Below are 132,452 nucleotides of genomic sequence, written 5' to 3' on the forward strand. Positions count from 1 at the left end.
AAGGCGGACGGCAACGTGCCCCTGACGTAGCCAGCTGAGGGTCCTTGCCACCCGCCACTCCCGGTCGCCATCATCCAAATCCTCCACCATCACCAAACAGTCCGGATGACTGCTGCCCTGGGGGACCTTGGTCCACAGAATCACTTCCATTTCAGGGGGGAGGACAACTGGCGGCTGGGGTTCCAGTTTGGCGACCCCCTGGAGATAGGGCCCAGGTCCTAATATCCAGGCCCGCCGGCACGTGGCAAATGCCTGTGCCCAGGCTTCCCCGGCGGTTGGGTTGTTGGTTGTTCGGAATGCTGCCTCTCCAGGATGGGTGCCCTGGAATACCTGTTGCCAACAGTCAGAGATGATGTTCATTCCTAGTATCCCACAATCAGGACCAAGGCAGGAATCCTTCACAATCAATACCCCCTTATCAGCCAGCTGGACCCCACCCACCTCAAAGTCTAGAAGGATATATCCTACATAAGGGATCGTCAGGCCATTTGCTGCCCTCAGAGTGAGCCACGAGACTTCACTAGCGTCATGAAGTTCATCTCCCACAAAGTGCTTCTGGAAAAAGGCATAACTAAATAAAGTGACTTGGGATCCTGTGTCTAAGACACAGGGTATCTTTTTACCCCGTACACTAACCTGCACTTGTGGACAGTCTCCTACCAGCGAGGGCTTCTTAAGAACAGTGGTGGTCCCGCCCCCCTCGGTGGCTCGCCCCACAGCCAGGGTTCTAAAAATCCGAGGGGGTTGGGGCGTTGTCGCCGGGGACAGAATCGTTGGGTGTGGCCAGCTTCTCCGCAATCCCGGCAGATAGGCCGGCCTTGTGTATCCCACCGGTAGGGTTGAGGTCCCCCTTGGGTCCCACGGACATCCCGGGGCCTGGCTGGTGGTGCTGAGGTGGTAGGGAACCGACGTTCTCCCGTGGATGGATCCGCCCGATGCCCCGGGAAGTGGAGGCTCCTGAGGTCATCTACTAAGGTCTTGCCCAGCACGGAAAGCTGCTCTTTTAACTCCTGCTGAAGTTCCAACTTGAAGGCCTCCTTCCACTGCTGCAGGGAAGAGTCGGCTGCTGTGGGGGCCGCGGGCCCTGTTGGAGCAGCAGGCCCTGGGGTGTTCACCCGGCAGACCTGTACGCCCCCATGGCCCATTTCCCTCTCGAGGGCTTTGGCTTCGGTGCAAGTGGCGGCGAAGGACAGATCGGGCCGGCACCGCAACTGGCGCTGTAGTTCCTGCTGGATGGGGCTTGGTCGAAGACCCATTGCAAACTGGGCCCGAAGCATCTCATCGTCCCCGTCGGCTGGGCCTGGATCTACGGCTCGCCACTGGTAATGTAATCCACGGAGGCGGAGGGTAAAAGCACCTACCCCTTCATCTGCCCCCTGTCTGCACTGGAAGAACTGCGCCCTCCTTTGGGCGATGGATGTTGGGCCCCCATACAAGCCCCGCAGGAGGGTAAAGATCTTCTCTGCCGTATCTTTGCTGGTGGTTTCAGCCAGCTGAACTTCCTGTTTAGCTTCCCCCTCCAGAGCACTCAGGACAAAATCCACCTGTTGCTGGCCACTCAAACCCTGTGCCCTAAGACAGGCTTCCATCTGTGTCTGCCATTCTGCAAATGCAGCTGAACCCCCCTTTCCGCTCAATTTGGGGATCCAGGGCCCCCCCATGAACCACGGCATCATTACTGCATTAACGGTGCTGGCCTCTGGTCTAGGCTGTGGCTCGCCCACGTTACCCCCATCGGCCTCCTCCATGTTGTGGGTGTTACTGGGATCCTGCCAACTACGCCAAAAAAGGATGTCGCCGGACAGACGAACAACCCACTAGGCAAAGAATCCCAGGACACACCACAACAGAGACAGGAGGGTTTCTTTGTGTTGTTAAGAAAATACTTTTATTTAGAATTCATAAAACTACCCCTGGAACGGGTCACATGAAGGGCATAGGCCAATATTGGGCACCCGGTAGAGATGGGGTATTTATACTAGGGTAAAACACCACACGGCAAAGGGGCACACAGCAAACGGCACTCAGCAAAGGTTCACCGGTCAATCCCGCACACCAGTTAAAAAGAATCATATAGCCACTCAGCAACACCGGTAGCAACCCACACATCAAGGCTCACACGTGCCCACAGGGATCCCCAAGCCTCTACCTGCACCTCCCATAGAGCACAGCCCCAACACTACCCCTTGCCCAGGCCAGCAGACAACCATACAGAAAAACAAGAAAAGAAACACGTCCGTTCGGTCGGGGTCCCTCCCGACCGAACAAAAATATATACACACAAAACTGTCCAACCTAGATACTGGAATAGTCAGGCTGCACCACTGGTCCACGAGTGGCCGAAGTTGTTCCTTTGCGGTGGATTCCCCTCTGCCTGGGTGACGTCACTCCTCTGGGTCTCTCCGTAAAGTCCAGGCGGTGGAATCCGTACTGCTTTGAACCTGCCAATGGAAAACAAACGGTGAATCCTCAAGGGTGCAGACCCACCGCAACCCGTTCATGCAGCAAAGGATGTTGGAGCCACCGTTCCTTTCTCTAGTGTTTGAAAGCGCAGAGTAATCTCTCTCGTCCGATGTCTCCGCTCCCCTCCTCTCGGGCTCGAACGTAGTAGACCGCGTATACCCCGGACAGCAGCAGCCCGTGAATGGCCTGGTATCGCGGAGGAAGCGACTGTAGAATCCCAACCCGTCGCCGTGGCTGGTCGTGTAATCCTGTCTCCGGGGCCCCCTCTCGCTGCTGCAAGTCTCTTCTTGTACCTAGCCCAATTGGGCCTCCACCAATACGTGTTGGCCATTCAATCCCGCTAAAGACCCGCAGCCGTGTCCTATTAATTAGTCTCCCGCACGGCAATAGCGGAGCGTCTATTCATGAGCGTATGGAAGGCAGAAAGCACAGACCCGTATTGTCCAGTTTGCACTATAACCCAAACATTTCCATTCCTCATACATATTATTCACATGCAATAGTCATCCCCCCCCCCCCCAACACAAGACAAGCCCACACGGCACATACCGAGAAAATTCTTGAGAGACCTGTTTGGTGGAGTGTTGGTGGTGTTAATTCGTGCTTTGTACACAGTACAAAGCACACCGTGTATGTGTGCTTTGTACTGTGCCTCGTCCTGTATCCGTTCATTAATTTTGTTCCCTCTTCTTTCTGAAGAGGAGCTAGGTATTCTTACTCTTCTTATTCTATAGGTTTCAACCCATTGGTGTACATTGCATCACATTGATAAGTGGTCTTCAACCCTCAGGGCTTGTTTACCTGCTCCAACACAGCTGATTCAAATATATGGGATGTTTTCAAGCTCTCCTGAAGCGTGATAATGACCATTTAGAATCAGGTGTGTTGGAGCAGGGAAACATCTAAAACGTACATGATAGTGTACGTTCCCTCAGATTGCACCAAATTGATGCTTCAAACTGCTAAAATGTAAAAATAAATTCCAGTGGAGGATGCCCCCCGACCCCCGTACTAATATGTCTTTGCCCCCCCCCCCAAAATGTCTCATTAACCCTTCTACTAAAGTGGGCTGGAACCGGGCCTCGGTGGAATGAGAACCATGTGTATTTTAGACCTAAGGGGCGTTGTTTGTTTGCCAAGAATTTAAAATAAGCAAACACAAAAGCAATTAACACCCGTATCTCTCTAGAGTGCTCTGCTAAAACCATTAATGCAGCCCTTCTTTCTTTCTACACACACATGCATTCAGGACACATTCAAAGATCACCAATATACTAACACACACACAAAGACATGTGCAGACACACATGAAAAAGATAACGGAATGTGAGATAAACACATATGTAGATCAAATAAGCCCCTCTACAAAAACACAACAGGAATGTTTGGGTGGAAAGGTGAATGGGTGTTTTCTGTGAAGGGTCTGACCTGTTCCGAGGACTATAGCATCTGCACAACCATAACCAAGGACCACATTTTTGTGAGGTAAGATTATGGTTTCTCCAAAATTATGAGATGGGAAAATCTGATAGGAACCCTGTTTTTCATTCAATTAATCTTAACTCTATACACACTTTAAATGTTGATCTTTATGAATTACATATTTTCAGAGACAATCATAACCCTCTTTTCTGGAGCACAGATGCTCATATAAAAAATACAGAACACTGTAACATCCAATATACTGTTTCCATAATCCTGACATAATTAACAAGATTTGCTAACCTTTTGGTAGAGTCTAGATGATTCCTTATGCACTGATTTGCATTAGGAGAAATAAATCAATTGCACCTGTACTTCTGTTGGTTAGGGTGTGTGCATGCTAATTTCTCAGGCTGTGTTGTGTAGGCAACATGGATAAACCACTATCTACCTTCGGGGGATAAAATCAGTTTGTGGATTAAAAAGTGATATGTAATTCTGGAAATGTGGCAATATACTTTGTTGTGCTCTCTGCTCTATTCTAGGTATTTGGGTGGTATTTGGTGAGCTTTCTGATTAGTTTAGTATTGAGAAATTTGAAGTTTGATTTTCATTCATTGCTTTTACACATTACAAATTACTTTACATTTTTGAAATAACGTGTACGTTTTTTTTTTTTTTTTTTGCATCATACACGTTTCATGTGATTTCACTGCAATCATGCCACAAAAACATAAAAACTGATAATCCAACAGAAACAAATCTGCCTGCTAAAACATAGTTTTCATGAGAATAATGGTGTTTGACAACAGATGTTGCCCAGAGAGCTAATAGTGAGAATGTGCTAGGTTACACCTCAATAAGCAGTCCCTAATTTCTAATGAGCATAATCGTGTAACAACCCTAGGACTTCTTTGACACATCAAAGTCTGCTCTTCAGACAACCCTTATGCTCAAAACTAATGTGCACTCAGCAACAAATAGCAACATAATCACAATCTGAAAAGCATGATCTGTCCAGTATTATTATCTTTTGCTGGGACTTGACGTCTCACAAGGACAAGTACGCTGTACTAGCCTGGAATATTAAGGCAGCCAAAAACAAAGTGACGTGGGTTTCAGATTTGGGTACTTTAAATGGGCTTCTTCGTTGAATACATCCTTCAATCTTGGGGAACAACTCATACCTGCTCTTTCTCACACCAATCCACTGATTCAGTCACAGTTGTGACAGGTGTAAAAGTCACTCCTGTCTGTACAGTCCTTGTGGGCCCAGGCTTTACATGACCAGCATTGAAGCCAGACTTCCCTTGACTTGGAGTAGCTCTCCAGGCATACGATGCAGAATTCCTCTTCATCAGAGGAGTCCTGAATTTTCTGCTTCTGGCTGGGTTTGGAGGGTTTTTTTGTAATATTTTTTTCTTTTTGGTTAAGACCTGATTTTCTCAACATCCAGTTTTTCTTTTACAGGAGTATCTGTGAGAAAAGCAGTTTCTCTTATTTTCCTGAGCCTTGATCTAAAGGTTAAATTGGTAATACATCGGCAAAGAAAAATGCTAGACAATGAATTGCAACAATCGTCGAATGACAATGTATTCGTAATATCGCCCAACCCTACTGTGAAGCCCTTGAATGCGACTCCCTCTGAGGAAAGTATACCTTTTAATGTCCCCTAAAACTTTACAGGAACAGCAGGCTGAAATAAATCCAGAGACCAGCCCAGTGGTGAATAAACAGAGAAGGGTGGAGAACCTCAAAGAGAGGAACCTAGATGCAGCAGTGAAGGGAGGGTCTACAGGTAGTGTAGAGGCCCAGCAACATGTCGAAACCCTCCTTGATGTTGAATCACAGGATGGGGTCAAGATACAAGGGAAAGCTCTCAAAGATATCTGTTGTCCACCCTGGGACTGGAAAAGAGTTCCAACTCGTCATTGAGGCCCTCCCAGTGATTCCCAGCCCTCCGTCTGCAGACTGGGCCGTGCTCCATGTGGAGACCTCTGAGAAGAAGATCCTGTGTCGCACAGGGGATATGTTTCCATCCGAGCAACTCGCCCAGGCCTTTGCTTTGGAGAACCTCCCTCCATATCAGTTCATGGAGACAGAGTCAGAGTTAGGAAATGGAGAGGAGCTCTGTGATGGGGCATGGAAGTGGGAAACCATTCCCCTGGATGGTGAGTACATCTAGCCCCTGTCCAGCTCGACTAGGGTCATCACCGATGAGATGACTTCAATGGACCTCTCAGCAAATCACTGAGCTCTTTTCCAATTGGGTTTCTCTTTCCACCAATGGTGCAGGCACAAGTAGTTCACCATCTTGAGGTATCTTGCTCTTTAATGTACAGCACTGAATAACCTCTTGGCTCCCCGGCAAAGTACTCACTTAAGTTGTCTTTACTGGGTTTTCTTTGTTAGGTGTTAATGTTAACAGTCATTATTCAGAATAACAACAAAGCAGGACTGACATTCCAATGCTTTCTGGATGCGGTCACCCTGCTTTATTTCTAACACGTGATTTTAGTCACGGATACCAATTTTCTGATTATTGAATAAAGTTAAATCTTTGTCTCGATCTAAATCAACTATATACATTGACTCAGTAGTGCTTCAGTGTGTGGTATTCCATGAAACAAGGAGCAGCACACAGAGCTACGTTGCAGGCTTCACAGACATAGTGAGTAATTTTGCACTGGTTCTCACACCTATTCGTGTGTGCACATACTGTGCAGTGACGCCTTGTGTTTTTCCCCTGCTGTGCCGTTTGAGGAATCACACTGGGGAAGTGCCTGTGTTGTCCACACAGGGACGGCCTCCAGCTGAAGGACAACGTGGTGTTTTGTGCTCCTACAGGAGCTGTCACATGACGTTTTCCCTGTACCTCGCACATTTGGCACCCCAGGCAAGATTTATCACCAGCAGCACCCGCCCCCCCCCCCTCCCCGGGGGCGAAAATCGGGGCGCCGCCCCCCCCCCCCCCCCCCCCCCCAAACACATAACGGAAAAATGACGTGGCGCGGTTGGTGCCCTCTGCTGGTAGTGTGGGAGGGAAATTTATTGGGAAATTGCCCACCCCCTCTTTATGCCGCCCCTGGCGGCTGCCTATGTCGCCTATAAGAAGGACCGGCACTGCTTGTAGGTGATGACCTGGGCTGCGTTTCCCGATAACGATGGATCGTAGCTTTCTACGAGCAAAATAACAAAACAATCTTTATTTCTTACGTGCGTTTCCCGAACATGCTCGTAGGGAGTAGGCCAATCTACGAATTTCCGTTGTACGATTGATTCTACAATCAACTTAGCCTTACGACGCTTTCGGGAAACGCAGCCCTGGCCTGTGGTTCTGCGGTGGATTATGAAGCCATACAGAACAGCGGCATCAAGCAAGTGAAATTAAAGCTTTTAGTACAATTTCATGGACTTCTTGGCACACTGGACAAAGCATTCATCCATTTCACCCACAAATCTAAATGTCTATTTGTGTTTGGTTCTCCGGCTATGGTGATGACAAAGTGATTTGTTTCTTTTCTCAGAATGTCCCCAACACAACCATCTACGACTTTGCATGTGTGTTCTGGAACTACACCAAAAGTGGATGGATCACGGAAGGGTGCTACAAAAACATTTCCAATGAGGCCCTGCGTTGTTTTTGCAATCATACCACCAACTTTGCTGCGCTAATGGCAAGTCTCACCCCTGTCTTTACTGCCCTCAGATGTGAACTGCGGTTTCCCATTTAAATCAAACATCCCTATTACTTCTAGTCCTACAGGGTTGATTATGTCAACGCTGAAGCCCTGGACTGGATCACCTATCTGGGGTGTTCCATGTCTGTTGTGGGCTTGGATATCGCAATCGTTTTTCACGTCATGAACAGGTGAGATTCAAAAATTCGATCTTTGCTGTGCCTTGATTTGGCAACCCTCACGAAAGCAACCTCCGTAAAGGGCGCAAATTGGTACGTTTACTTTTTTAATTGTTCCGTTTCTCAGGAAATCCGGTAACAGCAGCCAAGCAATCCTGATGGTGAGCCTCTGTGTCTGTCTCCTCATCTTTACCCTCCTCTTCCTGCTGGGGATCAACAACACCGTCCCACAGTCCCGTGAACCTGAAGACAGTCACGCCAATGTCATGCTTTCCTCTGACACGCACGTCAACCCAGACCATGGACCCTGCACTGCCGTGGCAGCCTTTCTGCAGTACTTCCTGACGGCCACCTTTGTCTGGAACTCTCTCTATGCCTGTCACATGTTCCTACTGCTCTGGAATCCACTGAGGAAACCCCCATCCTACCTCACGACTATCACCGTGGTCACTGGATGGGGTATGTAGGTAGCGGCGTAAAGTAACAAAGTAGAAAGTACTATTTGTCACTGTACCAATGTTTTTTTTGTTTTCTTTTTCTTGGGGGGTGGTTTCTGCTCTTTACTTTAGTATTCAACTTAATTCTGCTACTAAACAAAATGTCTAACAAACAGCAGATGGGTAATACTCACCTTCCCACTATGTATGACCTCTTTATTTCATTTAAAATAATTCTAGACAAACACACTAAAATCATTATGCGTTACACCCTCTGCAGAGGCTCAGGCAGGGATACAGGTGAACTGCAGGGTTGCTGCAGCAGGCCTGTGGCAGGGCGCACCCACTGCAGGGTTCTGCAGCTACTTGTGCATCAACACTGTCTTCTCTCTCGCAGGAGTTCCTGCTGTTCTCGTTTCCATCACATTGGGAGTCACCTACAGAGTGGACGATCCATTAAACTACCGACAGGAAGAATTGTTCATCAAAACTTTTTGTTGTGGTTGTTTCATTATTACTTAATCCAATCCAATCCAACTACCAACATTTAATACACAATCTGTTATATCTTTTACTGTACCTTTTACTTCTAACCTTAAAACACACTACCAGGACAAAGAAAGCATAGTATGGAAGTAAATCAGTGACACATTTTTGGGGTTCGAATTTTTGTGATTTGAATTCCACAATTCGATTCAATTTGAGCAGCCTGAATTTTGTTGTATTTTCAAATTCGGTATTTAAATTTCTATTTTAAGTATACAATGCCTTTTAAAATTCAAAACTGTCAACCAGGCCTGCACGATCTTCTCCCTCCTGCCCGTGGCTCACGGATGTTGTTCGTGAAGAACGGTCCGTCCTTCGGGCAGCTGACAGGAGATGGCACAAGTCCAAAGACGGTCTGGACCTTGATAAGTATAACTCCCTCCTTAAATCCTTCTCTGCCTGCATAACTGATGCTAAAACCCACTACTTCCTGAACAAAATGAACTCTGCCTCAAACCCTCACAAACTTTTCTCTACCTTCTCCACCCTTCTTAAACCACCTCCCCCACCCTGACAGCAGACGACTTCTCCTTCTTTGAGAAAAAAGTTGCTGACATTAGCAGTCGGTTCCCTGAACCCACCTTTCATATCCACTCACCCTCTATGACTGACCCTACTAAATGTCTAAACTCTTTCTCTCCCCTGTCCGAGGCAGAGATCTCTGACCTCATTCTCTCTCATCACCCCACCTCCTGTCCCCTTGATCCAGTCCCCTCCCCTCTCTTTCAAACCATCTCTCCCTCCATCATAACTTTTCTTCTCCATGTCCTTAACTCTTCTCTTGCTTCCGGCACTTTCCCCTCTGCCTTCAAACAGGCCAGAGTTAGCCCTCTACTCAAAAAACCCTCCCTTAACCCAGCTGTCCTCCAGAATTACAGACCAGTATCACTGCTACCCTTCTTTTCTAAAACAATTGAACGCGCTGTATCTAACCAACTGTCAAACTTTCTCTCTCAGAACAACCTGCTTGACCCCAACCAATCAGGCTTCAAGACTGGCCACTCCACAGAAACTGCCCTCCTGTCAGTCACCACTGCCCTCCAGTCTGCCAGAGCGGCTTCGAGGTCATCCGTCATCATTCTGATGGACCTTTCTGCAGCGTTTGATACGGTTAACCATCAAATCCTGCTTGACAGACTTTCTGAGATGGGCATCACTGGCACTGCACTTCAGTGGATCTCATCCTACCTGTCGGGAAGATCCTACCAGGTCTCCTGGGGAGGCAAAGTGTCAGGCACACGTCAGCTCTCCACTGGTGTCCCACAGGGCTCCGTCCTTGGACCCCTCCTCTTCTCCCTGTACACCACCTCGCTTGGACCAATCATCACCTCCCATGGCTTCTCCTACCACTGCTACGCTGACGACATGCAGCTGTACCTGTCGTTCCCCCCGACTGATCCGGGGATCTCAGCTAGGGTCGAGGCCTGCCTCGCAGACATCTCCGCTTGGATGACCGAGCACCACCTCCAGCTGAACCTCGCAAAAACAGAACTCCTCATCATCATCCCGGCCAAACCCTCCATCTCCCACGATCTCTCAATCACCCTGGGATCTGCAACGGTGACCCCTTCATCCTCTGTCAGGAACCTCGGGGTGACCATGGATGACAAGTTCTCCCTCACAGCCCACATTGCTGCTGTCTTCCGGTCGTGTAGATTCACCCTCTACAACATCCGGAAGATCAGGAGATGCCTGTCTGAGAAATCCACCCAGCTGCTAGCCCAAGCACTTGTCCTCTCAAAGTTGGACTACTGCAACTCGCTGCTCGCCGGTCTCCCAGCATTCGCAACCCGCTCTCTCCACAGGATTCAGAACGCGGCAGCCCGTCTGGTCTTCAATCTACCCAGACGCTCCCATGTTACCCCGCTCCTCATCTCCCTCCACTGCCTTCCCATCACGGCCCATATCAGATTCAAGACCCTGGTACTGACCTTCCGAGCGGTGAACGGGACTGCACCCGACTACATCAAGTCTCTCCTTCAGCCTTACACCCCCACCCGCCACCTACGGTCTTCTTCTGACAACTGTCTGGTGGTCCCACCGCTCAAGAGCGCCCAGTCCCAACACAAGCTCTTCTCCTGTCTGGCCCCCAAATGGTGGAATCAACTCTCCACCTCCATCAGGGACACTGACTGTTTCCCCACCTTCAAAAAAAGGCTCAAGACGCACTTGTTCCGGGAGTACAACGTTACTTAGGAATGATTGGCTGGACCTGATGTTAGTTTCCTCCAGGATCACAATGTCTCTTATTGAGAGCTTTTATTGTTTTGTTGCTTTTGTGGGTTTGTTGTAACTGTCTTAGAATTATTGTACTCATCATGAAATATATTATTGTCGCTTGCTTTTTTCTACAGGTACACTCTTGCACTTTTGAGGTTCTTGCTGTTTAATTGTAACTTGTCTAACTACATGCTCTTATTGTTCTTCCCTTTGGGACTTGGTTTTCACAATGTATGCATCATGTTTGGCTATCTCGTTGTTATGATCAGTTACCTATGCACTTTTGTAAAACTCTCTTGGAAGTCGCTTTGGATAAAAGCGACTTCAGCTTGGGAAGCAGACATCTAAAAACGGGTGCACACTGTGCAGTTTTTAATAGTCCTTTGCGACTGTTGCCTGTCAGACTGTGCGAACATGATCCCTGCTGTAAACCATGTCACACTGTAGGATCTCAATTGTCATTCATGTCGAATGTCAAAACACAGAAAACGAACCTATGGTAATTTTTTTAATGTCATCCATCCATGACATGTTCGGTGATGGTGAGCTGCATTCACCTGAAAATGTACAATGGTAGTTAGCAGCAAACAAAAAAAATCTGTAGCATTAATTTTATTACGTTTCTTTTATTGCGGTGTCACAACAGTGGTCCACTTTCTATAGGGGTACATCGCCATGGTTACTTATTCTGCACACCTAACCTGAGTAAGTGATGTTCGAGATAATAGATCAACAAGTATAAAAGCACTGCCAGATCAAATTTGGAAATGATAATTGGACCAACGCGGTGTCAATATTGTATTCTGATTGTTGATTGGTTAGGGAGGACGTCCGCCTCATTTGGAGCATCATGTTATGTGTTTTAGCCAATAACTAATGAGAATGAAAAAAATGAAGTATGATAAATTGATGTACGAGATCCTGCCCTAAGGAGGACAGCAGGATCCCCCTCCTCCGGCCCCCATGCTCCACTAACGCTTCACATAGACTTCCCCTTTCCACTCTTGCCCTGAAGGTGTCGCTGTTAATTTAAAGCATTTTAATCAGAGTAAATTTTTTGGATTTGGATTGATTTGCAGCTATTAAGCAAGTATGACATCCAAGTATTAAAGCAGCAAATTTAGATTTTGACGATCAAATCATTGGGAGAAAAGCCTGAAGTCAGAAGCAGACATTTAAGAGCTGGGTGTGATGCTGTTTACGCTTTACGTAAAAAGTTTCACCTTGGCCTGTGACACTAGTTATCAGCACGGATGCTTGTCATTTGTATGGAATCCCAATAGCAACAAAAGCCAGTGAAAGGTTATCTCATGATTAAATTAATTCTAGAAAACCCAAAAAGTTTTTAATAATTTATTGTGCCTCCCATCAGTCAATAAAATAATACCAAAAACTAGGAATGCGGCCTTGCTAAATAAATACGAGTACAGGTTCACAATGACATTGAATTTTGTGATTTTAAACCCCACACAATGCTATTTTGTGAAAAGGGGAAAACATGTTCGTATATGTGGGGCATTTAATAATACATTTGAGCATTGACACAGATACCATAGTAAAACATGTTTGAACTTTAACTCATTTCTAGATCTAGTACTTTTTTCAACTGTACCTATATTTCTAATATGTCATTGATAGGATAAAATATACTAGGTATTACCAGGCGGTGTTATCCATTCTCCTCTGCTTCTATAAAAGAAATATTTGAACATGGTACCTCTACTAATGTTTAGTCCACCAGGTGGCAATAAAGTCCATGTGAATGTAGGAGTATAGACTATTTCATGAGTTTCACACCCTAGATGCATCATGCAATCTCGGGCAAACACTGATAATTCATTCCATTTTATGTAAAACACCAGTAATAACCCAACATTTTACAGAATTATTTGTTTTATTTTTGTAGTTCATGTAAAGATGCTCTGAATCGCATTCTCCACCACATTTCAGCCCTTTTTCATTCACCTATTGTACAACCATGCACATACGAATAAATGCGTCTGACATAAAACACTATTATTTTCAATAAATGAGTTTAACATACTGTATATACATGTATATATACAGTGTACAGTATATATACATGTATATACATGTAATTGTATATTGATGTATATAATCCAAATCTATGACAATGTACTGCACATATTAATGAACTAATGTGCATGTACATCTAAGCTGAACTGACAAAAGCTAAAATACCTGTTCTTTAAGGTTAGCCTATATCCACACAAATGATGTTACACTGCTGTACAGATTATACTGTAATTACACTCAAAGGGTTTGGCACAGTGCTGTAACTCTCCTTATGTAATGTATAGAAATAAATTAAGGAATAACAGCAGAATGGAAAGCAGGGGAGGGTAGACTTCATGACAATCTGCTCTTTGCATGTGATGCCATCACTGACACAAGAGGATGGGAGCAGAGAAGAGGTCTCCCAGTATGTGTATTGAAGTACTGTCAATGTGCACCTTTCTCTTTCCCATTCTCTCTTTCTGGCTCGATCCATTTGTTCAACACCTCCCTCCTCCTCTCCCCTCCCCTCCATCCTCTTCGTAGGCATCACAGCCTCCTGCCAAGCCCTCAGCCAATAAGGGGGTCTGAATTGGTCAGGTGACCACAGCTTCCAACCATTCTCGAAGAGGCACCGGCAAAAAGAGGGGAGTGTCCCTTCCTCACTCTCCTTTCCTCCCAATCTCTTTCTCTCTGTCTCTCCTGTGTTTCTAAAGCAAGACTCGATGAAAGGAATGTATCAATTTTACATACACATTTGATCCTACACATAGACTTTACAATACAGCATTGCTTGAAAAAGAGAGCCTGGTGAATACCCTTTTGTCTCTCACTGGGGACCAGAGAGATGAATGGAGGAGCGATGGAAGGATCCCTGGTAGAGGAGCAACGTGAGCTGGGGACATCTGCAGCCGGTAACGGCTCCATGCTGCCACCGTCTCCGACCATCACGCCGGCCATCCCCCCGTACGTGAAGCTGGGCCTCACTGTGGCCTACACCATCTTCTACTCCCTTCTCTTCGCCTTTATCTATGCCCAACTCTGGCTGGTCCTGCGCTACCGCCACAAGCGATTCAGCTACCAGACAGCCTTCCTCTTCCTGTGTCTGCTGTGGGCAGCACTGCGCGCCGTCCTCTTCTCCTTTTACTTCCGCGATTGTGTAACCGCTAACGCGCTGGGGCCCTTTGCCTTCTGGCTGCTCTACTGCTTTCCTGTCTGTCTGCAGTTCTTCACACTTAGCCTCATGAACCTCTACTGTGCCCAGGTGAGGGGTTGTGGAATAGGGGTGTGTATGAGACAGAGAGAAAGGGAATGGGTTTTGTGTGTGAAAAGAGGGAGAGATAATATGTTTTGTGGTCATATTAAGGTATACATTTGGGAAAAAAGAATGTCCTTGAGGAGGGCCTCAAAGGACCAAATTTGCATTGATGTGGTTCTTCTTGGTCAATTGGGCTCCAAATTAAGCTATGGTGCTTTTAACTATTCAAAAATAGATGTTCTCCAGCCAACTGTGAATGTGGGAGGATTGTGTATAAGTGTGTGCATGCGTAGGCTGATGGAGGTGCGGTTTAGGGGAGGGATGAAAAAGGCAATGTTATGGAAATGCGGGGTGGCAAGGAGACATAGGAGGGGAAAGATTAAGCAGTTCCATTATTCAGTGGCGTAGCACAGATGCCTCATTGAGCAATAAGAAAACTATTTTTGACATTATAAATTGATAAAGTGGACTTCAGGTGACGACGACATAAAGATGAGATCCTTGCCTAGTAAAATATGGGCAGACCCTCCATCAAGCCGGAATTAATACTGTATCAGATTTAAGAACACACACAACACACTGAGTGTCCAGCTTTGAGTGGTCGCGTAGCAAGGGAATGCTACATCTACATGCAAAATTAGAGGCTTCTGTCCTACAGTCATTAAACACTCTTGTGTAACTCAAGTCAGCTTCCTTTGACTTTACAGTAGGTTCGTTTTGGGGATAGGTCAGCAAGTACTAATAAAAATCTAGAGTTTTATAGTATCAGATCTGTCGACAGATCTGTCATCGGAATCAATGTATTGACTCTTGGATATCAGATCCGAACTGTCGCATTTGTTGTTGTTTTGTATGGAAGCTCTGGGAAACGGTGGCATGCTCATCTTTCTTGAGAAAAACTGCTTTCTATGTACAAGGTGTACATTGTTCTTTCTTTGAACCCATCAGGTCTACTTCAAGGCCAAGTCCAAGTATACTCCTTCCCTTCTGAAGTACAGGTAAGATGACTCCAGAATATTATTTAACAGTCCTTAACTTCAAAGTCTGGATCACCACATATGTCCTATAAATCCAAGAAATCTGGACTTTGTGGATGCAGAATAATTTAAAATTAACATTTCATTGTGTTAACAATCTTTTTGCTGGAAAGCCCCTAAGTATAATTTCGCACGAGCCAACAACTCTTTTTGACTCACCTCTCTTCCTGTTTCTTCCCATAGGCTCCCACTCTACCTGGTCTTTCTGGGTGTCAGTCTCCTCTTCCTGGTGGTAAACTTGGCCTGTGCCCTATTGGTCAAAATAACTGCCACCGAGGTCAAGACCATTGTCCTGGTGCGAGTTACCATCAATGACACACTCTTTGTGCTTTGCGCCATCTCTCTGTCCGTTTGCCTCTACAAGGTGGCTAAGATGTCTCTTGCCAGTATTTATCTAGAGTCTAAGGTAAGAGCCCATATGCTTACTTTATTCCAAAAAGAAGAAACTGCATTCTATGTATAACAACAAGCTGATCGTTTCTAAGCAAGTCGTTTTTGTTGTAGCCTATTGGAAATGGATAAAAATGAATGCCAATTATACAACGTCCTGCAGCCTGGTAATTCCAAGATCTCTATTCTTTTGGGTTATAGGGGACGTCTGTGTGCCAGGTAACTTTGATTGGCGTGATGGTGGTTCTGTTGTATGCTTCTCGCGCTTGTTACAACCTAGTGGTGCTAGCTCTGACAGACATCGAAACCATCAACTCCTTTGACTACGATTGGTACAACGTTTCTGACCAGGTAACAGTGGCATAGATGTTTATAAATGGATAGACACATGTATTTAGAAAACAATCTTTACTCCATGCCAATTATCATTCATGCTGTAATTCTCAAGTACGTCTCAGAATGAATTATTCATTTACAAACCTCTGTCCAGGCGGACTTGCGATCTTCTTTGGGAGACGCGGGCTACATCGTGTTTGGGGTGATTCTATTCGTCTGGGAGTTGCTGCCCACCTCCCTAGTGGTATACTTCTTTAGGGTCCGCCGGCCACCACAGGACAGGGTGAGCGTTTGTGGGTTGCTTTCTGTTTCTTGAGAGGGTCTGAACTTTTTGCTGTTGTGTAATACCCTGTATGAAGCAGGGGACGGATCTACTTTCACTAATCATAAGGGATGTTTTTCAGAGCGGATCCGTGATCCCAAACCATGTGCTCTCATCAAGAGGCTATTTCTTTGACAACCCTCGGCGGTATGACAGTGACGATGACCTGGCTTGGAGCATCCCTCCTCAGAACAATACAGCCAAGTAAGTGACATGCCGAAACATTCTCTCAAGGCTACAGTAATGTTGGCCAATTGTTGATCAACATTTAATTATTAGCAGGTTAGGAATCTGGTGGGTGGTTGATTCCAAAAGTTATTTCGTTAAAATGTAAGGCTTCAATGGTCTATGCTCGTAACAAATGCTATACGTTTATTTTTTATCTTCTCCCTTTCCAACAGTCTATCCACAGACTGCTATGATTGGGGGAGCCGAAACAGCAGCTTTACGGTACACACCAGCACTGACGAGCAACGACTGACAGCGACAACGGGGGAACTATACTCATATCCATAGCAGAGTCTGCACCTCAATGTAGGCCTACATCACCGCATAACACACTTTGGCGCTTTTCATCATAAGAGTAGGTCAATGTGTCCATTAGCACAATGTGATAAGTGTGGCTAATTTAGAAATAGAAACTTGCAAACATTCGAAGAACATAGACCATTTATGTTTATTGCAGATATTGTGATAAATGAATGTCTCACAATATTTCAAAGAAACTTTGTACTGTGATGTTGGCACAGATTAGTTAAACTTCATATTTCAAATCTGAGTTGTATTGAGGTCCTGTTACTGGACAGTGGTCACTGAACCGTACATTTTTACTATTGAGAAATTAGATTAAAAAGCTGAATTTTGAAAATGTTAAGCCATTTCTAAGGTTTTGTGAATCATTTTTGCTTTAGTGTTTCAGGGGGGCAGAATTATCCCTATTGGCAACTTTCATAGAGAGAGCCAACATGGTTGACTCGCAATAGATTTGTACAGTGCCTGTCAAGATTTTGGAAACACCTAGCCATTTATAATTTTTGAGACACACGCACCACCTGTTTTTCATTGTTTTTAATGCATGAATTCAATAACTCAATCAATCACGGTCTGTAGGGCATAATGAGTTAGCATGTTCTCCAAATATTGCCTAAGGTGGCAGTTTGATGCAAATTAAGCTTTATGTACCACTATTTTGGTCAAAGTAAATCTTCATACCTTTAAATGACCTAGTTTGTTGCATATGCATGTGTCTCTAAAAAACGGTAAGACTGTTTCCAAACTTTTGACAAACGAAGACCCTGTTGTGTAAGACACTGAATGAAATGTCTTTTGATAAAGTTGATAACTTTGTTTTCTGCTGCTTTTGCTCTGTGAGAAACGGCAGTTGTACCTATTACGATGTGAGATACTGATGTGTGCAGTATGTCAGCCAGTACAATTTTAAACCGCACTATTGCTTGTTAGTTCAAACATGTCGTTCATATTTAGAGGATACACATGTCATTTCTTGTAATCACAGAAGTATTGTACAGATGAAATCACCATCTGGAGCTTTCACATGAAAACAGTCTGACTGAACGTATATTATGATGATATGGAAAGATGAGATTATATATTTCTAAGGAAGGTGTGTTTTGTATGTCATTTGTAATGCAGTTTCACTTAAATGCTATATATCTTGTGTCTGTTTGTGGATGTGTTGTGGAATGCATATTGACACATTAACATGACAAAAAAACTATTGAGTATTCGATTAAATAAACATGAGTTTAAGCTACTAACCTAAATGTATGACCCTTTGAAAATTATACTATTGAACATCCCCCTCTCCCCAGCCTAATGACACACACACAAGTTGGAATGACAACCAGAAATATTTAATCCTCTTCAAATAAATATACTCAACAAGTACAGTATACACATCAATATATATAGGTGCAACTATATATAATCATACATTTGAAAAACAAAGTTCTGTATTTATTTCCTTTACAAATTGTTATGCGTCTTACAAAGGCAGAGAGGAGAAAGCTGGGAATCAATAGTGACAAAATAGTTTGATGTACATTTTGTCCTATTGAGAAGGCTTTTTTTTTCATTCTAAAATTACTTTTGGAAACTTTTTTAAGGCAGACAAGTGGATTGCACAGGACGATCTGGTGTTGTAGACAGCATGCAAGGCTTGGAACACAAATACACACACAAACAAACCGTACACTAACTCTCGCACACACAAAAAATCTACCAAGCCGCCAAGATATTATGTCCATGAGATACCTTTCATTTCAAACAAAAGATAACACATCCCATGCTGTTCACATTCATGGTGAGAGTAGCATTAGATTAGCTGTGCTTCATTGAGTAACTCAGTCTTGCTTACTAAAAGTTTTTTGTTTTTAAACATGGTTGGAAAAATCATGTTTACATTATGTGGTGGTAATGAAAAAATATTATGATTAAGTCTTCCTTTCCAAATCCTCAGAACATAAACACTTTATGGGGTCAAAAGGTTTGGAAAATCAGCTGTAACACACAAAAAAAAAAACACAAAAAAGGCAACATAAAATCTTTGGTCCAATTCTAAATCCATTTCAAAGAAAGAACAACAAAATAACCGCTCTCACACTGGTATCTGGAATAAGTATCTCATTTTTCATATCAAGTAATAACCATAATAATGTCAAATTGCTGACACTTGTAGGATAGCTATGACAATTACCAATATTAAAGTCAAATTCCAAAAATATTTAAATCTGAATATTAATTGTAGAAACTTAAAAAAGCTTGTTTTCAGTTGTGAATACAGAAAATACCATCCTTGAACTTCTCCTTCAACAAGATGGCAGCTGAACACCATTGGTCAAAGAGTTTGACTTCAGACTTAATATTCAACAAATACTTGAACATCTATATTAAGCAACATTTTAGTTGCAACAGAATTCCTTCCAGATATCTTAGAAGGGGGATTTATTCATTTTTATCTCAGGATTCAAGAAAAACAATTAAACTGAAGTCACCAAAAACATGTATATGTAAACATATACATAAATATGTAAAATGAGTGATTAGGCATGATGACCAACATTACATTTATAAGGATATACCGCACAGTTTTTCATATAATAATGATCTAATTTATGCATGTTGTGCAGTAAGACTATGTTGGGACACCACTGAACATCAAAAATGTGCGTACACAGACATTCCCTCAAAGACGCATGCGTTCGGATACAGAAGAAATTACTCCTACAATAGCGAAAAGCTGCTACAAGTGTCAAGATAACGGTTGTAAAAGTTTGGGGAATTAAAAAACAATTCTTATATAGCTGCAACTGTGTTTTCCACACGCTCAATCACACATCAACACACATGACAATCACGCGTATGCACCCCAATGTTCTAGCTAGATTACAACTAGTATGCCTGAGATGGTGAATGGGGGGGGGGGGGAGAAAATAAAAAAAGAATGGAAGGACAGACTCACGGGCATTAAGCATTTATGCAACACAAATGCAGGGAAAAGGAGGTAGCTAAAAGGGGCAGGCAAATAGCCAGAGTACAGCATGGATTGCAGACAGAAAACAAATGTGCAATGAAATACTTGCAAACTAGGAACTCTTCAGAGCTCTTAAGCGAGTGCTGGGCTAGTAATGCTCACAATTTGAATGCAAACATCAGTAAAGGAGGTCTTTCAGACCTAAATCTTGAGGAATATCACACACAGGGATGGGAGATGTTGAAATGGGTGGGAGGGGGGTCAGTGTTGACTCTGAAGTCCCTGAAAGTGGCCTCATCCTGGGTAGGATAAGACTATTGCAGTTTCCTCTTCGATTGCTCCACCAGGTGGCCACATTGTCTGTTACCTCTTGCCATTAAGTAGGCTTCGGAAGTTATGGAGCTGGTGTATGCTTGTGGATAGTCTAAAAGAAGGTAAGGCGAGAAAGATCAACAGCCTTGTTAACACCTCTTGACCCTGTATCACTGGGATTCAATTGCTTTGCACTGAGAATCAATTGTTTTGCTTTTATATTTAAGGTTCTGAAAAACATTTTAAAAGGACCTTTCCTAAAGAGAGGGGTAACACCAACCTTCCGAAGGCATTCAGTAAGGCGACGATCTCCTGCCGCGTCAGCTGGAAACCCTTGGAAGGGCTGTGTTCCGGAAGGTTCTTGATTTCCTTTTCAGAGAAGAGGATCTTCAGGGCTGTACCAAGTCCTTCGATCTGTAACGTGAGTGGAGAGTTAAACAGGCCAGCGTTTGCCAGGACACCATCAAAATAGGATTTTCTTTCTGAGCAGCCTCGATTGAAATGATCTATGTATCACAAGAGTAGACTCATTTTACAAATAGATAAGCGTAACTCAAGAACTGACAAATGTGTCAATCATACATTTATAAATTAAGCTCTTTCTATTAAAAACACTGCATAAAACAACCTACCTGTAACTTTCCCCAGAGACGACACTTACTGCAGCCTACACAGTCCATGATCCGGGAGATGTTTTTGAAATGGAGACGGAATTCCTCCTGGCAAACAATAAGGATGCAAAGACAAAGGGTAAAATCAGGTGTCCACAACTGTAAAAATGTATATCAATACCTAATTTAAAAAATAAGAGAAGTGGACTATTTTAAAGCCACAAAGAAAGACGTGCAAAAAATGTATGCACAATTATACCCACTGTTTCACATTCCAAAACGTGAGAAGATAATTTGTGACAAAATGTGTAACTAGTGCATAAGAATCATTAACTGGTATATAACATAGCTGACCAGAAACGTGCTTGTCTGGTTGACCAATCATGCATTGAGGCAGCACTAAAGCTGCGGCTCTCTTCTAACCGCAAAAACACTCCACCTTTCAAAGTCTTGAAAAAAAAATTATTGTCCTTTTTTAAGATATATTTTTTTCCTTTTGATGGCTTTATTAGATAAATATAGTTACAAAAAGCGAGGAAATGTATGGGAGAGGAAGACATGTAAAAAATGCTCCAAGCCCGTATCCATATTTAGTATTAAAGCTTAAACTAACTATGAGGTGGAATCACCTTCAAAATCTTTGCTTCAATTTTGTGGCCCGCAAACATTGACTTCTCATCAAAGTGCATTGGGAAGGCTCTGAAGAAAATTAGAAAAACAATTGGTGGTCAGTGGGAGGTTAGTAACAAATTGTTAACATGTGTAATTGATGTAACTATAAACATGGGTGGTTATACTGTATTTTTATGTTACATGTTTGCTACATTCCATCCTCATTCTCTACATACTGGGTCTCGTTGAACAACTGCAGCAAAAGCTCCTTGGTGCCAGTGTCCTCTTGGGTGTTTCCTGTGTACAGGTTAATGAAGGCACGGTCGAAATACGGCGCCAACTTGGAGAGTGCTCGCAGCTCAATTAGATATAGGAAATAAAGGTTTTTAAGGCGCCGTGTGCCTTCGCCCTTGGTCTCAGCCGGGTCGAAGCGCTGACGGAACTCCTGCACGTTGGGGCCCCAGAGTGACTTGCCCCAGGCCTCTGAAGTAAAAGTAAAGGCTTAATGAATGGTTTCATGGTGTTAGAAATTGCAAATATTAACATACTGCAGGGAAAATATTGTGCATCGTCAACACCAATCCAACATTGGAGCAATCATCCTCATATGTCATATTAAAAATTTTCACATTCACATTTATTAAATAGCAAGGAAGTTGGGGGGGGGGGGTGTCCTACCATCCAACAGGTATTCTGCACACAAGTGAATATTGATGCTACTATGGAGACCGGAGATGAGCCTGTAAAACACCCTCTTTTCCAGACACAACCCTATTAAGGAGAGAACAACACATTTTCACATTTCTCTTCAAAAAGGAGCTGAAAGTCCTTTCACTGTATCTTTTTTGTTGGGTATATTGGGCATAGCCCTGTTAAGCCAGGGGTGACAAGAATGTAGTTGTTCCACAGCATCCTCACCCATTACCAAAAGGTTTGGGAGTTTCGGTTTACCACCTGCTGTATATGACTGTCATGATGTTTGAGGGCCTCGAGTCTCACTAAGTCTCAATAATGTAATCTTTGCATCACGGGACATGCATGACAAAGACTTATTTCATAAAGTCTACAGTGAAGGGAATAGAACTCTGTGTGGCTTCTTTGTAACCAAACCCAAGAGGTTTCAACAGCCTCTGTCTGCCTAGACAAAACACTTCAAAGCAAGCATAGAAATACATAAGAGGGTGCGCTTTTTAGGGTTGCTTTGACATGACTGAGATGTTGAAATAACGGAGAAGAGAGGAAGCTTGAAAGATATTCCAGGGAGAGTTTGATGACTTGAAATAGACACATGCAAAACAACTACGATAAAATGACTGTGTCAAGCTGTTTGAATTTCCCTCTCAAATTTGATTAGAAAATTCAAAATAATAATTTTCATTGTCTCACCATAACAAATGACAAATCTTACAATAAAAATTAGGGTTTAAATAATTTAAAAAAAATTACCTTCAAGCCAGTCGTAGAAGCCCTCTCCTGAATGCATGCAAAACATAAAGATTTACGTTTTTATTATCATAGGAGTCTTGCTATTAATATCCCAATAAAAAATAGATACATTAAAATACATAAACTAGCACTTACCATCATCATCTCCTAGGGGTCCAAAGGATGACAAGGAGAACAACAGCATGTTACAATCATACTATTAATAGTATACAATAAACTGACTGCAAACATAATAACTCGTTTGTGGGAAAAACATTCAAAATCATTGTATTGATCGTCTTTGCTGGCTTCTAGAAATTCTTAGGCCACTACGTTTTTATTTATAAATAAATATAGAAAATAGACTATACAAAATAAGATTTTCCCAAAACGTTATACAACAGCATAATTTATGAAAAATCGATGAAAAGGCCGACAAGAGAGTTCAGACACGGTAAGCTAAAAAGTAAAAAAACATCACTAACCTCTGCTCGGAGCCAGTGGGTTAAGTGGTCGATACACTGATCTTGGCCTGCAAACAACAAATACTTTCATGTCACCAAACACAATGCACACACACAGTTTTTGTCATCATCATGTGATATTTTAGGGTTAGTGGCAATACTTTATTAGATACGCAATTTATTTATATTAGTACAAGAGTACTAATAGTACAAGATAGCGAAAGCTCAAAAGTAGATAAAAGTATTTGATAAAGTGTGGGTATGTGTCTCTCACTTGAAGCAGTTCTCCTCATAGATGCTGTTCCACACTCTCCATGCAGACGGTCCCTTATAGCCAGTGTAGCGCTCAGGGTTGAGGAGAAGGTCTACATACTCGGCATCTGGGGACGTCTCATCTGAAAGAGAAAGGAGGAGATAATGAATGAGTGAAACAGATGGACTGGTGGGATTTGGTGGTGTCTAAAGCTACTTAATACCATTTCAAAATTATTGGGTTGACATACTTAAAAATCAATTATTTTTACCTTTGCTAATTTACTGCAAATTAGAAATATAAATAATTTTTGTATTCACACCAATGATTACATCTACAAAATACATCTACAAAATACAATGTTTTGAAAAAAACGTTACTCGTTTTTTTAAACGAGTAACGTTTCCTACAGTTTAAAAGGTTGAATAGTTTGAAAGGCTGTGAATACTTCTGCAAGGCAATGTAAAATAGTTTGAAGCCAGTGTATACTTTATAAAGCCTGACGTGTGAAAAAATAGAACTTTGAAGTTAGAATTTATGTTCTCACCGTCTAGCAGGCAAAAGTGGTCCTGAGCATCATCATGACGAGCCCAGTCTTCAAAGGCCTCTTTACTCTGGTTGCTGGCAAGAGAAACGGTAAAACAGTTTGGCCAAAAAAAAAGACTGCTCATTTCTAACTAACAAGCAAAGAACTGACAAATAATGTACACCATCATGAAATGTCAAATGATATGATACATCAGACATTTTTCATTAAGTTATAGGCACCACTTTGGGAATAAAAGTTAAATAATAACAATACATTTAAACCTGAAAGAAAAGTACAGTATGCCATTACCTCAGTGTGCTGTTAATAGCTCCAAGTTCATGGGCTTGTTCACAGTCCACAATGTTTGTTATTGTGTTGGGTGCCTGGGAGTACTATGCAGCAGGAAAAAGAGCATTGTTAAGAAAAACGGACTCAAAAGGTCTAAACTGCATTAATCTGCCTTAAGGGGCACTCTTCCTCTCTAACTTGGCCAAAACAGTCATTTTCAGACTTTTCCCCAACTCACCCTGGACATTTTACACGAGAAGTCCAAAAAATCTATAGCAAAAGACCAGAGACAGAAAATGATGTTGTCCAGGTCTCAGTATCAGGACAGAATGCTTAACATCAAACAGCAAGCCAGTCATGAACACATACCCAGGAAGGCTAAACAAACTAGTAAAGCTAACTGGCTTCTAGCCACATAGCTAATTAGAGGTGAATAACCACTGTGTGTGGCTAATGTACCTCTCCTGGCCTTACAGGCACCTGCTGTGCTTTTCCCCTCTCACTGCCACGTTGACTTGCATCCCCCGCACTGCCCCCTCCCTGCCCTGAGCTGTGGAAGAACTCTGACAGAACGCTAATCTAATCTTCCTCAAATGTTTCAACTGGCAAATCATGAGGCCAATACCAAACTGTTACATGACAAATCCTAACAAAATAACATGGGAACAGGGAACATAATAATAATCTCTTTTGGGGATAGGTGTAGCTCTGTGGTATAACTATTTACTGCAAATAAAGAGGTTGCAAGTTCAAATCCCCCCGATGTACACTGCTTTGGCTATAAACATCTGCTAAATTAACACATTTTTTATTTTTTATATTTTATCTCTTATTACAATGGGATATTTACACTACAACACTGCTTCTGAACACCTGTGATATCCTTTATTCATAATAGGCTACAATGTTTGTGCCCAAAACAAAGCAGCTGAGTGCAAAAGCCTTGAGCCCACTGAATAGACAAATAGTTCAAACTTTAAAAGGATAATTAAGCATAGACACTAAGCTGTTGAAACTCCGCTTGACTCAGTTATTTGCAAGATATTTACTCCGACATTTTACAAAAAAAACGCACTAAAATGACTGGATTGACCTTCAATTCTAGTCGGTCCACATGTCCAAATGGCTCATTACTAGACAAACAATAGGAACTAAGCCAAGTTTTTCCTAACAAACAGCGAAGAGGGCACTAAGTGCTGAATCAGCTGCCAAGATGCAAAAGACTGGTACAAATGCTGCAGAAGCACGCAGGCCCTAAACTCCATTTCAGTATGTGACTACGCAAATAAACCAATATGGTTGTCTATATGCATCTGGATGTAAGGTATACAGCTTACACGACACAAAAGAGGGCTCGGTTAATGGAACATATCCCATCAATCCTCGGTATCAATTTACGGAGCAAACATCCATTGTTATGTTATACACAGCTTTATAGTGTTTTGAAGAGACAAGTTTGTATAAAAATATACTCCACCCTCTTGTCTGAGCATACACCTAGCATGTTTACACTCATTACATTTTAATGGATCTGCTGGGAATGGAGGCTTACCTTATTGTAGTTACCAGACTTAATTCCCACTGGGATCATGCTCTAAAAAGAGACACCACCAGAAAACAATAGGGCAGGTGAACATCTCATCACATTTACCTTGATAAAGATGGCAAACATACTCAATACCATTCCAAACTTCCCAAGCAGTAGCTTTTACTTATGTACCAGAGCCTGAAATAAATGGATGGGCATCATCCTGTATAACAATAGCCACAGATTAGTTTAGCCCATGTTGCTCATAGCTGTACAAGTACAACACCTACAAATCAGGAGACAGTAATGGGTGATTTGGAATGGGCTATTGCTTAATGCAAGTCACTATAATGAAAGTTTGGCTAAAACAATTGCATTCTGCATGAACTCTGACCTCCGGGCAGGGCTCAACGTGGCAGTCCTTGATGGAGCAGTGTCCATCGTCCGGCCAGAAGGGACAGGGTCGCTTGAGGTTGACCTTCAGAGATACCAAAAGGAAGCAAGGTGATCCAGCTGATAAGTGTCACCTGGCCATCCTGTAAGTAGCTAATGATATACCTATCATCTTGCTCAGGCTGACAACAAGGCTTTTCTGGATGCTGTATCAGAAATGACTTGTCTCGGTCAATTAGACAATAAAACAAGTTAGATGTGTATAGAGCCAAAACGTTTTTGGTGACATGTGTTAATTTGATTTCATGGACAGGTCAACCATGCATGACAACAAAGAGCTTATAAAACTCTCTTTCAGGAAATAAGACCGTCTCTGCTGTCTACATCACTATATCCGTTTATTGAGTTGTCATCCAGGAGGGCCACATCTTACTGACAAGTCAATGATGCAGTACAGATCAGCACTGCAGGATCCAGATGCTCCTATTAACAAAATGAATAGTGTCCCAATGTGTATATTCTTCCTGTTTTGGGTTATTGATAAACTGTTGATGGAAGCGGATAGCTTCACATCAGGTATTTTTGATTTTGTGTCCAAGTGCATTCAGTGGATAGTCAAGCAGAATGAGATTTTCATTTTTGGAACCATCCTTGATGATGCAACGCATAGTCTTGGCAGAATTGCCACGTCACCTTGCTAGTTATCACAGGACCTTCAGTTTCCTACAGTTACATAATCTGCATCTTTATTTTTGGTAGGCTAAAATCTCATCGACTATAGGGTGTATTAAGCATGCATACATCGTGACAAAACCAACACTTGATTTTCAAAGATTTAATTAATGGGCAAATCCAATTTGGGCATAGCCCTAGGGGGCTAACGTTCAGTGGTATAATATGGATGAAAGCTTCTGCTAAATTAACAAATTATTAATTATAGTCTTTTATCGGTTACACATTTTCCAAAATGGAAAACATGGTGTACACAGGAGCTTTGCTTAGCCGATTTGTTTGAGATTAGACTGTATCAGAATAAAGGGGTGTCTATCATAAATAAGATGCATTTTGACAAGGTGACATTTTTATAAAAGTTTAGCCTGTTTACTGTAAAAATTGTCAAGAATATAATTTGGTTAGTTAAAGGCATTATAAGTGAAGTTGGACAATTTGGTGTACAAAGGGCATTGTTTTTGCTTATTTGCTTGAGATTAGCATGCCTCAGATTATGGGTGTGATTATGGGTGTCTCTATTGTAAAGCATTTAATACAACAATTTATTTGGTTAGTTCAACACATAAGATGTAAAGTTGTTTGTTGTACAACACTAGTCTGTTGAACTCTGACACTTCTTAAGCACTGTTACAGCCCACTTACCCTGTAATATCTGAAGTAGTCTCTCTCATTCAACTTCTTAATGCGCGGGTAAATCTTGAAGTTGTTGAAAACGTCAATGCTTTCAATGTCACAGAAGCAGTCGTCCAAGACACCAGTTAGCTAAGGAAACAAAAATGATAGTTCCTTTTGGTATAAAAAAAATAGGGGCATTTGGAAAAACAAGTTGAAGTCACTTCTTGGAATTCATTTAAAATAACAAAATAGGTATGGTTAGAGCTAGAGCGAGTGGCATCTCAAAATTCCAGACTCAATCTACTTTTAGCACGTAAGTTGCCAGACTCGTTTTCAACATGTACAAAAAGCACAAGACGCAAAACAAATTGAAGTTACGCCACATCCTGAAAAAACTGATTTATACAACAGATACCTGTTTTGTAACTTGGCTGACAAGTCTGCCCACTGAAATCTGTCACACTTTTCATTTTCATTATCCAATAGTGGACAGCAGGGTTTATCCTCACATGCATTAACGAAGAGACAGCTGCTATGTGAAATGAAAACTGTATTGAGCTAGTTAGACACCTGAGCCCTCACTCAGTATTAAGGTCTCTACCTAACCAATGAAACTTGTCACTAAATGAAAAAAGTGAGATGAGTGGCCAATTAGACTGGTTTCATGGCCAAAACTTGTGTATGTGGCACCAGAGGCATGTTCCTTTGGAACATATGCAACAGCTTGCCTTAAAATTATGCAAGGCGTTCTCTAAGAACTTAATAGACTGTAAATGCTTTTGTTAACAAACTGTTATTTACAATATATAGTCACCGTGTCTGACCTCAGAATACAATAGTCCACTTATCATGAAGAAAAGTTGTGAAGCCGTCCATATGAAACCAATTCCTCTGAGCATTCCGGTATTTAATGGTTTTGCAGCTAAAGTCCTCAAAGGGAGCCACTCACTTTTTCTAAAATGCTATTTTAAGCTTATGCAAAAAAACACTTTAACTAATAACATGCTGGTATGATAGCGTTGATAAGGCAATTTAAAATAAGTAGTCTGAGAGAGCTGATGTAGAGGTTGTGAGAGCTGTCATTTCAGACCACTGACTCCTCGTGGGTATATCCCGCTTGGACCCCGCCTCCAAACAAAGCAATGTGTCAACAGCTGTCAAATTACAGCTGTCAAATTAGCCCCCGCCTCTTACAATTGTAGTCTTCACTTCACTCGAGTAAACGTGATTTTGCGGTACTTACACTGCACGGGACTACAAATCCCATACTGTATTTTTTACGAACCCGAAGTTTAACCAATCAGGGTACACCACGATATTTTCCTGTATCGTTCCTGGTTCATGTATGCAAATGTGATTTTTCCATTCTACATATGTAAAGAAAAGTAGTATAATTAAACCCCTTTTCTGATTGGTTTTGCCTTAATCGGTAGCAAATAAACGTGACGTTTGTCTTGAGTTTAATATTCATGGGGCAATAGAGCTCAGACACTTCTTGTGGTTTACGTACGTAGCCTACAATAAATGTATATTGTTGAATGAATATTATTCAGCACAATCTTACTATGAAATGTAAAGTATTGGAGACAGCGTAGACAAATTGTAGAGTTCAAATGAGAGGACAAATATTTATTTCTGAAGGTGTGACGTCAAATTAAGGTGACAGTAGTAAATGCTAGAGGAGCTGTATCATAGGCATACGGTAAATGTTTATAAACTGGATGCCTTACAAAGACATCACACCATCTGAAAATAAAAGATTATTGAAATGACAATGAACATTGCCATTTTAAATTTGTGTTATACTTACTTGGCAAAAGCAACTCTGGTCTTGATTGTCAGGTGTACTTTTTCTAGAATATTCATTCTGTGACGTTTTGGTTTTGGCACTGTTGTGAAACCAACCCAGAACAAAGTCCCCGAAGAACAACCATACAAAAACTAAAAGTCCAGCAGTCTGTATAGTTACCTTTATCATCATTATTCAGTGGTTGCAATAAGTACGAGGAAGGAACTCTGCGGAAATATATCTAGATAGCTGGCTAGCTAATCAGCTAGTGCTAGCTGATGCGCACTAATGCGAACACAGCTAAAAAAATATTGTAGTCACAATCAGTACGGTTATTATATTGACATCCTCGATGATATCCTATAATCTCAGTATTCCGTACTTACAAAGAGTTGTTGGAATGTATGAAATCTAGTTAAAGTGGATACAAAATTACATTCCCAGATGTAGGACCAAGTTTTGACATCTAAAAACACGACTTGATGAAGCGAGTCGATACGGAAAGCCAAAAGGTTGAAAATACAATCGGTCAGCCTTAAATAATATTCTTTTTAGGAACGTTTCACGCATATTGTATTTTACAATAAATAGACATTATTATTAAGCCATTTAAGGCCATTTTACAAAATCGTAATGTAAAACGACATATCACTACAGGTGGTGAACTACTTAACTCCGTAATTCGACTTTTGGCCTGGAATTGAACCTAACCTAAATATTTTAGTAAAGGTTTGCAATCGACTGTTCAAGAGATGCATACTTTGGGTTGTGTTTCTAGTATGCTTCTAGAAATTGAATCTTTTTATTTTCTACCATATGCAGGCTAGTCTAGCCAGGACAGTGCATAGAGAAAATATATATGTGCCATTGTGTGACACGTGATTACAACAACTGAAATATTCAGTCGATTTTCCACATTATTTGACAATTGTCTCAATTGAATACGTAATTGTTTAAAACATGTTGGCTATGGCGTAAAGAAGGTCAGTTTAAAGCATTAGGAAGACTGCTAGTAAACACCGCCCTCTTTGTGACTGGTGACAGGAATTGTCGGGAACTTTAGTAACAATAACATAGTCTACAAGTTATCGAATTAAACTACTTATACTTATGCCCATACAATACATTTCCATGCAACAAAATACGACTATAACTTTGCAGCGTTTAAGTGGATAATTAACTAGTTGATTCTTTGTCTTGCTGGCGTCGTTAGAAACAACAACTACTGTAACGAGCTAGACTATAGCTACAATTGAGAGCTAGCTAGCTGTGTGATGGTGACATCATTACTGTGTAGTAACTAGCTACAATGTGCACAACCTAACAGCACATCGCTATATCGACTAGTACAGCAGTAGGTGCATGATTGGCTTGTGGAACCAGGTAAGTAGCTAAAGTATATTGTAATGACACTAATATTTTATCTGCAAGACAGAATGGCTAGCGTTACATGGGTATTGTTAGCATTGCTACCTGGCTAGCAATCTATTAACGTTGAAAACTCAGTCAGATAGCTACTGTACAGTAGCCTACTACAGTAGTTTGGCAGCTGAAATTGGGAGAGCTGTGTTGTAGCAGATCAATTCAATTTTGGTGTTGCATAGTATTGTAATAGTATTTATAACTGGCAATCGTGACATATCAAAGCAAGGGGCCTAATTATCTTGCCAGCTCGGCTATCTAGTCGGTTAGCACTACCTAGTTAGCCTAGCCAGTTTGTCAAGATAACTTCCCAATTGCCTGCGTATTGATCACAATAAAGCAACCCTATACACAACTAGCTAGAATACCTGGCTGATAAGATCGTCGATTTACTTCTAAACACAAAAACTGACAAGACTGGGAATGAGACTTAAAGGCAGGGTAGGCAATGTTGTTAAGATGCACTTTTTGTCATATTTGCCATAAGTAACTTCACGTCTTGATAGCAACCAATATATCTACACGTTTGAACGTAATATGAAATAAGTCCGACATTGGTGGGCGTCAGAATACTGTAATAAATGACCAATCATTAAGGGGTAGCCTGACTATTGATTGAATGGGCTACCTGTTTACCTACCTACCTGCGCGCACTCTGCCCCTCCTCTCATTGCTCGTTACTGTAGCTTGTTGGAGTGGCTTTGAAATGAGTCAAATATTTTGGTTTGAATTGTCAAAATGAAACTTCGCGCAAGTTGCTTACCCTGCCTTTAAGAGCTAAACCGTAGTACCCTCTCGCTAAAATTCAGGAGAACGTTTGCTAGACTGGCTACAAAAACAAAGAAATCTGATTCTACTGACTTGGCCTCTTTTCCGAGGAGGGTTAGTGACAGATGCCTGCTATAGTAGTTGTTTATACAGTACATCTGCACATTTTTATTTTACTTCTCTATATTGGGTATCAATGATCATCTTTAATATCTGTTTAGCTTAGTAATTGCTCATGTTCCCTTGTGCTTACAGAGGCCTGGATCCGAAATCTGAAAGATCACCCTACATTAACACCAATATTTATTGGCCCCAAGTCTGCCATGAGATCACTCATTTAAACAAACGTGGGAAGAAGATGGCTGCAGAGCTTTTTCCCACTAAGACGCCGGTCACTTGTGCCTCCGCTAGTACATCTGTTCAGCAGTACCAGCAGCAGAATCTGAACAACAACAACACAATACACAGTTTTAATTGGCAAGGACTGTATCCTACCATTCGAGAAAGGTGTGTGCTGTGCCCAAGTATTGTCCCCTGCAGCTATTGATTGCAGTCCAAATTGTTCTGGTAACTTAACCCTTGTGTTATCTTCGGGTCATTCTGACCCTCAGTCGTTGTGACCCACCGTCGTATTGCAACAACTTTACCGCATACAAAAACAAAGTAAAGCAATTTTGTATTTTTGTAAGCATGCGTCAGACCCCCCACATTGCGAAGGTTAAAATAAAATTATTTTTATTTGTTTTTGTATTGGGTAAAATTGGGTAAACACAACGATGGTTCGTTATGAACCTTTGGGTCATGTGACCCGAAGGCAGCACAAGGGTTAAATGATGAGAACGCATGTACTACTACAAAGCCTCTCACATGCAGGACAATAGGCACAAAGACTGATTGAGACAGGCCGCTTATAACAGATATCAATACCCTCTATATTAAGTTAACTGGCTGAAATTGAACCCTGTTGCCATTGCATCATCAGGTGGTGTAGGACAGTACAAATTTTACTGACATGTTTAACTATTTTTTTAAATTGTATTTACGTCTTCTTACCAATGCCACACCTTCATCATATGATTCATTCACAGGAACTCAGTCATGTTCAACAGTGAGTTAATGGCAGATGTTCACTTTGTTGTGGGCCCTCCAGGTGGGACCCAACGAGTCCCAGGGCACAAAGTAAGCTTGTTCTTCTTTTCCAGTTGCAAATTACTGTAATGTCTAGATATTTTGTTTAACCCTCGTGCTGCCTTCGGGTCACATGACCCAAAGGTTCATAACGAACCATCATTGTGTTTACCCAATTTTACCCAATACAAAAACAAATAAAAATACTTTTCTTTTAACCTTCGCAATGTGGGGGGTCTGAGACAGCCCGACGGTTAAAAGAAAATGCTTCACTTTGTTTTTGTATGCGGTAAAGTTGTCGCAATACGACGGTGGGTCACAATGACTGATGGGTCAGAACGACCCGAGGAGAACACAAGGGTTAAAAAAACACCAATACATAATTTTTTTTCCTTCTGGTTCACCTACTACCTATTTATTTTCTATGTTGCTTCTCAGTATGTTCTGGCTGTTGGAAGTTCAGTTTTCCATGCCATGTTTTATGGTGAACTGGCTGAGGATAAGGAAGAGATCCGTATACCTGACGTTGAACCTCCCTCTTTTCTGGCGATGTTGAAGTAAGTTTATTTTCTCATATACAAGATCCAAGCATGTGGATCTGACTGTTACGGACGACTACTATGTGTTTCTAAGGGAACATCACGTGAGCCTCCATTGGTTTCTGACAAAAGATGTTCAGTTGAGCAGTTTTTTTCTATCCTGTGATTGATGTGGACATTGTCATCACAATAGCTGATGACAGTTAACTTTCATTTTATGGGTTAACCCTTAATGCTGAGTTTTTTTAGAGGTCACTTAACAGATATTATCCATTTCCTGCATGACTTCTACAAGTTTTGTCAACTAAACATATCTACACTTGACATTACAGGTACATTTACTGTGACGAGATAGACCTGTGTGCCGACTCTGTTCTGGCTACCCTCTATGCTGCTAAAAAGTACATAGTGCCTCATTTGGCACGAGCCTGTGTTAACTTCCTGGAGACGAGTCTGAGTGCCAAGAATGCCTGCGTGCTGCTGTCCCAGAGCTGCCTATTTGAAGAGCCCGACCTAACACAGCGCTGCTGGGAGGTGATTGATGCCCAGGCCGAGTTAGCACTCCGCTCGGAGGGCTTCTGCGACATCGACGCACAGACCCTCGAGAGCATCCTGCGTCGCGAGACCCTCAATGCGAAGGAGATGGTGGTGTTCGAGGCGGCACTGAGCTGGGCCGAAGCCGAATGCCAGCGGCAGGAACTGCAGCCCACCATCGAGAACAAGCGCCTGGTGCTGGGCAAAGCCATCTACCTCATCCGTATACCGACCATGGCGCTGGATGACTTTGCCAATGGAGCAGCGCAGTCCGGTGTGCTGACACTCAACGAGACCAACGACATCTTCCTGTGGTACACAGCTGCCAAGAAGCCCGATCTGCTCTTTGTCAGTAACCCCCGCAAAGGCCTGTCTCCACAACGCTGCCATCGCTTCCAGTCATGCGCCTACCGGAGCAACCAGTGGCGCTACAGGGGCCGCTGCGACAGTATCCAGTTTGCCGTGGACAAGCGCGTCTTCATTGCCGGCTTTGGTCTGTACGGCTCTAGCTGCGGCTCGGCAGAGTACAGCGCCAAAATCGAGCTGAAGCGTCAGGGAGTGTCCCTGGGCCAGAGCCTCATCAAGTACTTCTCTGACGGCTCCAGCAGTACGTTCCCCGTGTGGTTCGAGTACCCGGTGCAGATTGAGCCGGACACATTCTACACGGCCAGCGTGGTGCTGGACGGCAATGAGCTGAGTTATTTTGGTCAGGAGGGTATGACCGAGGTGCAGTGTGGGAAGGTGACCTTCCAGTTTCAGTGTTCCTCAGACAGTACCAACGGAACAGGTGTGCAAGGGGGTCAGATCCCAGAACTCATCTTCTACGCCTGAAATGTTAAATGCCACTTTTAAAATCCAGGGCGATTTTTGTCTGATACTGCCATTTTGGAAGGGTAGGAAATTTAGGGGTAGGAAAACCGATGGAGATGGGATTTATTCTCAGGATGTTCTCATGCATCAAGTCTTGCGTATTTAACATGTTTCTGTAAACCGAGTGGAAGAGTTTGAAATATTCTGCCTTAAAAGTCAGTGTGAAGGACCAGGGTTGTGGTGACCAAAAGCAACAAAAAAGTAACTATTTCTGTCAAATGAAGGATAATGTGCAAAGTGTTTCACTCCGTATAAATGTTGTCCTTGCAACCTAACATTTAATCAAAAACAGCACAAGTATGCAGTGTATTTCCCCCCCACTCTTACATTCCTGATATAATTTGTTACACTACAAATGACAATGACTCAAGATATGACTTTAGTACAAAATATTTCAACAGTTTCGAGAAACACTACATATATTTTTGTATTTCTAACTTGAGAAATTGTCAACAATTTTGATGGTGCAATTTCTAAGGTTTTGTATTCAAAAATGTTGTTGAACGTCAATCCGTTGTCATTTGTGTGTCTTCAGATTAAACCAATGTTTTATTTAATCATTAAAAGGTTTTCATGTAAATACTAACCTTTTGTATGTAAGCGTACACATAATCTTCTCATGGTCCAGTATAACTTAATCATATGCTGAACCCCCTATATGAAAGGGGAAAGTCTTTTTTGTATCCCCCTCACTAGCTTGTGTTTAGGTGGTGTATTCTAACAGGCAGTAAAGAATCAAAGAATAACTTTGTACTGTAATTGTGACAGTGCTGATGGACCTATGAATGTGCCATGTTTGAATAATGACAAAGCTATCTAATTCTGTTTTTTTTTTCTTTTGTTTTTCTTTTTACACTATTATTGACGTTGTTAGATACTATTAAACATTATATGGAGATGTTGTCCAGAGTATAATATATTTATGACTATTTATCCCAAGTGCATCTCTATCACAAAGAAATGCAGTGACATGGTCCTGGAAATGGCTCAGAACAGGCCATCGCTTTTTATCGACAGTAATTCACTAGAGGTAAATCCTACGTGGTCTTCGGCTTCTTTTTTGCTTGGAACTGCTCCGTTTTGTTTTTAATCGATTTAATAAGCATAGATAGAGCCGGGTCAATGGCCTTCTTAGAGGGATCGAACACAGCTGAGCAGCTGCTGTCAGCTTTTTCCTGTTTGTTTGCCCCCATTTCATGTTTCCTGGACTCTAAGCTCTTTAGCGCCACCTGGTGGCAGCTCTGCTGCTGCTCCCTGCGGCGCTGCTTCTCCTCTAGGATGCTCTGCGTGGCCTTGGTCTTCTTGTAGCCAGGGTCGGACGGGTCCAGGTTGTACAGGTGGGAGGTGAACATGGCCTGGAAGCGAGGATCTTGAACGTCCACCTGTCAAAGACCATTGGGTGGAACAGTTACATCCTTTTGCTAAACATGCAAACTACTCAAAGCAAATCCAGAAAAAAGAACAGCAAATGAAACAAATTGTACTTCCAATGCAGAGTAACCTATCTTATTTTACTATATTCTTTCTCACACAGTAAATCTGTCAGGTAACAAAGTGTTTTTCTAAGTGCTGCGATTCTATGGGTCCAGACGACCCACCAGCAACCTATTGATTCTCTGACCTGAAAGTTGTCCTCTTCCTGGGCCGTGTCCTTCTTCAGCAGTCTCTTCCTCTTAATCTTGCTGAGGTTCTGGTCCTCCACAATCTTGTCGTAGTTGAAGTGTTTGTGCTTGTCGTCGTCCTCGTCGTCCATGAGCAATGCCATCTCAGCCTAGAGACACCCAAGAAAGCGAAGGCTCCAGTCATTTGAAAAAGGCTCACTTTAATTTGAGTTCCCTTGTGACGGAGACATTACCAAAACACTTCAAGAGTCCATTTTAAGAGAGCATTGAAGTGAATTGAAAAGAACTACATTAAAGTTTATCAGTCCGCAAAACTAGCTGTATCATTACCATGCTTATTGCCTTCCGATGCATCTATGTATCGATCTAGCTATCTGTCATGCCAATACCAACCTTTCTCTTCACCAACGCTTCTTCCTCTTCCGGCGTTCTCTCTTCCTTTTTGTTTTTCTTTGCCTTTGTCTTCTTTTTCAGGTCTACTGAAAAGCACAGGTTGAGAAAGATAAGTAAAACAAATAGTAAATGGTAAAAATCTTTTTTTATTTTTGTATGTATGAACATGTTCAATAATGGTGGAATAGCACTACTCGCATGGCAATATCATTACTGCAGGTTACACAAAGGATATCAATTAAATTTAAAAAATTATTATTTAGCGAGCTAGTGGATTCCATTTCACGTCACATTAAAACAAGATGGCTGACTAAACAGATTATATTACAGTTTCCTAAATATGTAATAACAAGGGCACTTACCCACTGATCCAAGCTCCTCAGCAAAGAAGGGGTCATCGAGATCAACATCTGGAGGAAGCTCATCGTCGCTGAGGTCCAATTCAGCCGCCTGACAAAAAGACAATTCCATCTAACAAAGTATATTGTGTGTATGTTTGCTTCAGAAAATGTGTAGTTTTGCTGTTCTTGTAGCAGCTATTTCCTTGATGCTCACCTGCTTGTTTTTTGTCTTCAGTTTTTTCTTGTCCCTTTTCTTTTCAAGGAACTCTTCCCAGGGTGTCATATTGTCTTTTCCTTCAAGCTTCTTCTTCACCAACTGTTCTGTTGTTTCTTTGAGGCCTAACAAAAACAAAAACGCTTAAATCCCAGCAATAAACTGCCCCGTACACATGCTCAATCATCTCCCCCATAGTTTGGGCCTCCTACCTGGCACCCACGTGATCTCCATCTCCATGTCTTTGTTCTGGTGCTTTTTGTTCTTGTCCTGGATGTTCTTCAACATCTCTCTGTATTTGCCGATCTGCTCGGCACTCTTCTTTTTCCCCTTTGCAGGCTTTTCCCGCACTTCCTCAACGAAAGCTTCTTGTTCTTCAGCTAGGTTGTCAAAGACAAAAAGCAAACATACAACAATTGGAAAAAGGCAACACATAGTGTTCCAGAAGGATCCTTTAACTGTTAAATGTGTTCTGTTCATACCTTTTGGTAGTTCCTTCTCCTGTACTTTCATCTCAATCAATCCCTCCCCTTCTTCTTCGTCCTCCTCTTCACTGGAGGAGGCCAGGTAGGCGTTAAAGTCCATCTGCAGCAATTCTTCCTTGTTGAACTTCCTGTTCATGGCAGTCATACGCTCATGGTCCGTCTCATCCCATGTTAACTCCACCTGACAATTGAAAAGTGAAATTTAGCTCAAAATAGCCATCTGTGTTTTTTGAGTCTTATAAAACATGCATTTAAGCCAAAAAACATCACTCATAGCCCAGACATAACCGTGCTTCTTAAAGTCTGTTGTATTGCTAAATTGAAAGTCAACGTAGATTAATTAATGAAAGTTTTTGTCAGTTTGCCTAACCTTGGACGTGGCTGATGCTGTTGAGGTGAAGCATTTTGGAGTGTACACAGACAGGTCAACATCTGTGGCCATGTCCTTTGGCTCATCATCAAACATCATATCATCAGGTATGTACCTGTCAGGATTTATGTGACACAGGATTTACAATTTACTATATAGCAACAAAAAGTGTATTTTATACAACTTATAGTGTACTATTTTACAATTTGTTATTGATTGACCTCATTCCTTTTACCTAAGGTCCAGGATGGAGCAGCTGCTCTCATACTCAAAGCCATCACACTCCTCGTATATCTTGGCGGCAGTATCCAACGAATCACACTCCACCACAGCGTAGTAATACTTAAGCCGTTTGAACTGATAGTCTCGCATCTTCTCTCTGTAAATCCTGGGAGACAAACGCACTTAAAATTATAATTTTTTGGTATCAATCCATAGCAAGAATTTTTACTTAACAAGACGGTTGTATATCAGCTCTTCACTGGCTAGGTAGACGACCCATACTTTTATAACTTTTATTGTAAAGGAGTGCATGAAACGCGCAAGTTCGCTAGGTCTGGTACATGCTTGTCTCTCATGAACTAAATTAACAGTAATGGTTACGTAATTATCTACCATCGTTTTTTTCAGGTCCCCATGACAGTTATAGTACAGCCGAGGCAGATTGTTAAGGCAGATTTAGATACTAAAAAGTCTGCAAAGTTGTATAAAAATAAAAGCACCTTCACACTGATTGGTTTGCGTGTCTCAAGTGACCACCCCTTAACACAGTATAGTCATTCAACCTGATGTTTTTGCAGAATAGTGTAGGGCCTACTTTTCCTCCTCTGTGTCTTTCTCTGGGTCCTCAGGCAAAGCCATAAGCTCCAACGGACCCTGTGTTTGTTCCGTCTGTATCCGCTCTTTCCCAAACTCAGATGGGTAGATCTGGACAAATCAAATGCAACAAAGCATTGAAGTAGTCACCTGCTGCATTCAACTGAAACTAAAGGAGTGCATCTAATCCAGATCAAATACAGATTAATCAGGGTAGCATTACCTTCACAGAGAGAACCACACCTCCTTTGGGCTTGAAGGAGTTGAACAACGCAAGCAAGTCCTTGGCTTTCATTCTATCCCAGTCCATGTTACACACAGCCAGTCTCTTGGTTACCTGATTGGTCATAAGTATTTAATGCCAGTTCAAATTCAAAGGCAGTGTGGAAACCCTTACATTTCAAAGTAACTTTTGTTAAAATAAAAGGGTTTATCTCAGGATCATTTTTTAATTCAGTTACTGAAATCTTTGCTTACTGAGCCTTTTTACATGATCACTACACAATTAGAATCCACAATATTCCTACAGTTTAACTTACGTCCTCAGTCCGTGGTGCATCTTTGCACAACTCGCCCCAGTCATGTTCGATCTCCTCTTCCTCGTGACGTAAGATGGCCTCCACCTCGTCTTCCTCGTCCGAACTTGTTTCCACATTACCTTTCCCTCTGGCAAGATCTGGCCCGCTGTCACTGTCATCGTCTGACTCCAAACCAGATTCGTCCTCTGACTCGCCCTCGAGGTCACTTCCTGCCTCCAGTTCATCTTCATCCACCTTGTCTTCATCGCCATCCTCACTTGCATCTGACATGCTGTCTCCCACGTCCACCTTTGCCAAATCCTCATCATCTTCATCAATACCTGGCTCCTCATCATCATCTTCCTCACCTGTCTCAAGAAAAAACAATTATTAGCATTACTGAACCTAGTGAGTTCATATGACAATGCACAGTCTCAATTTAGTTCAAAATTCCAAAAACAAAACATCTCCAAGGTTTTGAGCATTCACTTCACTCCTCTTCAACACAACACCAAAAGGTTGTCATGAACATCTTTTACTTACCCTCCATAAAGACTTTTACTCCTCTCACAGTTTGGGCTCCTTTGAAGTCACAATCTTTGGGCTTCACATTTTTTCCCGTCTCTACAGGTTTTTCACTTTTGTCTGTGTCCTTTCCCACAGCAGAATCCAACTTTGCTTTGGTCTTCTCTTTCTTCTTCACCTGCTCCTTCTTTTTCTTCTTCTTCCCATCCTCCTCGTCGGACTGCTCAGAGTCAGAGAGGTTGTAGAAGCGCTTCAGGTCTTCCGTAGAGGTGTGGTTAACGGGTCGGCCACGCTTGTCCACCGTGTACTTCAGCTTAAACCGCTCATCGTGAAACATGGACTGGAAGCGTTTGTCAATCTTGATCTTGCGCTCCTTCTCTGGCATTTCCCAGAAGCGCGGGTCCTTCTTCACCTTGAGGAAGCGGTCATCACTGCCGTGGTGCTTTTTAGAAGACATGATGGCAAGATTCTCCAAGCACTGTATGAAACAAAGAGAGGATGTTTATTACTAACTACTTTAAGATGTACTGATTACGTTTAATATAAACATGGAGAATAACATTCCACCCCACTTTTTCTACTATGGGCATTCACATATCATGTGTTCCCAAAGCAAAAATATATGGGTTAACTACGCGACTAATCTTTGTGTTTCTAGGTAAAAGCTCTAGGAGCTCAGGAACTATGATGTTTGCTAGTCAAGTAACTGTGAACTATGTGGCTTGTTTGCTATATGTAGCTAACGTGCTACTCAATACACTTATCTGTGGGAAACAAATGCCACTGCTTACACATATCCTTGGACTTAATATTTCACCTGAGTGTTGTGTAAACTAACTAGGTACTAGCTAGAGTCAGAGCTAGCTAGCTCCTTATAAGATAGCTCATAGTCATATTGACACACATGTTAACAACTCCCAATGAAGATTTATTAAGGACGACAGTGATAAGATAATATATAAAATCTATCTCCAAATTAAGAAAATCCACTAATAACTGAGAATATTGGCAATGTAAACGCTTACCAAAACAACCACAACGGTTTCTGTGATATCCTCAGGATCCACGTGTTGTCCCAGCATGCACTTTTCCTACGGTGTCTGAAGTGGTACAATGGCTGGAGGAATGGCTCAGAATTAAAATAAATAAAGTCTGCATTTAATTTATTTGTATTTTATAATAACATTGATACTGACTAAATCAAAGCATACTTTCATTATAATAGAACATGTGTGGATTGCACAAGTAAACATTTTCCCACATTTTCTCTGGAGAATCCAGTTCCGCATTATTCGCGTTTTCTGTTATTGAGGTCATTCAATGGGGACGACAGGAAGACAGGAGAACTTTAGAGTAGTCTGTTGTGCAACGCGTTTTCAACATTATACTTACCTTTAGCGCGTGAATTATTTTCCATCATGAACAGCACAGTAGGTAATTGTTTTCTCAATCGAAGCTGTGTCTGCCGGAGAATCGTGAAAATGGGTAGCATGAGGTTCCTTGTACCACGAAAACATCCAGAAGCTCTTTCTAGCAGGAATGTCATGACAGTTCATTCAAGGATATCCTCATTAAGCAACTTGATAGCATCCAAATCTTGGAGTTCACAGTGGACTGATTTCAATAGGCAGCTGTCAAGCAGGTCTGGAACTACAATGAATATATTTGACCGGACAATGAAAAGAAAACAGAAGAAATGGGCAGCATCACTACAAGATGCTGAGAAATACGACTACCTGAGAGATGAGGTGGGTGGTAAATGTTGACCATGCACAATGTACAGCTAACACATATCTGACTTGGCCTACTTGGTGTGTTTCCTCTTGGCAGGTTGGCAGCAGAGTTGCGGATAGGGTATACGACATTGCAAGGTAGGACAAGCACATTTTAAATTAGGCCTTCTATAGGACACATGTCTGTAGTTTACAAAATTTCAGTTGATGTGAAGGGAAAGTATTCAAAGCGAAAGGCTTGGTGTCTAACGAAAGTAATGCACAATTCCGTTTGCGACTCGGCATCCAACAGAACATTTCCCTTGGCTTTGGACATTGGCTCTGGAAGGAGTCACATAGCTGAACATTTGAGCAAGGTACAATGTACTGTATGTCTATAGACAAGGGAATTAAGCTATTAATTCATTATGCCTAGATATTGGACGTTTTCAGAATTTATAGTGTATAGATATTACATACTGAGTGAATTTTAAGATGTTGTTTTTATTTGCAGGAAGTGGTTGAGTGTCTCTTTCTCACTGAAATCTCAGATAATGCTTTGGTGGGTAAAGTTGTGAAATGTCTTAAGCGCAAGAAAAAACTTATGCTTAATATGTGATAGGCTACTTATAAGTAATGTGTTGTAGGAAATTAACATGGAACAGGAACAAGGTTCCTGAATGATTTGCATATTTTATCCCCAGAGACAAACGAGAAAGATTGAGATCCCCACACACTGTTTCCAAGCAGATGAGGAGTTTCTGCCATTCAAAGAAAACACATTTGACCTAGTGGTCAGCAGTTTGAGGTAATATGTGATTCTTGGCAGTTGGCAGTTGTTTCTTTATTTTAGAGATACAGCAATTGGCTATACATTTTATTGTATCCAACTTTCTGCTTCCTATAGTCTACATTGGATCAATGATCTACCAGGAGCTTTGAGACAGGTGATATTTGACTAAGAGATGTTCATATATCCGTGCTCACTTGGTAGATTTCAGTGGGTGGAGATGGGAAAATTGAATGGGTAGGTAACAATTGAACATGGTCATTATCTGTCCCTCACCAGATCCACCAAGTCCTGAAGCCTGATGGAGTGTTCATCGGGGCCATGGTGGGTGGGGAGACCCTCTACGAGCTGCGGTGCTCCCTGCAACTGGCTGAGCTGGAGAGGGAGGGGGGGTTCTCCCCACATGTGTCCCCCTACACAGCCGTCACTGACCTGGGCAACCTGCTGGGCCAGGCAGGCTTCAACATGCTCACTGTGGTAAGAGCTTAGATGGCAACATGTTGATTTAGTGTTAGGTTAGAAATTCAAATTTATAACCACAACATAGGATTTAGGTCAAACTGATAGGAAACTGTAAAGGAGAGCAGGACCCAAGATTACAGTGTACGTAACCCTTAACGTGTTGCAAATGGCAAATAAACGTTAAAGTTGGAATAGTTAAAACATAAAACAGCTGTCTAATGAGCAGAGGCCTGTTCCATAAAGTGAGTTTACAGAATAAGCCAGGTTTATGTCAGTCTGATTCTTTTCTAGTTGATTCGGTTCCATAAAGCCAGCTCAATGTAGTTCAAGCTCAGTTACTATAGCAACTTATGCTGCAAAACTAACCTGGTCCGGGGCAAGCTAACTGTCAGGCTTAGCCTGTGTTAAGAATAGAGTGCACCTGCAATTATCTTGACTACTTGAAACAGGATTAGTCGGATTTCATGAATTAGAATTGGTCTTTTTAGCTCCGATTGACTTGTTAAGTTTATTCAAGTCAGGCTTGGGACTTTAATCCCATCTTTTTTTGAGCGGGCTTTATGGAATAGGCCCCAGCTCGATCTGTCATAAAATGTTTTCCTTTTTCATAGGACATTGATGATATACAGGTTCTCTATCCTGGAATTCTTGAGGTCATGAAGGACTTGCAAGGTACTGTATATGGCTTACTGCTATGGAAACATGAGGCAATTGTTTGTATTCTCTTCATAATGTCTTAACAGTAAAACAATTACAAAATAAAAGTGTATACATATACACACACACACATTTTTCATATATTTGTAGGTATGGGTGAGAGCAACTGTGCTTGGAACAGGAAGTCACTACTACACAGAGACACAATTTTAGCCGCTGCAGCAATTTACCAAGGTAAAAAGAATACTTCATTACACTCACATTCATGTTTACTCATGAGCCAGAAAATATTCTACTCACTGACCCAACATCTGTCCATTTGGCAATTTTCTAATTTCCTCCAAAGCTAAAGGGGTGGGTTGTGTGATAAAGTTTCTCCTAATACTATTAAAACTCTCATGCAGAAGTACAGAATAACTATTTTTAATAACACCACACATGCAAAATTAGTTATACTCTTGCTCTTATGGAAAACGTATGGGTCATTTCAAAACATACCATTGAGATAACAGTAAAGTAGTATCATGGTAATAGTAAAGACTAAGCTGAGATGTACCCTTTATGCTTCTACATTTGTTTTTGCAACTGTGCTGAACAGAATATGGACCAGTGTAGTTCAAGACAGCACAAAACAATTAAAAGTTAATGCCACACTAGAAACTAATAAATTAAGTCCATGATCAGCTTTTGTGACGAATCTGTCTTGTTAATGCTGAAATTGAACAAAAGACTGTACACTCTGCAGTCACTCGAGACTTCAAGTCTTGAATGCATCTTTAACCCTCGTGCTGCCTTCGGGTCACATGACCCAAAGGTTCATAACGAACCATCGTTGTGTTTACCCAATTTTACCCAATACAAAAACAAATTAAAATAATTTTCTTTTAACCTTTGCAATGTGGGGGGTCTGAGACAGCCCAACGGTTAAAAGAAAATGCTTCACTTTGTCTTTGTATGCGGTAAATCTGTCGCAATACGACGGTGGGTCACAATGACTGATGGGTCAGAATGACCCGAAGATAACACAAGGGTTAAAAGGTTGAATGAGTGGTATTTTCCACAGAGATGTACGGAAATGAGGACGGCTCCATCCCTGCCACCTTTGAGATTCTTTACATGATTGGCTGGAAACCTCATGACTCACAGGTATGATATCACATGTTGCAGATTTTTCATTGTCATTGAATAAACAGAATTTCTTTAAGATTATATTTGTCTTCAATGTTTTTTTGTTTTGATTCTGTATGGCAGGCCAAACCACTAAAAAGAGGCTCTGCAAATGTGTCTTTTGCGGACCTTTCGAAGATTGGCCAGCCAGCTACCAAAGACAAATCATAGAGAAGGATCAATGGAGAGTGAAATATGTTTCTTGTTGTACTTGAACATTATGGTAAAAACAGAATGAAAAAGAAAAGACGCCAGACAGAGTCAGATCGCAGAGACCACCCAAACCAAAGTGTCTAAGTTGTGCAACCAAACGGTTTCAATATCTTTCACAAGTCCACTTATTAACTATTAGTTGAGACGTATATATTTTTTGCTTTTGGTTGTCACCTCAGAACATTAAAGACGAATGCACCACTCACACCAGGAATTTAATACACAGAATGAAGATGGAAGGCTAAATGTGCAACAAAGTCATTTGTCTGGTGACAGGTTTTGGGATGACTAACATCAAGCTTAAAGGATAGTTCTGTAAACAGCTGAAGTGGTAGCCTCTGTAAATTCACAAATATAAAAAAAACTGGCATTTAAAAATAAAATCGGTCTACTAGCCTGTTGTTTCCCCACAATAAGTTCACTCAGTCATGGTCATTTCATCTATATTTTGCAGGAACACAAGTAAAAACAAATCACAACCCTCTGCTCTGGGGGCAGTCACACTAATGACACGAAAACCCACATTCACTGGATGAACATTCTGGATAAACAGTCTGTATCAATAGTGACACTCCTTATTCGTAGTTGAAAAAGTTCTGTGGTTAAAAGTACTCCAGTTGTCTGATTTCTACTCATCATTGAGAGTCTAGATGTTTTTTTTAAGTCTGTATTCCAGTCTTGAGAAACTCTGGGTGTCTATGCAATGCCTATGACAGTAAATTCATCTTTTCTATATATATATATATATATATTTACATTTGTATATTAGTATATTATATTATTATTGTATGTTATACTAATATACAAATGTAAATATATATATATATATATATATTTACATTTGTATATTAGTAACACTGGTTATTTTACTACTTAAATTACTAAATGAATTACTTATTACAGAAATATTCTAATTCACACACAATGGAAAGTTGTTGGACCTCATCATTGTTATAGATGTACTTGAAGTGAAAACTAATGATAAACGTTTTGGCTTATCAGGAGACAAAATGTCACTAACAATAAGGGTTTCACAATTGGACTCAATTGCATTTACCTCTGCAATTGTAAACCATCTGTCTATCTTAACTGTTCTGCATCCAACCCACCACAAACCTGCGATTCCAATGACAATGTACCAATCCAGCCAGGAAGTGATACTACACACAACGACATACTAAAGATGAAAAAAATTGAATTAAGAAAATAACTCAGACCACTGGATTCTAACATTTGGGCTTGTCATAGGAGCATTGACATTTACGTTGACCATTTACACTAAGATATATTTTTCGAAATGGATAACTAATTAACTAAATGGCAACATTATTAACATGGCTGACCACACCTATGAAGAAATTCTGTATGAAGTGTGCCAAATGAAAGGAGAACCCAGCATTGAAAATGCACACCACTTGAAAGTGCACCAAAACTGCAAGGAGATACCACACCAAATAATTTGGAATCCCCATATTATTGACTCCAGAAACCACAATTTGAACAGCCATCTTTAAGTGCTAACAGAAGGTATTTCTGGAGATTCTGTTAAATGTATTCTTTCGAAAAGTGGTTCTTGGAAACATGCAGCCAGAGTTGTAGTCATAACGTTTGTGAATTCTTATGTATTTTCAGTCTGTGACCTTGACCAACATTTGTTGTAGTTTCAGTGAGGTAGTTGAGTTTTAGGCACTCTTGCATATTCAGTGTTGTGCATTATCATTCCCCACTTTTGTAAGACAAATTGAAAATAAAACTGCATTTTATACAGTCGCATGTAGCATGTACTGCCTTTACGGTACATGGTAGCATGTCCATGACAAGACCATCCTCCTGCGTTGCATTAGTTCAATCACATATATTGTATTAATCCAATGTATGATACAACTGTCATAAAATGTAATAATAAAAACTGGTAGACAGAGGTGTTGTATACGTTTTTAGTCACTTGTTTCCCAGGACATAAATACTAATTCACAAGTTGGAAAAATCTATGCTTTCATAATAGTTCTTTACCTGTCAAATTGGAAAAGGCCATTATTCAATTCATATCCATGATGTCAAACCCACAATCTGAAGTCTGTTCAAAATATACAGTAATGGAGTGAACCTTATCACAAAACAATTCAACTATGTATGACAAAAAAAATAATATATAGAACAATCCTTTTTATGATATTCAGTGTAAAAAATTTACATTGCATGTGTACACGGCTTTTAAGAAGAATATATGCACATTGACATTCTATTATACATTCTATGTATAAAGTATGGCTTACAAATAGTGATTAGAGTTATTTTGGCAATTGAGGCAATGCCCAAATGTCTTTTAGCAATCATTTATACAAATGTCTTAATATGAGTGGACTTCAAGAGAAAGACATTATACAACTTGGTTTTCTTGGTTCAGCTTTATGTTATTTCAAACACCCAAAATCAAAAGGAACCCTGACTGTATTTGCTAGAAGCCATATACAATCAGAGATTGGAAGACATAAGAAAAACTATTACCTTCTTCACTACGCAAAAACAACAGCTTCCAGGAGTAATCTATAATCAATGATTTTCTAACCAGGTAATTCTGTTAGTTTTTTCCCCCAATGAACAATCAAATGTCTGTACCTAATGCCCAGCAGTTTAGATTATTTTTTATTGCACAGGAACAGGAACTACTCAAGCTATAACTGTGGTATAAAAGATGACTGTAGATAAATGTTTTACTGCATTGAGTCACTGGCATACTTGCAAGACTCATTGAGTAATATGCTAGCAGCAATGGTTGAAATTAGTATCAATGTAAAACTGGCAAAACATTCTTTTCAGTAAGCTTGTGAGGCCAAAAGCTTCAGCAGTTTTGTCACCCTACATCAATCACATAAGTATGTATATCTATTGCGTATCAAGAAAAAGTTGCCTACTGACCATAACTGCCGTTGAGTGAGCGACAACAAATCTTTAGAAAACAACATCAAGAAGTAAAATGTTATGATAAACATGCTACAACTAAATGGCTTGACTATTCAATATCTATGGAAATTTATATTTTTGGACAGAAGAGAAAACTGCTGTGTGTATACTGTAACTCAGCAGAAAAGAGAAGCATGGTGGTGAAAAAAACGGGTGAAAGGAGTTACTTGTGAAGGCACTACTAGTGCATTTTGGTTTTAAGATTACAGCTTCTTGAAAGTTAGTTGTCCAAAAGGGGTCAGCCAGTGCCATGGCTACTGTAGTCAAAAACACCCTTTTTGAAAAACGATGAGAACTCACAAATGGCGTGCTTGGATAAAGGCAGCCTGCCCTCAGAGTCTGTTCGGAGAGGTGAACCAGAAGACGATGACATCACCCTGAAGAAGTTCCTCAAATACCTCTGTGAAATCAGTCAATTAATTAAATAAACATAACTATGTAAAGGAAGTTTATTTGGTTTTACTCAATAAGTTAACCCATATTGGTATATTCTTAAATGACATATTTCCGTGGATATATTCAGACAAATTGACTGCACCTACCTCTAAGTGACCCCGTCGTTCAGCAATCATTCTCTCATCTCGGTTTCCAAAGATTTTTTTGGGAGGAAATTCTAGAGCTGTGAGCTAGAATTGGAGACAACACATGAGCAAAACTGGTTTGTAATACACATTTGCAAGGGGCATGTGTGCTGGAACAATTTATAGTTGGACATCTTACCTCTGGATATTTCAATTTTAGACTTTTGTGCATTTCTCGAAATCGGCTGTATCGTCTAAACACAGTCCATGTTTCGTCCATTACTGTGAGCTATAGGTTAAAAGGAAAACAAGTCAGTGCAAAAAAGCTGTATAATTACATTGTTACATTAAGACATGAAGTATGATCAAATGTAACATGTCTACATCAAAAATGCTGGTAGCCCCCTAAAAATAAGGGATCAGGAATTTAAATCATGCTAAATAGGACAAACCTTCACTTCAAATTCAAAGTGCTCATCTTTCCCCTGGCCTCGGAGAACGTAGCGAGGAATGCAAATTTTAACAGGGTCCAGGCAGTCAGAGTTGGTTCCATGAGAAAAAGATGTGACTCGCTGCTAAAGAAAACGTGGAGAGAGGGATGAAGAGGAAATAGATGTGGAGGGAAAGATATCCTCTAATTCACGGAATAAAAATGTTATACCTTGACTCAAAAGTAGCTTCATGAACAAAGACAAAGTTAATCATGCTAGTACAATCTTTATTTGTTTATTCTTTTGTCAACAAATCTTTGGAGCAGCAATCATAGGTCTCATTAAATATATTGCACAAACATATTCCCTCTTTCATTGATATTGCACATTGCACACCCTAATATTTGACTTATCATATTTTTCCTGATATTATATACTGCATATTAAATAAAACAGTAATTTCCTCTCCATTTCCATAAACCAATGTGAAATTAATACACTTTTGTAAGATACCTTTGTAAATATTATCAAATATAATCAAATTCTGAACTTTGATCCTTTTAGTTAAATGAACTGTTGGTCATCATTTGATTTATATCACCACTATGGCATAATTGGTTTGCAAGAGCAACAACATCTTTACATATAAAACATTTAAAAAAGCAACAGTACACTTTCAAAGTCAAATTCTTTAAAACTTTGTCATTTGTTCAAAGGTGCTCTTTAGGAATTGCAGACAGAAGGTAACCTTTATATCTTCAGTTTGTATTGTGTTATCAGTTCAGATAATTCACTATATCCTTGAGCAGCACACCTATGCACACTGAAAGAAGAACTTTGGGTTTCAAAACCATAATATGCTTAGAGACTTGCTGCTCTTGTTGGTTAGTGGTAACTGATTTAAATTGTTGAAATATTTTTACTGTTGCTTGCTTTTCTACAGGTACACTTGCACTTATAGCGATTCATGTTGTTTAATTGTAACTTGTTTAACTACATGCTCTTGTGGTTCTTCCCTTTGGCACTTATTTTGGTTGTTCACAATATGTGCTTCATGTTTTGGCTACCCGCAATGTTTTTGGGGCTATCTTGTTGTTATCAGTGACCTATGCACTTTGTAACGCTCTCTCTTGGAAGTCGCTTTGGATAAAAGCGTCTGCTAAATGAATAAATGTAAATGTAAATATAGTGACCTAACACTGAGAACAAGTATAAGATAAGATTTTTTAACACCCTTGGCATGACTGGCTTGAAATGATCATTGAGGCATTTTTTGTTCTTAACTCACTCATGTGCTTAGGTAGACAGATTATTGATTAGAATCATAGCTTCTGAGATGCAACCAAATTTTAACTTCCAGGAATCTGCTATGCGGCCCCCATACAGGGGATCAGAAACTTCATCTTTGCTTTTGGTCTCAGCCTGTAGTTTACAAGCCTTGGAATACAGAATGTCTACAACCATGCAATTATCATTTTGCCTGACAAGAAGACACCGGATGTCTGAACGTCTGCGAAGTTCAATTCCCCGATATTGGGACTGGATGGGAACCAGGTCGGAGCCTTGTGGCACGGCGTGGAACACACTCTCTTCCTGCAGCAGGCCTACATGAGTGTCAGTGAGAATGAACTGAGATAGGTCATCTTGACTTTGGTTAGAGGAGTCTTCAATCTTGACACAAGTGTAGAGAAGAAGGCAAATGTCCGCTAGAGAGGGTTTGCCACTCCCTTCCATGTTGCCATGTAGGATATAGAGCAGGTCAGCATGGTCTTTCTTGAATCGGGATGTGATGCGAAGTTGGTTGCTTAGAAGGAGGTCTGGGACATGGGACCTCCAATCCAGTGAGAGAGACATGAGGTCTTCTTGGAGCAAAGGGTGGGCACTGGTACCTTCAACACCCTTAGATACTTTAAATATGTTGTGGAATGTTCTGCATAACGTCTGGGTAAGGTCTTTGTTGTGAGTGAATGCTACCAAGAGAGTTTCTTCAGAGGAGCCAATGAATCGGACTAGCTGTCCAGCAAAACTCACTTGAATTTCCTGGATATCCAAGAGAGAGGATTTGTGAAAAACCTCCAAGGCCTGGTCATCTTCATTAAAACCCATTCTACTGGAAATTGCATACAACTCTGTTTCAAATAAAAGCAAACAACCTGGTTGTGATGTAGGCCTCTTGAAGTTAGCAATCCTCAGCCAGTAGATCCCCAAAAGCTGGCCAGAGGTGGCAGCGACCTGGGGCAATAATCTGTTCAAATGCTGTAGCATCTCCAAGAGTGGAAGGGACTGTAGCTCCAAAAGACACTCTGGGAATTGCACAAGCTTCTGGAACAAGACTTCTGGATTTCCAATTTTCCCTGACAACACAGAACCTTGTGGCCATCTATTGGTGCTTTGACCAGAAAGCACACCGATGTTGTCTGAGGAATTTAAAATATCACAATCTGCCAAATTAGCAAAAGAAACTTCCTTAGCTCCATTGCTAGATTTTGGTTCCAACTCAAGCTGCAGTTGCTGAGGCTCCCTACCTACCATTGTCAGGTATGAGCTGATTAATCTGTTTGCATCCCTTTGTCTAACCTGACGGATAATTTTCTGTGTGCTTTGCAAACATTTTCCAGCATCCTTGTAAACAGCAGTTAGCTTTCCAGCAAAATATCCGAGAATGTAACCCTGTTTTGCTCCCAGCATTCTAGTGATCAGATCAAAGGTCCTCTCATTTGGCTGTTTTTGATGGCGTGTTGACACTAAGGTCAGATTGACACCAAAGTAGCCATTCAGAGAGATTTGAGTCTGTGAGCTTTGTCTTATTGGGACTTTAGTAGCTTTATCAGGTACAGGATCCCTTGCGTGACTTTCAGTGTGCAAAACAGATCTGTCCAGAAGCTTGTTTTCTTCTTCAGTTTCTTTGGATTGGCTACACGTAAGATGTTGGTTCTTGTCAAGAATGTAACAACCTAGGTTGGTGTCTCTCTTTCCAGGGACATCGTAATACATGTCATTATTGGTTGTGACAGCTGTTGATATGTCTATATATTTGGTCCCAATGTCACACTCATAGTGCTTGGTCTTTGTTTGATCCAGTTTTTCTCGATGTACCATCACCCCTACATGCCACCACTTGGCTGTGTTACCTTGTCTACAAGGTAGACTCTCGTTTTTGATTAAGTCTTTGGTTGTCTTTTCTGGATTGTCTGCTTTATCTAAATCTGAGTGATCTTCCCCTTCTTTTTCTTCTGAATATGTTTTACTGCCATTCAAGTAGGTACTATTCTCATGCCAAGGAACATGCAGGAAACTCCGCCACAGCAAGGGCATGGAGTGTATCTGTGTGGACAAGGGGGGTATCCATAACTATAATTTCAGAAAAGAGGTCAGGGCTCTTTGAATTGTAATACATTTGGTTTCAATTTCCACCCCAATTAGGTCCTAAGAATTAATCTCCTTCAATGAACACACTGCAATTCAAGCAGCAGCAAAAATACGGCACTTTTGAAAAATTATAAGAATGAAGGGATTCCTCTGAATTAAATGTAAAATTAGATGACAGAGCTGCTACGGCAGTAAAACAAATACAAATAATCCCCAAATTGCTGATATAGTATACAAAGTATACTATTAAAGTTCTCAAGAAAAAAAAGAAAAAAACAAGAGTATGCAATAACTTAAAAGATGTAACATACAAATTAATTATGCACGATAGACAATTTAAGTTCAAGGATTGGTGACAAAATTATGATTACGGTTATCCACAGCCAAATTGTTACAGAACTCTTACCTCATATTTCAGTTTCCTTGGATTTACATGATTTTGTTGCTTGTCATCATCCTGACAAAAAAAGACAATCTTAGATTTCATTGACCCACAACAATCAAAACACTATCTACATTTAAGTTGGATTTCAACATTTAGGAAAGGTTGCAAGTCAAAAAATAATGATTCCTGTGATAAATACAAAACAATTACAAATTAATGAAATTTTCTAACAGAATAAACATTTTAACCCTCGTGCTGCCTTCGGGTCACATGACCCAAAGGTTCATAACGAACCATCGTTGTGTTTACCCAATTTTACCCAATACAAAAACAAATTAAAATAATTTTCTTTTAACCTTTGCAATGTGGGGGGTCTGAGACAGCCTAGCTGTTAAAAGAAAATGCTTCACTTTGTCTTTGTATGCGGTAAATTTGTCGCAATACGACGGTGGGTCACAATGACTGATGGGTCAGAATGACCCGAAGATAACACAAGGGTTAATTGTGAGCCAGTTTGGGTAAAGGAAATCAAAGCTTGTAAATAATTAAATACATATAAAATGTGACCCACGGGAACTTCAATTGGTCAACGTTCTTTACACATCCCATAGTGCAGCTTACCTCATCGGTTAGTCTTACAGACCTAGATTCATTAACTTCTTCCTCCTCCTGTAGAATTGCATTTTGAAATGTGTTATGCAGTTACAGAGGGAGTGGGACCCATGTTAGCATCTACGATAATATTGTATCTAGTTTTAACTGAGGTTCTTGAAAATATTGGAGACTTACACCTTCATCCAAACACTGCATGGAAATTTCATGTGTCTACCCCACGTCATTGATACTAACCTTCAGTGACTCAGATGAAAATGAAAGATCAACGGTGTCCCCATTCAGGAGATTAATCTTCTGTAATCTTCTTTGAACCTCCTCCTCAATGTATGCATTGATCCTGTCATAGAACAAGGCACGTAATAAGGGTTAGCAACAATTTAAAAGATGACAAGTTCACAAAACCTTGCAGGTACCAATTGTGTCAAATGTCATTTGTTGCAAGTAATGACAGTGATGAAACCCATGACCATTCATAATAGTTCCAGAACTCAACATCCCAGTTACACAAAGTGCAAGTGCTCCTTTACGAACATAGAGGACCGTGCTCACCTTTCGTCTGCAATGGGCAGTACACCCGGGAGGCTTGCGATGATGGGGCTGACTGGAGAGTTGGTGTGACTGCCCTTGTCATCGCCGCTCACCGAGTGGCTCCTCCCACTCCCTTCACTCTCACTGATCCTCTGCTTCAGCTTCAGGATCTCACGCTCCACTCTGAGGACAACGGTGGATCACACTGGGTTCATATATCCAACAGAAAGACTCTGTATCTAGTAAGTAGGTATTTATTACTTAATTACCCATTACTAAATCATTAAGTTAAGTTAAATAATAACTTAAAAATAAAGTAATTGGTGGCCAGGATGTGACTACAAAGCAGTAAGCAACTAAATTGTCCCCCCAAAAATAAAATCATGCATCAACTTACTAAAATCCCCTCTATTCCTTCTATTTGTTTATCTTAAACTATTCAAGTGACGAGTTAAAGTCAGACTACAGTCAATAATAGGTTACAGACCTTTCCTGGTCTAGCTCTGGAGTGGCCCGTGCCGTGTTCAGGATTGACCCTTTATGTTTCAGCTCCTCGTTCTCAGGCTCCAGTGAGATGCTACGCCTCAGGGCACAGTGCCTTCTCTGGAGGCGTGCCACAGCCTGCTCCAAGGCCTCTCGCTGCTGCTTTCCCCGCGACTCTAAGATCTCCTTCTCCTTCCTTCGCACCTTCTCCTCCTGCCGTGCCACGTTGGCCGTGAACTCGTACGTGTCGTGGAGTTGCTGGAGCTGCTCGGCACTGGCACAGTGCAACGTCAGCTGCTCCTTCTTCTCCTCGAGCTCCTTCTCCACCTGGTACAGTGTGTTGTCCAGGGCCGGGGGGCTGTGGCGGCCGCTGTCCCCGCCAGCGTTGCCTCGTTCGAGTAGCTCGGCAGCTCTTTGCCTCTCCTCCGCAACTGCTGGCAGGTGGCTGTCTGCCAGGGTGGCTAACTGGCGCTCCTTGAACTGAAGGCGCTGCTCGGCCTGCTTGATTCGCTGCTCCTCCTGGAAAAGCATGGTGGCGTCCTGTGCTCCCTTCTCTTGGGTTTCCCGTAGCTGCCGCTGACGGTCCTTGTGCGCCTGGACCAGCAGGGCTAGGGTAGCACGTTCGGCTGCAACCTCCTTCTCCAGACGCTCCTTCTGCATTCGAAGCCCATCCTCCAGCTGGCTTAGCTCCTCTACCTGGGCGGCCTTAAAGTCTGTATAGCTTGCCTGGGCGGCGCGTACCTCATTCCAGGATTCTTCACCATCAGGGCGCTCACAGGCCTCCTTGGCACGGAGCAGGACCTCACGGATCTCGGCAAGGGCGCAGCTCTCGTTCTCCAGGCGCCTGCGATCCTCGCGGGTCAGGAGTGCGGCGGCAGCCTCGTGGCGTTCGCGAAGCTGCTCCTCCAAGCGCCCGACTAGACTCAGCTGCTCGCGCTCCTGCTCCTCCAAGCGCCGGCGCTCCGCTTCCAACCTCACCTCCTGCTCCTCGCGCTCGCGTTTCAGCCGCTCCAGCTCGCGGTAGATTTCCGTCTGCTCTGCGCGCTCGGCCGCCTCCTGCTGGCGCCGCACCTCCACGTCCTGCGCCTCCCGCTCGTTCCACTCCTCCTGCTGCTTTCGCTGCTGCCGTCTCTGCAGGTCCAGCTCTTGAGTGTCGCGGCCTCGCTCCTCCTCGAAGCGCTCCTTCTCGGCCAGGAGGTCGCGGAGGCGGCTCTCGATGTCCTGGCTGCGGCAGCGGAGGCTCTCCTCTTGGCGCCGGATGCGGAGCTGGACCTGCTCCGACTCCTTCTGCTGGGACTCCACCTCCTGCTGCAGGCGCTCCAGCTCGGCCTTCTCACACTTCTGCTTCTCCTCCATCTCCTTGATCAGCCTCCTGTAGCCCGACCAGACACAGTGTGAAAACTCACCAGCCATTTTTCCTCAAACTGGTGTTATGTCACTTAACCCTCGTGCTGCCTTCGGGTCACATGACCCAAAGGTTCATAACGAACCATCATTGTGTTTACCCAATTTTACCCAATACAAAACCAAATAAAAATACTTTTCTTTTAACCTTCGCAATGTGGGGGGTCTGAGACAGCCCGACGGTTAAAAGAAAATGCTTCACTTTGTTTTTGTATGCGGTAAAGTTGTCGCAATACGACGGTGGGTCACAATGACTGATGGGTCAGAACGACCCGAGGAGAACACAAGGGTTAACTATATATTTCTATAGCAAATCGCCTTCAGTCCAGTTTAAGAAAAGATAGGAACAGTGACGGCTGGTGTTGATATTGGTGGGTGGGCTAAAAAAGTGTAGGTTATTATACATTCATCAATAGTTAATTTCTGGGGAAATTGTGGGGTGTGCTTGCGTCGATTGCAGATGGGTGTGTTTTTTACTGAAATTTTTACAACTGATATTTCAGTATATTTTATATAAAAATGCATACTTATTATTTATGATGATTGCATAGCTTTAAAAGCATACATTTGTTGCTGCTCAATTAGAACTCAAAATACTAAGAGTGACGTATAGAATGAAACGGTTGTCTTCTCATTTACCCTGCCAAGAGGGAATGCTAATCGGCTATATAGAAGCCTCATAGTTGAAAAGTGAACAGAAGAAAATGGGCAATCCGGTGTAAAAATGGTCCTAACTTCTATGACTTAAACATCCCTTAAGTTTGACCTTCTAGTGATATTTTCAAGCATTTAGCCTGCTCATATTGAATTAATTCATTAATAAAGAACCCCTTCTGAAACAAGCTTATTCTAACAATGTTGTCACCGGCAGTATCTCAGATGGAATCGCGATTCAAACATTACCATCTGCTGACTGAAAATATGCCCGCAACAACTTAAATAAGCTTGGCATTTATTTTGGGGGAAATGTCTCATTCAAAAAAAGCTTACTGGAAGCGATGATTGTCAGTAACAATGCCAAATGTGACCATTTGAGCGAGCACACCCAATAATAGAAAAGAAGGCAGCCAGACACCTGTCACTCACAAGTCCCCACTCTTGTACAGTAGCACCCCCGGCAGTCATTGGTCAAAGGTCAGTGGTCTGAATTAATTGAGCTCAAACTAGCAGCATATCAAGGGGACGTGCCTCAAAACCTGTCACACACACTGAAGATGAGTGGTAGCTGATATGCCCATTTTGATCTTTGTTGTTTTTCGTGTGACTATTTGGTGTTCCTGCTCTAGGTGCCACCAACATTTTAAACAATTAATTTTCTCAACTTTATTTGAAAAGATAGGGAGGGCCTAGCCCTGTTAGCCCATTTATACCAGCCACCCCTGGATAGGAGAACATTAAATTCTGATGCCTTTTTTGAGCTTATGTGCAATTTTTTTATGTTATATGTATATGTAACAAGGGAGATCAGAACCCACGCACAAGACCATGCAACGAACACAGTGAGCTGCTATTTCAGGTTTGTTTCCCGCTATTCCTTCGACTGCCTGCGAACTGTTGCTAGTCTACCGCCATGCTACACATATACACAAAAAGTAGGCCATATCTCAAACACAAGAGAAAGACAAATTTAACATATGAGACATGTGAACAGATGATTGTCAAAAAAAATCTAATGATTTCTTCACAGACCTTTTATGCTCCAGCTTTTCCAGTTCTTCCCGTTGCTGTCTCTCAAACTCTAACCTTTTGTAAGAGCAGATACAAATTACTTACATGAAGATAAAAAAGTTAGGAGGCACACAAAACTAAAATGGACTTCGAGGCTTGTGAGCAATATACAAAGGTTGCATGAAAAACATGATATGACTGGTTTCATACAAAGCAATGGACGTCAAGCTCAATCACGTTATTAAGCATCAAAATAATGATGATAGCAAGCGGACAACACAATGAAGACTCATAATAAAACCGAGACTTGTGTGTGTTCAACACGGCAGACCAATGAGTGCATTGTTAAAAAAAGCTATCAACATTGAACACTCATGGTGTCTACCTGAGAAAGATGGGCCCCCTTTCATTGAAGAAACTGCCAAGAGGGGGGGGGGGTTGGAAAAAGGTAAAGATAATTTATAAAAAATATATTTGCTTGAAAACTGACAAATTATACCACAGATTAAACCAACAAAGCATCCTATTAGTGATAACAATATGGTGTTTTACACCATTTATGTTCAACTATTATTTTAGCTGTATACAGTGAGGGTTACAGTTTGCCCACTGACAAAGAAATTATCAGTCTATAATTTTAATGGTAGGTTTTAACAGTAAGAGACAGAACAACAAACAAAAAATCCAGAAAAATGCATGTCAAAATTGTTATAAATTGATTTGTATTTTAATGAGTGAAATAAGTATTTGACCCCTCTGCAAAACCCTTGTTGCAGGGGGACCTTGCGGGCGCTGCAGGATTTCAGTCCTTCACGGCGTAGTGTGTTACCAATTGTTTTCTTGGTGACCATGGTCCCAGCTGCCTTGAGATCATTGACAAGATCCTCCCGTGTAGTTCTGGACTGATTCCTCACCGTTCTCATGATCATTGCAACTCCACGAGGTGAGATCTGGCATGGAGCCCCAGAACGAGGGAGATTGAAGTTATTTAGTGTTTCTTCCATTTGCGAATGGGAGTTTGGAATCTGATTGATTGCTTCTGTGGACAGGTGTCTTTTATACAGGTAACAAACTGAGATTAGGAACACTCCCTTTAAGAGTGTGCTCATAATCTTAGTTTGTTACCTGTATAAAAGACACCTGGGAGCCAGAAATCTTTCTGATCAAGAGGGGGTCAAATACTTATTTCACTCATTAAAATGTAAATCAATTTATAACAATTTTGACGTGTTTTTCTGGATTTTTTTGTTGTTATTCAGTCTCTCACTGTTCAAATAAACCTACCATTAAAGTTATAGACTGATCATTTCTTTGTCAGTGGGAAAACATACAAAATAAGCAGGGGATGAAATAATGTTTTCCCTCACTGTATATTAACCACTACATTTTTGATGCTTTAGTGGGATGTCTATTCTTTATCCATTCTACATGTGAGTATAATCTACATTAGTAGTTTAGTATGAGTTTACATTAACTATTCATGTATCCCCTCAGCTATAAAGCTTTTAAATTATAGGTAATGTTAATAGGAATAACTTGAAATGTTTTTGTCTTGGTTGTATGGGATGGATTGTTTTGTTTGTCAAGTTGTATGCTGCAACCAAATTGCCCTCAGGAAATAATGAAGATGATCTGAACTGAACTTTGAAAGACTAAAATTACATCACTGGTATTTATCAAAACAACATAAATGTACCAAGTTCTCCACAAGGCGGCAGTAAAAACCACACTTTTGCTTGTATTCATTTAAAAAAAAAAAAAATCAAAGATGAAGGCCATACAGTTTGAACATAGAGGTGAGAAGCAGTCATTTTCAGCTCATACCATTATGGTTTGTGTAATAGCAGAATACAATGTTACAGAATTTAATGGGTTGAGCTACAAATCTGGGACGTCTTTTTGTCCAAATACTGTAACACTGCGTATTCATTAAACCATGTTTTAAAAGGCATTAAAAACGAAAACCAAATCCCTAAATGTGATTATGAACAGGTGAGTAGCAATGCCAGAAAGGAACGTCAGCATATGGGGGTGGAAGAGAACTAGCAACTCCAGAGAAGGTAAGGGCTGTTTACCAATCCACTTTTTTTCCCGTTCTTGTGTTCTTGCGAACTCGTTTGACGTCATCTTTAATTGCCCAAGTACGGTTCCAATCCAAAGAACACCAAAAATACCCGGAAATGTTCTTGATCCGGCTCTTTTATCGAGGATGCATCGGATGGTGACTTGGTCTGCGAGGACGCATCTGATTTCCCAGAAGTCATTGCAAGAACACACGCATCTCAAATCGTTCCCGGTCTTCGCGGTCTTGTAAGACCGTTCTCGCTAGACGCTTGGCAAGAACGTTATTTTCAAGAACGCAAGTACGTTCTTAGCGTTCTTCGGATTGATAAACAGCCAAGGTGTTGCATTACATAGAGGGAGCTGATGACAGTCCAACAAGCATTTGATTGCATATTGTTTCTTCTATCTCTTGTACATTTCTTTTATTTTTTTTGGTTGAAAAAAACAAAACAAAGACACTCACCCTGGGTTGTAAAGCATGACGGTGGAAAGGTTCTCACATGACTGGGAAAGATCTGTCATTGACAAACTGAAAGAGGAGAGTAGCCCACTCTACAAAAATCCAGACACAAAAATGCAGTCAGTATGACAAACCTGATCAATTATTAGCGAACAGTATCCTAGGGTACCAAGATCATGCTAATTGTTTTGTTCCCCATGATGCTAATCTACCTCACTAAATATGCTACACGACATCTGGAGAGAGAGAAATAAAGAGAAAGAGAGAAATAAAGAGAAAAAGAGAGAAGGAAAGAGAGAAAGGAACAGACGAATTTGAGGGTACCTTCTATGCCTTACCTTCCTTTTTTCCCTTAATTTAGCTGCCTCTTTAGGGTGGTTGAAACGAAACATGTTTGTTCTGCCTAGCAGGATGACAGCACCTGACAAACAAGCAGAGATGAAAATCACTTGGAAACGGCCAGGGACCAACTACGATTCACCGACTGTCACTAGCGTAAATGCGTGGGGTAGCCCGGTCCATAGTACCTTGATTGAGCGGTGCTGGCTCTGTCACTTGCACCCCATTTACTGAACATTGGGCCCCGTTGAGCGGTATCAGGGTGACTGTGCCGGTCTGGTTCTCAAACATGCAGTGTTCGCTCTCCAGGTCCAACCCATGGAGAACTGGCAAGAAAAATAGAGAAACAGGCAAAAACAGAGAAGCAGAGAAAGAGATGAGAGTGAGACACTGAAATGGCATCAATGGCATCCCCATATGTTCCCTTTCCCCAATGTATTGTGTAATGTTAGTCTTTAGCATTTCCGACAGATTTCCCTGCCACATGTCAGCATTAGGCTTATCTAGAGTAGCCACGTACTGATATCCTGCTCTGTTGATGCATCATCTCGGCCAACATACGTTCTGCCCTCCTGAAAAAACAACACGTAAGCATGTCAAATACAAGTGGATTATAGCTAAGTTAATAAACAAAAACGTGACCCAAACACAAGAATTGATTTCACGGGACGGGGCCAAGATGTTAAATCAATCAGTGGGTTAGCCAGGATGGAGCATTTAGGAACACATAACACAGAAAAAGAACATTGATGTCACTGAGTTTGCCTCTTGAGAATCAGACCTTTAGATGGTAGAGGATAATCCCAGTGCTAAGGAGGTCATCGTCAATTCCGATAAGGTGCGGCAACTCGGAGTCTAGGACCACACCGATCCCCTCTTTTCTTAGGGCAAGGGTCTCTTCCTGTGTGATGATAATACAAGGAGGAAAATCAAACAGAGGTGTTATCTTTCGCTCAAGTCAATTCCATCACTGAGTTGCATCAATGCATTCAGGGTTAACTACATTGATTCAAGGTTGGTACAGAGATGTTGGTTTTGACCTATTCTACTGTGTCTGCTGACCTTCAGAATATTCTGAGTTTCATTCCATTTGTTAGTCCACTCCTTAGTCAGCTCTCGTACCTGCAGAAGATAAACTGATGTCATCATATTCTCAGGAAAGGTTTCAGAAAATTACTTTATACTAAAACAACATTTACTTAAGTGTTCACTAAAGTAAAGGATCCTTTCAAATACAAGAGTCTTACCCTTGCTTCATTCTGGTGCAGTTTCTCCTCCATGCTCAAGGCGGTGGGCGAATCTAGCAGAGCAATCTGGATAAACAAACAAGCTTCAATGTATTTGTGGACTGCATTGTGATACAAAGTAAACGTATACCATATGGGAGACCAGGCAAAGTCTGAAATGCCTGAGAAACCAATAAAATCACAAAGACAATTCTACAACTCGCCATAAAATAAAATGCCTAATTTCGCAACTAATATTTGTACAGCTCAATATCATATCTGCTGATACATTGCTGCAAATGGACAACATTATCATTTAGTGATTGATAAATAAGTAACAGTAAATCCCTACCTGGTTCCCCTGGATGAGGAGTGCTTTTAGTCGGGCGATTTCTGCCCTCAGTTCCCTGATGAGCTTAACGTTGGAGTCCTCGTTGATTGTGGGCTTGTTGATGATGTTCTTGGCACGGTTGGCGTAGCGAAGTGTGCTCAGCGTCTCTCCATAGTTGACGTCAGCAGGTGAAAGGGCTATTGCGACAAGAATTTGAAAAGTAACTTTGCTTGCTTGTCATGTAATTTCCAACATGTTTTCAATCTTTATTTGATTAGGTTTTTGACTCACTTGCGATCATGATGGTCTTGGAGTTGCCTCCAAGACTGTCCTTCAGCAGCCAGGTCAGCACCGAGTCTCTGTAAGGCACGAACACCTGCTTCTTCTTCAGGTTGGTGTTTACTGCATCCTGGGTGAGGTCAGCTGTAGTACAAGAGGGTGTGTTGGGTAGGGGTGCTCAACAAGCAATAGCTAGAACAATTCATTGCTACAAGATGAATACGGACACTTGAGTGAAATAATTCAATTACGATTGATGGACAATTCGTTAAAACGCGCCCATTTATGATTTCATGATGCCACCCTAGACCTAGTGAGACCCACTCAAGGGACCCACCCAAAGCGGAGATGACATTGCCCAGGGTAACCAGAGATTTGTTGATGTTGCCTCCTTCCTTTAGCCTGACACCTGTGGCTCCCGTGGCGTCCGCCCTCTCACTGCCCGCCAGGTCCACCAGGTGGATCTTACTGACCGTCTCGCAAGGCATCTCTGCATCAAACTTTGCCTACAAAGTCATTCAAAAATGTGAGGTTGATTATTAAAGTAGATGCTGACCCAACACTTCTGTTTTTTTATTGGTTTACCATTTAAAAACAACTCAAGCAGAGCCATGGAAAGTGTGATCCAGATGGATTGAAGACCAGAACATTTTTCTATATAATCCAAGCATGGCAAACACTGTTCCATATCATCAAAGTATGCCAAGAATATATGTCAGAACACAACAATGTGGAATTACTGGTTTTGAACATTACAACAGCAATACAGTATATCCTTTCAATCATATAACATTTTCTTTCATTTGTTTATTATCTTATTAACCAAGAACAATAATGTATTCCCATGGTAGCCAAGAGTAGTAGTTTGTTTCTACAGTGAAGCTAAAGACTCGGGCTGAGTGACAAGCATGACGTCCCACCTGAGTGAAGTTGATGGTGAAGATGGCGTGCGAGCGGCTGCTGGTGTCGTTCATGTCGGTGCTTGCCGTGGTGCGGTTGATGTTGCCTGCTTCCATCAGCTCCTCCACGTCACTATAGTTCTGCACCAGATGCTTTGACAGGTCTGGGGTCATCATGCGTGTCACAATGTTATATGTTAACAGACAGCTGTATATCGATTAATTATATTCAAGTGTCTAACTATCAATATGAGAATTCCAGTGGAATATGATGTGTTATAATTAATTTATAATTTTGTTAAAAAAATAATACAAAACAAATCTTTTAGTACACATTGGGCAAAGGGTTTGAACTGTTAGTAGTGACTTCTTTTCTGGCATTTGTATGAAAATACCACAATGGAAACCTTTATAAAAAAATACCTTTATAGAAAAATTTAATAATATGAATTGCAGCCTTGTTGTCATGTTGTGTCCTCTCTATTGGGCTAGAATTCTCTCAAAATGCCCAGGACACTTTTTTTTTTTTAAGTGAAAGGGCAGATATGAATCATCTAAAAGTACAAGCCTAGTGTAGTAAGTGACCAGTGCAATCTTACCCTCCACATAGGGTCCGTCTTTGGGGTGCTCCCTCACCCTCAGGTTGTAAGTCTGTGTGGACTTTCTTCGGAGCAGGTCTCTGACACGCTCATTGTAGATCTCCAAATAACTGAAAAAGATGCAGTCCAAAAGATAGCCGTCATGGCTAAGGTTGGTGCACTGATAAACTGAAGATAATCAGAGCCACGAGAGTCTGTTTAATCGTCTCAAGTTGGCCTCAAACCCAATGTCTGAGCTACAAAGTCTGCAGTTGTTTATTTTTGGAAGATAAGTGATCGACTGCAGACTTGCTCATCGATGTCTTTGCTCCAAGTCTCAGATTCCCTTTCCTTTGCTGTATTGATATCTAATCATCCAAAACCACTTTTACCCCGTTTGTTCTCTCACCTGACTTCCGTGCGGAAAGAGGCCTCGTCCCATCGTGTCATCCCAGCAATGCGGCTGAAAAGACCCTCACATATTCTTGGGATGAGTCCTGCATCTTCCTAAGAATAATTGGACGTGAACCAAATTGTGCTATCAATTATCAGTACTCCATAGGGTGCTTATACTAATGTGGAGTAGCTTCCGATTCAATGACAGATAAGGAACATAATTTCGAATAAACCCAAGACACCTTGCTAACACCAGACCACCCCCCATCCCAATTCCTGAAAAGTGAAACAAAGAAAAGACAGAGCCCCGTTTACAGACAAATGTTTGTTTACGTCAGCACATCTTATTGGAGTCCCAATAGCAAAGTTAATGATGTATGCTTTTGTATCAGTGAGTTCATAGTTGTCTCACTGGATTGCCCATCATGGTGTAAGACTTTCCAGAGCCCGTCTGGCCATAGGCGAAGATACAAGCATTGTAGCCTTCGAAAGCAGCCTTCAGGACATCAGAGCCCAGATCTTTAAAAACCTGCAAACAGTAGAGTACAGATGTGGAAACATTGGTAATGTAATAAATAGAGCTGCATTCAGTATGCTTCAAAAGTTAAGACATGCTTTCCCTCTCTGCTATCCGGTTTGCCACAAATGTCCTCTTCAAAACATATCGGTGCACACTGTATTCTCTAGTTAACTGGCCCTCCCCTGCCCACTCATTGAAATAACTGGTTAACTTATTTATGATAACTGGTTAGCTCTTTGGTGTCATCCCCTTACTTATGCAACTTGTTGCACCAAGCATCTCACACACGCACGCACGCACGCACGGACACACGCACACACACACACGTCTTCTCTCCAAATTCATTTAAAAGTCCCCAAATCTAAAACATGCCTTGGTCTCTCATTTTGGTCTGCCACTGCCACTGAATGGAAAACATTACTCAAGTCCCTGAAACTGGAAACATTTATCACCATATCTGCCTTGAAAGATTCAATCAAGGACATTCTCACAGATACATGCAAATGTTTTCACACCACATTGTTAAATAAATTCTGTCTCCATGTTTTTTGGGGAGATGCAGGGTATGTAATTTGCTCGTTTTTACTGTTGTTCTCTTAAAATCCTTGTTTTATGTGTTTTATCTTTTCCCCCCCATTTCCTGGAGAGGTTCTAGCATGGGGAGCCAAGCTGGTGCCAGCTGTACTGTTAGAGGGGCCAGTTGGTAGACATTATTGTTGTCATATAGTTATCTTCACTGCATTGCGGGTATTAACAGGCAAAAGATCATGTTTATAATTATTCAGACTCTACATTTGGGAACCACAAGGGGGTCCAAGCTTGTTGTCACAGGGGCACAATTTCTCAAGTGACTTTTGCCACTGTAAATACACATTTGTTCTTAATGACTTGCCTGCTTAAAAGAAGAATAAAAACATTTAAAAACTACTATGATAACACTATCAAAGGTTAATAAAAGAGTAAAGACTAAACTAAAGATACTAAAACAAACTTCTAATTAGCAGCACAGGTTTTCTTATACCATTTAATGAGCCATTATAATAAAACAATGTTTACTGTAATGTTATAATGCATTGGAAAGTTATTTTCCTTAAAAAATAAATGGTATAGGATTTTCCACTCTATTTAAGAAAGGTTACATACTATTGATTACTTCATCAACATGATACAAGAAAACATGACAAGACATACTTGTATTAGGTCAGAGTCTAGAATATCAACAGAGAGTGCTGGCAACCAACCAGCTGTGACTAAGAAAATAAATATGATAATGTAGATGCACATGCATTCAAGCACCACAGCAATTGTTCTACCCTTGAAGTTGACATGGGGCAAACCACCATAATTAAGATTATCTTGGAACAAAGGCACAATTTAAAGCAGCTTTGAGCAATAATCTGATTTGAACCCAACACATATTTCCTAGGCAGAACTGTTTTTTCTGACAAAGATTAAACTTTTTTACCTTTTCTTGAGAAACGAAACTGGTGCTTTTGCAGTCAGAGGAGTCATAGGAAAAGTCATACGTGAAGGTCTTGGTTCTCTCTCTCACAGAATCCCCAGTAATTCCATCTGTCATCTTATGAAATAATTGCATAATACAACTAAGCATCAACCAACATAGTCTATTCATCCTTTTAAAAGCAGGTTTTTATTAACAAAGTATACACATCAAGTAAATGTGATTATGCTATACATCGAGTATTTTGATCAGTTCCCTGCGATGCGTTTCTTTTAAAGCTATTCATGCATCAGGCTTGACCTGTAATCCTGAAATAAATCACCTTTAGGTTTGAAATAGTAGTCTTTGTTCCCTCCATTCCAATAATGCATTTTGCCGTCAGATCCTTCTCCCTGTGACAAAGAAATCAAACAAAACAATACTGACATCGCACATGTTTATCACATCATGTTTATCAGCCATGCAATTTTTTCTGGGCAAGTGCATAATCAAATTCTCTCAAACCTCGAGAACCCCAAATAACCCTCAATTCTGGGCTGGGACGTTGTGAGTTAACCAATGAGTCTGACAAATTACTATTCAAAATGCCTTAAGTTAACTGCCCAATGCCAAACTGTCTTAATTTATTATACAAGTTCCAAGTGTTAAATGTTACTCTTTTCAGTAACCCTAACTTTCTTGAGATTTGGATATTAGGTTTTGTTTTGTTTCTATAGGCCTACTGCACGTATGAACTCTAATAAAGTTAATGGTCAACATGTTATAAATCGGTAGCTTGCAGTATGATGGAAACTAAATAAATAGCACAAGTCAAGATACTATTTATTTCCCTATCCTTTGTCATCATTGGAAAAATACCCCTATTAAACTCCATACTTTTTGGTGGGTCAGAGAATGGTTCATCTACTGAATTCGAATTACATTCCCTAGTTAAGTTTGCGAAGATGTTATATTCGCGTGCTCATGAAGTCTGTCATGTGACATGAATTGATCGAATCCATTTAAATGTAGTTATATTAAAAAAACATGTTGATATTCCACTGCGACAATGTCACGAGCTAGTTACACAAATTAGCATTATTTACATTGTACATTTGGAAACACAGGAATCACCTCGAACAATAACCATGTAGCCATAATGTTCGTTGTTTCACTTACCGCCTGTTCATCGGCCTGAGCCGAACAGCTACCCGCACCGATGCCATTGCACATCCCTCTCTATTGTTGGCGCGTCCACGGTGCTTTATCCAGTTATTCTGGTGATTGATTCGACTGCAACCTTGTTGTTGTCAGTCGATCTGCGTTATCTTACTGCCAGGGTTAGCTCGCTATTTCACAACAGGTGAAATAGCTCCACTTGTTCGTTCATCACTGTGCACCCTCTCGTCCTCCCTGTGAACTCACTGCACATTTATAAGCTATCACTTGCTAGCTTTTAGCATTGCAGAAAGTAATCAAACTCCAGGGGCGTCACCATGCGTCATCAGCTGATAAATCGCAAAGCTGAAACTTGTAGAGGACATATGTTGTTGTTTCAAAAATATATCTTAGGTCAGTGTTTTAAATACTTTTGTCCACATGTTGCACTGTGTAGCGTTAAATAATAGGTTGAAACCCGAAAACAAGCTATATGTTGCCCACGTTTGATCGCTTTAAATATAATGTCAAATGAATCTTACTCCTGAACAGATGGTGGCACTACATTCCAGCTATGTCTATCCACAATAGGACGCAGTCACATTCACTTCCTGTGTTCAGAAGCGCGTTGAGTGAACAGGTGAGTGTATTTTCTCATTAGCTGAAATGTATTTTGATTTAGTACTGAGTGGAGTTACTAAACATTAATTTGTGATGTTGATCATTCTGAGCCATACCAAGAGTATGGCGTTTGCTTTAACTTGCAGTAGCAACACAATTACACGCAAGCAGTGATGCACGCTAGTACTAGCTAGCTAGACTAGCATGTTTCATTCATGATCTAAATGCATGTATCTTACTAACGTTACTGCTGTTCTGATAGCTAACTACTGTTGTTTGTATCTACAGGAGCTGTTTTTGATCTAAACATGGATATTAGACCCAACCACACCATTTACATCAACAATGTAAATGATAAAATTAAGAAAGATGGTAAGACTGCGTCTGATTTTTTCCTACAGTACCGGTAAAGGACAGGCTAGCTAGGCTATCTTGATAGCTGCAAGCCAATCATTGGACAAGTTATATTTTACTACACTTATTACAACTACAATTGCAGATCAAGTTTGATGCATGTTATCTGTATCATGTTATTATTTGCAGTACCCCATGCACATAACTGCTCTAGGGGAATTTTAGTGGATGCAAACCAGCACTAGGCCTTTTGAAAATAATATTTTGTTTGTGTCTGTTGACTTTCAGAACTGAAGCGCTCACTCTATGCCCTATTCTCCCAGTTTGGGCAAATTGTGGACATTGTTGCTATGAAAACAATAAAGATGCGAGGACAGGCGTTTGTTGTTTTTAAAGAGCTTGCTGCGTCTACAAATGCACTCAGGCAACTTCAGGGTTTCCCTTTCTACAATAAGCCCATGGTAAGCTCCACCTTACACTTGTCCCTAAAAGGGAAAAGTTGAACATCAGCATATTAAACATATTTATTTTCCTATATCCAGCGCATACAGTATGCCAAAACAGACTCAGAGGTCATCTCCAAAATGAGAGGCACTTACAGCGACAAAGAGAAGAAAAAGGAGAAGAAAAAGAAGGCTCAAGAGCAAGTTGCCAACGTAACAAAGAAGCCAGCACTGGTGAGAATGACAATGAGTTTAAACCTGTTCAAATGTTATGAGGGAAATTAAGCACACAGTCCAATACTGTAGACTAATTTTTACTTCCTTTTTCAAAGGGATCTAATACACAGCCTAACACACAAGTAACCACACAGGTAAGCATTTAATTTAGCATCCAATGAATACTGTGAAGGCTGAGGAAATTGTTGATGTTAATAGTACAATGTAAAAGGAAGTCAAAACGATTATTGTGCCGCTTTCCATTTCACTATGATGCTCTCGTTTTGTCTTGTGTTATAAATACAAAGCACCCCTTTACAGCAGTGTGCTTTTGCCCCTCCCCAAGACCCCAAACTTACTCAGCCAGGCTGAGGCATGTTATGTGCATGCTGTACCCCCAACTTGTTTGTATGGGTTGTTGTGACTACTTTGCTAGTACACTGCTACAAATGCTAGTCAACAGGTAGTACCATAGTAATGTACCTGTGTTTATTTTGGTGGGTACATTCACAACACAAAAAACTCCCCCCAAAAAGAGCTGTGTGCTTTCCAATGTGCTTCTTTTCTACCTTGAGCTTGGCAAACAGCTGTCCCTCCCTATCAGGATTCCTATCACATGAGACCCATTCGATGAGGTCTGCTTTCTTAATTTCCGCTGGATTCATTACATTTACATTTATTTTTGTATTCATTTTTCCATTTAATTAAAGTGCAACAAGATCCACAGTTAAAATATTTTTTATTTTTTTTGTTAAATATATGCATCATGTTTCCAAAGTCAGTGAAGAATTGCGTTCATTAACCATGATCTCAATATTTACCAAAATAATCGTGATTGTGATTTTTTCCGTAATCGAGCAGCCCCAGCTCCTTGGTTATTAATTTGTCCCGTCAACTAAATGAATGCCCTGTTTATTAAAAGAATGTTGTAAATTGTGAAAGGGATAGGTGGTGATAGGTGTGTGTGGCACAGTGACAGACTTGTCTCTGTTTTCTCATTCTAGGTTCCAGACAATCCACCCAACTACATTTTATTCCTCAACAACCTGCCTGAAGAAACAAATGAAATGATGCTGTCTATGTTGTTTAATCAGTGAGTATTTGTCCCTGATATGAGTTGACTTAAGCTCTGATGCCCTAAAAAGTGACTGGCAAACCAGCTCACAAAGAAAATATATATATTTTGGATGTTGGAGGCTTCATGTGATGGTGGCTACAGCACTTGGCTTGCATCCATGTATTAGCGACTGATTTTGTCGTCTTTTCATTTATAGGTTCCCTGGTTTTAAAGAGGTACGACTTGTTCCTGGCAAACACGACATCTCCTTTGTTGAATTTGAAAGCGAAGCTCAGGCAGGCGTTGCCAAGGATGCATTACAAGGCTTCAGAATTACAGCCACTTGCGCCATGAAGATAACTTATTCTAAGAAGTAGTCCCCAATGCTAGACGGGGGAAGTAAAGTTGTAGTCTTGTATTGGAATTGAATTTTGTACTTTTTTTTATTTTTGATTGTACGGTCTACTTTTGATTGTCATCTTTTATTTAGTAAGACAGAGCAATAAAATTACTTTGTGTAACTGTCATTCCTCAGTGTCTGAAGCCCAGATTTGCTTTAAGGTGTTGCATTGGGATTCATCAAGAATGACTATTGCTGTGGGTCCCAATTAGAACCTATGATCAGTAGGAACTTCTTCCAAATTAATTAAACAATAAAATTACATTCTCACTGGGGGCACCCCGGTGACCATAAATGTCAAGGCCTTACTGCAGGGGCCTGAGTTTGATTCTGGCCTGGGAAATTTCTTGCATGTATTTCCCTCTCCCTGCTTTCCTGTCTCTGTGTATCAATATTAAATGTAGCTGAAAATGCCCAAAAATATATAAAAAAAATAATATTTGCAAGTGTATTGTTGGAGAAACAGAACTCCAATCTCACATCTCGTTCCCACTGCAGGCATTCATAAAATGTGCCTTTAGACTTAAATTGCATGGCTAGAAATTGCCATGTCATATATGACTTCATGTGTCTTATCCTTGTTCAGACTGCACAAACTGTATGTAATTTGTGTGACTAACAAGACTTAACAGACAACTTAACGCACAGCAGATCATTAATAAGGACTGAACATCTTTCAAAAACCACATAACAAAATGGTAAATTTGACAATGTGTTAGAAGGCACAGTGCCACAGTAACATCTCAAACAGTTAAAAAGACAACTAGCTGTATGGCTGCAGAGGTGGTTTGAGCAAGTACTGACTTGATGAATACTTGCCAGAATTTCTTTTTTGTTAACTACAGTTCTCTTCAAGAGGGCACTTCTGAGGAACTGTTAAGATACTATTCTGCAGCTCCTCCATCTGTCTGCTGTCAGTACATTACATTTTTGCATTTCCACCATACTTTATCAATAACGTGTTCTTTACATTTATACCATGGAAACATTTAATAATGATGGAAAAATATGGTGGGATTGCATACAATATTGTCATGACCTTGTAAAATGAGAGTAGAAATATATTTTCTTCAAACAAAAATCAAAACAAAATCAGCTACATGGCAGAGGTGAGCATATTAGAATAACAAAGAATGGTATTTATTGGTGCCTATTACTACAACACTCCCCATGGGTTATTTGTGGAACATTGCACCCTCTTGTGAATATTGCTTTATTTTTTTTTCCATGCTTTGATATCAGAATTCAATATAACATCATCTGATTTCCGAAAATAACAAAACACTTTTTATAAAGTTTGAATATGTTTGAATATGTTTTTAAAATGGAAGCAATGTCTGTAATAAAAGATATGCATATCTTATTGTAATAATTTATAGATACTATCAACGCTAACATCTGGTGGGACTGCTCCGATTTTTCCGTCCCTGGCCCCAAAGTGCCTCCTACGCACTTGTTGTAGTAGTCTTGTCATTGCAGGAAGTAAATCTTATGCAACAACTGTCTCAGACAGGAGTCAAAAATATGCATAGACACTAACTATTATTTTATTTTATGACCTAATACGTCAAGTCAGACTTGTTTGAGAAATTATAGCTTTTGGCGTCAACGTGTTTTACTTGGGGATATGTGGGGAATGTTTTGCACATCCAAAAATTCATTTCTTCTGGATAAAGACCATCTGATTTAAGAATTCAATCTAGTGCAAGGTGCAAAACAGAATGAAATGTGTTAGGATTGGAAATGAAATGTCACTTAATTGACATCACATTGCTTTGTTCAGAATCAGAATTTTTACACAAACACGGAATTTACTGTGGCAGGAAGGTGCAAACAATAAACATATACAGATCTTAAATTAAAAGTACAATAGTCTAACTAATTCTAAGTACTTAACAATCTAAAAATTAAAACAATTTATATATAAAATATATATAAGAATATGAATGGGCAGCATAGTGCAAAAGAAATCAAGGTGGCTTGTGTGTAGTGCAATAGGTGATGGATGGACTTATAATAGATATTAGTTAAATGTCAGTTTGAGTCCTTGGCCTTGTTGAAGAGGCAAACTTCAAGAGTTTGACGGACGGATGACTGGAGGTGCAGCTGTTGGTGTACCGGGAGAAGAGCAGAGGGGAAAGGATGCAGCCCTGAGGAGATCCGGTGCTGATGGACCGGGAGTCAGAGACTTGTGTTCCTAGCATAACTCACTGCTTCCTGTCAGACAGGAAGAACCATATACTACTAGGTAATAATACCAAGTCAAAACATGATCATGAGCCTCAACTGATGATGATGATTCATTTTAATACAAACAAATAGAAGCCAGTTCATTTTCAAGACTAATGTACAACAGTAAAATAATCATATTTTGTTATATATAGGCATACAACCATGACTTAACGTTGCGAAATGTAATAATCCATTACCTTCAGTTCTGTGGTTTGGTAATTCCCAAGTTTGGGCAGGAACAGTATGTACTACAAACATTATAGCTTTTAAAGAAAAACATCTCTGTCAAGGCAATCTCTGTTGTGTACTGTAGAGAATTTTAAGACACAAATCTTTCATGTGATGGATACTACCAGTCATCGGACAAAAAAACATTTACGAGTTTAAAGAGCTGCCCAGCATAACAATTAATTATTTTGATGATTCTGTTTTACTTTTGCAAAGCCTGATGTAGCTCAACTTCTAAAGAAACAATATTTCAAGTGAATGGTGACCTTGTTGAATGTTTAATTGTCCATTTAACTTTTTCTTTAGGTCAAGACATTTTTATCTCTGTTCTTAAATCTAAAATGTGTTAGTTTGTTGATGTGTATGTGTGTGTATGACACAGAGAAAGAGAGAGAGAGATAGAGAGAGAGAAAGAGAGAGAAAGAGAGAGAGAGAGAAAAATAACCACCATTCGTAAGTCACAGACATTTATGAAATATCCATCTTCCTGCATCAAAAAGTGACTAAATCTTTTTTCACTTTCCAGACATCTCCAATACTATTTGGTTGCTTCCAGAAGCACTTTCTACTGACAAATAATGTCTATAGAATATAGATGGATCAGACAGATGATCAGAAACTAGTTTGCTTATTTGGTTTGACTTCAAAAGGGGTCATATTATGTTTAAAGGTCCCATGACATGCTGTTTTTGGATGCTTTTATATAAGCCTTAGTGGTCCCCTAATACTGTATCTTAAGTCTCTTTCCCGAAATTCAGCCTTGGTGCAGAATTACAGCCACTATGAGCAGTCCCACAATGAGCTTTCCTCAGGACGTGCTGTTTCTGTGTCTGTAGCTTTAAATGCTATGAAGACGTAAGAGGCGGGGCTAACTGCCATGCTTCAGTCGTTTGCAAGCCATGATGTCTGAGGAAAAACCAATGTCGCGCACATAGCTAGTTTTTTCATTGGTGGGCCAAATTCTCTGTGCGGGCAAAGCAAAGAAAGGGGAGGTAACCTTCCCTATTGTGACGTCACAATAGGGGGATTTTCAAAACCGAGCATACCGAGAAGAATACCCAGGGCTTGGTTTACACCTATCGAAATTTCTAGCCACTGTGGGACCAAAGGCAGGCTAAGGGATCTCATATTAATGTTAAATAACCTCCTAAAGTGAAGTTTCCATGTCATGGGACCTTTAAAACCATTTTAAACCCGTTAAGGAGTAGCGTCGCTACATATGTGATCGTTCGAAAGCGGGCCCCACAGCGTAGCGTCGCACATGTGTTTGAACATTCCAACTGATTATTTTCCGATAGACAAAAACGATATGACAAACGGTATAGTATGGCTTCAAAATTTACAAGGAGGAAGCTAACAAGTAACCCTAGCAGGTAGTAGCATTGCAACGAGTATTATGCTAGGTTGCTAGGTAACGGAAGCTAACTAAAGCTGGCTAGCTTTAAAATAACTCACGCTGGTGGGAGCATCGGAAATAGAACTCATGCATCTAAGGGGAGTTACAGTTGTAAAGAAGACTTGGACGAGCAGCTGGATGGACTAAGTCACAGAAACGGACAGATCCTCTTGATGTTGCCTAGAGAAAATCGGCATGTCTGCATCGTGCAAGCAATGTGTCTCTTGTTCCAGGGAGGATTTGATCTGGCAGGGATCTTTCAAGGGGTGGCTGACGGGGGGGGGGGGGACACAAGGGTGGGAAGGAGAGAAATAGCTGTATCGTCACTGCAACAGTGGAAGAGAAGACATGTGATTCGATGACCTGGTGTAGATGGAGATAAGAAAGGGTCCCAGCACAGGACCCTATATGGACTCCCATAGTGAGGGGGCATGGTGCTCAAGCAGACCCACTAAAGAGTACCTGGAAGTTCCACCCAGATAGCTACCTGAACCAGGGGAAAGTGGTTCCAATGATGCCCATTTCAGCTGGAGCTGGTGGTGTACTGTATCAAAGGCTGCAGACAAGTCAACGACAATCAGCACGGATGAGAGGTTGGAGGCTCTAGCTGTGTTGAGGGCCTGTGTCTGGCTTTGAAGCCAGATTGGTAAGAGTAAAAGGTTGTCCCTGTCTAGGAAAGAGGATAGCTAATTGACAGAATCACATTCCAGACTTGTTTCGCTCCAGAGTACTCAAGAGTCTCAAAGGAGGCAAGCTAGTCATGCTCACGGTTGGGGGTGAAGGATGACGCTGAAGTCATGGAGTATCGGATGCGGACCATCTTCTTCTCAAGTGGACCCCCATAGTCATCCGCAGAGAGAGATGAAGGGGAGGGGGACATTTGAGGAGGGAAGAGAAGGTGGAGAAGGCTTAGTGTGGGTTAGAGATGCAGGAGTTGATTTTAAAGTGGTAGAACAGAGAATTTGCCTGTTTCCGCTGCCATGAAGGCTGTCAGGAGGGAATGATAGGATGCCAGGTCATCAGGAGATTCAGACCTCCTCCACTTCCTCTCCACAGCTCATTGGGCAGTCCTGTCTGAGTGGGGGAACAACCTCAGACAATGAGAAAAGGTTGATTGTCGGGCTGGTTTGGAAACAAGAGGACAGAAAGCAACAAGAGATTGAGAGAGGCGAGTTGAAAATGGATAATGCAGTTTGCCTCCCTGAGTGAGGCATGGCTTCAAACTTCTGTAAATGATCCTACACTTGAGAATAAACAAAGCTTCACGCACTCTGTACTCTTCCTTTTTTGTAGCTGTTTGTATGTATGCAGTTATTTAGGATTAGTTTGAATTTCAAACAGAACATTGCTTTAATTGTTTGCATGAACAGTAGGGCCTACTGTAGTCTTGCAGCATCAAGAAGCCTGTCACATTATGACAGTATCTGATGTGAAAACAACAAAAAAACTGTGAAAAAAAATTCAGAAAACCTAAAATAACTAGACTGCAAAGTTTAATGTAAGCACTAAAACGTGAATGTGTTCACTACAAATGCCATTAGGTAAAATGGTGGCGCAGAGGAGAATTGAATTGCCACTAGATGGTGAAAAAGAGTGTCAGTAGGGATGCTGCAACAACCCGGATAGCCCATTCACTTTGGGAAGATGGAGAGAGCACACCAGAGCTGCGATGGATATTCCTCTTCCATTACACATTTGGGCAAATAACTTTTTGGCATTGTAGTTATGGTAAGACACCAGGCATTTGTTTTCTGTAACTTTTAACTTTAAGAGTCTAATTTTCTAGAGTGCCAAGAAAAACAATGGTTTCATATGTAAGCTGAACATATGCAATAGTTTCATATAAACGAGAGTTCTTTATGATTGTGGCATGAGTGAGCAGCACTATCATGTGTACAGTACCATGCACCCATTAACGAGTTGGACATGCTTTTGGGAGTCATACTGGAATGCATTTTATCAAGAAAATAACGACATGCTTGGAATTGAGTTTGAATTGACTAGGCTCTACGGGTGGTCAAGTTATGTTAAATACCAAATAAGTCAATACTGATTCATACACCTATTGGAAATATGTTTAAGCTTTAAGCTTTTTCAATAAAAAATTAAAAACTGCTCTTAGGCTGTCTGCCCTATCGCTTATAGCCGTAACTAATTCTGGTCGCTTCCTGCCATGTAAACATACACAAAATGTGTATTTAAATCATTACTGGTGGACAACAATGGGCAACATTGTAATTTACTTTGCAGATCGTTGGTTGATAACTGTCCAACATGGGTGAATCTAACAACAACAGTCTCCAAATGACACGTCTGGTTGGCCAAGACCTGACAGGGAACTCAGACTCTTTTTTGGACATTAATGATATGGACTACGGTATTCCCATGGAAGAGATACCTGACACGACTAAAGGTCAAGCCTTTTTTGTTGCCACCATTGTTATTGCTGCAGTTCTAGTTTGTATCATTTTGGTGTGCGGTATTGGCAACTGTCTTTTTATTGCCAATTTGGCGCGCTACAAAAAACTGCGTAATCTCACCAACCTGCTCATTGCCAATTTGGCAATATCGGATATGCTGGTGGCGGTAGTTTTCTGCCCGTTTCTGTTGGATTACTACGTGGTGAAGCAGCTTTCTTGGGACCATGGGTACGTGCTCTGCGCCTCCACCAACTATTTACGCACGGTGTCTCTGTATGTGTCTACCAACGCGCTGCTGGCCATAGCTGTTGACAGGTGCGTGATCCATCAACATATACTTTTGATATTGTACAAGACGTAAAAAAGCCCCGCGGTTTATCATTAGATAATGAAAAGCACGTACAATATGTAGTAGGCCTATACACTACTTCCCAGTACCATGACGACTTATGTAGCCTAACGGAATATTGGAATATTACGAGATCTTATTTGTCATGTTTGTGCAGCTTAACCAGAGCCATTTTAAATAATTCAGCATTGTATTTTTAGTTTGCTGTGACAGTTTATGTAAAATAATGCAACAACATGACGATGCCTGTTCGTGATAGTGTGCCATGACAGCACACATGACACATTTTGTTCAAGCTTGTGACAGCCAACGTACCGTTAAAATAAACAGTTAGGAGTTGTTGTTTCGCACTTAGATAAAAGCTATTTGTTTTAGCAAGATATTCGAAATCAGGATACACGTAGGCTAATCGCTTACATTCGTTCAGCAGTATTGAGGTGAAAATTAACAGTGAGTAGTGAATTTGTTTTCTACATTTTCGGCCTCTGTGAAGTAACTTCAATAAATCACCTTCAGAGAAGAAACTGTCTTAAACTTAAATTGGGTGTGCTCAAGCCTTCGGCGAGAGCACAACCTTTGTTCTCTCACATATATACTAGAGAGGATACAATTTCTGGGGAAATTGTAGGGTGTGCTTGCTTGCGTCGGTTGGACAGGGGTCCGTTTTTTAATTACATTTTTACAACTGATATTTCTGTATTTTATATAAAAATGCATACTTATTATTTATAAAGATTACATAGATTTAAAAGCATTTTTTTTGCTGCTCATTTACAACTGAAAATACGAGTGAAGTGTAGAATGAAATAGATGTCTTCTCATTTCCCCTGCAAGAGGCAGCCTCATCGTTGAAACAAAACGAATAAATTGGGCAGACCGGTGTAAAAATTGACCTAATCTCTATGACTTAAACGTCATTTTAAGTTTTTCCCTTCTCATGATATTTTCAGGCATTTAGCCTACTCATTGCATTCATTCATTAATAAAGAACCCCCTTTGAAGATTATTCTACGACGTTGCCGGCAGTAGAAGATGGAATCGCGATTCAAACAGTACCATCTGCTAACGGAAAATATGCCCCCCAAAACGTAAATAAGATTGACATTTATTTAGTGGAAAATCGCTCATTCATAAAAAGCTCACTGGTAGCGATCATTGTAAGGTAACAACGCAAAATGCGATATAGCCCTGTGTGGAGAAGCTGTCCCGGTAAATTCTACTACTACTACGGTACAGTACTAGACTACTGCTGTGTTCCTCTCGGTAGCGATTGCGTTGGTTAAATTTGATTAAACGTTCAGTTGTACGGTTTAGGCTGAAATTAATTATTTTCATGAACAGATTGACAAAGTTTAGGCTGTAGCAATGAAGTTCAGGTTAGTAGTTAGATAGACTTTTGATTTAAGTAAGGGGAGTGCCGAACATGTTCTGTCGCAGTTTGACTTCCTAAACAGCTGTGTACTGTAGATGTTTTTGTCGTGTGTCTCGCGTAGGCTACAGCATTGCAGTGATACACTGGATTGAAACCACAGGTAATGATAATTTCACCCACAAATCATTTACTTGTAATGTAATGTCATAATAAATCCTACAACGAAAATGTATATGTGAGGAATGTTTATTTTAACGATTTAAAACAGATACATCATAGACCACTGTAGTATGTGTTGCCCGGGCAACAGAGGCTAATGTCATGATGCTAATATTTCAGTGAAATAGTAGACTACCGTTTCCGAAAGTAGATGTGGGCTTACTTCCTTAATAATATCAGCTAATATTGTACATTACACATCACAATTGTGTGTCATATCACAAAGTAAAATGAGTAAATAGTTATCACCCTGGCCTCTTTGCTTGTGACGTTCCTGCAGCTGCCTTGCAGTAAAGCTATAGTTAGCCTAGCTATCCCCCAAGTTAACAGATGCGAAACGAATGTTCTGCTACAGGTAGTCACGCGTGTTTTCGTGACGTTAGTGACGTAGTGACGTTAGTAACGTCAGTGACTGTGGCTAGCAAATTAGCCACCGTTAGCTTCACTTTTCGCCACAAAAACTTAACTTAAGCCCAAACCATGCAACGGAACGTAAATTCCAATAGAAGCAACGCAATCGCTACCAAGACGAACCTTTTGACACCGCCGTTGTGTATGTAGGCCAAATATTGACTGAGTTTTAGGGGGGCGAAAATAAACAATAAATAAATAATAATATATATGTGAGAGAACAAAGGTTGTGCTCTCGCCGAAGGCTTGAGCACAACCTTTGTTCTCTCACATATATATTTATTGTGAGAATGCTGTTAAGCATTCTCACTATTGTTTTCCTGTTTCTCTTTATTGTGAGAATGCTGTTCAGCATTCTCTTTTCAACTTCTTAGTTCTTCCGCCGTTTTTTGGCCTTTAACTAGTTCTGCATACTTTCACCGATTCCTACAATTTATGTATCAAAACGTTCAGCTCTTTCAGGAGATGTTGGCTATGACTTTTGGTATTTCTCACTTTTATACTTTTTAAGACATTAAGGTTTTTGTGCAAACTATTCTCCCATTAAAAGTAATGGTAAATCCTTTCAAATCATTAAAAAGCTTCCTCCTCTTTCAAACGTAACTACTTCAGCATACTTTCAGCTAGAGACACCATTCAACCTTTAAAATGTTACAATACATTCAGCTATTCCCAAATGATTCAGCTTTTTCAAATATTCAGCCAATTTTGAATTCTGACAGTTTGAAATACATTAAAATGTTTGCTCCTTCTTGATTTTTATGAATGAGCAGCCAGCAGAGTGGCACACTCTGCTGGCTGCTCTTTTTCTGATATTCAACTTATTTGTCAAACAAATTCCTCTAACGTTCATATAGTTTAACTTACAGAAACAAGTTATACCTTAAAATGTAGGAAAAATTGTCCTCTTTCAGCCAATGTAACTACTAAAGAGCTCACATTTACAGATTTTCAGCTATGAGCCTTGAAGCGAGAGCAGCCTTTCAAATTCTCTCACTAACTTCAATGGAGAGGTGAGTAAAATCAGTCAGAGAAAGCAAGAAGGAACAAGATTTTGAAACTGCCGATAGAGTCGTATTTCTGACCGCACAGACATATAAAGGACATCTCTGGTTTCTGGAGTCTTGGGTCTCGGAAAATATCCTTATATTTTGGATTGGACGTACAGTTTTGCGTCTAGGTTATCTTGTTTGAGGTGTGGATTCTAGCTACATTTCTCTTATTCTCTGCCCTCAGCCCGTTAGCAATCATAGCTGCACCATCACCGTAACAACAGACACGCACCACTCAGTCTCTCACACAGGTGATTGGTACGTTTACTTGACCATGAGAAACACGATTACTAGCAATTGTCGGTTTATGCCAATAATACGATTACTCCGTTTACATGTGTAATTAGTTATGCGATTACTCAATAAACGCGTCTACATGATTCTTTTTTATTAATCGTTGTATGCTCCACGGACAAAACTTGCACCATCATCCTTCTGCAACAAAGTGTCGCCGTGTCTTCCTGTATCGGCTCTACTGCTGTATGTTTCATTCTATCAACACATTGAATCCTACTAAGAAAGCCGAGTAAACGCACTCAATGGTAGGCTACATCTGCTACTGCTATTACTATCCCAACTATAATTTCAGCTGTTAAAACGATAATATTCTTGTTCCGACTAGCTAGCCTACTTCTTCTGTTTAACAGTTCAGCTTTCAGCTTCTCCCGCATTGTAGGCTATTTTAGCTCTTAGCTTTGTTAACCCTTGTGTTATCTTCGGGTCATTCTGACCCATCAGTCATTGTGACCCACCGTCGTATTGCGACAGATTTACCGCATACAAAGACAAAGTGAAGCATTTTCTTTTAACAGCTAGGCTGTCTCAGACCCCCCACATTGCAAAGGTTAAAAGAAAATTATTTTAATTTGTTTTTGTATTGGGTAAAATTGGGTAAACACAACGATGGTTCGTTATGAACCTTTGGGTCATGTGACCCGAAGGCAGCACGAGGGTTAAGATGATGCAGATGATGCAGTTCAGCTTCCACACTGCCTCTTTTGTGTCACTCACACATTTTTGAAATTCATTTCAGCTTGCGGGTATTTTCTCACTTTTATACTTTTTAAAATATTAAGGTTTTTGTGCAAATTATTCTCCCTTTAAAAGTAATGGTAAATCCTTTCAAATCATTGTTGGAATGCTGCTCCAGCCCCTTTCAAAAATACCTTTCGGTTGCTTTGAAGCTTCAGCTTATAACTTTCTACTAAATTTTCACTATTTTCAGCTTTTTTAGCATGGTCAGCTATCCCCATTCAGGTTTTCAGCATTCTCACTGCTGTTTCGCAGGAACAGCCTTTTCTAGTTATTATTTATTTTTGCCCCCCTAAATCTGTGTCAATATTTGGCCTACATAGACAACCTAGGTGTCAAAAGTTTCGTCTTGGTAGCGATTGAGTTGCTTGTATTTTTATTTACGTTCCGTTGCATTGTTTAAGTGGAAATTAAGTTTTTGTGGCGAAAAGTGAAGCTAACCGTGGCTAATTTGCTAGCCACAGTCACTGACGTTACTAACGTCACTACGTCACTAACGTCACGAAAACACGCGTGACTACCTGTAGCAGAACATTCGTTTCGCATCTGTTAACTTGGGGGATAGCTAGGCTAACTATAGCTTTACTGCAAGGCAGCTGCAGAAACGCCACAAGCAAAGAGGCCAGGGTGATAACTATTTACTTATTTTACTTTGTGATGTGAAACACAATTGTAAAATGTAATGTACAATATTAGCTGATATTATTAAGGAAGTAGGCCCACATCTACTTTCGGAAACGGTAGTCTACTATTTCACTGAGGCATTAGCATGACATTAGCCTCTGTTACCCGGGCAACACATACTACAGTGGTCTATGATGCATCTGTTTTCAATCATTAAAATAAACATTCCTCACAAATACATTTTCGTTGTAGGATTTATTATGACATTACATTACAAGTAAATGATTTGTGGGTGAAATTATCATTACCTGTGGTTTCAAACCAGTGTTGCTCACTGCAACGCTGTAGCCTACACGAGACACTACAAAAACATCGACACAGCTGTAGGAAGTCAAACGGCGACAGAACATGTTCGGCACTCCCCTTACTTAACCCTTGTGTTATCTTCGGGTCATTCTGACCCATCAGTCATTGTGACCCACCGTCGTATTGTGACAAATTTACCTCATACAAAAACAAAGTGAAGCATTTTCTTTTAACTGTCGGGCTGTCTCAGACCCCCCACATTGGAATGGTTAAAAGAAAATTATTTGTATTTGTTTTTGTATTGGGTAAAATTGGGTAAACACAACGATGGTTCGTTATGAACCTTTGGGTCATGTGACCCGAAGGCAGCACGAGGGTTAAACCAAAAGTCTTTCAATAGGTGAAACTATCTGACTACTAACCTGAACTTCATTGCCACAGCCTAAACTTTGTCAATCTGTTCATGAAAATAATTCATTTCAGCCTAAACCGTACAACGGAACGTTAAATCGAATTCAACCAACGCAATCGCTACCAAGACGAACACAGCAGTAGTCTAGTACTGTACTGTAGTAGAATTTGCAGCTTCTCCACACAGGGCTATATCGCATTTTGCGTTGTTACTGACAATGATCGCTACCAGTGAGCTTTTTATGAAGGAGCGATTTTCCACTAAATAAATGTCAGCTTATTTACGTTTTTGGGGGCATATTTTCAGTTAGCAGATGGTACTGTTTGAATCGCGAGTCTATCTTCTGCCGGTAACGTCGTAGAATAATCTTCAAAGGGGGTTCTTTATTAATGAATGAATGCAATGAGTAGGCTAAATGCCTGAAAATATCATGAGAAGGGAAAAACTTAAAATGACGTTTAAGTCATAGAGATTAGGTCAATTTTTACACCGGTCTTCCCAATTTATTCGTTTTGTTTCAACGATGAGGCTGCCTCTTGCAGGGGAAATGAGAAGACATCTATTTCATTCTACACTTACACACTCGTATTTTCAGTTGTAAATGAGCAGCAAAAAAAAAATGCTTTTAAATCTATGTCATCTTTATAAATAATAAGTATGCATTTTTATATAAAATATACAGAAATATCAGTTGTAAAAATGTCATTCAAAAACGGACCCCTGTGCAACCGACGCAAGCAAGCACACCCTACAATTTCCCCAGAAATTGTACCCTCTATAGTTAAAGCTTGTAGTTCAAACTCCAACATGACCAATAGTTTTCCCGGAAATCCATCACAAAAATCTACATACATTTCAAATTTACAAATGTAGGCTACACATTTCAATAATCTAAAACTTACTCACGTTCCTCTAATATCACTGTGATCACAATAGATGACGTTTGAATCCGGCTCAGTCTATGATTAAGAAGTAAAGTTCCATCCTCTGGTGCTGCATAGTAGATAAAAGCATCTGCTAAAATGAATAAATGGACGAGCCTATTTCACTGAGCTATAGGCTACGTTTACATATGCTAGCACTCAGTGACATCCAAGCATTTGAAAATCCCTCCAAGAAAGATAATTTCGTAACATGGTTTTCCCCCTAACCTTTGTTCTCCCTATTGTTCTTACTCTAACTGTCATGCCCTCCCCTCAGGTACATGGCTATAGTACACCCTTTAAGGCCCCGCATGAAACACCATACAGCCTACTGTCTGATCTTGGTAGTGTGGGTAGTCCCAATCATCATCTCTATACCCTCTGCCTACTTCACCTCGGAGATGACGTACCCCAGCAGCCGAAACCACAAGATATTCTGCGCACAGATCTGGCCCGTGGACCAGCAGTTCTACTATCGCTGCTACTTCCTTTTCATCTTCGTCCTTGAGTTTGCCGGGCCATTGGCGGTCATGGCCACGTGTTACGTCCAGATCTCCCGGGTGCTCTGGTTCGAGAGCTTGCCGGGTTTCCAGACGGAGCAGATGCGCTTGAGGCTCCAGGGCCGTCGGAGGGCGGTGGTGGTATTGATCGTGGCCCTGGTGGCATTCATGGTTTGCTGGTCACCTTACTACGTCTTTGCCATGCTTCGTGACTTCCACCCCACCTTCATCTCCCGTAACAGGAACTCGCTGGTGGCCTTTTACATCATCGAGTGCATTGCCATGAGCAATGGGATCATCAACACATTGTGTTTTGTCAGCGTTCGGGACAATGGTAAAGGCTTGAAGCAGGTGAAGCAGAAATTGCACTTGAGGTTGTTGTCTCCTGTAGTGAACAAGGCTGTGGTAGATGGGGAGATGTACGCACATCTTCCCTTCATGAGACGCAGTTACAGGGAGAACATGCCTGAGACAGAAAACGAAAAAGTATGAAATGTTTGCACTTAATCTGAACAGGTTTGGACAGGCCATCAGTCCAGTCTTTTTTCTTTGACCTTGCTGTACAGTCAAATCAGTGAGAGTATGTGGAAGCAAAAGGAGAGGAACAGGCCCTGCTTTGACTCACTTTCACAGTTCTCAAAAGCACATTAAGGTTTGGTGGAGATGTAACTTTTGAAGAAACTTTGAATGCAGTGTTTCCCCTCCAAAGCTGTAAACCTAGGGGAAACACTGGAATGGAGTATAGGTATAGGATTTTAATAATATTGATGTGTGTTCTAGATGTAATTCCAGGAATCTGTGTGTGTGTGCCACCAATTGTATCACAGGCACTATGCACTATCGTTAGGAATCTAGGAATCTATATTTGTGTGTTTGACTGACATCTTAATCACTGACTGCATCATGGGCACTGTGCACTATGTAATTTAATTTATCATCTAAATTAAAAAACAAGTTAGATTATCAACAGGTTTATGGCCCTCAGAGGAATGCCTCTCTCAAAAGTAAACGTAAGGTAACAAGATTGATTATTCATTGCATCTAATTACTATTTATCCAAAGAATAATTTGTTGTTGATTAATTGTTCAAAGGTTACAATAAATATATACAGTATATATAGTTAATGAAACAAAGAATGTTATTGTACTTTGTGCACATCGTATTGATTGTAAATATAAAAGCATTGAATTAACAATCAGAGAATTTATATTGTTTTTGTAATACTCTTCAGTTATCCTCCATATTAACATAATTAGCAATTTCCTGTGGTTTCTTTAACAGTTTCATGTGGAGTAAAAACACCTAGCAAAGTGTATTTGCGGTACACTTGTTGTGCAGTGGATTTATTCTTTTTTTCATTTTAAAATAGGGGAGGGTGTAGCTCAGTGGTTAAAACAGATCAAATTATTTTTCTTGCATTAGGTCCTGAAAGCACTTGGCTTTTAATCTCTTCAATATTCCCTGTCACTGAGCTCGGTAGGCTTGCTGAAAAAATGTAACTGCATGTGTGAACCCTGTTTGAAAATGTGTTGATGTGTTTATTATTGTTTTTAATGTATACTCGCTATTAAATATAGATCTAAAGAACTACATTTCTTTTTTAATATTGTATTACCCTGGGAGAAAGAGACAGATATAGAAAAGCAAAATAACCGATTAATTTCTACAATGAAAATAACCTATAATTATAAATAGGGCACAGTGCCCGCGATGATGTTGGTGACTCACAGATTTCTGGAATAGATAGTGCAGTGCCCGTGATGCAGCTGGTGATTAAAATTCTTCTTAGTGGTTTAATACATATATTTTTGCAGATCAATTGAAATTCTTTGTCATCTCTGAAGTACTTGTTCAACCTCCGAAGCTATTCTAGTCAAATTGCCAATGCTGTAGTCTACATTCATGCAAATCATTATGTAGCCTTCATTTGTCTGCTGTTTCCTACATTATCAATTGCATATTGTTGTACTGTTCGCTAGCCAGCCCTTTTGAAAGCAGCTGGTTATCGGTTGCAAAAACAAATTAACTTCTAAATAATGATACAGAATTTCCATATTTTCCTTAGTGAATTCCTTTGTTAATTGCATTAGTTCAGTCGCGGTACTGCACTTAGTTGTATTATAAGGACACCTGCATTATAATAACTTTGCAGAGAGCCCGGTTCTCGAGATATTCGTAGGAAACGCGCTGCAGACCAGAGGGCCAATCAGAAGGAAGGGGTTAGGATTTCATTATTTTCTATTATTTGATGTAAAAATGCTTATCCAAACAACGTCAACCGCAGCACTGCACTCCGTTGGATTATAAAGAGGACACATGCAGAATATGAACTTTGCAGAGTGCCCGGTTTTGGAGCTGATGGTGGGAGACTAAATCCATTTTAATTTGTACACACACACACCCACAGATTACTGGCATTACTAGAGAGATGGAATTGTATTTGCATGGTATTTCAACAAAACATTAAAACAGTTACAAGAACCCAAACAAGCTGGACCACCAGTTTAGGTTTTACCCAAAGCATTCTATGTAAAGACAGATTTTACTTATTTTATGCAAGTAGATTTACATAAAGGTAAAAAGCCTATTCACCCTCAGGTTAGCATGTTACTGTTTAATTCAGTGTATGTAGTAACAACATTGTCATCAATTCCAGCTGCAAAAACATCACATGGTGTTATAATTCAGTGTCACTGGCTATATAATGGATGAAGGAAGGTATGGGGGAGGGCAGGGGAGATCTCTCCAAAATCTAGTTTTTGCTTACACAACCTACACATTTACTGCATCCACTTACTCAATTTAACCCAGGTCTACTGTCTACTTACATAGCTATTTATGCCAAAAAAAGAATCAAGAATAGTCAAAGAATGTCAAAGAGTAAATGTACGTACCATCAAAAATCAGCTATTAATTTTAGCCTTGCTTGATGTCAATCTTTTTTATATTGGTGGGAATGGTATTCCAGTGTATAGAAAGCAATGTAACAATAGCAACTGTCCTCATTCAACCTGTTAATAAGTTGTTTATTTTGTTTTGTTGAATTGAGTCTTTGTGGGAAAACTAAAGCACAGATCAAAGAGCAAGTATGGAATCTTCTAATTGTTTTATTTAGGATTTTTTTTTTTATTAAAGAAAGAAAATTAAAAGTTAATTCTTTTTTTTTACAAATGCCATGGCTTCTTTCTTGAGTCTTTTTAAGTCTTCCTTTGTACTGTCGTCTGAGTCAGGTGGGACATAGTCAGAGTCTTCATCCATGTCCTCACTTTCGTCGTTGATGAAGCTGTCGTCATCCCCAGAGTTATCCTCTTCCTCCTCATTGTCGTTGTAATTTTTCAGTACTGTCCTCTTTGCTGCTGATAGGATTATGTGCAATTAACATGCTGAATAAGTCAACTGCAACTGAAATTAGGTTGTTACTGTACATTCTTGTCAGTGAAGCTGATCTGTACTTGTATTTTATTATTGTATTATGGTATACATTAAAGAAGCTTTTATCCATTAGGGTTTGAAAACCTTGCGTATTAGAACCACTCAACAAGTGAGCCTAGGTATTCTATGTACTCTACACATTCAAGGTTTAAGATGAGGTTTGAGTAATCCACACCTATGAGGCTGCCATTGGCTCAGTTTATTTTCCACCATCTTCAGTTCTCAGCATGAGAACCATAACATGCATAAAAGTATGTGTGACATATTGACAGCAGCCAATGGTACTTCAGATGAAAAGGACAAATCCCCTGAGTGTCCCTAGCCAATGTCTGAACAAACAAAGGCTCCTTTATGCTTTTTTTCTACCGAGTCTGTGACCTGAAGGTCACACTGATTTTTACACCTATGTAAACAACAGGTCAAAGGTCCTGGAAAAGTTAATATATGCCCCTGTTGCCCCCAAATCCAACCTTTTGATCTAGAGTTGAATAAATAAATTGAAGTTATTGTATGTTAGAAACTGTCATTTATGTGTACACAGAGGGAGAACCTCTTCATCAAACAAAATAAATAATGAAACCACCTCAAATATTAATGCCCAAAGCAATACTTGTGCAAAAACATATTGGTCTTTAAACAGGTCTTTTCTTCTCTGCATAAGTACTCGTTTTTTGACTGCAACTAAAAAACTAGATGAAATGAATATTGCAGTGGAATAAACATACCTCTGCTTGTAGTGTGTTTGTATTCTTTTCTGTGGAGTGGATTTTTCCTGTAAAGAAAACCATTGTTCCAAACTTAATACAGACTTTGGGATGTCAATTGCCTGAACTGAAAATAATCTAAAAAAGATCCTGTTGCTTGCACAGGACATTTCTCATACAATTACTAATAACATGATAATTACTTATAAAAGGAATCAATGAAATAGTATTAATAATACAATAAAATGAAAATGAATTGTAAATGTCTAACGCACCTATAGCAGTCAATTCCATAGGGACACTCTGGTCGATCTGAATCATCTTCTTCCTCTTCTTTTGAATCTTCCTCATAGTCACTGTCACCAGGGTGACTGCATTCTTGGAAATGAAGTGGATTTTTCCTATAAAGATTTAAGACGTATTGAAACCACAAGGCAGCTTTAATTGACCAGATTGACCGGTTATTATTAATATATACTGTATATTATGAGACAATTTTGATTGATTAAAGTGGCTGGTGATTTAGTTAGTCTCAGGGAAGTTATTAACGAAACTATGGGAAATGGCTTTCTGGCCTTTCATATATAAAGCCCGAGGCCTTGTTTAATCCTTGTGGCTATACTTTTCAGTATAATGAAGCTTATCCAGAGCAGCATCACATTATACACAATATTATTCTAGCTGTTCCTTATCTTCAAGTATTTTGGAAAACAAACAAGACCTTAAATTTACCATAACATACCCAGAAACACACTGCACATGTTCAGTTGCTTGATAACAAACAGTATGGAAATTGTTTCAATAAAAAAATTATTTGCATTGTGTGACATGCTGCCCAGTTTAAGTATATTTTGCTAATTTGGCGGTGATGTCAATTTAATTACGATATCCCATCTATGTTCTTTGTTTAAATGGGGTACACAATTTATTTCAAGTGCTTCTAAAATGTTTCATAATTTCTTCTTCACAGAATATGCTCTCGGAACGTACCGGTAACACTCCTTTCCATAGGGGCAGTGTGTTCTAGGCTGGGCTTTGGCTCCGCCAGGGCCAGACTCTGGGCTTGACCCCCTACGCTTCGTCCTCGGACTATTTTCCGGCTCACTGGGTTTCACTCTACACGTTGAGCTGCTGCCTGTTGGTGTGGGTCCTTCTCCTTTTTTCTTTCCATCATCTTCTGCTTCCATGTCTAAGTTGTCGGACTCTTCACCATCCTCCACTTTGTTGATATCCAGCCTGGCTTTGTGTGCCTGAGGAGCAGCGATCTAAGCACCAACAATGACAATGTTTCATTTACAACTTACTTCGAATGACTGAACCACATCCAGTCTATGAGCTTGCATAAAACCACATTTTACAATTGTAATGAATCAATATTGTATTATTTATTCATTATACTTACTAGCTATATCCCTTCATAAAACTAGACCCAAACTAATGAATAGGGACCTATGTAAAGAAGACAACTGTAAATGGTGTGACAAAACTTAACTGTTTCCACCTCATCTTCATCACTCTTCTTCCTCTTCGTCCTCTTTCTGGGCTGCTCCACTTCGCTGTGTTCCGACTCCTCCCCAGAGATGGGCTCCGTGGCCCGGCTCTGCTTTGATGCTGCCGCAACCCGGCTTGCCGATGAGATCGATGTTCCCCTGGCTCGCTTTCCAGAGTCTAGTGGGGTTCGGGTTTCAAAACGTACAACAATGTGCAGTTTACATAAACGGCATATCGACATTGCCTACTACCGTGTTTCAAAGGAGACATTGTGTGTTAACAATTAATCAATTAATTGTAATGGACAGAGGAGCTATAAAAGGAACCAACCCCCTTTTAAAGGGAAGTGGGTTTACTCTGCAACCATATTGGTCGTTTCACTATGTTTCAATAGGATTCCTATTAGGAAGAGAAAAAACTAGTGGAAGCCTTTCTGCGAGAGCTTGATCTGAACTCCCTAACAGCACTATTACTGCACTGGTACTAAGAAACAACAAGTACACAGCATTTCACGGCAAAACATTTGAGAATGTCAATTCATATGTGGGCACAAGTGCCCAACATACTGTTATCTTTGATATTTAACTAATAATTCTATATAACAGGTTTTACGAAAAGGTTTTTAAATACAGATACAGAATAGATATTTGCAATGCATTGTATAACTGTTAAAAAAAAAATCTTCTTCTGAAATGCATATTTAAATGCATAATTTGACGGTAAAATTATCATATGTGACTGTCATTTGATATAGTAGCAGCTATTCCCAGAAAACAGCTGGATAGTGTCGTTTTAGCCAATTTCATTCTTTGTTAAAAGCTATATGAATCTGGGCCAAAGAACACAGAACGTTTTCACCTTGTGGCCCTTCACAGCTGTTTCCTCCTAGGAAACATTCTACCTTGACAAAAGATTTGCATACACTTTCGGCATTGATAGAAATTCTAAATTCAAAACACTTTAATAAGAACTCATTTGAAAGGAGGATTTTGTCCATCAGAGAAAACCATGATCATCAAGCAGGTTGCAAACAAAGCTAAATCAAGTCAAGGACTTTGCAACTCCTCAAATGAATTAGAATGAGTAGTTTATTCTCATTCCCATTTTTGTCAACAGTGGTTTTTCCCAAGTGATAACCTCAGTTTGTATTTTTATTTTGAAATGTTTTGTAATGTTCCTGAATTTTCTTTGCGGAATTGTGAGCTAGTGATATAAAAAGATACCTTTTGGGGTTGAAGGGCTCTTGGGAGTTGTGGTACCCGCCATCATCCAGACAGGTAACACCCTTTTCTTTGGTTCTGGTTTCTCTTCTTTCTCCTCTACAATCACTGACTTGGTCTACATGAAAAAAAAGGAACATAAACATAGCTGTTAGAAATGTAAACAGTCAGAAGTTGAATTAAATTGTTCCACATCAACCGTGCAGATGTTCAAACCTGGTTTAGCGTTGGGCCTTGGACAAATGGGTCCTCCTTTTTGGCTGTGGTTACTGTCAGTGTCTTTGGTACTTTTTCTGGGGAGCGTGGTATGGATGTCTTGCCTTGAAGCATGATGGGATGAGCTTGCTCATTACTTGGCTCAGGAAAGAGAGGTGACTTGTTGCAATCCTCATGATAGCCTTGACTGTTTCTGTAAGACATCCAACATGTCAAAGCCATGGGCAATCCTTAAAACAATTGGGCTATATGTTGTCCTGCAACACAAGATGGACCCACTCTAAAGTCTGCAATTCAGACGCTAGCAACATTAGCTTGAGCAGTTTGGTTTAGCTTCTTTTTCATCTAAACTTCAAACTAAAATAAAACATCAAAACCATGAGGTTTGGCAGTTCAGTACAAAAGGATCCCCTTTCCAAAATAGCTGTCAATAGTCACTCAATCTACACTAAAAGATGAAAGGTCTGACTATGAAATGAATGCAAATGACCATATTTAAAATCCATTAGTTGCCACATGTCCAACAAAAGCGCCAGTACCTAAATATGTTTTTATATCTTAAAGCCTGCCTTGCAAGGATATTAAGATATTAGGGGCTGTCCTGCCAAGACCTTAAGTGAAATACGTGGCCTATGATAACAAGTGTATAGGGATTATGATGGAATGAGTGAGGTGAGTCTTTCCATAATTTTCAGTCCAAAACAGCTCTGAAGATCGGGAAAAGGGCCAGAATCTTAAAAAAGTCTATATACTTCAATGACGCTATAACAACAGCACCTTCAGCATGTCCTGAACATTTTTATAAAAGCCAGAAGGAAAAAATAAAACCAGTTTTGTGGATCAGATAAGAGAATAAAATGTTACTGTTGTGAACAAGTTGTGCTACCACTGGTAAGCCTCTAATATTCATGGCCTTACAAACATTTTTTCTTCCACATACTCTACCGTTCAAAAGTTTGGGGTCACCCAGACAATTTCGTGTTTTCCATGAAAACTCACACTTTTATTTATCAAATAACTTTCAAAATGAATAGAAAATATAGTCAAAACATTTACAAGGTTAATTATTATTATTAGAAATAATAATTTGTATTTGAAATATAAATTCTGTTCTTCAAACTTTGCTTTCGTCAAATAATGCTCCATTTGCAGCAATTACAACATTGCAGCCCTTTGGCATTATAATTCTAATCCTTCTAATCATCCATTAGTCTTCTAAGGCAATTAGCAAACACAATGTACCATTCGAACACATACAGTAATAGTTGCTGGAAATGGGCCTCTATACACCTATGTAGATATTTCATTAAGGGAGTCAGGTGGCTGAGCGGTAAGGGAGTCGGGCTAGTAATCTGAAGGTTACCGATTCGATTCCCGGCTGTGCCAAATGACGTTGTGTCCTTGGGCAAGGCACTTCACCCTACTTGCCTCGGGGGGTGTCCCTGCACTTACTGTAAGTCGCTCTGGATAAGAGCGTCTGCTAAATGACTAAATGTAAATTGAAAACCAGACGTTTCCACCTAGAATAGTCATTTACCACATTAACAATGTATAGTGTATTTCTGATTAATTTAACGTTATCTTCATTGAAAAAAACAGTGCTTTTCTTTGAAAAATAAGGACATTTTTAAGTGACCCCAAACTTTTGAACGGTAGTGTACATTTTAACAACAATCTTGGTTCGAAAGAGATTTCAACAATACTTGAATGATATTTATGCAAAACTGAAAGTGACTAAAGTGAGAGGTAGGTTGCTTAGTCGTTTTCAGTGCAGAAGTACCTGAGTGTGCCATTGTCCCCATCGACAGCCACAACTTTATACATGTATTTCCCAGGGAGGAGGGAGAAGATGTCGCCGTCTTTAAGTGTGTGCCACTGGTTCCTGTCTAGAGGTTGAGGGGAATCGTCCAACGAGGACTGACAAAAGCAGGGGTTGAAGTGGGTCTGGAATCCAAAAAGAAGAACAGCCTTTGTTTGAGGATAGATGCTATATCTAGCCACATAAAGGTGATTATAATTCATTGTCAAACAACTGCGGCCTGTAAATAACAGCGCTAATTAATTCACTGTAACTGCTACCCTAAGGCAACATTGACTCCTGTAAACTAAATGGATGAATGAACGCAACTGCATTGATATTTCTATTCCGTTTTACGAAGGTAATTTATGTTTGTGTTCAAGGATTCTACTTCTGGCTATATTTTGCAAGAACAAAAGCAGTCTGATGAAGATCAATTAAATGTGTATATCTGATCTTGCTTTACACATTCAGTGAACAACTGAAGGCAGACGTTTCCAGTCTTTCTCTTTTAGAGAGCTTCTCTTACTGAAATTAAATAAATCTGTTGCATAAAGCTTTTGTAACAATGTTTCAAGGCTTGTTTCAGAGGTAGAAATGTGCTGAGTGGACCCTTAACCCTTGCGCTGCCTTCGGGTCACATGACCCAAAGGTTCATAACGAACCATTGTTGTGTTTACCCAATACAAAAACAAATTAAAATAATTTTAACCTTCGCAATGTGGGGGGTCTGAGACAGCCCAACGGTTAAAAGAAAATGCTTCACTTTGTTTCTGTATGCGGTAAAGTTATCGCAATACGACGGTGGGTCACAATGACTGATGGGTCAGAATGACCCGAAGATAACACAAGGGTTAAATGTATCAGAGACATTAAGGAGCATCAGGACAAAGACACTCAGAGGGGTCCAATGTGTTCTTAGTCATACACTACATTCACTTGATTGATGTCATATTTCAATAAGGGAGAACAATGACCTGCCTGTGCACTTCCCCCTAATGAGGCCAACATGCACACACTTCAAGCTCTAATGAAAGAACCAGAGAACGTACCGGTTTGATGCGCAACTGCCCATCCAGGTTTTCAAGCAGCCCATGGTGTCTGGAGACTCTTTTGTCACTAACCTAGGATGAAAACCAGATTGAGTAAGGAAATTAGATATGGATTCATGATAACATTTCCATTTAGAATGTCAAGGGGAGGTGCCACCAGAAATGCACTGAGTGCGGTTTTAAAAAGCCAACAGCCGAGTAATTACAGTTATTTTCTGACATGCATATTTACAATGCATAATTTGACAGTAAAATATTATATTGATCAACAACAATTTACATGAGCCTCATTATAAAGTCCTCTATGAGAAAAAATGTCTGACAAACACTGACAAAAACTAAGCCTACTGTTAAAAAAAATCTTCTGTGAAAAATGTCACAGACTGTGGACAAAACTCTGGTCATTTATTTGATTTTATACTGGGTTGCCAAAATAACAAAAACACTACACACAAGTGTTATAAATGACACTGATGTTTTCTGCCATTTGTTGCACTGCATTGCATGCAATGTCCTTCCATTCATTATTATTTGATGTATTTAATGTCACTGAGACATTGTACTCTTGTGGTTCACTTGATATAAGGCATGTACAGTGTGTAAATGAAAAAGGTATCAGTGTAAAAGCGTCTGCAAAAAAAAATGAATAAATGTGTAACTCATCAAAAGGTGCATCCTTCTTAATTACAGTATCTGTCTATCTGACAATGCACTTTGCCTTGGAGGGACATCTGTTGGTCTAGTACAGCACTGCAACAAGGAGATCCCACCATAATAATTTTAACAATGGAGATAATAGCCAAAAATGTGGATTGGTTCAATTAGGTTATTTGAGGTAAAGGTTGTACATTTAATTTAATTTAAATTAATATTACAGTGACTTCTTGTATTATATTGAAGTTAAATAAATCTAGACTAGTTGTAAACACATCACTTTCTTTAGCTTTCGGGTTATGTCTGCTATCCAATAACCAATTGAGTTTACACAGGATTAGTGTATGAATATGACTTTCATTTGAGTTCTGTACGCTATAATTGTTTTGTGGTTTGTTTGTTTTAAGAATAACTCACCCCGAGAAATGGACCCCTTCCCAAAACAGTTTCTCCCTCTGGCAGGTGTACTGGACTGCCACCGTCTTCCACGGGCAAGAGGTTGAACCCCGCCATCTATGAATGTTGTTGCTGGATGGTTAAATGCAGTATGTTGATAGGAATCACACATTATTCCTATGAATAGCCTACCTAGTTCGGCTACTTCTCACAAACGTACTTTTTCCGCTATAAGGTCTAATATAATGCTTTATTTACAAGCCAGTACAAATGTAAATGTACTGAGTAGCCAATAGCAATATGATGAAAGTTGTTACAAAGCCATCTGGGGTCTATCGATTTCTATGATCATCAAGATTGGTTTAGCAAGATAACTTGAATGCTCGAGGACAATACATATTTTTCATAACAGCTGGCCCTCCTTTCATGATTTATAAGGCTTGTAAACCTAGTATTAAAACTGGAATTGAAAGTTATATATTATTGTGAATGTATGAATACCTGCTGTGTGGCTGTAGTGCTCGAGTTAACTTCTCTTGAAAATGTTAAAGTACTTCCGGCTATTACTGCGCACGCGTTGCCTTTCCAACGTCTCTAGCTAGCCTGGTTCTATTGTCAATGTTTCGAGTTATTTATTTAAAACTGAATATATTGTTGGTGTTGGTGTAAATTTACTTTAAATCAAAACATGTATAAATGTTGTATACGATATTAATCGTATATAGCCTATTAAATATAATAAGTAAAAAATCTGTACGCATGCGCTCTGTTCCAAATGCTGTGTACGACATGCTTTCAGGATGTAAACAAACTTTTGAACTGTGAGACATTTAAATCCTGAGCTGTCAGAGAGTGGTTCAATACTACTTAGGTAACCTCATCTTGCTTGCTATTTAATTTAATGCGTTTTTAACATACTATATGCAGTATTATGTTAACAAGTGCATTGTACATGTTAACTAAGATGTGTATGCTTTTATATCGCTAGTAACCTTTGTTAAAGGCTTTGTACGATCGGTCGGGATGAAGTCGAACTGCGAGCTACAGTAGCCTAGTAGGAAAGAAAGAACAGTCACTGCAGCTAGTTTTTCTCTTTAACAGCCTTCACGACTATATTTTTATTAAAAATATTAGATCATTTGAAAATTGTGGCTCAAGGGATACAGTTGGTTTGAATTGGCGACATCACTTATTTGGGGTGTTGGCCTCTAATCTAATGTTGAACCATGACTGTGGGTTACCTGATGATGACTTTTTACTATCACCTTTTCCCTATCAGGAAGACTTTCAGGAAAACCCTTTGGGACCCTGAGCTATGCAGCATGTGTTCAAAAAGAGTTCAAATACCTACTTTGTCTCTGAAGAAAGACCCACCCTGAGCTTCAATGAGGAGACCTACCAAAACTTTGCTGAAACTCTGCCGACTGAAATTAGCTTGAAAATATTCCGTCAACTGGACACTCACAGCTTGTGTAATGCTTTGTTAACCTGCAAATTGTGGTACCATATTATTGAAGACAGTGATCATATTTGGAGGGATCACTGCCTGGTTGTAAGAGCTGTCTGTCAGCGACAGATTGACGGGGACAGGCAATGTGGAATGTCATGGAAGGTGGGTCTCAGCAAATGTCCTTCACTAACAGATAAGCAATCTTCTTTCTTATTCCAGAAAACAAAATACATTTTAGATGTTTAAACATAATTGAGCAACAGATTATGCCATTCATCCAGTTTACAAGTTTGTTTTTTCTTCTATATTTTGAATTAGGTCACACTAGTGCGGAACTATAAAAGAAGCTTATTGAAGAGGGACTGGTTGAGAGGAAGATACAGCAACGTTCATTGTGCAGATGAACTCCTAGACACATACATGTGTCCCCTGGATGTTGAGACGTGGGGCGAAATTCTAGAAGCAGAACTAGATAGATAGGCTAATGCTAGTAAAAAAATACTGGTTATAGCCACTTGTGTAGATATATGTATGATTATGTGAAGCACTTGACTTAAATTCTTGATGTAATTATTTCTTATATTATTAGGCTTGTCGTATGACAAACATAAAAACTATGTTGATTTATATATTTTTTAATAGGCCCTACTATTAGGAATGATAACTTTTGTGTCCACACCAAATAAAGTGGGGTCTTTTTGATATTCATTTGCTTTCGTGTTTGACTGAGCCTTTTAATTCCATTGTGTAGCCTAAATTATGTGTAATGGGATCACACTGAAAATAAATGCACATAGCCTTCAGTACCTACACAGAGTCAAGCGGAGATAGTAAATCGCTTTCCATAGCCTTCCCATATTTTAGCCCTTCGGACAGGGGCCAGCCATGGCCATTTCAGAGTTCGCTGAGACGTAAACTCAAGGTGCTATAAAGTAAGCGACCAAATACACGTATGCCTGTCTTATCTTTATAGTGAACCTGTTACGATGTATTCTATAATTGTGTTTGGATTTGGGATTATGTTCGCCCAATAATATTTTTGAGGGAGATAGGCTATGAGGCTATGTCGGCTTATTGTTCGTGACTGTACGCGACCGCGACCCTTGCTTGCGAGCTGTATAGCCTACGTCACAGCATCCTCTGGTGCGACTGTTGGGAATACACCATTTCAGCATCATTCCTTTCCGCTTGCTTTTTTATTGTAAAAGGACGGTTTACATTGTCTTTGAACCATGGATGACGTTCCACCAATAATAAATATATCAATTTCTCTGAAAATCCAACCAAATGACGGACCGGTTTTTTTCAAGGTGGACGGTACGAGATTCGGGCAGAGCAGGACAATAAAATTGCTTACAGGATCGAAATACAAGATAGAGGTCGTAATGAAGCCAGGAAAAGCTGAGGCCACGTAAGTGTATACAATACAGGCAGTAAGGAAATCATTCCTAAATTAATGTACAGCTGCTGCAATATTTAGCCTACCGATGACCGTTAAATAATCTATTGCAGTCTAATATTGGCCACATGATATTTTTCTTGAAAGAAAAGGGTCTATGGGAAACATCAAAAGGTTGTATTTTTGGTAGCCTATGTGTCCTATATTTAGCTATACAATTACATAGGAACGCCTGTTCGCATAGACATGGAGTATAGAGTCGCCCTCTCCAGGCCTGCATCCGATACAGCCTGTATTAATAAATGATGTAGGCCTATTGACGTGTGTGGATGCATGTTTTATTAAATCAACTAAAGGAATGTCAAAATACCTGGTTTGCTTGATAATTAATACCACTAGAATTTCCACTAAATGACCAGATGGTTCAAATGGGTCCACTGTGCTCCAGATGGGTGGGGCTGTGGTACTGACTCTGTTCCATGGAACTCGCAGGGCCATGAATATTGGAGGTATCACCTTCCCCCTGGAACAGCAGTCAAAAGATGAGGAGTCAGTGGTGTACCATGGACAATATGACACAGAGGGTGTGCCTCACACCAAAAGTGGAGATAGGCAACCTGTTCAAGTCAGCATAGAGGTAAGTGAAAACAATTACCCCTCTTTCATTTTTATGCATACATTTGTTAAGAAAAACAATCAAAGGAAGGGCAAAACTGTCATACCTCTTTGTTTTTTAAACCTTTTCAGCAAAAGATTTGGACACACTTACTCATTAAATGGTCACAGACGAGAACATTTTTCATGTTTGCAGGTGCCTTTGGAAAATATTCAACCCCTTCACATTTTTCCACATTTTATTGTGTTATAGCAGGGATCTCCAGCTCCGGTCCTGGAGAGTTACCATCCTGTAGGTTTTCACTTCAACTGCAAATAATGTAGCCTCATTCAGTTCATCATCCAGATAATTAGTCGAATCAGGTGTGCTAAATTGAGGTTGTGAAAACAGTGAAAACAGTCTGGATGGTAGCTCTCCAGGAACAGGGTTGGAGACCCCTGTGTTATAGACTTGAAAGAAAGTTATTACATTTCCCTTTTGAATCAGTCTACACATAAAACCTCACAATACTAATGTCAAAACACTTAAACATGTCTATTCAGACCCTCTGCTATGATGCTCTAAATAGAGTTTAGATTGATTTAGAGAAGGCACACACCAGCGAATTTGATGTACCATAGTTCCCAGTCCATGTTGTAGACATGATAAAGATACAATTGTCTTAATGCATAGATCTGGTTCAGATAAAATGCAAGTATTCATAATTGTCAGGAACATAATGGACTACATGTGAACTTGAAGGAAGAGTTTTGGTCAGTTTTGTGAGGTGACAAAGAATTGAATCGCCATTCTAAGCTTCAGAGTTTGTCTGCAGAGATGGGAAAACATGCCAGAAACTTGTATCTTTTCTGCAACTCAGTCAATCAGGCCTCATGGTAGATGAACGCAACTCTTGAATTGACGGTTTGATTTGAAATTAAATACATTTTCTTTGTCCATGTTATTTCCTTTACAGTTTCCTAAGGCAGGCCAGTTTGAAACAGTATGGCAGGTGAAGTATTATAACTACTACAAGAGAGAGCATTGCCAGTTCGGAAACAAATTCAGCGACATTGAGTACGAGTGCAAGCCCAACGAGACCCGCAGTCTTATGTGGATCAACAAAGAGGTCTTCAACTGACGACCCGCCATATCAACTCATCCTTCTCACTCCCAGTCACAGAAACCAAGAAAAGGAGATGAGTTGCACTATGACTATTCCTGAACATCTGCTTAAAAAGGAAAGCCTTACCGTAGGCATGTTTGAGAACAAGCACTATAATTGTACAATTAACTGAGGGGAGGGAGGCAGCTGTCAGTGATTCTGGTCTTGGAGGTTATTGGTTAGATTTGTGCATTAGCAGGGAAATAAGAGCAATAGTCTTTCAGGAACTGAAACACAGTAGGACATCAGGTGAAGGGGACTGTCTTCATGGTCCAGCAACACCAGCCAGAGCTTTGGCCCTCCAGGACCAGGATTGAAGACACTTGTGGATGACATATTAAAAAAATAAACTATCTAACCCGTTTTATTACTCGTGAGGTGTGTGTTGTGTGTGTGAATGGTAGTAGTATGCTTTCCCTCTGTGTTCATTTTGTTTGCGTTAGTGTTGTTTAGGCCATTGAACATGTCTCCTTCCGAATAGCACAATTGTGATCCAGTTAATCAAAAAGCAATGGGGCTTTAAGTTTGATTCCCTACGTTCTACAGTGGAGACATTCATTTTCCTGGATCCAAGTGCTTCTGCTCTTGTTACGTTGTGCTTTGCTTTGGTCAAGTCTCACCACAAGGTGCATGGCTGAACAATTTTATGCCAAAATGTTTTGGTTTGTTTTAATGGAAACCGTGGTATCAGATTGCCTAGATATTCTGTTTCTTACATATTGAATGGAAAAGTGTAAAATAGAAAAACAAATAAAGCGATATACCCGTACTTGAAAACAGTATGGTGCAATAAATGTGGCAATCGTTTCCAAGTTGTGTGTTCTATACTGATAAGATAAGTACCTGGTTAGTTTGTATGTAGACACATGCAGTTATGCAAGTGGTCTTTGGAAAGTGTAAACTCCTCAAGAACTGGCTTCATGGAGTAAGTGTTTTTAAATGTTTGTCAGAAAAAATATTATACAGTCAGCAGACAGAGAACAGACCATAAAGGTGTGGCGTGCGTTGTGTTTTCTCGCCATTGTTACTCACATCGCCACTAACAATTCGCAACTAAAGAGGATGTCGTAGTGCATTCTTATGCATCGCTTGATACAAAGTAGATGATTACATCTATAAATTGCAGTTTGCATTGTTTTTACAAGAGAGGGAGAGAGAGAGAGAAGAGAGAGGAGGAGTACCCGGATGTACTGTACATTTTGCACCTCCCCCTACTCCCCTTTCAACCTCTCTCGCTCTCCACACCAACACAACCTCCTCTGCCTCTTCCCCCTCTCTGCGGATCCACAGTAGCTACTGCAGTGAATCCGTCATCCGTCGACTGGAGAAACCGCGAAAGAGAGTAAACCGGCTCTGTTCTACAATCAGAAAATCATACCCTTAATTGATTGTGCAACATTGCCCTGCATTTTTACTGTCTTTACACTTTGAACAAAGACTCAGATCGTCAGAATGGTAAGAAAACCTGTTCATAATAGTATTCTAGCGCTAACCAAATGTGTACACAATCTCGTACCGTACGCATGCATAGCACCCAAGGCGATCAGGCAGCTCGCTTGCTCTTACGTTCCACCGTTTAGACCAAATGAGAACTGTCTTGTTATATTTTTGTGGTCGGTATGCAAATGTTGTGTCATTGTTCAAACAGTGTCATTGTTCTGCTTTAGTAAATTCTTCTAATCTTTTAACACTGATACTGTTCAGAATTATGTTATCTAATTTACATGGCAGAAACCAACCAACTAGCTAGCCAGCTAAGCACAGTGATAATGGCGCGAGCTTGTGGGGGAAAAGTGAAACATTGTATCGTTTCCGAAGCCGCTAGATACAATATAGCAATATTGATAGATCGTCACCTCTTTGTGTAATCACAAATTACACTATTTTTTCAATTTAGACCAATATTTTGCTTTTGAAACGCAGGTCCAACACGGCTAAGCTAATGCTGGTTACAAAATACAGTATGGACACATTTTCCTGGTTGTTCCTCTGTACTAGAGATCTGAAATGAGTGCGCGAAGATAACAAGTGTTACCGTGTAACACTGTGATAATTGTTCTGTCCAACATATTGTATTATGGGTCTAGATTCCATGAATTCATTAAACAGTACCTACATTTTGATGTGTGTGTATGTTAACTATGACTGCATTGATTTAAAGCAGTACTGAACATACGGTTTCTGTTATGTTACTGTACATTGAAATAATCCGATTTAAGATTGATTCAGAATGCTCTCCAGTTTCAGCTTCAGTATGTATGCATGGTAAATAGAATGTACATTGAGATACCTTCATCTCTTAGGTGTTCTAATTTGTCACACAAGTTTGTGGCATCATTACAGCTAGTGGCCATTTTGGAAATACTATAAAATTATGGATGGAGGTTTGTCGGCCACATTATGTGGATGCATTTGAATGCCTCATAATATTGAAATGCTTCATTTAAGTCATTGCATGCAATGACCAACGTATCTGTCTGTCAAAGCTAGCAAGTATTTAATGTGCATTTTCAGAAGTGCCCAATATCAATTGGTGTATTTGGCTGGTCACCAATATTGAGGGAGATAACTTTGAAATGACAATGAAAATATGATAAGTGAAGAATTTTTACGTTACTTTTCTTTTATTAATAACCCCCCACCCCCCCGGAAACCATTTAACAACACATGACAGGTCATGCTGTCATATTTCTCACCAGTAATATATATACAGTAAATGTTTTGGCATGACATTTGACTATAGGTCTCACAGCATGCGTCAGATGACTTGTTGTCCTCTAATGCAGATGTTTCAGATAATAATAATTAAAAAATAATTTCAATAATAAATTCACCCCACTTTCACCCCATACTACAAAACACAGTTGTATTTGTAGGACCAGAGGAGAAGCATGATCAGTAGAGTAAAATCATAAAACGAAAGACAAGTATTTGAAGTCTTTGTCAAGAAAAATGCATGTGAATTTGCATTACTGTTTAAGATCAGTTGTAGTACACGTGTGCACGGTTAAGAGAAAAACCTAGCCTTGTACTCAAGCCATTTTAAATGGTATGACTCTTTCAAAACTAGCCTTACTTGCACTCCTGTTGTTTGGTTACTATAAAGATGCGACCTTACACCAAGTAGATGCTGTAATCCTAAACCCTCAATCCACTTTAACTTAATGCTCTATCTTGTGTGGCCTGAAGTCAAAGAGGCACACAGCTCTCTTGCAGCATCAACGCTACAGGACTGCAAATTTGAAAACACTAAGGGATATGGACACCTGTTTCTTTTGTTGCAGTGCCATTTTTTCTTCTATCCACTGATGATGTACTTAAGAAATTGATGGTAAACCACAGTACACTCACCAAACACAACACATTGGTCATCGGGAATGGCAAAAGTCACATGTGCTGCAAGGATATTGAGGCCTAATCCCTTGAAATCCTATAGTCATCCCTGCCCTTGAAAGAAACTCACTGCGATACGGTCTTTTACTGTTTTTGTTTTTAATTTTACTATTTGCATTGCCTCAAATGTTGGATAAGTCTCTTTTCCTTCCGCTTACTGTTATTGTTTCCAAAAGGAAGACAGACATGCTATGAGACTGGATTGGTGGCCATGCATTTGTCTGTGAATGATCACTGGGGATGTGACAGGTTGTCTGTTTGGCAGCAAGTATGAACAGGTCCCCTTACTTAAGCTGTTTTCCATTTATTATGTTAGAAAGGAATGTCCTGTCTGTATGGGTTTGTCTTGATTATTGCTGACGTTGCTTACGCATACTGAATGGTGCAGTTTGATTTGAAAGCTCGAAAATATTGAATTGCAGATGACATAATGGTTAACCACCTATGCTCACTCAAACACTTGCTGCGTTTAAAAAGGATTTCAAACTTGAGGTCTCTTTCAAAGCACCAGTACAATTACATCACCGGATCTTCAAAAGTAGACGTATTCACCCCACTCTACCACAGAAGTACAAATCAGGCCTAAAGAATAATATAACCTAAAGCTATCAACAGAATTCTTTAATGGCGTCCCAGAGAGAACCCCCTCAAGCCTTCTGTAGAGAGATAGATTTACATCGATTCATTGATGAGTTATTTAGAGAACCACGGTCAAACCTATTTGTGTTAATGGCCTTTTTGAGTTAATGGCTGGTTAAGGTCTCAGACTTTATCTAATGAGTAGAGCTACAGCCTCCCTCCCTCAGCCTTTTTCAATTTCTGTGTGTCCCACAGAGATGCGGCAATGCAAAGGCAGTGGATTGCCCTAATTTCCAGGGCTGGCAGAATCCAGTTCATTCTGTTGTTCTCATGCATAATGGAGAACGCCACTTCTTAGGGATAAACAGAAGCAGTAGGGCAGTGAGGTTTCAAGTCCTTCCTGACGTTTAAAGGGCAGGACATATAGCCGTCTACACGTTATATATTACTATATTTACGCAACATTCACAGACTACAGAATACAGCACAATGTGTCAATGGATCTTCTGCATCACGTTTTTGGCACAATTTCACAACATTTTCAATAGGATGCACCGTTGCTAGAGTGGAGGGACGTGTGGTGTACCGTTTCTTGTAATAATGTCTTCCCATGAGGTTTTCTCGGTTCCTCCAACTGTACAAATCCATATTTGTGAATGAGTAGGCCTATGACTTAAACCCTACATTTGACAGTTTACTCTTTTTTTATGATTTTCACAGCAACAACAATGGTATTGTAGTATTGTTGAAAAGGCAGTCATTCTTACCCATTTTTCTCTCTTCTTTTACAGGGAAATGAAGCAAGTTATCCCTTGGAGATGTGCACACATTGTAAGTATTTGACATGTGGATTGTAGACGTAAAACATTAGCTTTGCTAAAAGGCCTAAAGCCTGAAAACACATTAACCTGACATAAACAATCTGCTTGTCCATTTTGTGCAAACACCTCATCAGTTGCAGCTGCGGTCAGTGAAAGCTGTGGGACTTTCTGGCCAATGAACACGCAGACTACATTGGCTACTGTCAAACTTTGTTATAGTAATTTCAATTTGCGTTGCAAGCCGTATGACCAAAGTCATGTTTCCAAGCATGACAAGTTAGTTCCACTCTCATGCAAGCACAGAACAAGCTGCCGAAACAATGTGCGTAAAGAAATTATTTATGATTAATTAGGGGAAATCCGGAAATTCAAGTAATATTCAAACCTTGATTAACTACGAATAAATGGGACTGACCCGATGGCTAGCATTGTTTCTCGTTGAAGGTGGGTCAACTCAAAGGCCAGCATGTACCATAGGCACTGGCCTCATGTCTGGGACACTTAAGCAGTAGACAACTGGTGAGAGGAAATGGATAGGAAGGTGATCACGGAGTAGACGGATATATACATCGTCACACGCTACACTGAATTCTTTAGGACTCAACCCTCCCAGCAGCAGTGTGACCCGGTCTCCACGAGCTGCACATAAAGGTCAGTTTCAGGGCTGGTGGGAGAGCCGTATTTATTTTTAGTCCGAGCAATATTCAATTTTTAATTGGTTTGTCGCCCATCTATCCCCCCCCCCCTCCTCCTCCAATTCCATCTCAAAAAGAACAGGGGACTACTTAATTAGAATTTCAGTACTGAACTTTCAGGACATACTTCTTTTTGGGAAGTCCCCCTTGGGGATGAATTGCAGCGAGCTGAGTTTGGTTTTGGAGTCACGTCAGCCTCGCCGGTGTCGGGTGTGCATGTGCTGGGTGGGTGGACGGCTGGGGGGGCCACCTCCTAACGAGCTGTTAGGCCTAGGTGTCACAGACTGGGGCACCTCGGGGGAGGCCCTCGGTCGAAATTGATGACAACACTCACTTTGCTCACCTTGAAAACGCTGAACAATCTGTTTCTGTCTCAGGCTCGTCTGAGAAAAAGGGCTCTTTAAGAATCTCAAGGTATTTGTTTAGCTGGAGAGCAAATGTTACATGTTTGGTTTGTCCAATCGCTCTGAGAAAGACCAGGCCATAACGGACAATTTGGCAAGTGCCCAAACAGTCCTACTTCATAAAGGACTTGACGTTGGCCTCTTGTTGCTGAAGTCTCCTTGGGCATGTGGACGTCTGAACCAGCAGGCAGTAACTTTGCCAGTAAAAGACACCTGTGTTTATAGTGTCACATCTGGGTCATGCACCTGCAGGACTTTCAAAAACAGAGAGACTTTTAACAGGTGCTTAAAATCTCGCCTGAGCTGTCTTTCTCTTGTCAGTCAGTGGATTTCCCCACCGTGGGATATTTTTGGGAGTCTCCCCTGCTCAACCGCCCACGCCCCCCCCCCCCCCGAGTAGGGGGTGTGGCAGCTGTTCACCGTGTCAAGAAGACACACAGCCTTAAATCAGCTGTGTGCTGCCAGGGCCTGAAACACACTGCTCTGGTTCTCTAGTTCTCCAGTTTTTAGAACCCCCCTAAGAACTTACTGATTGGTCAGTTTTGTTTTCATTCACCAGAGTTGCTAAAACAATACAAATGTAGTATTTGGAAATGCAAAACATCATATTAGCTGAAAGCTGAAATCAGTGTTCAAGGCCTGCAAGTAAAACAAACAGTCTTTCCTTTTTGACAATTCCATATATTCTTTCCCAAACTCTTTAGGGGCTCGAGCAACTAGCACAGCCTGTTCAGTTGTACATTTTGAGACATACATTTTGCTAAGCTTGGGCTCTTTTTACCTGTGTAATTGTTGTCGCTTAGTGACAATATTCAGCATCTGCTTAGAACTTCAGGTATGTCTTGAGGAGTGCCAGTCAGGCATAAAAATGCAGCAGATTACGGCATGCAGGCCTACATTACACATACGCATAATCAGGCAGAAACCGTCTCAGCCTTAATCAAATTTGCATGTTCTTCTGTGGACCACCATTTGCATGTAAATGTTGCCTTCCTCCTGCGCCACGATCCACATTTCTGAGCTAAATTATGAATCCTCAAACACATTAGCTTGAATCGTTCAACACAACCCTACATGATTACAGTAAGGATGAGCATACAGTTTTGTGTCACTCGATACAAGATCAACCGTCTCCCCAAGAAATGGCAAATAAGAGTTCTTTATTAGGAACGATTGAGCTTGGTAGTATTTCTGGCCGGTTTGGGAGACTGCAGTGCTCTGATGCGCCTCAGTGGGTGCTGCGTTTTTTCCAGTGGGATTGGTGCCGTGACGGGGCCACATGTAGGTGTTGTGTTTCCGCTGCAGTAAATTAAAGAGGGATGGCAGAGCGGCCAGATAGCACTCAGCAGACCCCCTTCACGTAAATGGCAGGCCAGTCACCACCGCCACATAGTCCGCCCCTTGTCTGACACCAACAGGGGTTTTATGTGTGACCGCACTTTATCGGTTGGCAAACTCGTAGAGTGGTTCGTGTCTCTCCGGATGAGCGTGGTTTCGTCGGGTTTATTGGTCTCCGGTGGGGAACATCTAGAATAGTTAGACTACCAGTCAGTTTAACAAGGCTGTCCCAACCTCTGCTAGAGCTTAGTTTAGACACCTCACTGAATGTATGCTGACTTCAGTGGTCCAATTGATTGGTAATCTGTTGATGTGGTAGCTTCACTCTTTCACTGATTTGGCATGCAACAGGCTCAGAATCTTTATTCGGGAGGACCTGACGACAGTCTCCTGACTCAAAACTCTATACTCTACAGCTCAACACCACGCAGGCTATTAGCCTGTTTTGCATGTTACTGATTGAGAGGGAGATAAGGGCCACAGAGCCTTGTTATGAAATCCTATGTGAATGTAACACTTCTCAGTCTGTAGCTCAGCAGTTTGTGAAAAGCTTCTCTGGCCTCTGTCTGCAGCCCTCAGAAATACCCCCCAGCACACACACCAGCCCCTCCCTTTCTGTATGTTAGCTGGGTTTCCTTGTTGCTAGGGGTTTCCCAAGGGGGAGGGCAGCACCAGCCAGTAAGTGTGTGTACTGTGTGTATGTTTGTGTGATTTCTGAGTGGGTGGGTGTGTGGGTTGACTGGGGTGTGGGGTTCTCTGCGTTGTTGCTAAAAATACTCTCATTTTCTCTCTTCTGTTTGAACTGTACTTCTGGACTGAATTGTATCCTCGCTGGCATATGTTCTAGTTGAGCAAGTGTAATTGAATTATTTTGATGCAGTTTGGGTCTGCGCCACTGTTGTAATGTTTTCCTATCCACTGGTATGAAGATTGGTGTCCCATCTCTTACCGTCGCTAAGGTCAAAATATCTCTAAATAACGAGCAACATTTTAACTCAAATTACAAAACATATGTTAATGGATGATTGCCCTTTTTACAGAGTCTGGCTTCCTCTAAAAGCTAAGAAGAATGTTAGCCTAATTTAGCTTTATCCTAAACATCATTCAGGCAATGTAGGAAGGGAGGTTTTTAGGATCATAATTCAAACAAAGGTTCATCATTTCTAGACAAGTGCCTGCAGAGGTTATTGCACAACCAGACAAAATCACAAACTGTGGATCATATGGAACTAATAAACAACATGCACTGGCCATTACCAAAAAAAATGCCTAGCACCTGTATCTCATTGTATTTCCGTTCTGTATTTCCTTCCAGTGTTGTCAAAACTAAATACAAGAACATACTGTACATTCTCATTAGTTGCAGTAACTGACAGGTATGGTGTCAAATATATAGTGAATATGCCCAAATCTAGGATCCTACCCCAAAAATTGTTGTTTAAAGTTGCTGTTAATTAGGGTTGGCTTATGATATTTTTTGACTGGAAACACTTATCATGTGAAATTTCTCATGGCGATGGTAGAATTTCACATATCTATATTGAGGGATGCGCTGAAAACATTATGACCCACGCCCCAAACGGAAGATCAAGATAAATGAAACACACTTACAGTAAGTCCACACTCAACTGTGATGTCACAATAGCGCATTTGATTTACTTTGCACATGCGACACTTCTTTCTTAGTGAGAGGCCAGGCCATGTTTATTTGTTGGGGCACAGAATACGCAGGGACTGTGACTCTTTGGAGCATCCCACTCGCTTGTGTTGTGGAACATCTAGTGGTGGGCATCTGTTATGACATTTAGATGGGTCCGCTACTTGTCAAGGTTGTCGTTGCGCTGCAGCACCGCTAACTGTTGACAAGAAGTGCAATGGTGTGAACTTTGGGCAGAAGCTTGGTTAACCGGGAGCTATCATAGGTTATCGGGTTAATGTAAAACACAACCTGGATTACGCCACCTGTCAAAAAAAGAGATACAACATCCTTTCTGATAGGAATTGTACTCATATGCTATTATTTTTATTGACGTATTGTTGGCCATAGTGTGCACTAACAATGTGATATGTACATGTCTGCTGTAGATTTGTTTATCACATCACTTTATCACTGTTGAAATGTTACTAGTTTAACAGCCAAATGGGATCATTGTTATTAAAGGTGACATGACATGCTGTTTTTGGATGCTTTTATATAGGCCTTAGTGGTCCCCTAATACTGTATCAGAAGTCTCTTTCCCGAAATTCAGCCTTGGTGCAGAATTACAGCCACTACTAGCAGTCCCACAGGGAGCTTTCCTCAGAACGCGCTGTTTTGTTGTCTGTAGCTTTAAATGCTAATGAGGAGCGGAGGGGCGGCACCATGCGCTAATGTTTACAATGGATGGAGTATACACACTCAGTCATTTCAATGAGGGGAAAGGTGGATATCGCGCGCGCCATAACACCAACAGCAGAACGGTTATCCAAATAACAAAGAAGTGTACAACACTCACGTTACAGCATGTGTATTCACACACATACTTGATGCTATCTACCTTTCCATTAGCGACAGTAACTCAGCTGTTAGCTGCAGAGCTAATGTTACAGCCACATTCTAAGGGTAGCAAGCTAGGTAACCATATACAGTAAAGTTACAAAATGATATAGCGTTAGTTAACTTACTTGTCCGAGGTTAGTAGCTGGATGAAGGAGAGTTAGTACTGATCCAGAATATAATTTCAGCAAGGCCAGTTTTGTATTAGCTCAAATTGAAGAAACAGTCGTGGCTGAAGTGTTTGGCGCAGACATACAAAACAAATGCGCCTACATGTGTTGGTGCATTTCGCCTACATGTGTTGGCGCATTTCCTGAGAAAATAAAATTAAGACACTGGGTCTTCAGAGGCTCGGATGAAGTAACTGTAAAAGGATTTTTGTTTTCCTTTGAACATCCAAACTGAGCAAATGTAATGCTTCGTTCGTTTGCAAGCCATGATGTCTCTCGAGGATAAAAACACTTGCACGGTCGTAGCTCAGTTTCTTATGGGCGGGCCAGATTCTCTGGGCGGGCAAAGCAGAGAGGGGAGGTAACCTTCCTCCTTGTGACGTCACAAAGAGGAGATTTTCAAACAGAGCAATTGAGCCTTCATTTTCTCAAAGGCGGAGAAGAACACCCAGGGCTTGGTTTACACCTATCGAAAATTCTAGCCACTGGGGGACCAAAGGCAGGCTAGGGGAACTCATATTGATGTTAAATAACCTCCTAAAGTGAAGTTTTCATGTCATGTCACCTTTAAGTGGCTTAGTCGTTATTAGTAGTATTCATTGCAAAACCGTACTTGACGAGTAATTCAAACTTTCAATGCTGTGTTGCTTTACTAAAACATGCCCCAAAGACGGATCCATTCTGCACCAGTTTCTAATATTAAAATATGTTTGAGACAGCACCCAATACTTAATAAATTAGCTCAACGCTGACAAATAATTAGCCTACTCAAAACAACATATTTAACTACACTATCTGATACAGGATTGCTAAGTAAAGGGCTCCTGATTGATGTAAACCACTCTCGTTGGACAGACCCATTGGCAAAGCGAGAGGAGTGGTCCAAGATAAGATCCTGTCAACGCTCTCTTACAGATTCCCTCAAGCCCATCTAGTTGGTGTGTGCGCATGTTACGATTAATGGATATCAGTCGAGTGATTAGTGTAGAAAGGAGGTGTCACATGACATGCTGCAAGGGCTTAGAGTTGGGGAACCGCGAGGTATGTTAGCTCAAGGTTCAACCTAAAGTACACTAGAGAGCTGCATCTTGGGACAACTATGGCCAACACGCACAAGAAATCGGGTAAGATTCCTTCTGGCTCGGGTAAATCGTATCTAAAGGCAGCGAAGGGGCATAACACCAGATGTAAGTGGACAGCAGGCTGATTTACCCCCCACCCCCACCCGTATGTGTCCTGTGTGTCCTTCCCTCTGTGGTGAAACTGTGGTGGTGGTAGTTGATAACCTAGCAAATGACTTACTCCTGAGTCTTGAGTTTTTCCTCCACTGTCAAATAATATGTCAGATTTTAACTCTACCCTTCCCTCTGTATCTCTCCCTCTTCTATTTCAGTTGATGCTGATGAGATTAAGAGGCTAGGAAAGAGATTTAAGAAACTCGACCTAGATAACTCTGGCTCCTTGAGTGTTGAAGAGTTTATGTCCTTACCGGAACTCCAACAGAATCCCCTTGTACAGCGAGTTATTGATATATTTGACACAGATGGCAATGGTGAAGTTGACTTCAAAGGTAGGTCTTTTGAAGTGGTAATGCTGTTGTTTATCATTTCCTCAATTGTTGAGCATGGAATGTGTTGCATGTACTGAGACCTATTTTAATAAGTCTACTTTACGATTGAAAGAGTTGTCTGTGATATTATGTTTTACACACAGTATGCAGATAATCTACATAAAGAAGATGTACACTTTGTTTTGCCCATGGGCATTTTCCTCGAAGGAGCACTCCTTCCCCTCTGTTTTAATCTGAGTGAATAAGCCAAAGCGTTTTACATGCTCTCACTTCCATTGCATTAGCAGCTTATGCGATTGGATATTGTTTTGCAGAATTCATCGAGGGTGTCTCCCAGTTCAGTGTCAAAGGCGATAAGGAGCAGAAATTGCGCTGTAAGTATCATGCGAATAATCACCACAGATGTTTTACAATTAGGGGGACATTGCAATGAAAGGCAGGAATGTTTTTAGAAGTAAGTAGAACAGCTGGATTATCATGTATGTATAACATGTCAAATGTTAACAATGCTTGCTGCAATTATGGTTTAGTTAAATTTAGCATTCACTAGCACTTGCTAAAGTGGTTTAACATTACAACCTTGAATGTCTGCACTGTCACTTAAAACAACACTGCTAGGTGGAATTTCAATGTATTTCCATATCTACCAACACAGTCCACGACAAAACTTCCTTCTTCACTAATGCAAAAGAATGCATTAGTGAAGAAATTAATATTAAAAAATAAATTGCTTTATTAAATAAGGATTAATTACACAGCCCTCGTAAAATGTTTAGCATATTAACAGGGCTTGACTGAGAAAATATGAATACTAAATGTATGAATACACAAATACTGTGTACTAAATCGCCTGATGAATAGACCTTTTAGGGATAGATGTCGGAAACAGTTTGCCAATTTCGTCTTGTTCACAGTTGCCTTCAGAATCTACGACATGGACAAGGATGGCTATATATCCAACGGTGAGCTCTTCCAGGTCCTGAAGATGATGGTGGGAAACAACCTCAAGGATACCCAGCTTCAGCAGATTGTCGACAAAACCATAATTAACGCAGACAAAGACGGTGATGGGAGAATATCCTTTGAAGAGTTTTGTGCGGTGAGTAGATGAAATCTAAATATATAATCAAAGTTACCTCAATGAAGTCAAAATTACTATATCTGTAACACATTTAAAGTCAATGACCTTTACTGCTTTGAATGACATTTGACTGATGTGTTCTGTCTCCCTTAGGTGGTGGGCGGATTAGACATACACAAAAAGATGGTGGTGGATGTGTGACCGATCTCACGAGCCCCTTGCAACCTTTTTTTTTTCCGCTTTTTTCTCCATTTCTGAGGATCTGCTCAAGCAAACGCGTCGTCCAGCAACGCTCTCTGTGTATTTTCAATGGAAGTATTTTCTCTGTGAAGCCACCTTTTTTCCAACCTGAGCCTTCCGAAGCCAACCTTTTTAAGTGTTATTGAACATGAATTCTATCAATAACCCGGTGTAGCACTTTAAAAGCTAAAGGACAGCTTTTTATCGTTGAGCGAGCATTTCAGTTTGGTGGAGGAAGGGAGGAAGGTTAATATAATTGTTTTTGAGGCAGTTGGGATTTTTTTATATTTATTTTGGTCTTGTCTTTTTTTTTAAGAAAGTATATCTTGGGGGATGTTTGTAGTTAGCTGTTATGTAACTTGATGTACTTGATTTCAACACAAACATAAAGCATGAAGTGCCAATCAGAACATGTTAATGATAAAACAGTTGAGTATATGATCTATATCTACTGTTGAGATTTGGGAGTACTGCTTTTTCTAGTGCAAGCTGCACAATTCAACTAGTTAAATTTATTTTTCAGGTGTAACGTGTTTTCTTCTATTTTACTTAACTTGTTTATTGTAAACATTTTAGTTTCCGATAATGTAAGACACATTTTGTAAAAAACAAATACACAAAAAAAACAACAGCACAACAGAGGGGGATTGTGCACTATAAATGTTTATATTGTCAGGGACTACTATTGTCTTGCTTTATGAGATACGAAAAGTAGTGAAAGAGTAAAATATATTTTAATTTCTGCACACAAGCTTACGGTTTACTGCGAATGCAAGTCTTTTTTGATTCACAGGCTGATTATGTGAATAGTTTTCACTATAGAAAATGACCTATCCCCAACAATGTGCACATTACAATCAAGCCAGTGGCATACAATTGCAGGCAGTTTTAATATTCTGTATTTATTGCTTTCAGCCAAGATAAACAGTTTTTTCTTGTTGTAACATGTTACAAGATAGATCAAATAGCTTACAGACTATCATGTAATTAGAGATAATGCTGTTTTCAGCATTATGTGTGCATAAAAAGTTTAAGCTTGCTTGAAAATTGTTTTATTTAACTGCAGGCAGCGTTTTGTTCAGGTAATTTAGCTACAGGTTAGGCTAGGCTTGTTGTTAGGCCTACATTGAGGGCTGCCGCATAGGTTGAGATTAAGGGGAGGTACTCTCAACTTATAAATGTCATCTTTACAACATTGTTTATTTTATATCAAGAAAACATTTAATTTGGTTTAGAAAACATTGTATTGAGTCAGTGGATATAGTTAGAGGCCTTCCTCTCCGCCGCCGACCATTTTCTATTTGTGTTGAGTATTCTTGATACAGATGCAACCAACTAGAGCGTTCATTACCAAGCCACCACATTTTTTTACACAGAGATGGGGAATACGACCGAACAAGACTCTCTCTTACATTTATGGAAGTTAATGTATTCGATTTGTGGCTCCGCTTTTGCTCATTCACCTCCTGCGCGGGGAGGTGTTTGAAGTGCGCGATCCCTATACCGTGCGCACACACACACGACCGCTCGTGCCGCTGTTTCTAGTGCTGCACGATGATGGCTCTTATCTGTTCCTGAAAGGCCCCAAAGTCTTGTGATGTACTTGCATGACATGGAGGGTTTTTCTCTATATTTTCCTGTTTCTTTGTGCATGTAGATCCGTTTTTATTTTGAAAAGCTCCTCTTGTTTACATATGAATAGTAATGTTAATATATTATAACATGAATGAAAATGACATATACATGGATGTTGCCAAAAAGAATTGGTGAAAAAAATATGGAAATGACAAAGTAAATCCACTACATGTAACTGTTATAACAACTATAATCTTTTGGATCTGTGTGTCACTTTGATTCCAGCAAAGCTTCACTTATGCCCCAAGTCAACTGCCAGATGCTTTTTTTTGTTCAAGGAGAAACCATGTTTTTCTTCCTTTCTTTAATTTGTATTATTTTGAGTTGAATTGTTTTGTACAGATATTTGTTATAAACATAGTAATAGTGCTCCTTCCCTAGTTTTTTTTAGGTCAGTGCTAAAATGTCAGTTTATTGGATGAAAGGGATATAAAGGTGTACATTGATTATGGGGTGTTGGGTGGAGGCATGACGGTTTCAGTCTTAGGTTTTACTTTTCCTCTTTCCATCTCTGCATGCTGCATCATATGCTGTGGGAACCATTGAAACTTCATACATGAACATAAGAAATAAACAATTTGAAAGTTGTTACAGATGTCATATATGGCATGACAATGTACATTTAAATGTGTAGTATACGCCTGATAAGCATATGGATGGATAATCATGTTGTTGTAATGCATCAAATTGTCCACTAGATGTCATTATAACAATATATTTTGAGGAATGCCAAAGAGCTAGTTCATCCACAACGAGTGTTTGGGAGGTGTTTTATCTGGGAGTGTGGTCCAAAGCAAATTGGCAATGGCAATCACATTTGAATACACCAATAGTCCTTTAATTTTAGTTATTTATTCTGTCAAATTAGTTGAGTACCTTGTGTATAAAATATTTGAATCCTGAATAGCAAATTCACCTCTGGATAACTTTTTGTCTAATGGTACAGATTTTTTTAGACTAATTATAGGACCATGAGCTAGAGTTGTGTGTCTTTTAACACTTACTGTCTGGAGATTAAAAAAATGCCCCTGAAGTTCTGGGTTTGATTTCAGGCTCAAGGGCAAGGAGACCGATTAACATTTGTAACCAGATAGCCTTATTTTACTGTACTTCATGAAACCAATTTTAGCTCATGTATGTGTTCATACATACATCACCAGTAAACTAGATTCCCTTCCATAGATAACGTGTCACTGTTTCCTGAATGGTCCTAATTAAGCTCATGCAGAATGTGGCCAGTTGTGCCCGTCACTGCCACTTAAAACTCCCATTTGTATTCCACCCCGCCACACATGGACCTCCGAAGACTGCCATTCTCATGGAACCTGCTCATCTGTTTGTGATTTGGACTTCAGCAACTCTCCAGATTTATTTTCACACAGCCCAACATGAAAGCCTGACCGACCAACTTCAAATATGCAATTTTAGCTCTCCAAATAATCTTCCATCATGGCTGAAACTACATAAATACAATTATTGAAATTATGTATTTTCTCACACATTTCAGTTCAACTATGGGGATTCCTTTAAGTTAGGGTCTGCATTGTTTAAGTGTAGTAGATTCAGCTCTTTCCACTTTACCCTATGTAATTTACGTCAACATACCATTGCCATTGTTACAAGTAAATGTGGGCCCATACTCTGAATGTGAATGTGTTACAAGTAGATGTGGGTCCATAAAGCAATTAGGTAACTTAAACTGCAGGGGGGATATATGTACAGTTGAAGCAATGCAGACATGGACTGTCCATCTAGGTAAGGACACTTACTGGGGCACCCTTGTCTCAAGACACAAAACTCGATACATACCCCTGGTCTATCTTGAAGACCTTTGTACTGTAGAAGAACCAAAGCGAAGTTCTGGCTCAGGTTTCTGCATATGGCCAGCCAGAAAAAGGGACGGCAGGGGTAAGAATGAACTCCAGACATCCAGCAGTAACACTAGCATGGGGGAAAATCTGGCTCATTTGTACAGATGTCATGATCAATTCCTCTGAGGTGTGAACAGCTTAAACCAGAGCAAGTAAACCAGGGCCTAACTCAGTGTTGAAGGATATATCCAAGAAAACTGGCAATGTAGAAAACGTAATTCAGAAATGAGCTAAGCATTAGAAAATGTTATTTGGTGGGACTTTTTGGAATATAGTTTGAGGTAAAAATATTTAGGATGAAGGTCTACTTCATGGTCATGGATCTACTTCAATGGTCATGGATTCTAAAATGTTTTTCACATAAGTATCATAGCAAACATTTTTGGTAGATAATACTAAACATTTTGAGAGAAAAAAACTACAACAACTGTGTATTGGCTGTCTTTCAATACATCCATTTACTGCATGTCAGTCAGGATAGCCAAACTATTGGACCCAAATAACAGACCTCATACCATACTGTAAATATAGAGCACTCCCTTAACAATACATGTTTACTGTTAGGAACATGTTCTGAACTCAACTCCAGCTGAGCCTTATGTGGTTTTGATTACCAGTTCCACAAATCTTCATACAGCCCAAGCGTTTTCAAGATAGTTTATTTAAAAAAATGTCAGCTCTGTAATGAAAGTTCCCTCATAAATTCTTAGATCCTATGACTGTCCAGAACCGGTTTTATCAAATTATCAGTATGTTTCTTTGCAGTACATATAGGGTAAATAAAGAATGGTTTGATTTAAATCAATAAGAGTACAGCATGGTTAAGAATTAATTATTCAAATGCTTATTTTTCAGTCTTTTACTGGAAAATGTTTAAACCAATATAGTGCATACCCTGATACATTTGATGTCATATACATTTCGTAAGATAACATTCTACTTTGCAATGTCAATTATACTATACAGGGACCAAATTACTTGCAAGTGTTCACATTTACACACATTTACAATGAAACAGCATGGATAAAACATATTTCAAATCATGAGGTTATTAATAATCACAAGCAAAGCAATAGGAAGCATGGACGAAGAGACTGGGCAGAGATATTCAAAACGGAATTTCAAGATTCTTACAAATATTCCCTTTTTAACTTTCCAACTGTTGCATGAGAGGTCTGACCTTTGACAAGATAATTGGTACCATGTGTAGAGGTATCAGTCTCCTCACTGATTGTAAAGGGTATAATTAATGAAAAGCTGTGAATCGGAGGAAAGAACAGTTCATTTAGAGTTCAAGGCAATTCTCAGATAACTTCACCTCATCTTAAGAGGTTGTTGGTGTCTACGGAACAGTATCTGAAACCCACACTTTCAGCCATCTTGTTTTAGGTGTCAGGTGGGCCATAAAACCATTCTCATCCTTGAGGCGTGTCATATAAGCAGACAATATGACTGCAGATAACGGCAACATTATAAGAACTGGCAGTGCCTTGAAACCAATACTTTCATGGCCAAAACACAGTGTTACCTAAACTTGGCAAGAAAGCATTGTTAATAATCTTTACAAATGGAGAAAACTGAATAATGAAACAACAGAGAGACAATGGCAGTGTGATTAAGCCAGGGAGATTGCATCTCGGTGCCACTGATTTGGAGCTATGTGCCCGGACTACAGTTACACACCTGTCTGGTGATAACGCGACTCACCTTACACACTGCCCCAGCCAGGGGTGGGTATCTCTCCCATCAGACAGCTGCCAGCCTACTAATGAAGGGACCTGACGAGTCCGTCCGGACGGGTTGACTGCACAGGCCAGGCTTCTGGGCCAGGTGCCCCAGAGAACTCCTCGGGTGACATTGTAATATAGTGTCTGTAGAGTGTGCGTGGGACTGCTAATTCTGACATACAACTGAACTACAGTATTTTCCTGATATTGTCTCGCACTGTGGGAAGGTTGCAGGGTAGACTATGACTCGCCTAACCGCTGCAAGTGTATATTATCTATATAATGAAATGATAAATGAAGCCAGTCAAAGTAACTGAAGTGGCGCCAAAAACCGACTGACTTTCCTCTTAGGGGCCAGATCCTGTAACTCCCATGGTGCAAACTGATACTGGACTGTAGCTGAAGGATTCATATTGTCCCCCGTTACTGGAGCCTAGAAAAGTTCAGGTCTCTACTTCCACGCTCATCTAGGTGCACATGTGTTGCGGGAGGAAGAGCTATACAATACTCTGTACCCTGGCGCTGTTTGTCTTGTTGTGTTTGACTCTAATCAGGTGTTCATAGTAAGTGGCAGTTGTTGTCTGGTCATTTGTTTCTGTATTCTAGTGAGGAGGGAGAATCTAGTTGAAAGGGCAGAACCAGTGTCAGTTACAGACTCGGCGGGCCACACTAGATGTCACCACTGTACAAAAATTGAGGCAATAATTACACATCCCTATATTTATTTAAAATAAATAAATCATTTAATTGAATATTGATTCATTCACAGCTGAGAAATACCCTATTTTGTTAAATAAAATCTGTATACCACCTTACAGGCAGTGCCATTATTAGAATCATCATTATAAAAAAATATGAAAAAAACATGACAACAACAATAAATGAAACTGCAATGCATTGTTAATTTAACCAACTGAGAACAATGTCCTGTTTGTTTATCTTTTTGCCATGTCCAGTAATAAACAAGAAATAAACAGTCTGATGAGAATTTAAATAGATCTACGAAAATAAAGATTATTTATCTTACTCAAGGTTGTATCATCAAAACTTTTGCAGGAATATAGATCAAAATGTGATGGGATGGACTGAGCAACGTAAAGGACTGGTACCGAGTCTTGATCTTAGTCCACAACAAGTTTGAAAAATAAAAATCTGCAGATGTTTGTTGGGTCAGTGTTCCAGTCTTTGTGGACCCATACCAGATGACCAGCCATGGCTCCACTGTATGTCAATTCTGAAAGACTTTAGAATGCTTAAATTGGATTTCATGTGCTTGTAGATTACTTAATAGGGGAGCACTTAGGTTCTGGGCAGCTTGCATCCGCTGACGTCTCCTGGCAATAGCCTGCTGTTTCTTCTGTTCAATCTCTGCCACTGAGCATTTTTCATCCTTCTCCGGTTGAATGCCCACGATAACTGTATAAAAGTGGAGGGTTAGCCAAGGTGTTGTACCATCATGGCACTGAGAGAATTCTAGGCAGATTATAACATAAAGCTTTAATCTATCAATTAACTTACTTTCCTTTGATTTAAAATGTTGCATATTAGTACATACATCTACGTGGAATCACACATTATCAACAGTAAATACTTTTTGTGAGATTTGTACTGCCTACCTTTAGTGTTGGTTGAAGACGTGACAGAACTGGACACACAGCCAGACGGTCTCTTGAAGGTGAACTGACCAGAGTTTTCAGATGCATTTACACGAGCCGCAGACACCGTCCCTGTCTCATTCCCAAGCCACTGGCGATTGGTTGTGCTCCCAGTTAGGTAAGTGCTTTTATTACATCTATATGGCTCTGTTCCACCATGGTTCTGCAGCATAAAGGTGGAGTTGGATGTAGATTTTACAACAAAGTTGTTGCCCCTTTGCTTCTTATAGCCACTAACAGCAGGAAAGGGTTCTTGACATGAAACTCGGTTCGTTCGGAGAGAGTAGATGCCACTAATTCCAGGGGCCGACAGTGAATTTGTGGCAATGATGGGATTGCTTGGTTGTGCCGGCCGATTTGGGGGATTTACATTGTAAGTGCTACGGCTTGGAAGGATGCTGGAAGGTTTTTGGTTTTGTACCTGACTGGTTGGCTGAAAGTTCTTGATAGGAGGGTCCTCCAAACTCTGCACCTGGCTCTCAAGATCTTCACACACTTCACACAGCAGGTCATCGTCACCATCTTTGTCATCCCAAACATCGTCCAAGGCAAAGAACGAATCCAGGTCATCCTCAGGAATACAGTTGTCGCAACGGAAGGCTGAACTATCTTCTTCATTCCCTTCCTTCTCTTCTGGCTTTTGGCTTGAATTAGTCTGAGAAGGTTTTGCTGGACAAGAGTTGGTGGAAGTAGATGTGCTGGTAGGAGTCCATGTATTTTGATGAAACAATGGTGCTTGTGGCCCTGGTTTTATTCCATTTGAATGGAGCTCCATGGTTTGCTCACCGTGGGAACCAGCTACTGTAGAAATCACATTTGCAAGTGAAAGAGTACTTGATCGACATTGTTGAACTTCACTGTACTTTCCTGGTTTGACCAACTCTGAAGCAGATTCTATCTTTGCTGGTGCCTCTGTGAAGATATTGACTTGGAAATTAGGATTTGCTTCAAGCCTGAAGGTTGTTCTGTTTCTCACAGTATTAACTGGCTCTTCCAACACAGCTGGTTGGAGATCACTTTTTTCTTTCTGTAACCTCTGACATTCATTACTGGCTATTGTAGTGGGAGGACTAAAACTGGTTTTACATTCATTTGATCCTCTTTGCATTGAACTAGGCTTAGAAGGGGCAGAGCCAAGTGGATTTTGGGTCATCTCAAAACCAAATGATTCATCCAGCAAATCATCATTTTCCCAGTCATCGTCAAAATCCACATGCGTCGATCCATGTTTGACATGAGGCGAAGAACTGACAGGTGGCACAACACTATGTCCTGAATTTGTATCTTTCCCAGGAATAACTTTGAAGAATGCAGTTTGAACCGTCTTCATTTCCAATGACCGAGCTAGAGAATTCTGACTTAAATTGCCACTTATGTGTTGAGTTGGCCCATCGAACAGAAAATTCAAGTCATCCTCCATATCTTGGTCTGGAGGTAGCAGGAATGAAGACTCTCTTACATTTGTTTGTAGAGCTGATGGTGCCTTTTCAAGGCCTCTATTACTTAGAAATAGTGAAGGCTGGCACTTTTCATCCTCAAAATAAAACATGTCTGAAATTACACTCTCATTGTGTATCTGAACATGCTCTTCATCTTGCCGTAACATGTTAAAATCAAACTGTTTTGCCAGCTTAATTAGGTCATCTACTCCATTTTGCCTGTGTAAAAATTGAAATAATAAGGCATTTTAACATAATTTGAACCTGGTCAAGATCTTAAAAGATCAGTATCTCAATTTGTATTAGGAATATAACTCACCTTGGGGATTTCCTTTTGAGCTTTGGCTGCTCTACTTCAGGAGTGCAGGGAATGGCACTGTCTCCTATCCACTGTTGCAATGATGACTCAGGAACCACAGGTCTCCCCTGCTACAGTAAAGAGAACCCACTGACCACATGTATTGTTTTGACAGTTTTACAGTTTAGAGACAGTTTTTCAGTTCTCCTATATTGGCCCAATTAGGTGATTTTTTTTCTTCTTCCCTCTGTAAATTTGTGTCTAACACAAGTGTTTGTGTCCCCCCCCCCTTCCCTCTGTGAAGCGCATTGGGTTGCCTCTTGGTATGAAATTAGCTGTATAAATAAAGGTGGATTTTTACATTTGATTGTGACCATATGCTTTTAGCCATCATCATCAGCAATGCCTACCATAAGCAAACAGATCTCTTATAATATGATTAATAGGAGATATATATAGGATATTATAGGAAATATCCTATAACAAGATTAGCCTATATCTCCAATATTATTTTATTTTAAATATGATGTACTACATGTAGTCTCATTCTAGGAATAAAGCATGCATTTGGTATCCAAACCTTGGGAGCAATCCTGTTGACAATATCTGAGATGTTCACGATTCCAACATTTGCAGAATACTTCTTGCCTCTTCTGTCTAGAGAGAAACACCACGCAAATTGTGTAAATTAAACAAGAAACATTATGCGGCAACACTCCTTCACAGCATCTCATGGCCCTCAAGTACTCTGCATGCAACTGTATATTTTATGTCAGTTGAAGCTTACCTGCTCTGATGGGAGAGGGAGATGTTGCATCCCAAATGATATCCTGTTGAAGATCCGAGTCATTTTGTGGGGACTCTGCATAGGTGTATCTTGACCTTGTCACTCGAGTTGGTGTCTTGAAAACTGGTAATTAAATAATGGAATTGTTGTTGTATCCCTGGGGTAAAGTACTGGTTAACAAACGGTTTTAACTAGCAGGTTAGCTGTCTGGTTTAACGTGAATGAAGTTTCATAGCAGTTCGCTAGATAGCTAGCCAGCTGAACTAGTCTATAATCAAAACAAACGTCTTGCCCGACATACACTATACATCATGCACTGGGTAAGAGCATACTGTACCGTTATGGCAGTGATTGGGAGAATCAAGGGGTGGTTGTCGCTGTGTTCGTCTCAGGCTTCTTCTCAATCTATTTGTTTGGGTTTTAGCTGTCGAAATGTCTACTTCGCACTCAGTGCTTGCTGTCACACTCACCGTAGTACCACTGTATTTTTTACGTTCTGTCATGTTGGTAAAGTAAAATAATTGGCTGCCGGCTTCAGCAATTACATGTAACAATATTTATAGAGAACACATTTAATTTGATCGTATTGATAAGTAAAGGCGAAATAATTTATTAAGAACAGTATTCAAAACATCGCAACAATTTGAACTTTCCGCCATTTTGCACTTCCCATCGTTCAGTTCGACATCTTCGGCAGATGGCTGTGTTGAAAAGCGTACATAGTGCGTTACAGCCGCGCAGTCGAGCGCAGTTTCCTAGGACCCAGTTGCATACTGATCGTGCAAGGCATGTGACAGAATGGCATTAGTAACAGCTTTACCCATTTTCAAGGTAAGTGTAAGAAACTGACAGCTATTTCGTGAAACTACTAGTCATCCTAATGTCAAATAGGCCTCATACACTGCAAAAAAGCTTTACATCAGTGATTTACAAATCTCCTGAACTGCTATATTGCTGTATATTTGCTGTATCATCCATCAGTTGAAGAAATAATTTCAATATTCCTACACTTTCATTAAAGCAGATGATAACATCTCTGCAAGCACATTATGGGCATTTCTATGTTTCACCTTATATGGGCCTCATCAGACTCTTTTACAGAAAATGCTGGAGGCAGTAACTGCTGCAGCTTGGTGAAAAGTCACAGTAACACCCTGTGTCACACCAAATGCGAACACTCTGCAGAAATGATAGTGAGATGAAAGAGCAGGGGCCATAGGCATGTCACTTCCAATTTTGGTATGAAGCATCAAACCAATAGCTGGCATATCCCTCAGTGGCCTCTTTTGTTGCAAATTCTCGAACAAAATGTCATTTGCCTTGCAGGGAACACCATGACAGCAGAGGAAGCCCCACACAACTAGGCACATTATTTGTTTGACTGCCCATAGGTGGTTGGTCTCAAATGAGGAATTAGCTCATTTGAGTTTGCTGAGGTACAGCAATTGCTGTAATCGTGAGGAACACATTACAGACCACAGTTGCAGCTCAGCAAGGGTTGTTTGTGTAAGGGGTGTTCTTGAATGTTTTGTCAATAGCGGGGACAAGCTCATGGAGAACGAGTATGGCCCTAGGCATGCATTCCAGCATATGAGATTTGGATTGCTGTATTGCTAAACAGCCATGTTCTAGACCTAACGCAGATTGTGAAATATTCCACCAACCCTGTTCCTACTTAATTGTGAGTGTGTTTACATACTCGCAAGGCTCCAACGAGGGTGGAGTAAGTTATGTTTCCCCTGCCGATTTTGGACTGTGACGAAAATGGAGCATTCATCAACGTCCCTTCAGCTTGACATGCCTTACCACTGAACTGGCTCGTGGCCAAAGACAGATATGCACAATATTTCATGGCGAGTGCCTTCGAATAGAATACCCTGCTGTGCTAAAGAAAACATTGTGTTTCTATGCACTGAAAAAGAATCCATCGTGAAACTGTCAAGGAGGAAAAGGTATCTACCTGGTTTTTGCATTAAAGTGGCATAAGGGTGAATGACTTTCTACAATCAAAAACATTGTTGGTCTTTGAAATGTGATCCAAGACAATGGAGCAAGCTCTTATAAAGAGGCTCAGTCATTTTAGGGTACGGGATTTTAGCCTCGTGTCAGATGCTGTGTACAGTAATCTCAACCATCAATCATCATCTACTTGGATGTGCCAGCGATCCTTTAGGGGCCTAATAAGAGTATGTGTCGTGATCCACAGGTCACTGTAACTCATACACGACTCTTGAGTCACAGAGCAAATTTGGCAGTGTCATGTGAACCTTTTCTTACTCAACAGATAGGGTTCCTTTGTTTTTAGAAACATTTGTTTAACTTTAACTTCCTAAGCTTTCAGTGTACCAAAGCTTACACGACACATTAGAAGGAATTTCCACTTGCAATGGCATGTTGACGTTTGTCATCCGCACCACACTCTCTGCGACTTTGAGTGTCTTAAGAACATACTTGTGTATTATCGTTTGTCATGCAAGCTAAAAACCATTGTCTATTGTATTTGAATCCACAGCCCTGGTCTCAGTTCAACCTCAATTCAAGAGCCATTCACCTCACAAAGTATATCAACATTATCAACATTATGATCTTTGTGGATCACATTTATTCTTTGTTCACTGTGATGGCTTATTTTTGTTTCTCCTGGTATTATTTTACCCCATCTCCAAGAAACTGTCAGTGTGTTTCCTCCCTATTCCTTCTTTAACCAAAAAATGCCTGGAGGTCATTGTGAGGAAGAGGGTGCTCCAAAAAAGACAGTGTAGCCTGAACTAAGTTTGTGGTTCGCTGCCTTTGGGAGCACTGGAATTTTTCGATAAATGGAAAAAGGTCTGCTTTGACGGCATTTATACGGGAACATTCAGCCTGAAATGGTGTCATCCAGAAAAATAGAACTCAAAGTGATCCAGAATATAGATGTCCTAATTCAAAACAGTGGGGCCATTGCTTAACTACAGAAAGACAAGAGAGAGAGTGTTATTTGGAAAGTATTTATTGTGAGTGTGAAGTTCTTTTTCAGAGAAAATGAAACTCAATGGAACATGGGTGTTGGCCGTTGACTTGACAAAGATGCCACATGGAGCAGAGAAACCGACCAAACAGACATGATGTCATTGGCCGCGTCCAATGTCTTCCTTTAACTTTTAGAAATAATTTTTAACAGTGGACGATGTGCAGAATTGAAATCTCCTGGCAAAACTTGAAAAGGACACTAAAGCTGCATCATTTACCATTTATGGACTCTGCACTTGAAATATGTTTCAAAAGCACAGTCTCCCCCCCCCTTCCGATTTCCACTTCAACACACACTTTAATGTGCGCAAATGACTCCAGTTACAGTTTCATTACCGGCCCATAAATTATATGTTAAGTGGCTCAGTCAGCTCCATCTGAAAGTGGTCCAAAAAGTTGCCCTCAAAAAGTGCCCACTTACTCGTTTCAATGTAAAGTGTGCGTGTGTTTAGGTTGGGTTTAATACAGCATTTATTGCCACTGACTTTTCCATTGTAATGTGTGTCAGATGGCTCCCAGACCTTTAATACTGCTTCTCTCAGTCCCATAACGTTGCTGCCATGAGGAAAGAGATGAAACCGTCCTGTCAAGAGGTGCCCAAGATGTCCAACCATCCTTGGAAATGTGCTTCCATGTACAGGAACTGCCTTCATGCAAACTTTGCAGGCACAGGAATTGCTTTATTGTGGTTAGCTACCAGAGAGAGAGACAGAGACAGACAGACAGACAAACAGGCAGAGCCTTAACTAAAACTGTGCTCTTTCATGGTTGGACTTGTCCTCCAGCAGGGCTAGGAACAATAAAATGGAACTGCTGTGTTTGAGGGCTGAGAAGCTTAGTTAATTAATGTTGCATAAAACCAATTGCCCTTGGTACCTCATAGTGTTATTTTGAAAAGAAGTCAAAAGCATCGGTTCAGTGCTTGCAGCACATTCACTTTTATATGGTAAATTAGCTTAGTCAGAAAAATGCATGAAACACCATTTTCATGGAGGCCTTATTTAGTCTCTAATCGGTCAAGGAACCTATAAGTTGAAGCTAACTAAAACTGTCTTATCACAAGATTTTTTGCACCTGCAACTAGTCTTTATTTTGCATTGGGAATGTGTTCCCAAAGATATTAGGCATCTGTATAACCGCCTAACTTTTTTCCCAGACTAATTTCTCTCCTGGTTCCCTTGACAGTTCTCATATAGTAAAGTGAAGCCTGTTTGCTGTTCTAGAGGCGCGGACTGTTTCAATTTATGGAGAAGCTTTACTAGGCTATTGGGAACCAGCATGCAATCATTGCTTTGCAATGAAACTCTTAGATTGTTTTGTCTTGGCCAACAATATTATTTTGACCAAATACAGTATGCACTGATTTGAAACATTTAAACAGCTCTTGAAATGTTCCTTTGCCTGTTGCATCGTTCTTACAGATCCTGAGCTTAAAAATTCTCTGTTCTATCCATCTGTGCTGCTTTTATGGACACCTTTTGCTTGGACCCCTGAGATATGAACATAAAGTGCGCTTCCATCAGAGAGACGTAAAAAGTTATTGTAAATTAAGTTATTTTACGCCAAGGGCCTATTGTAAATTAAATGTCAATGGAAAGGCTGTTATTTGGCTGTTATTAGTTATTTGCAGAACCCTGTCTTATGCTAAAAGTAGTCACACAATACAACACAGTTAACACAATAGAATGTTGACCATTTGTAGCCATATCGAGTACTGTACTTCACTCAGTTTTATAAAGTCTGTCGCAGACTTTCTAGCACAAACCCATTGTCTTGTCTTATCAAACAGAATGACCAGAATACAATCCCAGTCACTTAAAGACATGAGACAGTGACAAAATAGAAACTCTTTCAGTATTGTGTATTGCTTTAACATTACTAGCCCACTAGCTGCTTTTCCATTTCTTACAGTTGGGTAAGGGGGGGGGGGGGGGGGGGGGGTGACCCCCACTTCCAATACAGGGCTCACCATGACTGTTTATGTCTCTTCCTGGGACGGGCAGCTCCTGTGTCGCCGCGCTCGGCCGCCGCCCACCCCTGTGATGGATGACCAACAGGGATGCAGCTTATTGGAAAAGGGCTTGATTTACAGCAAGGGGACGGCCGCCACCGGCTAATGGCTTAATTTCTCTTCCTTCGTGATGATGTCATCAAGCCAAGGTCATTTGCCCCACCAAATCAGGACCCCCCTCCCCAACCCCTACAACCCCCAATAGCTCTTTGTTGTGGTCGTCCCCTGACGATGACCAAGTAGTCGCTTGGAAATTGGGGGTTGGGACGGAGGTCGAGAGGAGGGATGTAGCTTTGATCATTAGTACGTGCCAGACCGTGTGTGTGTGTGCGCGCGGGTGCATGTGTGTGCCGTGAGCTTTTATCTTAATTACTTTGATTCTAGTGATTATTTGTGCAGCACTTTATTATATACATTCTCCATTTCATTCATGTTATTTCAACTACCTTACCCAAACAGATGCACGTTGGAACCTTTTTCATGAGTGATGTAAGATGTTACTGAAGGCAAACACCACAATAGGGGGATCAATTGCACTGTATAGAATGCGTAAAAAAACTACCTTTAGGTAGTTACATGCTTGAAAAATGACAGAGGGAGACAGAGGGAAAACGACAGATATCTTGGAATTATAGACTGTCACAAACCGTTACAAACTGTTACAAACTGCACAGAGTATCTCTACACCACACAAACCATGACTCAGAACATTGAATGTTGTCCAGCTTGACAATGCCAGAAAAATAGATCTGTTTAGGTCTAGCCCGGAGGCTAACAAGCTTAGCTAATTGAGCCAGCGCTAAAGGTAAATGGACCAGAGTCAGGCCAAGACACTGAGTGTCATTAACTAGATTAATACACGGTTCCGCCACATGCCACTTTCCTCTTAGATATTGATTAGTTGTCATTCCATGTCATTAGGTGTTTCAGTAAACAGGAAAAATGACCCTCGTCTAGACAGGGTAGGCAAACAGAGAAAGAATCATTAACAAAATAGGATGACGGTTTGCAAGTGCCAATGGCAATTTCAATGACAAACTTCTGATGGGGAACTTCCTCTCTCAGGAAAAACACTTGATAAACATCTTGGCTTTCAGAATTAGAATATCTTTCTTGTACCTACGTATAACAGTCTGTTATGCTGTGATGTATGTTATACTATGAATTATATCTGCAGCAGTTACAGTTAACTCTTCATAATTGCTTCATATAGGCTTGATATGCCTTTGTTTGTGCAAGCAATTATTTTACTTCCTTAGAAAGGACACTTTCTTGCCTCATGCTTGCCTGTAAAAGCTGCCATTTTTGAAGTGTTTGCAGTTCTTAGGGAAAATAAATGATAATTGTTTCTTTAAATGAGGGTGACTTCCTGCCCAGTGGGTCGATGTCTCCCATTGGAGTAACTTGACTTCTCTTCTTCCTCTGAGGTAATAATGATCCACGACTCTCTTGGATTCCTGGATCCTCTGTCCGACACTCAATACCTTCCCCCCCTTCCAAGCCCAAGGAGGAACACATTTAATCCGTCTTACATCAAGTATCTAATTAAGTGTCATAAATTATCCAACTTTCATTTGGATTCACTCAGACTGTACAGGCGTAACAAATCCTAAGCCTTTGTAGAGAAGAACTTTGGCGGGTTTTCAAGACTGGGAATGAGCTCATGGCAAGTTGTTGTTTTAAAGCAGACTATTGATGGGCTAGGTCACGGACTTAGACCTGGAGGAGGTAAGGGGAAAACCTCACTCTCAGATGGATGTCCTACAGGAATTTGCGTCTGCTCAGACTAATGTTCATTATGTGGTCCAAATTAGGAGCTGTGTTGTTTATTTAAACCCTTTACCTCTCTTTCTCTCGACTCCTCGTCTTCCAGCCAGAAGGGGTCATCCCTTGGGCACTAGCTCAATTTATTTCTTATGGGTATTTATCACCATATGTATCTCTCACATTCTTTCCTATTGAGAGAACCCAGAGAGGGACACGAGAACGTTGCTTCAAGTCAAAGCGTCTACCGATTAATACACACACATGGGCAGGAATACGCACTTTAGTAGTGGATAGACACAGAGTGGGTCACCGAACACTACATTCACACACATAAACAGTGACTTACACTCACACACATAGACACACAGACATTCGGACACGCATGCTCACACACACACAGACACAAACACACACAAAAAAACACCCCCCTCTTCCCCTTCTAGTCTGTTGAGTACAACGGACATGTCAGACATGAGGCTGCTGTGGGACTTATGGAGGGAAAGTGTCGGAGAGAGAGAGGTCTGGAATGCACCGCCTTTAGCGTGACCGGAAAATCCGCCAAAAGTAAAACAGTAAAAAAACACCCCAAAAAGCTCATTCATTAACCGCTCCATGACATTTTTTCCAAAGTTGGGACCAGTAAAATATCTTGATACCTCCTAGGCCGGTGTTTACGTACGAATTACCGATTGCTCTCTTGTGAGATGGTGACAAAATCCCTTCATACACCTCGTCAACTCAGGGAGACAGATTATATAATTCCTATAGGTTTACAATGTACGCCTGATGTTTTGACTGCCTGTATCTACATGCCTCCATACTGAAGAATTAGCCAAGGATTAGGAACAAAAATCTAAACAAAAAGTAAAATCTTGTTTAGTTTGGGCAGGTTTAACTCAAACATGTGAAGGACATTTTGAAATTAGGAATAGCTTTTGGGATATAGCCTGTATGGGTTCTTGTTTATTGTAAATGTGAATTGCATGCGCAAAAGAACAACATAAAATCTAGTTTTGGTGCACCAAAGAGGTAGACCGTGTCATATGGGTTGGCTCCAATAATCACTTATTGGTCACAATCAATTAGGGAGGCTGTGTGACCCTTGCAGCCCAATGTAAATATACTGGCAAAGTTCAACTGCCAGAGACCTTGACAAATAAATGGCCTTGTCACCAAGAGAATTCCATTAATCTCAACTTGTCATCCTTGTTTATTCAGGCCAGAGTGGTGTGTTTGTATGTCGTCTGACTGACTGACTGTCTGACTTTGTGCTTTGCATCAAAATCTACATCAAAATCTAACATAAACCGTATTGATTCAGAACAACAATGTCTTCAAAAAATATATTTTGTAAATGCCTAGTAATTACTATTATTAGGTTCTGTATCTGTAGTAACTTCAAGGTTGGGTAGTCTAGGACTACATGTAATTGGGATTATATAATCAGATTACAAAAAGTATGTAATTTTAATCAGACCAGATTACATTGGAAAAAAATGGCAATTATATTTAAAGTTACGTTGTCAAGGATGACTTTATTACATTTTGATTATGTCTTTAAAAATTCCTATTTTAAAATTTCCAATGCAATAGTCAATGTTATTAACCAGTGGTGTCTGGTGAAAAATCATTGTTCAATTTCAGTAACTATTCTAATAAAATTGTACACAAATTGCTGGATACCAGTACTCATTACTGATAAATAATAAGTTATTAATACTGTAAATGCTGAAAATGCTAAATGCCTTTTATTTTAAATATTATTTGTGGAACAGAAATGAGTGTGGCTGTCTAACTCTTTGGGTTAAAGTTTCAATGTGTTCAATGTTTGATTTTGAAGTGATATTAAAACATTTTAGTAATCCAACAGATTACAATACAAATGATTTTTTAAACATTTGTATTCAGTAACTGATTATATTTCAAGTAGTAATCTGACCCAACCCTACAAGTTATGTAAAGGAAAAAAAGCCTTACATTTAATTATTATCACACATCTCACTATCACTATATGTTCTGGTTCTTAGGATGTAAATAAGATAAAGAAGATAAGATGAAATGTAAGTGGAAAGTTTATAGTTCATATTAAAGGCCAAGGCAACGCAAATATTTCCAATCAAAGACTAAGCAGAACATTCAGGACCTTTTACAATTGTACATATTTTGAAGTGTTCTGGTGTTCTGGTTTTGATTTAGTCTTAACTTTCTTTAAGTATTGTCCTGCACCAGCAGTAACTGATTGTTTTAGCCCACATTTGAAATAACAACCAAATTCTTCTCATGATAGCATAAGAGAACAAGCCTTATCTGCCATCTTGTTCAAATGTTAGCCAGTCTATGTTTCTTCCCCCAGAGACTCAGAACCTAAGACAACCATAAGATTGAGGATCCACGCATCTTGTAGTACCAGACTTGTACAGAGTTATACAGTGTTGTCAATGTATTGTGTAATCAGAATTAGACGTTAGCAATACGTAAGCAGTCATGGGTTGTTATCACTCAAATGTGAAATAAAGAAACAAAGGAAATCAAGCATTTTAAATTATTGACTCATAAAGTTTAGAAGCCCAGCCCAATAAAAATAATCTAACAAAGAAGTTTAAAAAGTGAACCTCAGTTACATCTCCTGATAATGGAGTTGGTTTGAATTTCTCGTAAATTAAGTATCTTTTCTTAGTCCCTGCACCCTCCCCTTCTCAACTTGGCTAGGTTCTTGCTGACGCCTGGACTGTCATGCCTACAGCACCCTGACAGCCAAGTCATGCACTGACGACCCCCCCCCCCCCCCTCTGCCCCCCCAAACCCCCGTCCGCAGGAGACCGCTCATCCGTCACTGGGTGTCAGGCTCAGAGCCCCCCGGGGGTCGAGGCCTGCTGATTCCAGCCATTGTTTCAGGGTGACTGCTTTTCCAGAATCTCAGACAAAAGTTGTTTACATTCACTGCCATTTATCTCTGTGTCTCTTCTTTCCTCGTGTTGGTGAGTTATTTTGGTGTGTTTGCCACACATTTCTTTGTAAAAAAAAGAACCTAAAAAAAAAAATACATTGATTTTGATAGATACCTTTCTAATATAGTGTACAGATAATGTGCATGTACTGAGAAATGTACATACTGTCTAAAGTATGATATTTATTATATAATGTATATAAATATGTTGACTGATTGCTAAAAACCCTTTAAATCAATTAATATCCCTCCCTCTCTGTTGATGTGCAGCTAGAAATTGGCACAGTGTCATCCCTAAAGTCTCCATCGCAAACTTTCCGTATACAGACAAGTTGTCCCTAAAGTGCTTTTTGCATTTTTAATCAAGTGGCATAACATCTCTGAAGGACAAATATGCTGATATTTTCACGCATTTAGAAGAAAAAATCTGTGGATCAAGGCAGTTTTCAAAACCCCCTAAAGATGGCAGTCATACATGGGACTTTGCACTCTCTTTAGCTCAGTAGATGGCAAGTCACTCAGGAATTCAAGACTCACAGGAGAGAGACAGGAGGGGGGAGCATGACACAAAAAAAACATTCATTTCTGAAACTATCATGTTTATGTCTATCTTAAAAAAATGGGAAAAGAATCATTAGTGTACAAAGAGTAGTATGCAGCGTCCAAGTTCGACTGAATGTGCTTTTCTAAATCTGCAGTGTAGTCAATTCAATATGTGTTAGTAAATAACTGCCTGCATTTCTGCCATCCCTTATATGCTCAAACCAAATTAGTAATTGATTTTAAGAGGGAGATAAATAATCTCTTTTTGTGGCTGACGGCTTTGAAATGAGGTGTATCTAGGAAACTCCCAGCGGATTGGGAGCGCAGATCTTTTGAGCAGGCCAACTGGAGCATGAGGAGGAACTAATCAAATCAAATCAAATGTATTTGTATAGCCCTCACAGAGGGCTTCACATATGCCCATAGAACTGCCCCTCAACCAACCTAAACCCTCAAGGAAGACAAGGAAAAACTCCCAAAAAACTCTCAACAGGAGAAAAAAAATGGAAGAAACCTTGGGAGGAGCAATTCAGAGAGGGATCCCCTCCTCCAGAGACGGTTGGTGGGAGAGAGGAGCAGAACACAGGATAAACATAGTCATACAGTGTCGATGGGTTTTTAAAACACCAAAATCCATTATTCAACTTTATAGATGTAGGACAGGACCGGGAGACTCGCGACCAGGTCCAGCGTTGGCTGACCGACGACCAGGCAGGTGCTGACAACTCAAACCCCCCACACCACAAGGGATGTGGTTTCTACAACTAATCTCTCCATTTAAGTGTTTGAGGCAGATTTACGCAAATCGCCTCCCCCCTCACCTCAAATTCCAGGGAAGACT

The 132,452-nt window shown here is 40.5% G+C and overlaps 13 protein-coding genes across 26 annotated transcripts; 8 read left to right on the forward strand and 5 right to left on the reverse strand.

Moving 5' to 3' along the window:
- The first annotated feature begins 13,616 nt into the window (after nt 1-13,616).
- Nucleotides 13,617-18,065, forward strand: LOC134008996 (G protein-coupled receptor 137Ba-like). The gene is made up of 7 exons (XM_062448618.1): nt 13,617-14,227; nt 15,170-15,219; nt 15,442-15,664; nt 15,850-15,999; nt 16,139-16,267; nt 16,389-16,510; nt 16,708-18,065. The coding sequence occupies exons 1-7, from the start codon at nt 13,811-13,813 to the stop codon at nt 16,820-16,822; spliced, it is 1,206 nt and encodes a 401-aa protein (XP_062304602.1). The 5' UTR covers nt 13,617-13,810; the 3' UTR covers nt 16,823-18,065.
- A 93-nt stretch (nt 18,066-18,158) lies between these two features.
- On the reverse strand, nt 18,159-29,860 carry ero1b (endoplasmic reticulum oxidoreductase 1 beta). 2 transcript variants are annotated; one of them, XM_062447992.1, is made up of 16 exons: nt 29,372-29,860; nt 27,589-27,708; nt 26,216-26,299; nt 25,846-25,887; nt 24,315-24,397; nt 24,024-24,097; nt 23,498-23,618; nt 23,244-23,291; nt 22,916-22,935; nt 22,781-22,807; nt 22,013-22,105; nt 21,571-21,817; nt 21,352-21,421; nt 20,744-20,830; nt 20,392-20,525; nt 18,159-20,223 (listed from the first exon to the last, which is right to left on the reverse strand). In XM_062447992.1, the coding sequence occupies exons 1-16, from the start codon at nt 29,540-29,542 to the stop codon at nt 20,163-20,165; spliced, it is 1,482 nt and encodes a 493-aa protein (XP_062303976.1). In that variant the 5' UTR covers nt 29,543-29,860; the 3' UTR covers nt 18,159-20,162. The 2 variants fall into 2 exon arrangements, with proteins under 2 accessions (XP_062303976.1, XP_062303977.1); XM_062447993.1 differs by lacking the exon at nt 29,372-29,860 and adding an exon at nt 28,386-28,639.
- Nucleotides 29,861-30,434: 574 nt separating this feature from the next.
- Nucleotides 30,435-35,507, forward strand: btbd3a (BTB (POZ) domain containing 3a). The gene is made up of 5 exons (XM_062447996.1): nt 30,435-30,733; nt 31,796-32,047; nt 32,629-32,719; nt 33,107-33,225; nt 33,540-35,507. Exons 2-5 carry the CDS (start codon nt 31,899-31,901, stop codon nt 34,570-34,572), a joined length of 1,392 nt encoding a protein of 463 aa, XP_062303980.1. The 5' UTR covers nt 30,435-30,733; nt 31,796-31,898; the 3' UTR covers nt 34,573-35,507.
- On the reverse strand, nt 34,870-41,017 carry esf1 (ESF1, nucleolar pre-rRNA processing protein, homolog (S. cerevisiae)). Of its 2 annotated transcripts, none has more exons than XM_062447991.1 (14): nt 40,921-41,017; nt 39,914-40,373; nt 39,392-39,738; nt 39,076-39,189; nt 38,854-38,963; nt 38,272-38,424; nt 38,037-38,151; nt 37,664-37,847; nt 37,394-37,561; nt 37,182-37,306; nt 36,989-37,076; nt 36,627-36,709; nt 36,233-36,382; nt 34,870-35,993 (listed from the first exon to the last, which is right to left on the reverse strand). In XM_062447991.1, exons 1-14 carry the CDS (start codon nt 40,975-40,977, stop codon nt 35,649-35,651), a joined length of 2,499 nt encoding a protein of 832 aa, XP_062303975.1. In that variant the 5' UTR covers nt 40,978-41,017; the 3' UTR covers nt 34,870-35,648. The 2 variants fall into 2 exon arrangements, with proteins under 2 accessions (XP_062303975.1, XP_062303974.1); XM_062447990.1 differs by having other exon boundaries at nt 36,627-36,712.
- Nucleotides 41,018-41,188: 171 nt separating this feature from the next.
- Nucleotides 41,189-45,289, forward strand: ndufaf5 (NADH:ubiquinone oxidoreductase complex assembly factor 5). Its single transcript, XM_062447998.1, has 11 exons — nt 41,189-41,643; nt 41,726-41,766; nt 41,921-41,984; nt 42,122-42,169; nt 42,312-42,415; nt 42,515-42,554; nt 42,677-42,874; nt 43,471-43,531; nt 43,667-43,750; nt 44,580-44,662; nt 44,768-45,289. The coding sequence occupies exons 1-11, from the start codon at nt 41,314-41,316 to the stop codon at nt 44,852-44,854; spliced, it is 1,140 nt and encodes a 379-aa protein (XP_062303982.1). The 5' UTR covers nt 41,189-41,313; the 3' UTR covers nt 44,855-45,289.
- A 1,530-nt stretch (nt 45,290-46,819) lies between these two features.
- Nucleotides 46,820-67,277, reverse strand: kif16ba (kinesin family member 16Ba). Of its 10 annotated transcripts, none has more exons than XM_062447985.1 (28): nt 66,977-67,277; nt 66,141-66,210; nt 65,822-65,935; nt 64,249-64,365; nt 63,850-63,947; nt 63,462-63,571; nt 62,884-63,026; nt 62,301-62,469; nt 61,976-62,107; nt 61,706-61,881; nt 61,375-61,440; nt 61,190-61,249; nt 60,909-61,028; nt 60,648-60,699; nt 60,316-60,453; nt 60,127-60,209; nt 59,792-59,880; nt 57,650-57,682; nt 57,286-57,339; nt 54,197-55,564; nt 53,731-53,892; nt 53,416-53,518; nt 53,188-53,235; nt 52,588-52,638; nt 48,834-48,953; nt 48,581-48,670; nt 48,403-48,486; nt 46,820-48,260 (listed from the first exon to the last, which is right to left on the reverse strand). In XM_062447985.1, exons 1-28 carry the CDS (start codon nt 67,021-67,023, stop codon nt 48,099-48,101), a joined length of 4,059 nt encoding a protein of 1,352 aa, XP_062303969.1. In that variant the 5' UTR covers nt 67,024-67,277; the 3' UTR covers nt 46,820-48,098. The 10 variants fall into 10 exon arrangements, with proteins under 10 accessions (XP_062303969.1, XP_062303968.1, XP_062303972.1 ...); XM_062447984.1 differs by having other exon boundaries at nt 48,834-48,956; XM_062447988.1 differs by lacking the exon at nt 53,188-53,235.
- Nucleotides 67,278-67,506: 229 nt separating this feature from the next.
- snrpb2 (small nuclear ribonucleoprotein polypeptide B2) lies at nt 67,507-70,173 on the forward strand. Its single transcript, XM_062448000.1, has 7 exons — nt 67,507-67,595; nt 67,865-67,948; nt 68,219-68,391; nt 68,473-68,607; nt 68,706-68,744; nt 69,594-69,682; nt 69,864-70,173. Exons 2-7 carry the CDS (start codon nt 67,885-67,887, stop codon nt 70,021-70,023), a joined length of 660 nt encoding a protein of 219 aa, XP_062303984.1. The 5' UTR covers nt 67,507-67,595; nt 67,865-67,884; the 3' UTR covers nt 70,024-70,173.
- A 5,987-nt stretch (nt 70,174-76,160) lies between these two features.
- prokr1a (prokineticin receptor 1a) lies at nt 76,161-84,193 on the forward strand. The gene is made up of 2 exons (XM_062447997.1): nt 76,161-76,637; nt 83,300-84,193. The coding sequence occupies exons 1-2, from the start codon at nt 76,177-76,179 to the stop codon at nt 84,012-84,014; spliced, it is 1,176 nt and encodes a 391-aa protein (XP_062303981.1). The 5' UTR covers nt 76,161-76,176; the 3' UTR covers nt 84,015-84,193.
- A 2,414-nt stretch (nt 84,194-86,607) lies between these two features.
- aplf (aprataxin and PNKP like factor) lies at nt 86,608-95,057 on the reverse strand. 2 transcript variants are annotated; one of them, XM_062447994.1, is made up of 11 exons: nt 94,988-95,057; nt 94,508-94,603; nt 93,437-93,508; nt 92,367-92,530; nt 90,587-90,779; nt 90,374-90,488; nt 89,152-89,327; nt 88,650-88,924; nt 87,935-88,060; nt 87,681-87,727; nt 86,608-86,876 (listed from the first exon to the last, which is right to left on the reverse strand). In XM_062447994.1, exons 2-11 carry the CDS (start codon nt 94,601-94,603, stop codon nt 86,674-86,676), a joined length of 1,467 nt encoding a protein of 488 aa, XP_062303978.1. In that variant the 5' UTR covers nt 94,988-95,057; the 3' UTR covers nt 86,608-86,673. The 2 variants fall into 2 exon arrangements, with proteins under 2 accessions (XP_062303978.1, XP_062303979.1); XM_062447995.1 differs by lacking the exon at nt 94,988-95,057 and having other exon boundaries at nt 94,508-94,618.
- Nucleotides 95,058-95,276: 219 nt separating this feature from the next.
- On the forward strand, nt 95,277-96,644 carry LOC134008447 (F-box only protein 48). Its single transcript, XM_062447830.1, has 3 exons — nt 95,277-95,357; nt 95,766-96,098; nt 96,255-96,644. Exons 2-3 carry the CDS (start codon nt 95,802-95,804, stop codon nt 96,414-96,416), a joined length of 459 nt encoding a protein of 152 aa, XP_062303814.1. The 5' UTR covers nt 95,277-95,357; nt 95,766-95,801; the 3' UTR covers nt 96,417-96,644.
- A 158-nt stretch (nt 96,645-96,802) lies between these two features.
- Nucleotides 96,803-99,902, forward strand: cnrip1a (cannabinoid receptor interacting protein 1a). Its single transcript, XM_062447829.1, has 3 exons — nt 96,803-97,347; nt 97,828-97,972; nt 98,907-99,902. Exons 1-3 carry the CDS (start codon nt 97,169-97,171, stop codon nt 99,069-99,071), a joined length of 489 nt encoding a protein of 162 aa, XP_062303813.1. The 5' UTR covers nt 96,803-97,168; the 3' UTR covers nt 99,072-99,902.
- Nucleotides 99,903-100,322: 420 nt separating this feature from the next.
- Nucleotides 100,323-114,144, forward strand: ppp3r1b (protein phosphatase 3 (formerly 2B), regulatory s1ubunit B, alpha isoform, b). The gene is made up of 6 exons (XM_062447828.1): nt 100,323-100,550; nt 103,859-103,898; nt 110,425-110,601; nt 110,916-110,975; nt 111,516-111,700; nt 111,836-114,144. The coding sequence occupies exons 1-6, from the start codon at nt 100,548-100,550 to the stop codon at nt 111,881-111,883; spliced, it is 513 nt and encodes a 170-aa protein (XP_062303812.1). The 5' UTR covers nt 100,323-100,547; the 3' UTR covers nt 111,884-114,144.
- A 3,716-nt stretch (nt 114,145-117,860) lies between these two features.
- On the reverse strand, nt 117,861-122,106 carry etaa1a (ETAA1 activator of ATR kinase a). Of its 2 annotated transcripts, none has more exons than XM_062448622.1 (6): nt 121,672-122,106; nt 121,335-121,457; nt 121,128-121,204; nt 120,569-120,675; nt 118,772-120,468; nt 117,861-118,571 (listed from the first exon to the last, which is right to left on the reverse strand). In XM_062448622.1, the coding sequence occupies exons 1-6, from the start codon at nt 121,835-121,837 to the stop codon at nt 118,384-118,386; spliced, it is 2,358 nt and encodes a 785-aa protein (XP_062304606.1). In that variant the 5' UTR covers nt 121,838-122,106; the 3' UTR covers nt 117,861-118,383. The 2 variants fall into 2 exon arrangements, with proteins under 2 accessions (XP_062304606.1, XP_062304605.1); XM_062448621.1 differs by having other exon boundaries at nt 117,862-118,571; nt 120,569-120,678.
- Nucleotides 122,107-132,452: the final 10,346 nt, after the last annotated feature.

Source organism: Osmerus eperlanus, chromosome 22 (assembly GCF_963692335.1).
Source record: "Osmerus eperlanus chromosome 22, fOsmEpe2.1, whole genome shotgun sequence".
Taxonomy (NCBI): Eukaryota; Metazoa; Chordata; class Actinopteri; order Osmeriformes; family Osmeridae; genus Osmerus; species Osmerus eperlanus.

What these genes read in the sequence shown, in the direction of transcription:
- LOC134008996 (XM_062448618.1), top strand. Translation starts at nt 13,811, where the DNA reads ATGAATGGAGGAGCGATGGAAGGATCCCTGGTAGAGGAGCAACGTGAG. An exon ending in CCTTCCCTTCTGAAGTACAG is followed by an intron (nt 15,220 to 15,441) that starts GTAAGATGACTC and finishes TTCTTCCCATAG; the next exon opens with GCTCCCACTCTACCTGGTCT. An exon ending in GCCGGCCACCACAGGACAGG is followed by an intron (nt 16,268 to 16,388) that starts GTGAGCGTTTGT and finishes GATGTTTTTCAG; the next exon opens with AGCGGATCCGTGATCCCAAA.
- ero1b (XM_062447992.1), bottom strand. Translation starts at nt 29,542, where the DNA reads ATGATGATAAAGGTAACTATACAGACTGCTGGACTTTTAGTTTTTGTA. An exon ending in CTTCTACGACTGGCTTGAAG is followed by an intron (nt 22,106 to 22,780) that starts GTAATTTTTTTT and finishes TCTCCTTAATAG; the next exon opens with GGTTGTGTCTGGAAAAGAGG. An exon ending in TTACTGAATGCCTTCGGAAG is followed by an intron (nt 20,224 to 20,391) that starts GTTGGTGTTACC and finishes ACCTTCTTTTAG; the next exon opens with ACTATCCACAAGCATACACC.
- btbd3a (XM_062447996.1), top strand. Translation starts at nt 31,899, where the DNA reads ATGGCTGCAGAGCTTTTTCCCACTAAGACGCCGGTCACTTGTGCCTCC. An exon ending in AACGAGTCCCAGGGCACAAA is followed by an intron (nt 32,720 to 33,106) that starts GTAAGCTTGTTC and finishes GTTGCTTCTCAG; the next exon opens with TATGTTCTGGCTGTTGGAAG. An exon ending in TCTTTTCTGGCGATGTTGAA is followed by an intron (nt 33,226 to 33,539) that starts GTAAGTTTATTT and finishes TTGACATTACAG; the next exon opens with GTACATTTACTGTGACGAGA.
- esf1 (XM_062447990.1), bottom strand. Translation starts at nt 40,977, where the DNA reads ATGCTGGGACAACACGTGGATCCTGAGGATATCACAGAAACCGTTGTG. An exon ending in GTGTGGTTCTCTCTGTGAAG is followed by an intron (nt 38,964 to 39,075) that starts GTAATGCTACCC and finishes TGATTTGTCCAG; the next exon opens with ATCTACCCATCTGAGTTTGG. An exon ending in GGAGATCACGTGGGTGCCAG is followed by an intron (nt 37,307 to 37,393) that starts GTAGGAGGCCCA and finishes TGTTTTTGTTAG; the next exon opens with GCCTCAAAGAAACAACAGAA.
- ndufaf5 (XM_062447998.1), top strand. Translation starts at nt 41,314, where the DNA reads ATGAACAGCACAGTAGGTAATTGTTTTCTCAATCGAAGCTGTGTCTGC. An exon ending in CTAGTGGTCAGCAGTTTGAG is followed by an intron (nt 42,416 to 42,514) that starts GTAATATGTGAT and finishes TGCTTCCTATAG; the next exon opens with TCTACATTGGATCAATGATC. An exon ending in GGAAACCTCATGACTCACAG is followed by an intron (nt 44,663 to 44,767) that starts GTATGATATCAC and finishes TCTGTATGGCAG; the next exon opens with GCCAAACCACTAAAAAGAGG.
- kif16ba (XM_062447979.1), bottom strand. Translation starts at nt 67,023, where the DNA reads ATGGCATCGGTGCGGGTAGCTGTTCGGCTCAGGCCGATGAACAGGCG. An exon ending in TTTCATCTGAGTCACTGAAG is followed by an intron (nt 53,236 to 53,415) that starts GTTAGTATCAAT and finishes GCAATTCTACAG; the next exon opens with GAGGAGGAAGAAGTTAATGA. An exon ending in CTGTAAGACTAACCGATGAG is followed by an intron (nt 52,639 to 53,187) that starts GTAAGCTGCACT and finishes TTTTTTTGTCAG; the next exon opens with GATGATGACAAGCAACAAAA.
- snrpb2 (XM_062448000.1), top strand. Translation starts at nt 67,885, where the DNA reads ATGGATATTAGACCCAACCACACCATTTACATCAACAATGTAAATGAT. An exon ending in TAACAAAGAAGCCAGCACTG is followed by an intron (nt 68,608 to 68,705) that starts GTGAGAATGACA and finishes CCTTTTTCAAAG; the next exon opens with GGATCTAATACACAGCCTAA. An exon ending in CTGTCTATGTTGTTTAATCA is followed by an intron (nt 69,683 to 69,863) that starts GTGAGTATTTGT and finishes TTTCATTTATAG; the next exon opens with GTTCCCTGGTTTTAAAGAGG.
- prokr1a (XM_062447997.1), top strand. Translation starts at nt 76,177, where the DNA reads ATGGGTGAATCTAACAACAACAGTCTCCAAATGACACGTCTGGTTGGC. An exon ending in CTGGCCATAGCTGTTGACAG is followed by an intron (nt 76,638 to 83,299) that starts GTGCGTGATCCA and finishes CCCTCCCCTCAG; the next exon opens with GTACATGGCTATAGTACACC.
- aplf (XM_062447994.1), bottom strand. Translation starts at nt 94,603, where the DNA reads ATGGCGGGGTTCAACCTCTTGCCCGTGGAAGACGGTGGCAGTCCAGTA. An exon ending in GGGGACAATGGCACACTCAG is followed by an intron (nt 90,780 to 92,366) that starts GTACTTCTGCAC and finishes GATGTCTTACAG; the next exon opens with AAACAGTCAAGGCTATCATG. An exon ending in AAGGCCCAACGCTAAACCAG is followed by an intron (nt 90,489 to 90,586) that starts GTTTGAACATCT and finishes TTTTTCATGTAG; the next exon opens with ACCAAGTCAGTGATTGTAGA.
- LOC134008447 (XM_062447830.1), top strand. Translation starts at nt 95,802, where the DNA reads ATGCAGCATGTGTTCAAAAAGAGTTCAAATACCTACTTTGTCTCTGAA. An exon ending in AATGTGGAATGTCATGGAAG is followed by an intron (nt 96,099 to 96,254) that starts GTGGGTCTCAGC and finishes ATTTTGAATTAG; the next exon opens with GTCACACTAGTGCGGAACTA.
- cnrip1a (XM_062447829.1), top strand. Translation starts at nt 97,169, where the DNA reads ATGGATGACGTTCCACCAATAATAAATATATCAATTTCTCTGAAAATC. An exon ending in CCAGGAAAAGCTGAGGCCAC is followed by an intron (nt 97,348 to 97,827) that starts GTAAGTGTATAC and finishes TGGAACTCGCAG; the next exon opens with GGCCATGAATATTGGAGGTA. An exon ending in CTGTTCAAGTCAGCATAGAG is followed by an intron (nt 97,973 to 98,906) that starts GTAAGTGAAAAC and finishes TTTCCTTTACAG; the next exon opens with TTTCCTAAGGCAGGCCAGTT.
- ppp3r1b (XM_062447828.1), top strand. An exon ending in TGGTGAAGTTGACTTCAAAG is followed by an intron (nt 110,602 to 110,915) that starts GTAGGTCTTTTG and finishes ATTGTTTTGCAG; the next exon opens with AATTCATCGAGGGTGTCTCC. An exon ending in TAAGGAGCAGAAATTGCGCT is followed by an intron (nt 110,976 to 111,515) that starts GTAAGTATCATG and finishes TCTTGTTCACAG; the next exon opens with TTGCCTTCAGAATCTACGAC.
- etaa1a (XM_062448621.1), bottom strand. Translation starts at nt 121,837, where the DNA reads ATGACAGAACGTAAAAAATACAGTGGTACTACGGTGAGTGTGACAGCA. An exon ending in CTCAAAAGGAAATCCCCAAG is followed by an intron (nt 120,469 to 120,568) that starts GTGAGTTATATT and finishes ATTTTTACACAG; the next exon opens with GCAAAATGGAGTAGATGACC. An exon ending in GTCTTCAACCAACACTAAAG is followed by an intron (nt 118,572 to 118,771) that starts GTAGGCAGTACA and finishes ACTTTTATACAG; the next exon opens with TTATCGTGGGCATTCAACCG.